Source organism: Girardinichthys multiradiatus, chromosome Y (assembly GCF_021462225.1).
Source record: "Girardinichthys multiradiatus isolate DD_20200921_A chromosome Y, DD_fGirMul_XY1, whole genome shotgun sequence".
Taxonomy (NCBI): domain Eukaryota; kingdom Metazoa; phylum Chordata; class Actinopteri; order Cyprinodontiformes; family Goodeidae; genus Girardinichthys; species Girardinichthys multiradiatus.
This window is the reverse complement of record NC_061818.1, coordinates 17,331,747-17,475,925: the sequence shown is the minus strand read 5'-3', so window position 1 is coordinate 17,475,925 and position 144,179 is coordinate 17,331,747. Positions and strand designations below refer to the sequence as shown.

Below are 144,179 nucleotides of genomic sequence, written 5' to 3'. Positions count from 1 at the left end.
CGACCAATAAAAGAAAAGTGTTTTTAATACAAAAAACGTCAACCTTCAAATAATCATGTACAGTTATGCACTCAATACTTAGTCGGGAATCCTTTTGCAGAAATGACTGCTTCAATGCAGCGTGGCATGGAGGCAATCAGCCTGTGGCACTGCTGAGGTCTTATGGAGGCCCAGGATGCTTCGATAGCGGCCTTCAGCTCATCCAGAGTGTTGGGTCTTGAGTGTCTCAATGTTCTCTTCACAATATCCCACAGATTTTCTATGGGGTTCAGGTCAGGAGAGTTGGCAGGCCAATTGAGCACAGTGATACCATGGTCAGTAAACCATTTACCAGTGGTTTTGGCACTGTGAGCAGGTGCCAGGTCGTGCTGAAAAATGAAATCTTCATTTCCATGAAGCTTTTCAGCAGATGGAAGCATGAAGTGCTCCAAAATCTCCTGATAGCTAGCTGCATTGACCCTGCCCTTGATAAAACACAGTGGACCAACACCAGCAGCTGACACGGCACCCCAGACCATCACTGACTGTGGGTACTTGACACTGGACTTCTGGCATTTTGGCATTTCCTTCTCCCCAGTCTTCCTCCAGACTCTGGCACCTTGATTTCCGAATGACATGCAGAATTTGCTTTCATCCGAAAAAAGTACTTTGGACCACTGAGCAACAGTCCAGTGCTGCTTCTCTGTAGCCCAGGTCAGGCGCTTCTGACGCTGTTTCTGGTTCAAAAGTGGCTTGACCTGGGGAATGCGGCACCTGTAGCCCATTTTCTGCACACGCCTGTGCACGGTGGCTCTGGATGTTTCTACTCCAGACTCAGTCCACTGCTTCCGCAGGTCCCCCAAGGTCTGGAATCGGCCCTTCTCCACAATCTTCCTCAGGGTCAGGTCACCTCTTCTCGTTGTGCAGCGTTTTCTGCCACACTTTTTCCTTCCCACAGACTTCCCACTGAGGTGCCTTGATACAGCACTCTGGGAACAGCCTATTTGTTCAGACATTTCTTTCTGTGTCTTACCCTCTTGCTTGAGGGTGTCAATAGTGGCCTTCTGGACAGCAGTCAGGTCGGCAGTCTTACCCATGATTGGGGTTTTGAGTGATGAACCAGGCTGGGAGTTTTAAAGGCCTCAGGAATCTTTTGCAGGTTTTTAGAGTTAACTCGTTGATTCAGATGATTAGGTTCATAGCTCTCATGAGCTGTATGCCAAAATCATCCGTATTAAGACAATAAAAGACCTGAAATTTTTCAGTTAGTGTGCAATGAATCTAAAATATATGAATGTTAAATTTTCATCATGACATTATGGAAAATAATTAACTTTATCACAATATGCTAATATTTTGAGAAGGACCTGTACAGCTACAAGTTCATGAAATGCAGCAAGACCCGAGAGTTGAACGGCGAGAGTCTGGAGCATGGCGGCCTCAAGCTGACAGTGATCCAGGTGAGGGGACAAGCCAACCAACCAATCCTATCAGACCAGAGAGGGATCTCAGCATGCACAGAGAACCTAAATTGCATACTCTTTCACCTAATGATGATATTGAACATTTTTTGACTACTTTTGAAAGAATGGCTCAAGTCTATCGATGGCCAAGAGATGAATGGGCTATCCGGCTTTTTGCCCTACTGACTGGTAAGGCACGAAGTGCTTATATCTTGATGGATATTGCAGACTCAGATGATTATGAAAAGGTGAAGGCAGCCATATTGCAAAAATATGAGATTACAGCTGAAACCTATCGTCGACATTTCCGTTCTTTGGACATCTTTCCTGGGGAGACTCCACAAGAGCTTTATGTGCGCCTCAAGGACATGTTTTCCAAGTGGGTTAAACCAGACAAGGCAACCGTGAAATAAATTTCAGAGACAATGATCCTGGAACAGTTTCTGCAGATGGTCAACCCTGAGATGGAAGTGTGGCTTCGTGAGCATGACCCAAAGACAGCAGAGAATGCGGCACAACTCGCAGAGGTCTTCACAGCAGCAAGACGAGGGACAAAACATAGTACTTTTGCCCGGGACATCAACTTTGCCCACAAAAGTAAGTCCTCTGGGGATGGACGGGGTTGTGGTCAGTCAGAGAACAGGGGATTTTCAAGTAGTAGGCAGATTACCTCTAGTAAGTACCAGCTTGATGCTGCGAAGAATCCCCGTTTTCGTTCAGTTAAGCGAGATATAAGATGCTATTTATGTAATGGACTGGGTCATACTCAGTACTCTTGCCCCCTTACTAATCATTCTAAGCCATCCCTGTTTTGCACTGTCCCCAGGCCAACGAAACATGCTTTTCGGGATGCTGCTCATACTGTACCAGTTTTGGTTAATGGTCAGCGTGAGACGGCCTTGCTAGATATGGGGGGATTTCAGACCGTGGTTTTGTCTTCCTTAGTACCTAGAGGAAAGTGGACTGAGGAGAAATCTCACATAAGTTGCATACATGGAGATAAGCATGCATATCCAATGGCTGATGTACAGGGGTTGGACAATGAAACTGAAACACCTGGTTTTAGACCACAATAATTTATTAGTATGGTGTAGGGCCTCCTTTTGCAGCCAATACAGCGTCAATTCATCTTGGGAATGACATATACAAGTCCCGCACAATGGTCAGAGGGATTTTAAGCCATTCCTCTTGCAGGATAGTGGCCAGGTCACTACGCGATACTGGTGGAGGAAAACGTTTCCTGACTCGCTCCTCCAAAACACCCCAAAGTGGCTCAGACTCTAAAGAACATGCTGCACAAGTTTGTTTCCACTACAGGAGCAGATTGGGACCAGTGGTTACCCTATTAGCTGTTTGCCTACAGAGAAGTCCCGCAGGCTTCGACAGGATTTTCACCTTTTGAACTGCTGTATGGACGGCAAGTAAGAGGACCATTAGACCTCCTAAAAGACTACTGGGAAAATCCGGAATCTGCAGAAGGGAACATTGTGGCATATGTGGTCAAGATGCGGCAGAGGTTGGAGGAGATGACAGCGCTAGCGGAGGAGTGTATGAGAACAGCACAACAGACCCAGAAAAGATGGTATGACCAGAAATCCAGAGAAAGGGTCCTGAAACCAGGCCAACAAGTCCTATTGCTGCTACCAACATCAGATAACAAGCTGCTTGCTAAGTGGCATGGCCCATATGAAGTGACTCGACAAGTGGGTAAGGTCCCATATGAACTGTTTATGCCTGACAGAGTGAAAAAACATCAGACATTTCATGTGAATTTGTTGAAAGAATTCCAGATGCACCAGAGGCCAGTGCAGCACCTCTTGGTTTGTGATGTCAATGATGAGGAGGTGGATGAGAAGTTTTTGCCCTCTAATGACCCACAGGTCAGTGGGGTTGATCTGTCTCATCTCTTAGCATCCCAGCAGGAGGAGGTTTCATCTCTGTTGGATCCTGAACTGTTTACAGAGACTCCAGGTTTTACAGACCTGGTGCAACATGAAATCTACCTCAAGAAGAATGCTCCAGCGCGGCAGAAGAGCTACCGGATTCCGGAGCGGCTGATGCCAGAACTGAAGAAAGAGATCAACTTTATGTTGGAACTTGGTATCATTGAAATATCAACAAGTGAATGGTGTAGTCCAGTGGTTCTTGTACCAAAGAAAGATGGTTCACTGAGATTTTGCATTGACTTTCGGTATCTGAATTCTTTGTCTCAGTTTGATCCATATCCTATGCCCAGAGTTGATGATCTGTTGGAGAGAGTGGGAGGAGCCAAGTATATCACTACACTGGACTTGAGTAAAGGATACTGGCAGGTGGCACTAGCACCAGAGGCACGCAAGCTGACGGTTTCAGGACATCATTTGGTATGTACCACTTCAAAGTGATGCCATTTGGTCTTCAGGGAGCACCTGCCTCTTTCCAAAGACTTATGGATCATGTTTTGAGAGAGGTGTCAGATTTTTCAGCAGCCTACTTGGATGATGAGGTTGTGTTTAGCCAAACCTGGAAGGATTACATGCTCCATTTACGACGAGTGTTGGGGTGCATCAGAAAAGCTGGACTGACCATTAATCCTTTTTGTCTTAATACGGATGATTTTGGCATACAGCTCATGAAAACCCAAAATTCCTATCTCACAAAATTAGCATATCATTAAAAGGGTCTCTAAATGAGCTATGAACCTAATCATCTGAATCAACGAGTTAACTCTAAAAACCTGCAAAAGATTCCTGAGCCCTTTAAAACTCCCAGCCTGGTTCATCACTCAAAACCCCAATCATGGGTAAGACTGCCGACCTGACTGCTGTCCAGAAGGCCACTATTGACACCCTCAAGCAAGAGGGTAAGACACAGAAAGAAATTTCTGAACGAATAGGCTGTTCCCAGAGTGCTGTATCAAGGCACCTCAGTGGGAAGTCTGTGGGAAGGAAAAAGTGTGGCAGAAAACGCTGCACAACGAGAAGAGGTGACCGGACCCTGAGGAAGATTGTGGAGAAGGGCCGATTCCAGACCTTGGGGGACCTGCGGAAGCAGTGGACTGAGTCTGGAGTAGAAACATCCAGAGCCACCGTGCACAGGCGTGTGCAGGAAATGGGCTACAGGTGCCGCATTCCCCAGGTCAAGCCACTTTTGAACCAGAAACAGCGGCAGAAGCGCCTGACCTGGGCTACAGAGAAGCAGCACTGGACTGTTGCTCAGTGGTCCAAAGTACTTTTTTCGGATGAAAGCAAATTCTGCATGTCATTCGGAAATCAAGGTGCCAGAGTCTGGAGGAAGACTGGGGAGAAGGAAATGCCAAAATGCCAGAAGTCCAGTGTCAAGTACCCACAGTCAGTGATGGTCTGGGGTGCCGTGTCAGCTGCTGGTGTTGGTCCACTGTGTTTTATCAAGGGCAGGGTCAATGCAGCTAGCTATCAGGAGATTTTGGAGCACTTCATGCTTCCATCTGCTGAAAAGCTTTATGGAGATGAAGATTTCATTTTTCAGCACGACCTGGCACCTGCTCACAGTGCCAAAACCACTGGTAAATGGTTTACTGACCATGGTATCACTGTGCTCAATTGGCCTGCCAACTCTCCTGACCTAAACCCCATAGAGAATCTGTGGGATATTGTGAAGAGAACGTTGAGAGACTCAAGAAGGTTGACGTTTTTTGTATTAAAAACACTTTTCTTTTATTGGTCAGATGAAATATGCTAATTTTGTGAGATAGGAATTTTGGGTTTTCATGAGCTGTATGCCACAATCATCCGTATTAAGACAATAAAAGACCTGAAATATTTCAGTTAGTGTGCAATGAATTTAAAATATATGAATGTTAAATTTTCATCATGACATTATGGAAAATAATGAACTTTATCACAATATGCTAATATTTTGAGAAGGACCTGTATTCTATGTGTGGGATATGCAGTACATGTACAGGGGTTGGACAATGAAACTGAAACACCTGTCATTTTAGTGTGGGAGGTTTCATGGCTAAATTGGACCAGCCTGGTAGCCAGTCTTCATTGATTGCACATTGCACCAGTAAGAGCAGAGTGTGAAGGTTCAATCAGCAGGGTAAGAGCACAGTTTTGCTCAAAATATTGAAATGCACACAACATTATGGGTGACATACCAGAGTTCAAAAGAGGACAAATTGTTGGTGCACGTCTTGCTGGTGCATCTGTGACCAAGACAGAGTGAAGCATGGGGGTGGATCAGTGATGGTTTGGGCTGCCATATCATGGCATTCCCTTGGCACAATACTTGTGCTAGATGGGCGCGTCACTGCCAAGGACTACCGAACCATTCTTGAGGACCATGTGCATCCAATGGTTCAAACATTGTATCCTGAAGGCGGTGCCGTGTATCAGGATGACAATGCACCAATACACACAGCAAGACTGGTGAAAGATTGGTTTGATGAATATGAAAGTGAAGTTGAACATCTCCCATGGCCTGCACAGTCACCAGATCTAAATATTATTGAGCCACTTTGGGGTGTTTTGGAGGAGCGAGTCAGGAAACGTTTTCCTCCACCAGTATCACGTAGTGACCTGGTCACTATCCTGCAAGAAGAATGGCTTAAAATCCCTCTGACCACTGTGCGGGACTTGTATATGTCATTCCAAGATGAATTGACGCTGTATTGGCCGCAAAAGGAGGCCCTACACCATACTAATAAATTATTGTGGTCTAAAACCAGGTGTTTCAGTTTCATTGTCCAACTGCTGTATGTCGACTAGCATTTGTGGGACACATATGCCCCTTAGAATGTGTTCCAAAGTGGTTGAGGTGAATTTGCTACAATAGTCTGCAGAGGTTATTGTAGGGTAGATCGTGGACACCTGAGACACTTGTTGCTTTTTTATGGAGACGCAATAACTAAATGCATGAAAGAAATGGTTTCTAATGTATTTCTAATGTCTATGTACTAAAATATAATGAGTCAATAATATCTATAAGTAGCTCATACATTTCCCATCTTCCTCATTAATAAAAGGAATGTTTCTGGAACCTGGTAGAGTTAATATTCTTATTGACACTTTTTCATATTTTCATTGTAAATGTTGAAGCAATTTAAAAATAATTTTAAAGTTTTTAAGAATTACCTTTTTAATGTAAATGCATTCATTATTAAGTTTAGTTCACGTGTATTAGCTAAGATCAATTCTATTGTTTTTCCATTTATGTCATGACATACCTCACAAAACACAGAAAATGAAGGAATCAGACATTTAAAACGTCATATCAACTGTACCACTTTAACACTGATATCTTTCACATAATACTATGTGATCTTTATGTACTTCATGATATAAGATATACCAGTTAGGAGTATACATTTTAAAAATGTGTTTGCTTATTGTCCAAATGTGCTATTTATTTTGTGATCCTACACTGCGTTGTCAGAGAGAATTGGATCACTGCATCTCTGTTGTACTCCAGTGACTACTCACACATCTAGATTGTACAGTGATCTTCTACGACTTGGTGTTGTCACGATGTGGTTTTGGATCGGACCAAAGTGCAGACAAGAGCTCGGCAGGATCATCTTTGTAATTCAAAGATTTATTTATAAGGTCACAAAACGTAGCAAAATCACTGCAGGTTTCCCAAAGCAAGGCGTGGCAAAAACAAAACAAAGCATAATCATGGACGAGAATGAGGTGTGACGAACACAAGGAACCAGCACTGAACAAAGACACAAAACAAACTTATATACTGTGAGATAACAAAGGCAGATAATCAGAGAAAACAGGGAACAGGTGTGACGAGGAGGCAGGGAAGCAGAAGGAACAGGTGAAACAAATACAAAGGATGAGGATGGGCAAAGTAACTAATAAACAATAAACAGAAACACAGACCAAGCAAACCTGTAGACAAAGATAAATAATCAAATGGGGAACAAGAAAACTAGAATAATCATGACTAAAGTAAACAGAGAAACTAGAGGGAACATAGGAACAACAATAACAACCTGAGAACACACAAAGAACCCATAAAGAAAACCTGAATACAAAAGTAAACAAACCTAACCACACTGACGGAATTAACTGGAAAGGAAACAGAAAATAAACTAGTGAACACGAAGAGTGCAAAGGAACAAATAAAACAATTAACCACAATTATACTAAAGAGAAATAAAACTAGAGTATCCAGGGAAGACCAAGAACTATAATAATTACAATAATAAACAATAATAATGATAATAAACCATACATAGTAATAAGAAAACAACCATAAAAGAACTTAAGAAGTAAACACTAAGAGGCGGAAGAAGGAGAAAAGAAAAACATGATACAAAAACCAAAATAGAAAAATCTAAGCAAAAGGTAAACAAACACAAAGCCACAAACAGAGTCCAAAGATGTCACTCCGTGACAGGTGTCAACCAAAATGTCAGTTTTTAGGGCAGAGGTTACAGTTCACAATCATCAACTGACCCTTTTCCACCGGCTCCATTTAGATATCATGGCTCCGCTCCACTCAGTTTCTCTCAACTCGGCACTGTGCCTTTTGTGTATCTATGGACTTACTGACGACTCACTCCAGCCATCAGTTTGCTGTGCTAACGTTACTGTGTGACATTGTCACATTAAAATGATCTGCGTGATATTAAAAAAAGTAAATAAATAAATAAATAGAAAAAAAAACATTAATAAACAAAATCCAAATAATGTTTGTATTATTGTATGTGCAAGAATGTCTTAAGTATTTTTTCCATGTATAAAATGCACCACTGGGTTAATCATCTGGACCACAGCCCAGGCAGAACTTAGAAATTAAGGCTCAGAGGTTCTGATGTGAGTGGGGGGCAGGAGAAGCAGAGAGGAGAGATGCTGTTGTCTGACCTGGTAAAGCTCCAAAGTTTGACTGGAGAAGTTTATGAAGATGTTTTTGTCTCAGCCATGGCAATAACGAGGACAAGGACTTTGAAGCGTATAACCACAAACATTTGAACTAAAACTGACTTTTGAAGTTAGTTTTAGGTTGGATATTGGATATTCGTGCTTTGTGGATTCAGTGGGGTCTTCCTCCCATTTGACCCAAGGCAGGCAGTCTGATTACAGGCAGCTGCTCTCTGCCTGCTCCACCCTCAGATGGTGGTTCGCTTAAAGACCTTCAATAAATTTTGAACCAAACACGTTGTTTCATGGTGGTATTGTTGTTTTGTGTGTTTTGGGGGAAATGTTTGTGCATCTGAACAGCTCATTTAATGTGTGATCAGCTGGTTTAGGATGTCATTAAATACAGCGCCCCCTACCTGCATGTAATTCAGAAAGCTGATGTGTCCTTTTTGCTCTGAAAGTAGGTACTGGTAAGGAAAAAACAGTAACAGAAACGCTCACAAAAACGGGCTGAGTGGAGAGGAGCCGGGCTAAGAGCAATAGCCTCAGATCTGCCAGAGGCTGTTGTTTCTGTAACAAATTCTAGAAATGAGGCCTCACTGAGTTTTGACAGAAAAAGACCAAACTCACTGTGCAAGAAATAATGTTTATTGATAAACAGATTATGCGGAAACAATTTAGTCACAGGCACTGCATTGAAAGTGGGATTGAATCTAAAGTGCAAATGCTGCAGAATATAACTGAGGAAGGAGAAAAAAAAACGTATTCCTGCCTGCTTCAGCAGAGCTCCTGTTGGGGAGGTTGACTTTGAGGGGAGAACTGTTTTAGAGAAGGAAGGGATGAGGAGGAGTCAAGTTATGGATGATACAGTAGGTTCTTGGTTAAATTAAAAAAGGATGGCTAATTTGTGATACCAGACCAGCTGGAAATAATGCTCTGGTAGAAAAGACAGCAATGATTGCAAGTTGACTACTGCTCAAATGATCTCCACTATAGAATACACCTTAAGAAAAACCTGTCACTACAAGAAACCATACATTTTATTGTTTTGTGGTTCAGTTCCCAGGGTGTACCTTGATAAATGAATCAGGGCGGTTAATGTTTTGAGTAGCTGCTAAAAGTTCAACCTTCTGTCTTCCATATAACTCCTCCCTATCTCCATCCTCTGAAAACCTATACTACCTTCTAATCAGCAATTAGGAAGATGTTAAAGACATCATGTTCTAGCCCTAAGCTGGTAGGCAGTACAAGCAGAACTCCCCACAGAGTCATGCTGGCTTTAGCACAACTCAGGCTGCAACTTCACTGCACGACAGCGAAGGACTTTTAAGAAGCTGTCGATCTTGTGCGAGTCGCGGCGAAGGCAGGACAGCAGAAAACCGAACTTGTTTAGTATGGTTACCCGGTCCTGGCCCAGGTCAGTCCCTCCGGTGTAAGGGAGGGAGGAGGTGGCCTGAGCATCCGGACCCATCTGGATTAGATAGAGACCATTAGGGTACAAGTGAGGAGCATTTAACAAAAATAACAGCAGATGAAAGAACATTTCTCCATTTTGCCTACCTTGCCTGACAGTATGTCCAGACCGTCCGTTAGGCTTTTGGAGTGCTCCTGCAGCTCCTGGATTTTGCTTGATATGCTGCTTTTGGCTGGGTGAGGCAGAGTGATGGCGCTGTTGGACAGGATCACCAGTGGATCCACCCAGGCTTGGAGCAGGGAGCGGACCAGCGACATTAGATCTGAGTTCTGGAGAAGAAGCCAAAATATTGTAAAACAGTGAACTGAGGAGGTTGTTCAAAGGACAGTCTCTCAATAGAGTAGAGATCATGAAAAGGAAAATTTCAGACTAACTCACCGACACTTGTAGAGCTTGTTCTTTGTCACTGGGCGTCTGTAGTGCGGAGGTGTGGCACTCAGCAGGGCGTTGCATTTGCATCCTGCCATATGGAGGGAAGTGAGTGTCCTAGGCGCAGAAAGAGATGATCGTTACAATGTCCAGTGGAAAACATCTTTGAATATAACAAGAACCAGTGGACTCTTTTATTCTCTAAAATCTTGTGAAAAAAGCCATACCAGTGATCCCACTGGGTTTAAACAGCTACAGTAAGATCTCACCATCTCCTGTGTGAGTAGGGTACTCAGAGAGTGCATTTTGTCAGAGCGCTGTGAGGCTCGGTCAAGCAGGTCACCGATGGGCACGGCTCTGCACATGGCTACCAGGTACACCACTGGAGCAGGAGGCATGAAGAACCAAGAGAGGACAGCTTTTTAGGCTCAGAGTTCTATACCTTCTGTTTGCTACATATATTTTGTTTCTGGTAACTCTGATTACTTTGTTTAAAAGTCACATAATTTGTTTTCATATCATTCCTACATTTTAAAGCTCTTTTAAAGTGTTCACAGTGTTCCCACTTCCCCATCTGTTTACGTGTATTTCCAGTCAGCTGGCTCAAAAAAGGCCAGTAGGTAGGTATGAGCTTGTCAAAGTAGTCACCTCACCTGTAATAAACAGTCGGTCTCCACTGATTCTTCTCTGAGCCATCTTTTCTCCTCTCTCGCAGTTTCTCAGTCTGTTCCTCGTCCTGCTTGACCCTGTTGCCTTTTTTGCTTTCTTGCTGCCTTTTACGTCCATTTTATAGCTCCTAGAATCTGACACTTTGGTTATGCAGCAGCAGGATGAGTCTGTGCTAATTGTTTAGAACCTGCTTAGACCAGTTTATAATGAGAAACATGGTGGGAGAGCTTTGAATGGATGCAGCAGGATGCATTGACATGCATGTACAAATGTGTGTGTGAATGACAGTGGAAAAACGTCCTCCCTGATCTTAATTGAAGCGATGAATAGAAACAACAGTTTTTACAGTAAGATTGTGAAGGTTTTGCTCATTTAATAGGAACATCACTGATGACCATCTGGTCACCTGGTCTTTCCATGACCAGTGTGCCACTTCACCAGGATTCCCCAGATCTGTCAAAGGCAAATTATGGATGTGTAAAAAATCACAATATGACTACAATAAATGCCAGCAGAAGTAGTTACTTACTCATGTTTGGAGTTACAGTTCAATCAAAATTTGATGGCTTTTAGGATTTAAAGACAAGCATTTTCCTCCAGTAAAGTTTAGCTTTATTTTCTTTGTAATTAATTATTTTCATTTTACTAAGGAGTACAGTCTTTAACCATGTCCTGTCCGGGCAGCTTAGGCCAACAGTGGGTTTGGTTGCCTCACAGTGTCAGGGCAGATTTGCTTTATCAAGAACATATAAGGGAGAAAGTTGCATGATTGACTAAAAACAATGAAACGTGTTGGATAGGGCAGTTGTCCTGTTTACACCTTAGACATTTAGTTTGGTGAATGTTGAAGTGAAAGTAAACAGCATTGTGAGTTTCTTAATGAAATTACCAGTGTACAATTTAGGTTTCCTAGACCACTGACCAGTTTATCCTCCCATCCCCTAAAAAAGGTTAGAAATCAATATGTAATCATTTCTTTTGAAAGAACTAAATAAATAATTTAAAGAGGAACTCCTTATGTGCAGACACTGGACATGGACATGGGGCCGGCATGCAGAATGAACCATGTGGTGTACAAGGTCCAAAATAGCCTGGTAATGATCAAATCACTTTTGTGTGACCAGTTCTGTAAAATCCTGGACTTAAAAGTTGCTGTGCTCTTACGACAATTGATTTGGGAAATGTTGGAGAAGAAATTAGATGTTTTGGAAGCTTTATATTCGGTATCTATTGTTTTTTGTGCACTTATGAATCTTTTAAACCTCAGTTGCTTGATGGCCTTCTGGAACATTTAATGATCTGATTAAGATGTTTCTTGAAATATGATTGTTAGAAAGAACTTAATTCTTTGTAATACAGCCCCAAAACGTCCTGATCAGCGGCCCGTATCTGACTATCTGGGATAAATAACGTGATAAATTGCAGTGCTGAATATTGAGACGTTTTTTAAACTATTATTTTAAAATATTTTCCTGTTCAGTGTTATTTTGAGGTTTTCATTTAGTGTAGGGTTAAATACAGTGGTTTGGCTCCGCTTCCTTCATATAAGGTCACATTCCATGAACTTATAAATTCTTCAATATTTGATTAATTTTCTAACAGTGTGATATTAATCTGTCATTTTTACATAAGCTGACGTGCCCACATCAGCTCTAGTTAATGTTTTGTGCCTGCAGACGTTGGATTTCAACTGGCAGCATCTCAGTAGTGACTTCTGGTGGACAAATGTGAAGGTGTAGGTTTCCATCTGTATGAAATGGAAAAATCTTGTAAGATCTAAATATGTCACAGCTTACTGTCTTGTTGAGATCATAGATAAGAACATGAAATGAAAATTTATAGGAAGATAAAAGTGTACTTACTCAGCAAAAATGTATAAAGTGTCATTCTATAGCTAAACAGACTCAAGTTGGTGCTTGTTCATTCTGCAGGTGTATATTGGACAAGAAAGTTCTTCATAGAGGAGAAAATTTTGCTGTTGTGTACCTTCGCTACTGTAGTGTCTGTTGATTGGATCTCAACTGAACCTCAGGAAAAAATGGTCTTCCAGTCGAAGAGACAGAGAGATGTGGTGTCAGAGTTACAAACGGGCTGAACATCCCCATGAAAGTAGACCAGTGATTTCACAATGAATGAATAAACAGCTGTTGGATCTTCTTTACATTCTTTGTTTCTGGGAATCTTTTTGGATAGTGATTGTATAATTGATTTGGATAAGCCAATTTAACTAATTTGTTTAACATGGGAACAATAATGCTCAGTAGTACTTGCATGCAACGGTTTTACTTCGATCAGAGAAAAGCCGTTTACGCAATGAGGTTAACGGGGTTAATGCAAACAGTAGTTATCCTAGAATATTTGTGAGTAAAATGTCAGTATTTCTTCCATGTGATGGATTTGCATTAAATCTGGATTAATTTCTAAAAACGGAGTGTGAATACAAACCAAATCAGGACTGAAGATGTGAACCAGTCTCCATGTTCCTTCGGGGTTCTGTTTGAGCTCACAGTAAGACCTGACAGTATCAGTATCCCTGAGGCCTTGCCACTGTACCTAACACTTTAAACCAGCCTCTGAACCATTGCGTCTGCCTCTTTTAGGCAATGACAAAAATGCCTCAACCCCTCCTTACTAATAGTGTCTTCCAACAATATTCATACCCATTTAACATTTAGCATATTTTGTCACTTTAGAACTATAAACTTAATTGTATTTTATAAACAAATTTGCTAGCAGAACAACACCAAACGGTACATAACTGTGAAGTGGAAAATGATAAATATTAGTATAAACAGGAACATGTTTTGCCACAGTTACAGCTGCTTTTGGGGTATATCTCCACCAGTGAATAAGGAAATTGTTGCCCATTTGTCTTTGTCTCTTTTCCAACAAGGCCAGATTTGTGGAGTCTATCCATAGACTAGAACTGTTTATCTGTTCAGGGCTATGGCAGGGTGTGCCTATCTCCAGTAGTCATTGGGAAAGAGATGGGTACGCCCTGAACAGGTTGCTAATTCATAACAGCTCATTACACAGACACACACATCAATGCACACACTCACTCTTCGGAGCAAATCAGAAGGAAAGTTGGGCAGTTAACCCAAGATGCAGGTTTTTAAACTGCAGGAGGAAGCTGGAGTACCCAGAGAGAACCTATACCTGTACTGATAAAACATGCAAACACTTTGTAGAAGGATTCCAGGCCAGGACTGAACCCAGGACGTTCTTGCTGCAAGGCAACAGTGCAAACAAGTTGGCCACCAAGCAGCTCCAGGTCTAATGGCATGAATAACAGTGCATGACTACCAGTTGTGCCATTGACAGATTGCCTTGAGTTTAGATAGGGGTAACAGTGTAAGGGGAGCTGAATGCAAATGCCTGCCACATTTTTTCAGATTTTTTATTTTTAAATAAAGAAATAGTTTTCTTTCAACTTCACAATTATTATGTACGTTGTGGAGGTCTATTACATAAATTCCCAATAAAATATACTGAAGTTTGTCGTAGGTATGTGATAAAATCCAAAAAATTTTAAAAGCTGCAAGGTTCTGTTTTTATTTAGAAATTTCTAGGAGTGGTCTTTAGAATGTTTCAGAGATATTGGGAAAGAGAAGTAATCCATAAAGAAGTTTCTACAGAGATTCTTAATGCTTAAATAAGGCTTCAAACAAAGCTTTAATAAAACATTAACTCCCCTATTGGGGACATTTCTATGTGTTCCTCTCATGTGGTGAGAGTCCCATGTGATCTTCATGGAGAGGTCACCTCTGTGCTGTATGTCTTTAACGCCCCTAAAGCCATCAGTCACTTCCACACATGGTGTAGGCAGTATGTGTTAACATGAGAGGTTCAAATGTGACCAACAGAATGACTTTGAACAATCCACTGACCTTCTTACCTCAGGTCGTTATGGATATAGGCATTTCTAACTCAACTTTTTTTTTTTTTTTGCCTGCAAAAAACCTATTTATTGAAAGGAAAACCATTAAACTGTTGTAGTCTTACAAACGAACAATGAGGCTTTATGTACCACAAACTGTTTTAACAATGAGTCAGCAAGGAGCCTGAGGTGCTAAAGCATGAGAAGCTTTTACATCCTGTTGGAGATGAGATGAAAATGGGCTGAAGTGGAGAAAGGACACAGAGGACACTACGTGAGGGTCACTGGGGCTGTTTGTGGAGGCTTTAAGGACTGCCACAGTACATCACAGCCAGCCTACCCTATGTTAAATGTCACACACATGTTTTCTCCCTTCCTTCTGCATTTGATTTCTGTTGATCCCTCATTGAATTTCAACAAGGAGTGTCTTCTTTTTCAGCCTGTTGCTGTTTTGCCTTGAGCTTTGTTAGAAAAATGTTTGGCCCCTTACCGTTCCCGCCCCAGCCTCCATCCTCCACCCCCTCCAACACTCGACAATTTTATTTTCTGCTCCTGGCATGACAAAAACCGTGGCTGCATACACGTGCGCACAAGCACACACTTGCACAACCAGAATCCGTGCTTCTCAAGAAGAACGCATCCAACCCCAAAGCCCTCCTTTGGAGGTTCTCTGCTGCTTCCTGGACACAGAGGCATACTTTTTGAGCCGTGTTGATCTAGACGTCCCCTCGACGGATACTGTAGGTAGGGCTTACCAACTTTGTTGTTCAAATTCAGTATCCTGCAACATAAAGTACATGGTGTTCTCTCTTGTCCTGCTTCTAATTGACTCACACTGAAGTTTGGAAATGGGTTTCTTTCCTCTAAAGATTTAATTTTTGGTTTTCTACAAAAATATTTTGGGATTCCCAGGTACTTTGACAGCATGTATAGTGTTTTTTACTCTTATTTAAAATGTCATGATCTAAATTGTGCTTGTAACTGTAACTTCATTTTAAAGTATATATTAATTAAAAGGCATTTATTTTTGGCAAAAGAGCTAAAAAAAGGGGGGGTGCACAGAAAGCTAATTGGTTGACATTTGATGCTAATGCAATTTAGAGACTCTTTCTTTGTGCATAATGAATGAGGAAGAGGATTATTTGAGGAAGCTGCAGAAACCAGTTACAGCAGGTTTGGTTTTTTAATTATGTGAGAAAGGAACCTGACTTTTAGTTAGAGAACTAAATTAGCCTCTATTCAAAGGCTTATCCCAAATGCATAGGTCACTGGCAGAGAGCAACCAGGAAACCTTTCTTAAATCATTAAACATGTTCTCACACAAAAGGCAAATTACTTTTGTTGTTAGAAAATAAAGGACTGAAATAGTAGATTTGAACCTAAATAGGATTATTTTCAAAGACCTTGTACTGATTTTAAAGGACTATTTGTCACCCAAGAGCATGATAAGTTACAGGCTCTGACAGTTCAAAATCATGACTGTTAGGTTAACTGGTCTCTCTAAATTGCCCTCAGGTGTGAATGGGTGTGTGCATGGTTGTTTGTCCTGTGTGTCTCTGTGTTGCCCTGCAATGGACTGGCGACTTGTCCAGGGTGTACCCTGCCTCTTACCCATAGACTGCTGGAGATAGGCACCAGCTCCCCCGTGACCCTGTATGGAAGAAGCAGGTATAGAAGATGGATGGATGTTAAATTACAAATTAACCGCCTTGATATAATTAAACAGCTTCATTGTAACTGTGGTGCTTCATCACCTAAAGTATAATTAAAATAATTGTATTTGTCAAAAAAAAAAATCTCCATGCCAACTGATTAAAAGGTGATCTGTTACAGCCCAGGTTTAAATGTTTTACCATGATTAGTCTTTATTTACAAGAAAGACATTTTGCTCAAAGAAGATTCTTTGCTTTGACAATTATTAGTTCTTATTTATCGTTTTGCCACAGTATGTTTATAAAAAAATGATTTTTTTTTTATTTTTTTTGCCAGATTACATTTTTTCACATTTGACTTTTGGCAGGCAGTCAATGTGATAAAAATGGCAGTTGAGCTGCATCAATCAATTTTACAAAGCTACCATCAGATGGCAGCATTCTGTGGGTTAGAGTCTAGCACACACTCACTGGCATAAGTTCATGCTTCTAACCTTATTACAACATAAACCTGATATAGTCTTTTTTTTTGGAGCTTAACTCAAACCCTATGTCCTCATAAGGACAACAGGTTCTGATAAGGTAGTTGACTGTCCCAGAGAAGTTCCTTAAAAATAAATAAAAACCAGTGCAATATAGTTCTAACACAAAATGGCTCTGGTTTTTAGCCTTAGGTAGATTCTTTTATTCTTGCCTTTGTTTGCAAGCCCTAGTGTTTGGTTCTTGGGTCTGGGTCGCTGCCCTTTCAACCCAGACTGTTATCTGCACATATGTGCTTCCCTCATACATTTTTTATTCCCCTCCCACCTCCTCCTGCACTGCCCTCCCCTACCCTGCCACCAACTCACTCTTATCTCCACCATCTCTCTTTCTTTCTCTCTCTCTTTCTATCATTGGCACTAGGCGTCCGGAAGACAGAAACTGGACAGAAAGTGTTTCCTTGGCACCACATAGCACCACAACCCACCACGGACATGTCGGACTCAGAGACCGCGGCTGCCCCCACAGAGGCCCCCGTTCCTGCAGTGTGCACTGGCATCAAAGCAGACCTGGACAAATGGTAAGTGATGGAATTTCTGTTGCAAGAAAGTTTGGTCACGTTGACACTAAAACTCATCTTAGCAAGCCCCGCTTGACCTTCCGAGTCGCATTCACATAATTGTATTAATTGAGGTGGAGATCAGTAGAACCCTCATTTGCTTACAAAAATCTTCATGAGATCCAATTGCATAAGAAGACACCATCACCCTGCCGCTGATAATGACTTAAACCTTGGCGCTTGTCACAACAACAGTGGGTTAGATATAGGCAGCAGTATTCAAAAATGAGGAACGATAAAATGGAGTCTTATCAGCGGACACTATGATTCCAGCTAAAAACGGCGACATCTTGTACGTGGAGATGTAACAGACTTTGACATCCCAAACTGGGTGATGAAAAGGGCTATGAAAACTCTGGGATCTCCTGTGTATGGGAAAGTAATTTGGGGTTAATCATGTATGGCAGCAGGGTGATGCTTGATGCTTGTTCATCTGCATGGATGGAGTCAGGGAATCTGCTTGCGTCATCAGCCTCCCTTTCCCCATAATACTTTGCGACACCTCCATCCATTTGTCCCCACTGTATCCTTTTGACTCCTGCTGTGTCAACGGTCAAGGAGACAGGGCAAAGGATGTTTGATAGACTTGTTAGAAAAGGGCAATGACCTCATCTAATAGACGCTTTGACGGACACTTGATTTTAATAATTAGGGTTTTTTAGTCTTTTGTGAATCTCCAACAGAGCTTTACTTCTGGTGACGTCAGCTCCAGAAGTAAAACACGGCATTTTATCCTGTTTTATTTGTAGCCTAATGAAGTGCTTACATGTTGTGGGAAGCTATACCAGTCCAGTTTGCTTTGGCAAGACTGTAGAAGTTGATAAAGTTCTTATGGGTGTGTGAATCCTTTAGATAAGACAGTAAACTGAGGTGGGGGAGGGAATTAAAAAGGGTGTGGATGAATCATGTGTTGAAGTTTTGCTGGTGCCAACTTCAAGTTAAAGAGTACTAAGTCGCATTTTACCTCCATATTTATGTTGACACTGGTCTATTTCAGTTTTTTTTTTTTACCGTTGTACATTCACTGAAAAATAACTTGAATTGCTTTTGTATTTAAGACAGTCTAGAAATGCATTGAGCTCTGGCCATTTATTACACTTCAGGAAGATTCAGACTCAAGATGTTCAAAGCAGATGTCTGCTATGTCAGTCATATCTTACATGGCTCCAAGTTTATGTCAGTCACTACATGCAGCTGAAGTCAGCTAAAATTTATCCCAAGACTTACAAAGGTCCAATATGAGGGAGCACTAGCACTGATAAATATAGCCTTCCAGTTTTGAACTGAGGGCCACCATGGCCCCTCATAGTAAACAACACGCACACTATGATCCTGGATATGGTGCTATGACCTAAAGTTTTAGTAAGAAATGCATTTTACAAGAGTCGTTGCCTTTTACATCCATAAAGCTAAACACATAAACACTTTTACATTCATGTGTCTGTGGATGTAAATAAATGTTTAGTTACTTCTACAAATATGCATTCCCTAAATCTACAAGTCAATTGAGTTTAGTCTGTTAAATGTTTTGCTTGTTCTACAGGGATGGATATTATTTTAAATTGGTAGTATTGTCTAAGTCTACCTTTCTATTCACTTTTATAAGAATTCACATGGAGTTTTAGCTACATTAATGCTTAACTACCTCTATGAAGATACATACATACATTTTTGTGTCTATGGAAGTATTCTCTGAATCTGCAGCTTTTCAGTTATAGAACACTTTATATTAAGTTTAGCTAAATAAATGTTAAGCTATATCTATCTGGATGTATATTTTGTGTTTACTGAACTATTACAAAATCTAGTTTTCCTTTATTTTAAAAGAATTCTTATTGAGTTTTAGCTTATTTAAAGCTAGCTCAAAGGGGATCCATATTTGTTTTTGAAAGCTGGTAAAAATGACCATTTAGCATCTGCTCTTCTACTTCTTTTTGCGATGTAGGAACCAAAACCTGCCAAAAGAGATTGAATGTTAATCCCCAACATTTCTGGACACAAACACAAAAATGATTGCATAATAACACAAAATAATACATAATAAATGTCGGAAGGTTTTAGTTGCGATAGATTTGTAATAGTGATTCTTGTTGAAAATCACAATTTCTAGCGTCATAATAAAAAGTTTAAAAGATCCATATATCTATATTGTGACTTGTCAAAGCTGCTGCCTGTAACTGTACATGGAGAAATTTGGTTCTGTTATGTAGGTTGCTGCTAAAGAATGTTGAGCTGCTACCCAACGCTAACCTTTACTCTGTGCAGGCCAAAAGTGAAAATCTGCCAACAAATGGCCAAGCTAACAATTTGTCATCTGCTCAGACTAAGGACGCTACAGTCCTTTATCTTTATATGACTAAACCTTTCAGCTGTCCTACTTCTGGGCACACCTGGATTCTTAATTTGACTGCTAGCAACTTCCAGCTAATAATAGACTCAGTATTGCTTCAGCTTGTGTAATGATTAGAAGTCAATGGTTATTTATAGCTTCAAAGGTAATAGTATGTGTGAAACTGTATAGTCAGGACATGGTGAAATGTTTTCTGTCATAGATCACGTTACTGCTCTATTTGATGCCTGTTTTATTTTAACCCAGGCTGGCTAAAGTAGCAGAGGCTTCGCATTTATAGTGAGTCAAGAATAAACCACATGGGGGCGGCCATGTTGAGAAGACTAGCATGTGTGGGCTAGTCCTGTTTCGAGTTGTTTTTTTTTACTCTTTTCAGATAGATATTTATTCTGGTTAATATATTATATTTCTCTGTATATCATACATTGTTTGGACCCTTCCAAGTTCTAAACTCCATAGTCTAAAAGATGACTGGTATAATATGCCTTTAAAATGTTTGACATTTTATGTTGTTAGAACCACAAACCTATTTTAATGGAATTTTATGCAATGGATCCACACAAAGCAGTAGCCAATTGTGAAGTGGAAAATAAAATAATGTAGTGTTCATTTTCTTAACAAATAAAAATCTTTAAAAAATGTTGTGATTTTGTATTCAGCTCCACAGGATCAAAAGTTTTTAAAACAACATTTTGCTTTTGGGGTATGTCTCTACCAGCTTTGCACATCTAGAGAAGGAAAGTTTTTCCCATCACTCTTTTTTTTCAAACTGCTCTAGCTCAGCCAGATTTGATGGAGAGCGTCTGTTAACGCTCATTTGTTGAGGTCTTCCATTGATTCTAAGTTGGATGTAGGTCTGGACTTTGAATGGGCCCTTCTAAAATATTAATTTGCCTTGATCTAAATCCTTCCATTTTAGCTCAAGCTGTATTTTGAGTGTCATCCTGCTGGAGCTTATGTCCTTGTCTTAGGTGGTCCAACCTCTAATGGGTTTTCTACTGGCACTGCCATAAAAACGTGGAGGTCACATCTACCCACAGCATTTTTGGCCAGAATATTTATTTATTTAAAAAGTCTTTGTCATACCAGAAACTACAGTATCTCAAGCCTACATCAGATGTACTGAGGACTAGTGTGTATGTAATAGCAGGGCGTTGCCCTTAAATGTGCTACAGATAAATTGGTATAACAGTCAAGACACTTTCTATTATGGTCACTTCAAAAAACAGTCTTATTTTATAAGGTTTTTTTACAACTTTTTGATGGTACAGGGATGGCAGCTAGAGATAGCTTAATTCATTTTCACAGGAAAATGTTTATTTCTACTTAAAATATTCCAAATAATTTGATATAAAATATAAACATATTGACAAAGTAGCCAAGGTCATCTTAAGGCTATTTTAAATTGATCAGACATTCTGTCAATTTCTGGTAGCTAGATCAATTTCTGATCTAGCTACCAAAGTCTAGATCTCTGTTATAGCAGTCTGGATGAGAAGCTAATGTGCCTTTGTACAAAATACAGTTTCATATTCATTATCTTTACTTTGATTTTATTTTTAAAACCTAATGCTAAAAATGTCTAATTTCGAGTGTTCTTGCCACAGTAACCACTCTAGAAAATGTTTTGTCCATAGGTTCCGGTAGTGCTTGAGTATGGTGTATTTATTGATCAGTAAAGGATTTGATTTTTGAGTTTCCAACTGATCAGTAACATGTCAGGTCCAATCATGCTGACAACTGGTCGAACCCAGTCACCAGCTGATTTCTCTAAGCCATTCTAATTTTTTCAATGCCTTATTTTGTCTTCCAAAAGCTACTGTGGCTGGGTATGCAGAACAAGTTCTGTTTATAACACACAACAAAATCTCACACATTTGTATGCAAATAATCATGCAATGCAACAGTGAACTAGTTGAAATGTTTCTGAGGTTTACTTGAACTGTTTTAATATTTAGATTGGAATTGTTTTAAGATTGCAGAAGTCCCCTTTGACCCCAGTCTGATTAGCTGTTGAATCCCCAGTGAAAATATTTTCACATTCTACAAGATATTTCAGACAGCTTTGTACTGCAGGTAAGCTGCTAACTTCTGATAAATGTCATAAAAAATACCTACTTTAAAAAAAAAAAGTCCAAACTATATCTTTTTGTAAATATAATATGCAGTTTCCACAAAATAGCACAGATTAGAGCTCATAACATTTCCCAAAAATATAATCTGGGATCTAGATCTTTGATTTTAACTTGATTCTTATGAACCATCCCTACGTTCTGTTGTCTTGGAATCAGTCCACTCAGAGAGAGGAAGCATTTTACTGCTTCCCACCTGCTCCCTATCTAACAATGACGTATTAGGATCAGCCTAAACCACATGACCCCTGCCTAATGCTCGTTCTCCTCATCATCTACTGACCTCTGCACCTGCCCAGTGATGTATTATGTATATTTGCCCCCGACGACCGAGTACACCTAGCACAGGCTAAATAATTTAACATCCACTTCCTGCCGAAGAGGGTGGTGTCACCTTTTAATGCTGCCAGACCAGGATGTGGTTGACTGGACATGCTGCTATGACAATTCAGCTTTACCCCTTGACCCTGTATCAATTCTTTCAAGGAGAGTACACAATGGCTTTGTTGGTGATGATGTCATCAACTCCACATGTATGGCCCTGCTAATCGTAATCTCCTCAGTCAGTGAGCATACTTGCAAGGATCCTTGCCCGCACAGCTGATAAACTGAATGACCTGTTGAAAGCTAATAATTACATTGAAAATAGGGGGGGGAAACCAGGGTGCTTTTATTTTGATGGAAATTGAACTTTCTTTTTTCCCCTTTTTAGTATTTAGACTGTGGGGAATGTTCTGCTGAACCAGATGTAGCTGTAGCAGGATTCTTTTTTTGACACCCTCAGGGTGCTGTTGCTTTCTTGTTGGGTCATCAGTGCAGTGCATCAGATACAAACACGTTACTTCTACACATGCATGTGCTTGAATGGAGAACATGCTTGTGTTTCTTCCAACATCGTCACAAACAGCACACAAACACACTCTTTGCTCCATCCCTCCAGGCAAAGTAAAGCTCATCGTGATAATCGGCAGCAGCCCAGCTGGATGTTACATCACTGCTGAACACAAAGTAGCAGAGAGGGGAACATGGAGATCAACTGGTGAATCAAAATATAAGAGACACAAGAGACAACATGAGGGTGCTGCTTTCCGACCCAGAGTAGCCCCTCTGATAAACAGCTGAAAATCAATATGTGTTTCTCTTGAGGTTAGCTGAGTTTATTCAAAATTAATGTAACCATAAAAAGTGACTATGGTAAAACCTTGTCTGGAATAGGATTTGCATTGAATAAACACAATTCCAGATAGAAAGGGACTGTTTTTATTTACACATGAAAATTGAATCAGAAATCTAAGAATGACATCACTTACCAATCTCAATATGTCAGAAAAATATATTATTTAGCTGGCTAAACAGGCTAAGTTCTGTTAACAATGAAAACTGATAATCTAGTTCTCAACATTTTGTGCATTCAAATAGAAAAGAAACATTTTAACAAATTGATTAATATGGATGTGGCTGATTTAATTAGATACAACTGTTAGATGTAAAAATAAAAAACTTATTACTGCACCTTTTAAAGCATTTTTATACGAGTGGCAGCCATATTGCATTCTTCGATTAGGGTTATAGAGGAGAAGACATTTTTGGTGAACTGGTCAAATATAAATGTACTGAAAGTAAAAGCACCACAGCTTCTGCCCACGTATATGGGTTTAGTCAATCTTGATTGATGTATTAAGTATTTTTGTCAAAATGTTCACCGTTTATTTCAGATGGAGTCATAGAATTAAATTCACGTGTGACTTGGAGCAAAATCTTTATCATGAGATGTTGATTGAGTCAGCATTTGGTTTGAATTGTTGCTAATTTAGGCATCTGATTCCCTCCTTCCTTCCTTGCCTTCTTCCTTCCTTTCTTCCTTCCTTCCAACTTTCCTTTGCTATAACCTTCCTCCGATTACTTATTACATTTTTTTTATAAACCTTCTGTAATAAATCAGCATTTATGATCCTGATTCAGTGAGCATTGCTGGGAATTTTCATTGTTTGATGAAAATGTATATTTTTCTACATTATGAGTTGTAATGCTCAGGCAGACAAATATTTCATGTACGCTGAACTGTACCAGTAAGTAACATGCTGAATTATTTCCTTCTAATCTCTTACGTGCAAGTGGATATTCTGGATTCAAAGCTTTACCACTAATGAAACAAATTATTTTACCCAGAAACAATGTTGAACTTTCTAGCTGTGAGTACATGCTGTGAAAAGAACAAGTACTAGTGTTTTAGTGTGGATCAGAGATTGGTGGAGAAGCTCACTACAAAGAGATGATGAAGCCATGGGAGAAGCCAGAGGACGAGTTTTCAGTCATGCAACATGACACTCCCCCTTATTCAATGGCTCTTCTTCTTAACTCGGCTATCTCTGTTTCGTCACGCAACCTCTCTCCTTCTCCTCCCCCTCTAGTGTCCCATCAAACATATGGGCACAAACTCATTGCTTTTCTCTCTCTCACTCTTCCCTCCTCCTCCCCTCTTTCGCTCCATCACCCTAATGCTCTGTGGCAGTGTCTGCTGCTATGTTTGCTCCGGAATGGGGGCTTTTATTAATCTGCAGCCATGAATTCCCTCTTTTATCCACAACTGTTTCATCCTTAAATTCCCTCCCATTTGGGCTGTCTTTTCACCGGACGTGCTTTCTCTCTGTGTCTGCCTTTTCAGATCTGTTGGCACTTGAAACAAGCATCTGTTTAGTCAACAGGATTTCACTGGATGCAGACTCCTCTGAGACAACCCAGGAGAGAATTTGGCATTCTGAATTTTAGGTTACAAAGTTTTTGATCTAATTTGATCAATCTCTCTTGCAGTGTGACAGAGAAGGGAGCTGAGGGCTGCAAAGAGCTGATGGAGGCCTTCACTGCTTGTGTGAAGAACGCTGCTGAGGGGACATCATGAGGAGTCACCCTGCAGTCTAACATGTAAGGATGTTATATAATTGCCTGAGTCAGTCCTGGTCATCGCTGCTGGGAATGCACTGTGACGTAGTAGATGCCAGTTACAAATGTTTCTGCTTATTATCACAAAATATACTGTGCCTTGAAAAAGTATTCATTGTCCTTAAACATTTCCAGATTTTGTTACATTACAACCACTAATTTATTGTGGATGTCATGTCAACGAAAAACATAAGAGCGCATAAAACTAATGTGAAAGGAAAATGGTTTCCCAAATCTTTTTACTAATTGAAATCTGAAATGCTTGCATTTATATTCCGACCCCATTTGTCTTCCGAACAGCTTCGCTATCCTTTCTAAGGAAAAGCTTCCACGCCACTACCATCTTGTTTCAGAGCGGTTTGAGAAACTTGTGACTGGGGTAGTTCCTACAACAGGACAGCAATACTGATGTATTACAATGGCCTAGTCAAAGTCAATTCCTATATTCAGACATTCGCCAGTCAATCCTGACTGAACCTGAACTGTTTTGCAAAGAAGAATGGACAAAAGTCCTGTCCCTAGATGTTTAGTACAGAAATTGAACTTTCAGATTTTTATTTGTATACTAACTTGAAACCATCTATCATTTTCCTTACAATTCACAATTATGCACAACCCCATACAGTCAGTCAGTCATTTTGTTTGATGAACATGAAAGTGAAGTTGAACATCTCCCATGGCCTGCACAGTCACCAGATCTAAATATTATTGAGCCACTTTGGGGTGTTTTGGAGGAGCGAGTCAGGAAACGTTTTCCTCCACCAGTATCATGTAGTGACCTGGTCACTATCCTGCAAGAAGAATGGCTTAAAATCCCTCTGACCACTGTGCAGGACTTGTATATGTCATTCCCAAGACGAATTGACACTGTATTGGCCGCAAAAGGAGGCCCTACACCATACTAATAAATTATTGTGGTCTAAAACCAGGTGTTTCAGTTTCATTGTCCAACCCCTGCAGAAGTTTGTGTTTGTAATGTGGTAAAATATGAAAGAGTGCTACAACTTTGAGTACTATTGTACTCAATGTCAATAATTAATCAAAATGAAACACAGACACTCTTGTTACCCAGTGTTTTCCTATCTGGTTTATCATTCAGAGATGGCCACCAGTTATTTAAGAAGGTAAACATCAAATTCTGACATTTTTGGCAGTCCAGTTTTAGTTTCATTTATCCTAATTTTGAGATATTGGTGTAATTACATGGACACATTCTTCCACTTAATGTACAAAATGAGATATTGCTGCAATATGTAAAGCATGCAAAGTCATAGGCAAGTAACAGCTATATGACGGTGGTTTATTTACATCCAACATTTACATAAGTCTCTTCCTGGAAATAAAAGATGCTGGTTTGTGCGAGTGGAAATAAATGCTGATCACAATGCAAACATTTCTTCTTTGCATGAAATTACAGTTACTCTAGTCTTGTATTGAAAGTTAATTTGAGTATTAAATCACATGTCATTTTAAGGCACTTTACAAAAAAAGTCCAGTTCAACCCAATCCTACAGACAGATAAGTCAGTTACATACAATTCAACTGATCCTACTTTGAGTTAGTTAAAAGATTTTCTATCTAACGAAACCCAGCAGATTGCATCAAGTCAGCATTCACTCCTCCTGGATGAGCATGTAGAGACTCGCTTGCATTGACTTTGCAGCAATCCCTCATACTGAGCTTGCATGTAGGGACAGTGGAAAGGAAAACTCTCCTTTAACAGGAAGAAACTTGCAGTAGAACCAGAAAAAGCTGCCATCTGTCTTGAGATGTCATGGCCTTGGGGGTCTGGGAACACAGAGCTTTCATACAAAAAACACCTTAGGAGTACGTTCTATGTGATAGAATAGCAGTAGTAGCTCCTTTATTGGCTTCATCTAGGAGAGAAACACAACTAAGCAGAAACTCAGAGCTTGTCTATAGGGCAAATGACAAGAGATGATTCAGAAATATTTGCCAAACAAACCAGATTTCCATTAGAAATTGCCTGTCCCTGCTGAAGAAAACCATCCCTATAGCAAGATGCTATCACCATGTGTTATAGTGGGGACGGTGAGTTCTGCAATAGAGAACATGAGAAGAGGCATTACATTTTGAAGCAAAAAATGTAGCCAGCGGAGTTAAACACCTTAAACTATACTGGCAGAAAGAACTCAGCAAAATATCACTGTTCTCTCTTCCAGGTCCAGTGCACTGAGTCCTCCAAGTTCCCAGCATTCCCTTCTGCACAACAGCTCTCGACTGAATGATGATGATAACAATGGGGATGATGATTACCATGAGACAAAAACTATGTTGATCGGTCTGAGTTTGAGATCTGGAAGCAGTAACCTTAGTCCCACCCCCCACCCCACCCACCACCACCACCCCCCACCCATGTCCCGTTCCCTTTCCTGTTTTAGCCTTACTTGGTGTCCTTCAGTCTTACCATCATTTCCCTTTCTCCCTCTACAGATGATATCCAGTACATTGACATTTCCAGAGAGCTGATGGGCTGTGATGTAACCTGTCGACTTGAGATAAATGCTTATAAATGGAAATAAAGTATAAAACAATTAATGTAAAAACATTTTGACACTGAGTATTTTCTAATGCTTGTTTTGTGGGATATTAAGGGTCTTACCCACTGGAATGGTTGGTCCGGTGATTGATGTTCATGTTGAAGAAGCTAAAACTTCTGTTTTTATGTCAGAATGTACACGTTATTTTTTTTTTTTAAATCAGCTGGAATGTCATCAGAAGTTGAGATTCTAGCATGGAAAGTTGAAAATGATTACAAATTCCAGCCCCAAAATCAACCATGGCTGCCACATAAAACATATACAAGAAAATTAAATGCAGCATTTGCATGAATCGTGGAGCTCAGCTGGCAAAAAAAATAAAAAATGCAAAGTGATATTTAATGGGACATCATTCCCTCAGCAGGGTTCCGAAGCATATAGCTCAGACATGTGCTGCCTTCCATTAGTGTTAGGGTTTAAAGTCTTATCTTGGAAAACGTGTATTAACAGGTGTACTCAGGTGTACTCGTGCAAATTTGTTGTCGTCGTTTTCACTATGTTTTGTAGTGCAGCTGTGATATTGGCTTTTTGAAGACAAAGTTGGTGAAGACCCTCTGACTTTCCATGTCAAAATTCTGATTATATCGGGCATTCTGGTTTATGTTTCTGAGCTAGAACTTGGAAATTTTAGCATCTGAGTAAAACAGAAACACAGCAACAATGTCTGAAGTGAGAGCTCCAGTGAGAATATCTCAACATTTAAAAAACCAATGCAGATTTCTACTGGTTCCATATTGTGGCTACATCGAAGCAGCATCTTATTGTTTCGAGAATGTTTCGAATTAAAAAAATATCTAATTAAAACAACCTCACAATTACTGCCTGGGGAAAATAAACTAAGATGTTTGTGCTCACAGTTGGCTCAATTTAGCACGGCTAGTCGTTATATATTATATAACGAATGTTTACTTCATTTCTTAAACACATCATCATTGCAATGATTTTTAACTGGCTAATAAACCCTAATAATGAACTGATCCCTATCCTGGTTCCTGACTGACTGGTTGGAAGGATGGCTGTCTGGCAGACAGACAGGCAGGCAGATAGATATCTGTTTGCGAAGTCAATAACTACCTCGAAACTTCACATGGCTGTCAGTACAGACAAACTACAGAGTGCAGAGCTTAATGGAATACTTTACCATTTCTGAGCAGCTTCAACACCAATTGCAATGCAAAATGTCTGATGCAGTGATGTAAAGCACACCACTATCAGTCCCTAGAGCAGGGTTGACCAAGTCCAATCCTCGAGAGCTACCATCCTGTAATGTTTGGATACACCTTTCTCCAGAAACCTCAGTTAAATGGCTAAAATCACTCATCAGCATGTCACTCAGCTCTGCAGGGGCCTGGTAATAAGCGATTTATTTTATTCAAGTGTGATGGAGAAGGGATTCATCAACAAGTTGCAGGGTCATAACTCTCGAGAATTGGACTTGGGCACCAGTGCTTGAGAGCTACAGAGAGATGTTTTCTGTAGTGAGAAATTATGCTTTTCTGTCTGGCAATCCAATAAAGGGGCTGTATTTGGCAACTGCCAGGAGAAAGGTACTTGCCTGATGGCACTGTGTCAAATGTACAGTTTTTTGGAGGGAGGATTGTGGTGTGGGCTTTTTTTAAGGGTTGACTTTGACCCTTTAGTTCCACTGACCGGAACTCTTAACACCATAGCTTACCATAACAATTTTTGTAATTTTATGCGCCCAACTTTGTAGGAACAGTTTGAGGATAGCCCTTACCAACATGACTGCACACCAGTGCAGAAAGCAATATCCTTAAAGACATGACTGAGAAAGTCTGGCGTGGAAGAACTTGAACAGCCTGAAGAGAACTTTAAAAAAGCACGTTTGGGATGAATTAGAGCTGGACTGTAAGCCCTCAGTGTCTGGTAAATGTGCTACTGAAGAAATGATCAGATATACAGGTCCTTCTCAAAATATTAGCATATTGTGATAAAGTTAATTATTTTCCATAATGTCATGATGAAAATTTAACATTCATATATTTTAGATTCATTGCACACTAACTGAAATATTTCAGGTCTTTTATTGTCTTAATACAGATGATTGTGGCATACAGCTCATGAAAACCCAAAATTCCTATCTCACAAAATTAGCATATCATTAAAAGGGTCTCTAAACGAGCTATGAACCTAATCATCTGAATCAACGAGTTAACTCTAAACACCTGCAAAAGATTCCTGAGGCCTTTAAAACTCCCAGCCTGGTTCATCACTCAAAACCCCAATCATGGGTAAGACTGCCGACCTGACTGCTGTCCAGAAGGCCACTATTGACACGCTCAAGCAAGAGGGTAAGACACAGAAAGACATTTCTGAACAAATAGGCTGTTCCCAGAGTGCTGTATCAAGGCACCTCAGTGGGAAGTCTGTGGGAAGGAAAAAGTGTGGCAGAAAACGCTGCACAACGAGAAGAGGTGACCGGACCCTGAGGAAGATTGTGGAGAAGGGCCGATTCCAGACCTTGGGGGACCTGCGGGAGCAGTGGACTGAGTCTGGAGTAGAAACATCCAGAGCCACCGAGCACAGGCGTGTGCAGGAAATGGGCTACAGGTGTCGCATTCCCCAGGTCAAGCCACTTTTGAACCAGAAACAGCAGCAGAAGCGCCTGACCTGGGCTACAGAGAAGCAGCACTGGACTGTTGCTCAGTGGTCCAAAGTACTTTTTTCGGATGAAAGCAAATTCTTCATGTCATTCGGAAATCAAGGTGCCAGAGTCTGGAGGAAGACTGGGGAGAAGGAAATGCCAAAATGCCAGAAGTCCAGTGTCAAGTACCCACAGTCAGTGATGGTCTGGGGTGTCGTGTCAGCTGCTGGTGTTGGTCCACTGTGTTTTATCAAGGGCAGGGTCAATGCAGCTAGCTATCAGGAGATTTTGGAGCACTTCATGCTTCCATCTGCTGAAAAGCTTTATGGAGATGAAGATTTCATTTTTCAGCACGACCTGGCACCTGCTCACAGTGCCAAAACCACTGGTAAATGGTTTACTGACCATGGTATCACTGTGCTCAATTGGCCTGCCAACTCTCCTGACCTGAACCCCATAGAGAATCTGTGGAATATTGTGAAGAGAACGTTGAGAGACTCAAGACCCAACACTCTGGATGAGCTAAAGGCCGCTATCGAAGCATCCTGGGCCTCCATAAGACCTCAGCAGTGCCACAGGCTGATTGCCTCCATGCCACGCCACATTGAAGCAGTCATTTCTGCAAAAGGATTCCCGACCAAGTATTGAGTGCATAACTGTACATGATTATTTGAAGGTTGACGTTTTTTGTATTAAAAACACTTTTCTTTTATTGGTCGGATGAAATATGCTAATTTTGTGAGATAGGAATTTTGGGTTTTCATGAGCTGTATGCCAAAATCATCCGTATTAAGACAATAAAAGACCTGAAATATTTCAGTTAGTGTGCAATGAATCTAAAATATATGAATATTAAATTTTCATCATGACATTATGGAAAATAATGAACTTTATCACAATATGCTAATATTTTGAGATGGACCTGTAAACCTTGCAGACAGTCTTCCTAGATGAGTTATTGTTGTGTTAGCAAACGATAGACTGACCTAATATTTAAGCCCATGTATAAATAAAGGCAAGTCTTTAAACTTAATTTGTGTAAAGTCAAGCATCTGAATACTTATAGTGATAAAATGTATCAGTGCTGAAAGGTATTCAGCTTCAGAAAAAGCCAAGGGATCAGATTTTCACAAACACACCCGAGACCCACCAGCTGCCTTTGGCTGTCCCAGGGGGTAAATTTGGACTTTGACTTGTCCACACTCTTCTTTCATAGGAATCCCTAGCCTTCACAGTTATATGTCTAAAGTAAGTGTGTGTGTATGAGACATTTACAGACAAGTGTAATATTTATTTCTGAATGTATACAAATCATTAAATTATATGTCTTTACCAATATACATATACATATATTTTATTCATTAAACATTGCAGAAAACACAAGTGGGAGCTTGAGCCACTCTTGCCTTATTGTACATAAGGGAATTTAGTGGCATTGAGCAAGCAGAACATTATCCCTACAGGCAGACCTCAGTAAATTAGAATATCAAACAAAAGTCTATTTATTTCAGGAATTTAACTGAAACAGCAAAACTAATATATAGGTTTATAACATTAAGAGTGATATAGTTGTAGTAAATGTGACATGCTATCACAAATCAACCAGTCTCTTAAAGAAATTGTCTCACATCTATTGAAAAATTATTTTAAGATCAGGAAGCAATCTCATTACATATTTTACATTACATATTGGGAAGGAGGAGATTTTGTAACTGAAAAACATATATATTATTATTTGAAATAATTATGTGAAATCAAGATCCACATTTCCTGTTAATTATACTAATTAGTATTTCCTTAAAAAAGTTAAAAGAGCATACACAAAATAAAACAAATTGTAACATGACTTCTACTTACTTAAATGAGAAAAGAACACTCAAAATATTATCTGAGCCTATTACAGGTTTACTTTTATCCAAGGTTTTTCTGAACTTTTTGAGATGCAACTAATTTGCAATTTGGGTTGAAAACAACTGTTCTATCTGCTATGAGGTCACTCAGAAGAAGGAGGCTGTACTGGTCTCTGGTCCAAGTCTTCTGGATATGCTGGTGGTTCCTCATTTTAGGTTCTGAACTGCGTTGGATACAATGAAAAAAATGACAGTTCACTTAATGACTTTCTCTTAAAGAAAGTCCCTGAGTGAGGAAAATAAAGCAAACTTTACAGGAATGTATGAGATAAAATAAACATTTTATCGCAACCAAATAAAATCAGTTCTGACAAGTCTTGTCTAGTGGCTCAACACGTGTCCTTGAAACATCTGTGGGGGTGGCTCTTTCAGCACTGACTCCAGTCGTATTCCATGCCTTGTGAATTTCCCACAAACTCTTGAACTGGCTTTTCTTCACAGTCCTGTCAAGGCTGCTGGTGTTCCTGTTTCCTGTGAACCTTTTTCAGCCACACTTTATCCTTCTTCTCAACTTTCCAGTAATATGCTTGGATAAAACCCTTCTTGAACAGCCATCAACTTACCCTCGTTGTGGAAGGTATTAGTGACTGTCTGCTGTTGTCGAGTCAGCAACCTTTGCCATTATCGTTTGGGCCATAACAGAACAAGCATCTAAAATTTTTTAGGATTCAGTAATACTCATAATACTCAAATTTAATGGAAATAAATAGTTGAAACATGTCCCTCTGTGTTTGAAAAACACATATGACATGTAAAGTTTAGTTTTTGAGTTGAATCACTGCCAAAAAAAAAGAAATTTAAAATATCATATCTTCTAATTTAATGAGATGCACTTTTATGTTAGCCAACAGCAGAGTACAGGGCATGTAACTATAATCACATGTGCACACAGTTGACTTCATGCTCAAACTGAGCATTTAATCCGCATGAACACCCACTTTTATGTCATTCAAACATGTGCAGTCCAGTACACAACAAAGTTCCCTGCTCAGTGCCTGGCATCAGATGTATAATGTCTTCTTGTTACATACCAAAGGAAGATACCACAGTGGGAGGAGGACATATTTCTGTAGAGAGGAGCCTAAAGGGCAAAGGGGAGAGTGTTATGTCCCTGTGTAAGAGTCATGCAAACTGCTCTACAGTTAAAATAACAAATCATCTCAGTATAACCAGCCATTTTTCATCAGTTTTAATGCATATTGTCAAAAAGCAGTATCATTGTTTTAATGTACTCTATTACTTTCTAAACACATTTACAATTATAAACCAACAAACTTCCTCTATTTTCTTTACGTAATGTAGTGTTCATTAAGATACAGGTAAAACCTGACATCATATACTTTATTATGTGATATCAACCCAGAATGTGATACATTTAATCTGTGAATATAAGGTGTGGCCTTATAATACATTTACAGGCATACTGTGAATGTATTATAAGGCACATTGCTTCTTTGAGTGACAATCTTGGGAAATCAAAATAAAATCCACAAATATATCGATAAAGGAATTTTGCACCTCAACAAGTCTGGTCTCTTTTTTTTTTTCGGCTTTATTTTACCAAGTAAGTTGGTTGAGAACCGATTCTCATTTGCAATGACGACTGGGCCAAGAGGAATGCAGACCCTAATAGGTGTGTGTACCTCTAATGTACAGTTATGTTTGGTACTTGTATCACAACTTCTGATGAGGAGAAGAATGGTCCATATAGCTAAAGCACACAACTGAGACACCAAAGCAACTTATTCTATCTTTTAAATCTGCCAACACCTTACATTTATGATACCAATAGAAGGATAATCAAACCAAATAAAAATCATAACAGCACCATCTTGTGGTTGGAAAAATGCAGTTGCATTAGCAGCTGTAAAGGATCAGTGTAGAAAACAAGGTTTTAACCTGTTTTTTAAACAATAAATTAATTCGGAAAACTGAATAGCAAGTAAAAAGCTAATATAAACAGCCAATCTTTATTTACGTTGAGATGTCTTGCAGAGGAGAAACTATCAAAACCGCATGTTTCAGGCTTTCAATTCAATTAAATTCATTTATATGGTGCCAATTCACGTGTTGTGAATTGGCACTTTACAAAGTCGATTCAATCAAATCATACATATTTCAGGTCAAGTAAATACATTCCAATTAATCCCCACTATCAAATAGTGCGGTCAGATTCAGTTTATTATTTAAATTGGTAAAAAAGTTTTTCTTTTTAACCTTCCTTTGGTGTTTGGGTTGCCACTGACCCCTTTCAGTTTTTGAATACATAAAAGTACCACATAAATTTTGTTTATTTATGGCATCAAGGTTTTTTGATTTTGTCAGGAACCTCTGTATTAACAAAGCCAAAACATCCAACTTCAATTAATTTTAAAACACTCTGGTAAAAATTATGAACTTTGCTGGGTTGGGGTAATTTTTGACCCCGTTGTTATAAATGATATTAAAAAAAAATCATTTTTGCCCAAACTGGAACAATTTTACCTCAGGGTTCTCCCAAACATGAGTGCTACTTTAGGGATTTTTTTTACCTGTAAACTGAAGAACATCTCCATGCAATGAAAACTGAGACATAAACATAGGCCAGCTGCTGTAAATGTGATCAAAATGACCCCTGGAGTCACAAGATTTGCTGTGACAAGAATAAGCAACAAGAAATATTTTGATTTGTTCATGCCATTGGCACTGAAAAAAGTTATAATCGCACTGATAAACCTAGAACCTAGTCTACAGCAACAAATGCATGGACAAATATGACATAAAACTCTGGGCCCCCTGTGATGCAAAAACAAGCTATGCATGAAATCTACAGATTTACATAGGCACATCAGGATTGGCATTGTTGATAAAAACAAAGGAAAACATGTAGTCCTTCATATGACTGATCTTGATTTGACATAGGGGTCAATTCCGACCCCAAAACGATAGATGTTACTCTGGTTAAAAATATTTAAAAACTCCATAAATACAATGAATTTATTCAATAGATGTTTTAATACTCCCCAGTAACATTCAGATAACATAATAACCAATTATTTATTTATGACATTCTCTTGAGGTTCATTTGACTTTTTTATTGAAATGCGGTGGAACCTGAAACAGTCACAGGACATCACACTAAATATATAAAAACATTTTTTCGATGGAAAAGGAAGCAACATAAAGTTACCAAGAGTTATAAAATACATTAGGCAATAAAAATGCATTTTGAGTAATTGTTTTGTTGATTTTAAGACTGGGGTCTAAACTGACCTCAAATACCATGAATAGTAACAGAAAGCTCACACTCAGCATTAACTCTTCCTGGATGAGCATGTAGAGACAGTGGACAGTCACTGGCGTTAACTTTGCAGCAATCCCTCCTACTGAGCATGCATGTAGCAACAGTGGAGAGGAAAAACTCCCTTTTAACAGGAAGAAACCTCCAGCAGAACCAGGCTCAGTGTGAGCAGCCATCTGCAACGACCGACTGGGGGTTTGAGAGAAGAAGAGTAAAAATTTGATGGCAGTAGTAGTTCCTTTAGTGGCTTCATGTAGGACAGAAACACAGCTAAACAGATAAAGTGAGCCAGTTTTCAAGTCTATAGGATGACATACAGCATGCTGCAGTAAAAGCTCAGCCAGTGGCTATAGAATTAAACACTGGAAGACAGGGCCAAGTGAAGGAGAACATGAAGTTAGAAGGACAGATCTGTCAATCCTCAACTAACAGCTGAGGTTTGGTTCGAGGCACAATGCTACGTCAGTGGGTCAGAGATATAGGGACATTTGTGCACTTACATACATGTGGCACAGTTACATATAATCTGAGCTGCATCAACCTGACTGTGTCCAGGGATTAAGATTAACAGGGATTAAGAATTAGGAATCAACGTCATGCAGATATCAGAATGCGGACCTTGGTGATATCCAGCGATGCTGAGCTCTGTGGTGCATGTTTTGTCTGTCTGAAGAGAGGACACAGCAGGTTATCTGGGATGGCCTATTCCGCCTTTAACGATATCAGAATTTTTGTTTCACTTTTCTATAAATTGAAAAACATTTATCACATGCAGAGCATTTTCACACACTGAGCACAGATTAAGTCCAGTCGGTCTAATCCTTCTGGTATCTAAACTGGGGATTTAATACTTTTCCTAAAAAGAGAAAATAGCAAAGAGAATAAATCAGTTTTAACATATATTAAATGTTTTACCATTAGATGCATTGAAGCTGCATATTAGTGGATTTTTAGTCCTTACAAGATGCAGCTTCTACATCACTTTTACCCAAATAATCACTTGTTTAATTGTTGAACCAAATACTTCTTTAATATTTTTTTCCTTTAATCACATTATTAGAACGATTGTTACTATGATTACTTTGCTCAGTTTTCAACTTGTTTGTTTATCATCACAAATATAGACCCAAAACATATATAATTATGTCAAAACTGACCATCAACTCAATAATTGAGCTTTTGCCAGCTGAAAATAATCTGACAGGTCAAAATATGCTTCACACAGCAGTAATGAGGAGTATTCTCTGAGTTGTTCTAATTTGAAGTTTTAACATCGACAAAGTAAGAAAATCAGATTAGACTTCTCAATAGATCAGCAAGGTTTAAGATCTGGTCTACTGTCCCACCTCCAGGATGGAAGCCACACTGCCCCTTAATCCAAGTAGCTGGTTGGCTGGACCCTCCTTTCTAACACCGTTTCTTCCCAAGGAAATTGCAAAGTTTGATCAACAAGTTTCATTTGTGAAGGAGCGCTACAGGTCATTGTTAGGAAGTATGGGGTACCTAAATAAAATCTATCAGGTCTATGTATCCCAATGCAAAAGCTGTGTCTGTAATCTCAGAACCATATCAAGTTTAGTCAGACTGGGGTTTGGACTTTAGCCGGCCAGCCCTTGTCACCGATCCCATTCATAGTGTTCATGGTCACTAGGGGAGTAGTCGTGAGCATGAGGGTCTCCAGTTTTGGGAACCTCAGGGATTCATCTTGTCTTATTTATTACTATCATGCTTATTGCAGATGGAGGGTTTCTGTTGCTGTCTTCTTGCTATGACTCTCAGCATCTACTGTAGTGGTCCAAAGCTGAGTGCAAAGCAGCTAGGATGAAGATCAGAAGTCAGAGGCTTGATGTACTCCTTCCTCCTGGTTGGAGGCCAGTCTCTGTCTAATAGAGTTCAATTGAGGAGTTCAAGTATCTTGGTGTTTTGTTCATAATTGATGGCAGGAGGGAACAGGACATGGATGGATGGATTGGAGTCTCGCCTGCAGTAATCCAGCCAATGCTGGAGAACTAAAGAACTAAACCAAAAAGCAGAGCTCTTGATTTACCATTTTGTTTATATGGAACATCACAGAAAGAACCAGATCCCAGATACAAGCGGTTGAAATGAGGTTCCTCTGTTGGGTGGCTGGGCTCTGCCTTAGAGGTGAGGAAGCCTGTCATTCTGGAAAAGCTCAGAGAAGAGCTGGTGCTCCTCCACATTGAAAGGAATCAGTTGAGGTGGTTCCAACATCTGATAAGGATCCCTCCTGGTTGCCCCCCACTGGAAGGAGACCTTGGGACAGAGCCAGAACTCAGTGGAGGGACAATTCATCCCTTTTACCCTCGGAAGGCCTTGGATCCCCCAGAATGAGCATGAGAGCGTCACTTGGGAGAAGGATGTCTGAGTTTCCCTTCTGGACCTGATTTCCCCTCTACCTGATCTTGAATGAAGTGAAGACAGTTTGGGTGAACTTGTTGTATTCATCCATGTGTTTGAATTCTATACAGTTTAAGACATCAGGTGGTAGTGAAACTAATTCTGTTGAGCTGCTCTTATTTTCTATTGTTTATTAGTCCCATAGCTCAGACATGGTCCGTCCCAATTTTTTCAAAAAGCTGCTTTGGAAACGGCTGACGTAAAGCCCTAGACAGTTGGTTGACAACAGGAACAGGACGTTTAGGCTAGTCAGTGACTCTGACATGGCCTGTTAAAAAATACCTTGATCATGACCCCTGATCTGATACTTGAGATCATATTAGGACCTTCTCAGTTGTGACATTTTACTTCTAAATTCTACATCAGTCAGATGTAACTAATAGTTCTGGGTGACACATACAATATTTTTGTCATTAAAAACACGCGTGAGAACCACTTTCTTTATGGCTCTTTATGTCTCTGCTGAAATATTCAATATCCTACACAGACAATCAAGTTCCAGGTTTTTCAAGCCCTTAAATGTCAACTTTGTGAGTTTCTTACAAAGTATTAAAGATTAAAAAAATCTTCATGCTTAACGTCGCACTGTACTTTCATAAAACCTCTTCTTAGTAATCCTCTAGAAGCTGTTTATCGCCTTACCCCAGTAAGATAAAACTGCTGCATTCCATCTCAGAGTCATAGATTTTAAAAAAGAAATTTTCTTTTCTGTGCAGGGTCAGCTTGTGTATGACTTTATCACAAAATATCTCAAACAATATTCTAAAAATTGGTCCAATATGCAGACATGGTGCTTTGGAAAGGTATTCATAATTAAATTTTTTCACATTATGTCACAGTAAAACCGCAAACTTTAGTTTATTTCATTCATAATATTAGGTGTTGACCAACAGAAATTGGTGTATAATTGTGAAGAAGAAAGAAAAGTACACATGGTTTTCATTATTTTATTCCAAAATCTAAAAAAAATTTGTTGTGTATTTGTATTCAACCCCCTCTACTCTGATACCCCTAAATAAAATTTGGTGCAACCATCTACCCTCAGAAGTCACTTACAGGGGTTGGACAATGAAACTGAAACACCTGGTTTTAGACCACAATAATTTATTAGTATGGTGTAGGGCCTCCTTTTGCGGCCAATACAGCGTCAATTTGTCTTAGGAATGACATATACAAGTCCTGCACAGTGGTCAGAGGGATTTTAAGCCATTCTTCTTGCAGGATAGTGGCCAGGTCACTACGTGATACTGGTGGAGGAAAATGTTTCCTGACTCGCTCCTCCAAAACACCCCAAAGTGGCTCAATAATATTTAGATCTGGTGACTGTGCAGGCCATGGCAGATGTTCAACTTCACTTTCATGTTCATCAAACCAATCTTTCCCCAGTCTTGCTGTGTGTATTGGTGCATTGTCATCCTGATACACGGCACCGCCTTCAGGATACAATGTTTGAACCATTGGATGCACATGGTCCTCAAGAATGGTTCGGTAGTCCTTGGCAGTGACGCGCCCATCTAGCACAAGTATTGGGCTAAGGGAATGCCATGATATGGCAGCCCAAACCATCACTGATCCACCCCCATGCTTCACTCTGGGCATGCAACAGTCTGGGTGGTACGCTTCTTTGGGGCTTCTCCACACCGTAACTCTCCTGGATGTGGGGAAAACAGTAAAGGTGGACTCATCAGAGAACAATACATGTTTCACATTGTCCACAGCCCAAGATTTGCGCTCCTTGCACCATTGAAAACGACGTTTGGCATTGGCATGAGTGACCAAAGGTTTGGCTGTAGCAGCCCGGCCGTGTATATTGACCCTGTGGAGCTCCCGACGGACAGTTCTGGTGGAAACAGGAGAGTTGAGGTGCACATTTAATTCAGCCATGATTTGGGCAGCTGCGATTTTATGTTTTTTGGATACAATCCGGGTTAGCACCCAAACATTCTTTTCAGACAGCTTCCTCTTGCGTCCACAGTTAATCCTGTTGGATGTGGTTCGTCCTTCTTGGTGGTATGCTGACATTACCCTGGATACCGTGCCTCTTGATACATCACAAAGACTTGCTGTCTTGGTCACAGATGCGCCAGCAAGACGTGCACCAACAATTAGTCCTCTTTTGAACTCTGGTATGTCACCCATAATGTTGTGTGCATTTAAATATTTTGAGCAAAACTGTGCTCTTAACCTGCTAATTGAACCTTCACACTCTGCTCATACTGGTGCAATGTGCAATCAATGAAGACTGGCTACCAGGCTGGTCCAATTTAGCCATGAAACCTCCCACACTAAAATGACAGGTGTTTCAGTTTCATTGTCCAACCCCTGTATATCGCACATATAGACTGCATTTGATTTAATCTCAGCATAAATTCAGACGTCCAGTAAAGGCCTCAGAGGTTTTTCAGACAGGTCAGGGAGGAAGTTGTAGAGAAGTTTAAAGCAGGTTTAGGTTACGCAATAAAATTCAGATTTTTCTTCCAAGAGGAAAGAGTTTGGCACAAATGTAAACCTACCAAGATGTGTCCCTAACTAACAGGCTGGGCAAGAAGATCATTAATCCGAGAAGCATCCAAGAGGTTTGTGGTAACTCTGGAGGAGCTGCAGAGATCCGCAGCTATTTGTAGAAAGGAGGAAGATAAAAGTTATTGTTGAAAGAACAAGGCATGGACAGGGAATTTTAATGGAGCTAAACCCCTGGAAATACTGGAGGAAAACCCGTGAAAAGCTGCTAAACACTTGAGACTGTGGCAATGGTTTCAGTTTCCAACAGGACGATGATCCTAAACATACGTCCAAAGCTGAATTAGTTTAGATAAAAGTATTTCCACGTGTTGCAATAGTCCAGTCAAAGTGCAGACTTAAATCGTTTTGAGAATTTGTGGCAAGACTCAAAAATTGCTGCTCACAGATATGCTCAGTCTAGTCTGTCTGTGTCAAAGCCTCAGTCTGTCCGATCCTAATATTTAGTTTTTTAAATTTTTGATGAATTAGATCATATTTTCTTTTCTTTTATGTTAAATTAAATTGCCTTTTGTTTGATTCGTAACATAGATGAACTATGTTTTCTTTTGTTGCCAAAGGGGGAAACTGGAAGTTGCATTTCAGAACGGCAGAAGGGTGGGGCAGCATCAGCGGAACCCGGATGCAGATGCTGACCGACGGAGAGCAGGAAGCCGGAGAGAATGAAGAGGAGAGAAGTCTGAGAGAGAAGGAGCCGGTGGAGGTAGCAGCAGACTGCAGCAGAGCAGGCGGGGATATCCCGACCGTGAAGAGCAGCTCTTGTGGATTCTGGCTGTTTTCAGGAGCCTCTCTTTAGCAAAAAGCCGGTTTGGTTTAGTTGTTTGTGCAGCATCCGCGCCGGCTGAGGGAGGAGATGTAGTAAGATGATGAGAACAACCGTCCAAGGGAGGTAGGAAGGAAAGAGGGAGGGAGCACGGGGAGTCGCCAGTTAAGGATGCTTGTTGTTTCTAGAAACAAGATGAACCATCGGACCGAGCTCTGATCCTCCTTCTCTACCAGCACCGGCACAGGGAGCGCAGCCCTCCCCGCTGCAGCTGTCTCGACCGGGGGGCGCATTTCGCTTGTCTGCCTTGGCCTTCCCGGAGGCAGTTTTTTCTTTTTTTTACACTCACCCTCCTCTTCCTCTGTTTCCTGATGCAGGGCGAGGGAGGGGGTGAGCCAAAGTGTGCACCGGATATTGGAAAACCCATTCTTCTTGCTTATGCCTTTGCGAAAGCAGATTATAATCTGGACAACAACAGACAGGCAGATTCTGAGCAGACTAGGCCCGGGGCTTGACAGGTGCAGGGAAATGTGTGATGTTAGGAGGACACTGTTAACATTTTTGGACGGCGGCAGCAACAGCGAAGACGGGGGTCCCATCGATCCTCGGGATGGATCCAATCAGGCGGTTCTGACTTGGCTTATTTGAGACTGTACTCTTAAGAGAAATCAATCAGAGGCAAAAGTATCCTTCCTTTCCAGCTCATGTATGAGATCCTTTTCTGCTCCACTTTGGCCAACTATAAGCTATATGCACACGTCATCTTTTCCCACCTTTCCATGTGGATGATGCTGCATTCCGAGCGGTGCTGAAAGGGAACTGATTCTGGATCTGACTGCATGACAAGTTGAAGGGAGTAGCCTGCAGGGCCCTGGCTTCGGATCACGACCAGTTTAGTCATTTTTCTCTACCGCCTGTGATGCGCGTTGTGGCGGTCTTGCTCTGTCTTATTTCGCGGGATAAAGTCGACTTTCGGCAAGAATGAGCAGCAAAGAGATCACAGTGGGCCAGTCCAGCCAGTACGTGGGGCCTTACCGGCTGGAGAAGACCCTCGGGAAGGGACAGACAGGTTGGGCCTCTTTTAATTCACTTGCAAGCCTTTAAAATAAGTAAGATCAGGGCCGGTGCAATGCTGTGTGAGGCCCTGAGAAGATATTTATTTATGGGTCCACATGTATGTACTTATGCTCAGACTGAGACAAAGTTTGTTGCTTTGCACACATGCAAAGAAAAGCAGAATTTCACTGCCAATTTTCCAATCTCTGGTTTTTGAAAAGCTTTGACCTGCCAATACCAATTTTAATTTCTCTTTAAGATTAATACTAAATAGTGATGCACCGATAAAGCTGTACCTGGCCAATAACAGTTCTCGATTTTCAGGTCTTCTGATTCCAGTTTTGACAAACATTTTTGAAGACTATAACACATAAAATGGTGAAAAAACTATGCTTTTGGTTCCTTGGTAGCGGTAGTACTTTTAAATCCACCAGAAAACTAGGAAATTACAGGATTATCGCCATTTATGTATCAAGGCAAAAGTCCCTAACCTTTACCTGATTTTTGCTAAACTAGAGAAAGTTTCCTAAAATAAAGATATTAGTTAATGCGGTAACAGACCTAAAATGGTGGAAGTTTTAGTTTAGATGTGTTTAAATGAACAGGAAAATAAACCTGGTTTTGCAGTATTTTATCTGCCGATCACCGATCAGAAACGGTCAAGGGAAAATTATCTCTAATTATGAAAACCATACTAATTTAGTGTTAACTTTTAGATATTTTGAACATCGTAGAATACTGATTAGCACAGCTAGCATAACTAAAAGTAAAACTGCTTTCTTTGTGTTTTCATTGAGAACATAGATCCTTACCTTTCACTAAGATTTCCAGACGTCAGCTAACAATTTTCAAATCTTCCATGGCCCATGACAGACAGAGGTTAAAAGCTTTGGAAAGGATTAAAAGAGCAACAGAGCAATTTTGCTACAGTATGTTCAACCTGCCTGTTATCTGCTCTCTCTCTTGGTATGTTGAAGAGACTCGTTTTTTTTAAATAGCTATCTTCATCTCTGCAATTCTGCCGACTTCATTTTTTAACACCTCACTGATACTGAAAATAACTTTTGAGACTTCCAGCAGTAATGACTTCCACACGAAGAGTGTTGTTGTCAACACAACCTGGTGGCACTTATACATGATTGCTGATCAAAAAAGAGATCACTATGCCTGCAGTCTTACTCTAGCTCAGATACAAGTAGCTGAAATTAATAAATTGGCAGTATAATATGATTGTTAATATTACTTTGTACATTTTGAGGCGCTTTAGTGTTATATTCACAACTGGTGCATTCGTAAACCTGCCCTGTGTAAATTCCACCATTATACCTCAGGCTGGCTCTGAGGAAGATTTCAGGCTGTTACTCCCAACTTTGTGTAACATTTTAGAGCTCATTATTCTCTCAAGCCTTCGTGTTTTAAATGCCTCCTACAGAGTTCCCAAAGAGATTTGTCTTCATCGCATTTTGGGTGTAAGAAGTCATAGACGTCTCCCTAAATGAGTGGCCTTTATTTGAGCAGAGTTTGTGACATTGTCAGAAAAAGGTTATGAATTATTAATGACTTTTGCTTCCTTCCTGTTTTCACTCGACACTTTGTCCCACCCTCTCTGTCTGCCTCTCAGGCCTGGTAAAGCTGGGTGTCCACTGTATAACAGGGCAGAAGGTGGCCATAAAGATTGTGAACAGAGAGAAACTCTCAGAATCAGTTCTGATGAAGGTATGGTACTATTTATTTTTCTGTTTTTCACTGAAATATTCATATGTGTCAGTCTGCATGTACAGGTCCTTCTCAAAAAATTAGCATATTGTGATAAAGTTCATTATTTTCCATAATGTCATGATGAAAATTTAACATTCATATATTTTAGATTCATTGCACACTAACTGAAATATTTCAGGTCTTTTATTGTCTTAATACGGATGATTTTGGCATACAGCTCATGAAAACCCCAAATTCCTATCTCACAAAATTAGCATATCATTAAAAGGGTCTCTAAATGAGCTATGAACCTAATCATCTGAATCAACGAGTTAACTCTAAACACCTGCAAAAGACTCCTGAGGCCTTTAAAACTCCCAGCCTGGTTCATCACTCAAAACCCCAATTATGGGTAAGACTGCCGACCTGACTGCTGTCCAGAAGGCCACTATTGACACCCTCAAGCAAGAGGGTAAGACACAGAAAGAAATTTCTGAACGAATAGGCTGTTCTCAGAGTGCTGTATCAAGTCACCTCAGTGGGAAGTCTGTGGGAAGGAAAAAGTGTGGCAGAAAACGCTGCACAACGAGAAGAGGTGACCGGACCCTGAGGAAGATTGTGGAGAAGGGTCGATTCCAGACCTTGGGGGACCTGCGGAAGCAGTGGACTGAGTCTGGAGTAGAAACATCCAGAGCCACCGTGCACAGGCGTATGCAGGAAATGGGCTACAGGTGCCGCATTCCCCAGACCTGGGCTACAGAGAAGCAGCACTGGACTGTTGCTCAGTGGTCCAAAGTACTTTTTTCGGATGAAAGCAAATTCTGCATGTCATTCGGAAATCAAGGTGCCAGAGTCTGGAGGAAGACTGGGGAGAAGGAAATGCCAAAATGCCAGAAGTCCAGTGTCAAGTACCCACAGTCAGTGATGGTCTGGGGTGCCGTGTCAGCTGCTGGTGTTGGTCCACTGTGTTTTATCAAGGGCAGGGTCAATGCAGCTAGCTATCAGGAGATTTTGGAGCACTTCATGCTTCCATCTGCTGAAAAGCTTTATGGAGATGAAGATTTCATTTTTCAGCACGACCCGGCGCCTGCTCACAGTGCCAAAACCACTGGTAAATGGTTTACAGACCATGGTATCACTGAGCTCAATTGGCCTGCCAACTCTCCTGACCTGAACCCCATAGAGAATCTGTGGGATATTGTGAAGAGAACGTTGAGAGACTCAAGACCCAACACTCTGGATGAGCTAAAGGCCGCTATCGAAGCATCCTGGGCCTCCATAAGACCTCAGCAGTGCCACAGGCTGATTGCCTCCATGCCACGCCGCATTGAAGCAGTCATTTCTGCAAAAGGATTCCCGACCAAGTATTGAGTGCATAACTGTACATGATTATTTGAAGGTTGACGTTTTTTGTATTAAAAACACTTTTCTTTCATTGGTCGGATGAAATATGCTAATTTTGTGAGATAGGAATTTTGGGTTTTCATGAGCTGTATGCCAAAATCATCCGTATTAAGAAAATAAAAGACCTGAAATATTTCAGTTAGTGTGCAATGAATCTAAAATATATGAATGTTAAATTTTCTTCATGACATTATAGAAAATAATGAACTTTATCACAATATGCTAATTTTTTGAGAAGGACCTGTATTTAATTTTGCAGCTTAAAGCCTGTGTTGTGCAAAAACAACAGAAGTGGTTATTTCTGTCAGTGAAAGCCTGCCGGTGTGTCTTGAGGCCACCGAGTGTGTGGGCACTGCCTCTTTGCGCTGAACAATAGGAGGGATTTCAGTCTGCTAATTAAGCCCTCTGATGAGAGCTGCAGCAGACAAAGTGGACTGAGATAAAACTTATTTTTAATGCCACCGTCTTAGCTGTGGCTCACTGCCTGCAGTGAACATTCTAAGCATGAGATGTGCAGTGTTGTAGCGTTGTGTTTACACACAGTAATACATTCATTCATTGTTACTGCTACAAAAACACAACACTGAGATTGTTTAGACTTTGCATTTTACAATGTTAAAGAATCAGTGAAAAGCATGAATGCATTTTAATTCAATTGAATTTAGTTTATTTATACAGCTCCAATTCACAAAAGAATTTGTCTCAACTCAAAAGTCTAGAGCTTGAGATTTTATCTGATAGACCAACACAATTTTTAAAATGAAAAATGGTATTTTGTCCAGCCCCCCTCAGTAAATACCTTGTAAAGAAACTTTTTGCTTCAATCACAACTGCAACTGTGTTGGGGTTTGTCTTTACCAGCTTTGCTGAGCAGGAACTGATTGTGTTCTTGGTCCTGTTTAAAAATAGTTCAGGCTCAGTCTGATTGGATGGAGAACATCTGTATTCAGAAATTTTCAAGTCTTGCTAAAGATTCTCAAATGGACTTTGGTCTGGACTTTGACTGGGCCATTCTAACAGATGAATATGCTGTGATTAAAACCATTTAATCACATTAAAACCATCTGCTGCTCTGGCTGTATGTTTAGGGTTGTTGTCCTGCTCAAAGGTATATCAGTGCCCCAGTCTCAAGTCTTTTGCAGCCTCAAACATCTTCCAGGTCTCCACTGAAGAACAACTTTGCCACAGCATGATACTGCCACTAACTTGTGTCATGGTAAGAGTGTATAAAGTGATGCCTTATTGTTGGCCAAAAGTTAATTTTGGTCTCATCTTACCAGAGTCCCTTTAAACATGTCTGCTGTGTCCCCTAAATGGCTGGTGGCAAACTACAAACACAATTTCTTATGGCATTCTCTTCATCAATGCCTTTTGTTGATGCCACTCTTCTGTAATGGCCAGATTTATGAAGTGTTCGACCAATAGTTATCCTGTCAACAGGTTTTTACAGTTTAGGTGGATGGCCATATCTTGATAGACATGCAGTTGTGCCATACTCTTTCCATTTTGAGATGTGTAAAGCTTAGCACATTGTTGCATAACCTAACCGTGCTTTAAACCTCTCCACACCTTTCTCCCTGGTCTGTGTGATGTGTTTCTTGATATTCGGGATGCTCTTTGTTTACTTATGTTCTCTTACAAACCTCTGAAGCCTTCACAGAACAGTTGGATTTATACTAAGGTTAAATCTAACACCTAGTAGACTTTTTATTCATAGGGGAACCTTTAAAGGAAATTGGTTGCACTGGATTTAATTTAGAGGTATGTCCAAGCTACCGCACCCTGTTGGCGGTCAGACGCCTCAGAGCTCCTCCGGTACTTGAACCCCAGAAGCGATCACACACTGTATGTAACTTTGACTCTTAAAGAAACGACTCTCAAACAGTTTCTAACTTTTAGCTCTTTTAATCTAAATTATGGCAGAGGAATGATTACAGAGATCAGCGCTGAGGCTCCCGTCTCGGACTGTCGCCGTCTGTTAGAGGATGACAAAGAGCCTCGATAGAAGGTCACTTGTGGTTTTTATATCTGGCACTCCAATGCAATGGATGTGCCCTCCCTCAGTGATTATCAGTAGACTATGTGTCACCATTGTGGTGTCTATCTGTTAGATTGTGTAGTAGCGGGAGTCCATCCTTAATCTAAGTGTGCTGTAGGTTTCTAATCAACCCAGTTATACCAGCTGCTCCACTATCAAACCCAGTGCCCCAGCTTCAGGTCATTTATGACAAACCTTGGGCCATTTATCCTTGTACTGTATGTTTATGAGCATTCTTATCCTATTGTAACAAAAGGGAAACATTAGAACTTGTACTTTACCTCACTATTGTATAAAAGGGAAAAACAGCTATAAGCATATTAATAAAGGTTATTTCTAACAGGTATCAGAGTAAAGGGGGTGAATACAAATGCATGCCATGCTTCTCTGATTTTAAATAAGGACCTTGACCTTCCTCTTCACAATTCTGCAGTACTTTGTGTTGGTCTGTCAGATAAAATTGCAATAAAATACACTGAGGTTTGTTTCTGTAATGTGACTAAAAGGTTTAAAGAGAATGCTTTTACACAGCTCTGTGATTCACACCATGGTTCAGCCCCATGAAGCCTATTTAAAGACAGTTAGCATGACCTAAACTTAGCGTTCAATAACCAATCCCTGTGTGTGGAGTGAAAATCAATGATATGCCTCGTTTTCTCCTGTGAGGGAGATTCTTTCAGGGCACGTCATGGACATCTGCTTGTACTAATACAATAACTGATTGGCTTTAAGGGTGAAATTATTAATTCTAAAGACTAAATGTAAGTATTTTCCAAGAGTTTTTACTCATTAATTATTTCTAAAGTTTGAGCTTTTTCTCCACATAGATATATACTCATAGATATAAGGGGATCTCATCAGGTTGTACCCATTCATGTAGAAGACTTGATCCACATTTTTTATCAAACCTAACGGACAGGTTTACTTCTGATGTATGAAAATCTAAAGACTAGATATTATCTAGATTGTATTTCCAAGTTATAGTTCATGTTTTGGAAAGTTTTGGAGTTGTGTGGGACTGGTAAGAGCAGTAAGCATCATGCCTGGCAGAAAAGCAGTCAAAGCTACAGTTTACAGAATCAGGAAGAACATCAGGGGATCCCAGTTCACAGCTGCTCAGAGCTTGGAGTTTCTTTGACCTTGCAGCAATCCCTCAGCAATTCTTGAGCAAGGACATGGCAACAGCTGAGAGGGGAACTCTCCTTTAACAGGAAGAAACCTCCAGCAGAAACTGGCTCAGTGTAAGCAGCCATCATGCAACCAACTGGGGGTTTGAGAGGACAGCGCATACACACAAACAACACAAAGGCACTGAACAAAGAGTACTTTCTATGTTAAAGAAAAGTTAATGGTAGTAATGGCTAAGTTAGTGACTTCATCTAGGACAGAAACACAGCTAAACAGATGAGCTCTGATCCAGTTTTCACGTCTTTAGGATTAATTCAATTCAGTTTTATTTATATAGCGCCAATTCACAACACATGTCGTCTCAAGGCACTTCACAAAGGGCTTGGAATGGTATAGGGTTGTTGGGGAGATTAGATTAAACTACAGAGTATTAGAGTTTGGCCATTTTAGAATGGGCTATGTGTAGGGGTACTAAGTAAAATAATACACTGATAATGTATGTCCATGTAGAGCCCACTGGTGGTCATTGTTACACTAAAAACCACAAGGATTGGGGGTACCTCTCTCTGTCAGACTGATTGTAACCACTGAAAAAGAGAAGGGGTTGCACAGGTAGCAGAAATGGAGAGTGTTAAAGATAACACATCCATTTAGTCGCAGCAGAAGCTCAGCCAACGGCTATGTATAGGACAGTGACAGGTTAAAACACTGAAAGATAGGGCCATGTGTATTATGTATAAAAGGAGACCATTAATTTATAGACAGCAGCAGCTCAGCTGATGTCCTCCAGGAATGTGTCACTTCTAAACAGAACATCAGGCCAGATGTAGCTTCTAGGAAGCGAAAAAGAGAGAGAACATGCTAAAAGTGGAAATAATGGCAAAAAATGCAAAAGTGGAGAGTAGTATGAGAATGTAGCAGAGAGAGGGAAAATGGTCATTATGTCCTCCAGCAGCCTAAGCCTGTGGCAGCATAACTACAGAGATAGCTCAGGATAACCTAAGCCACTCTAACTATAAGCTTTATCAAAAGGCAAAGTTTTAAGCCTAGCCATGGACTAAAAGTGGGAGCTGGTTCCACAGGCCAGGTGGCTGATAACTAAAGGATTTGCCTCCCATTCTACTTTAGTCCACTGTTTCATTGTGACTATATAACAGTCTAGCCAGTCTAATCACAAATTCTTGGTTAGAGAGATGGAAAAAGACCTGATGGACTCAGTTGAGCAAGGATAGTTTCAGCAACCATGCATACAGGTCCTTCTCAAAATATTAGCATATTGTGATAAAGTTCATTATTTTCCATAATGTAATGATGAAAATTTAACATTCATATATTTTAGATTCATTGAACACTAACGGAAATATTTCAGGTCTTTTATTGTTTTAATACGGATGATTTTGGCATACAGCTCATGAAAACCCAAAATTCCTATCTCATAAAATTAGCATATTTCATCTGACCAATAAAAGAAAAGTGTTTTTAATACAAAAAACGTCAACCTTCAAATAATCATGTACAGTTATGCACTCAATACTTGGTCGGGAATCCTTTGGCAGAAATGACTGCTTCAATGCGGCGTGGCATGGAGGCAATCAGCCTGTGGCACTGCTGAGGTCTTATGGAGGTCCAGGATGCTTCGATAGCGGCCTTTAGCTCATCCAGAGTGTTGGGTCTTGAGTCTCTCAACGTTCTCTTCACAATATCCCACAGATTCTCTATGGGGTTCAGGTCAGGAGAGTTGGCAGGCCAATTGAGCACAGTGATACCATGGTCAGTAAACCATTTACCAGTGGTTTTGGCACTGTGAGCAGGTGCCAGGTCGTGCTGAAAAATGAAATCTTCATCTCCATAAAGCTTTTCAGCAGATGGAAGCATGAAGTGCTCCAAAATCTCCTGATAGCTAGCTGCATTGACCCTGCCCTTGATAAAACACAGTGGACCAACACCAGCAGCTGACACGGCACCCCAGACCATCACTAACTGTGGGTACTTGACACTGGACTTCTGGCATTTTGGCATTTCTTTCTCCCCAGTCTTCCTCCAGACGCTGGCACCTTGATTTCCGAATGACATGCAGAATTTGCTTTCATCCGAAAAAAGTACTTTGGACCACTGAGCAACAGTCCAGTGCTGCTTCTCTGTAGCCCAGGTCAGGCGCTTCTGCCGCTGTTTCTGGTTCAAAAGTGGCTTGACCTGGGGAATGCGGCACCTGTAGCCCATTTCCTGCACACGCCTGTGCACGGTGGCTCTGGATGTTTCTACTCCAGACTCAGTCCACTGCTTCCGCAGGTCGGTCCCCCAAGGTCTGGAATCGGCCCTTCTCCACAATCTTCCTCAGGGTCCGGTCACCTCTTCTCGTTGTGCAGCGTTTTCTGCCACACTTTTTCCTTCCCACAGACTTCCCACTGAGGTGCCTTGATACAGCACTCTGGGAACAGCCTATTCGTTCAGAAATGTCTTTCTGTGTCTTACCCTCTTGCTTGAGGGTGTCAATAGTGGCCTTCTGGACAGCAGTCAGGTCGGCAGTCTTACCCATGATCGGGGTTTTGAGTGATGAACCAGGCTGGGAGTTTTAAAGGCCTCAGGAATCTTTTGCAGGTGTTTAGAGTTAACTCGTTGATTCAGATGATTAGGTTCATAGCTCGTTTAGAGACCCTTTTAATGATATGCTAATTTTGTGAGATAGGAATTTTGGGTTTTCATGAGCTGTATGCCACAATCATCCATATTAAGACAATAAAAGACCTGAAATATTTCAGTTAGTGTGCAATGAATCTAAAATATATGAATGTTAAATTTTCATCATGACATTATGGAAAATAATGAACTTTATCACAATATGCTAATATTTTGAGAAGGACCTGTACATGCATCATTAGTGTAAGAAATTGAGTTTCTCAAGGGGTTGTTACATCCCTCCACAGTGCCCCTTGTGGTGGCTGACATACATAGCAAATTAAACCAAAAACATGATAGCAGTAGCATTTTATATTTATTGAAGACATAAAAGACTAAAAAAAATGCATTTCCTGTGAAAATGCAGTGTGAATGCTGTAATCTGAAATTATTCCGCTGAAAAAAATTATTCAGCTTATCTGCTGAAAAACCACAACTTTTACCTGATAATCCTGAAGAAACTTGAGTCAAAAACTGTTAAAAAATGTAAAAAGAACAACACTTTAAACAAAGGTAGAACTGTTAGCTGCTACTGAAATAGGCATATGAAAGGTGAAAACTGATGAAGAAGCTGCAGTGAATGGAAAAACAGTTGCTCAAAGGTTTGCTCAAGGTTTGTAAGCTCATCTGACGAAGTAGCAAAACTGTCAGCTTAAGCTGCTCTAAAAGCTTTCAGTGGAGTCGCTAAATCAACAGGACCACCTGCTGACACTTGCTAAGCTTACCTGTACACTTAAAAACTACAGCCATTACCCCAACATCCAACTTCCTGTTCTAAACACCTTCACAGTAACACCCTACCTGCTGGTTTGAAATATAAGTGTGTCTGCCACAAGACAATGAAAGGGTCATAAAGTTGAGTGCTTTCCAAAGCTTCTCATTAAGGATTAGCAAAGCTAACTATCAAAAGGTAATTTAACATTGAAAACACCCTAGACATGCTAACATAAGATTAGCATCACCAGAAAAACTGAATTCTTATAAAAAATGATAGTTGTCATGCTGTGAAACATTTCGCTGTTACTTACAGATATATTCTCAGAAACACCTTAGCTTCGCTAACAGGAAGTAGCGGCAACTCTAAAGGGCCAAGACATCATGGCAGCCATAATAGCTTTGTTCTGTTAATGGAGCACTACACAGTGGGAGGTAGCCACAGACAGGAGAAAAAATGCTGCTACTGTATTGCATACGTTAAATGCTACTAGTGACAGTCACAACTGACAAAATATCTGATAATTTTTCAGTTTATTCCTTGAACAGAAACAGCAGTCCAGAACAAGGACGCAATTAACCTGAAAATAAGCTCATTCTGTCATGTTAGTGCTGTTAGTGCTTCCTCCCACCCCGGTCACAGACTCTTTGAAACTCTCCCCTCTGGCAGGAGGCTGCTGTCCATCCGGACCAAAACCTCACGCCACAAGTACAGTTTTTTCCCATCTGCCACCAGCCTTGTTAACAAAGCCCGGAAACCACCCCGACACTCTCCCTTTCCCCCACACCACCCTTTTTTTGCTGACAGGACACCTGTAACCTGCAACTCTATGTGTTACATTCACGCTCAGCTTGGACTCCTGCTTTACTTGCACTGCCATACTTGCACACTGATCACCTGCACTGTTGTATTGCTCTCGCATCCTAAACTGCTCTACATTTACTCTCACTCACTTAAAACTGTGCACATATATTTATATTATATTGTAGATATGTTTATACTGCTTAATCTGTATTGTATTGCACCGACTACGCCAAAACAAATTCCTTCTATGTCCAAAAATGTACTTGGCAATAAAGCTTTTCTGATTCTGATTCTGATTCTGATTAGGACTCTGGTGATGGCAACAAATACCGACACAATTTAAATGAATTAAAAGGTTTATTGAGGATTGAATACTGAGTGAGGTTTCGGTGAAGTTTCAGACCGGGTTCAGGACTGAGGAGGAGAGGTAGATGTTAGTATTTTGAGAGTAGAGAGTGGATCTGCATTGGGATGAATCCAAATGTAGTAGTGGTTCTTACTGCTGTAGATGGTGAAGAGCGATCAGGAGGAGGTGTGCAAACCTACTGAGTGTAAGATTGGCTGTTGGTGGTGAACTGTGCTTGAGTAATATGATCTCTGTTATTCCTTTCCTTGGGAATGGCTTTGGAGGAATGGATGGCGTTGGAGGTTGGACAGGCAAGTGAGCGAGTGGTAAGCTACTGAAGGGCCACTCCAGGTCCAAGGTGGTCCAAGGAGCAATAAGGCTGAGTGTTCAAACGTGAAAACGTGAAAACGGGAACTGGATGTGATGTCTGTGGAGGACAGTTAGCATCAAATCTAGAAGGAGCAAGTAACACACAAGAAGGTTTGGCCAGATTACCAAGCTGGAGAGCTAAAACAATATGACATAAGCCTCAGAAATGCTGCTTCTCTTTATGCTCCTCCTGATTGGCGCCATAGTTCTTCAGATGGAAAGACAACACCTGCCAGTCATGCCCTGCATAGAGAGGTGAGAGAGACACGCAAGCACACATCAGTAGCACAGAGCTAGGTGTGTGTGAGAGGAAAATCCAGGGGACCAGAGTTTGAGGGAAAAGAACCCTCAAAGTCTAAGATGAGAGAGGGGACCAGAATGAATGAACGGGGAACCCAGGAACGATTCCAGGAACCCTCCCAGTCCCCCAGATACTGGTACCCATGGCCACGACTTCAGGATTTAACAATGCATTGCACTGTACAGAAAAAAACTGGGCAGCCATCAATGGTCCTGGAAGGAGAGGGAGTTAGGCCATATGGCCAAGGGTCTGGAAAGCACAGGCTTTATCTAGGAAATGTGGAAGGTAGGGTGAATATGGAGGTGAGAGGGAATCTTAAGATGGACAGTGGAGGGGCCGATTAATGATTCAATTTCATTTATTCCAAGTAATCTGAGAGACCGTTTTCTGGAATAGGTTTTATATGGAAAGGTTTTGGCAGACAGCCATACCTTTTGTCCAGGAAAGTAGGTGGGAGCTAGGATGCGTCTTGTATATGCGATCATCTTGTTTTGAGCAGATGTATGCCTTGATGCTGCTTGGGTCCAAATCCTTCGACAGCGGAAAAGGTGAGTCCAAGATGGAATTAGGGGAAGATGCGGGGAGGAAAGAGGATTAATAACCAATGAAGGGTTTGAAAGGGGAAAGACCAGATGCTGCAGAAATATAAGAGCTATGTCTATGTCATTGACCCAAGAAAGATGACGACTCCAGAATGTGGGGTTGTTGGCGCACAGACAGCGAAGGGTGTTTTCTAGGTCCTCGTTGAGGCTTTCACACTGCCCATAAGTCTGGGGATGTTAGCCCGAGGAGAGTCCGAACTAACCGCCTAGTGCAGAGCAGAAATCTCTCCAAACATGAGCAGTAAATTTGGGTCCTCGGTCTGCTCAGTAGATATGACACATTCACTCTTTTGTGGGTGTTATGCAGCATTCCATTTACCGTCACTCCAACTAGGTGGTTAAAGTGACGTAATCTCCAAGGTGATAGCGTTCATAGTTTGCATTTTAAGCAGGTGAAGGTTTACACCGGAGGAGCATTGGCTTCGCTGCACAGCAAAATAGCAACAAAATACCTTGACTATTAAATACAACCGAAACCCCAAATACTTGCTAACAGAACCTAGACAAAGGATGTAAGATAAGTGTAGAAAATCATGCTTAAACCGATTAGGAAAATTGGATTCAGAACTGTAACTAGGCTTCACATTGCTGTTGCAGGCAATAGGATAATCTTATTAATAGGACTGGTGTAACAAGACTGCAGATGAGGCTGTTCTTGAGATGTGGAGGAGGAGAGTTCAGAGCTGAGGGCAGGAGAAAGGCGATGATGAGGAGCTGGGGAGCAGAGATCTATGGAGGTCAACAAGCAAACAGTAAACATCTGAGACAAACGGTAATGAAACAAATCGTATAACCAGTACAGGTAAATATTAACATATATGCAATGCCCTACACATTTACTGGCACCCCTGAAAAAGATGTGTAAAACACCTTAAAATAAATTCATCTTTCATTGCTGCTGCATAGCCTCACACAGAAAAGCATTTATTTAGAGGAAAAAAATAAAATAAAATCCCATTTTCTACATATATCGGCAACCTCAACAATTCCTATTAAAAATGTGTTTTTTCTCCAATAATACTTTAATATTTTTGAGTAATAATATTCTAGGAACCTTTAACAAGTAATCCAGGACTTTCTGTTTCCCTGGGATATAACGTTTAGGTGATACTGAGGCTCATTTCTCTTAAACATTTCTGAAAATAGGAAGGATATCATAAAATGACATTCAAGTAAACAGATGTTTGGTTATCATAAGTTAAGAAATTGAGACAATAAAATAGTTCCTTGCCAGAACTAGACCAATGCTACATTCAGGGCTATAAATAAAACTTCTAAAACAACTGGAAATGTGATAAATAAGGTGGATGAGGACCCGACCCGAGTTTATCCTGCCACCATGCGAGGATGGTGATAGTCGGGGTAAAGTTAAACTAGTCACCAATTCTCTGAAACAACCTTCAGGTACTATCTACATGCTAATCAATTTACAAGAGTAAGATTGAGCTTATTGGATGCAAACATGCCAGGTGGGTCTTGCATGAACTCCATCATGAACTCTTTGTAACATTTCAAATAACAATCTGGTGAAGAAAACTAGTAATAGGTCAGTATTGAATCCCTGAGCAGGATATTGACCTAAGACATGTGGCTAAATCAACAAACAATGCTTTATTCAATATAATATCATCTGTTTTCCATGGCCATTTCAGGACCTAAACCTTCTATGGAAACGATGGGTTGAGCTGGAAAGAAGAGAGCATAAGAAAGGAATCCGGACTCTGAATGATTTATCAAGGAATTTACAAAGATCACTTTCTCTGTATGCTTTTAAATATTATAGGGAAATACTTAAGTGCTGCTCACTTGGCAAAATGGAGTTGTACGCAGCACTAAAACCAATGGTAATGATAATTGTGACAGTGGAGATTTATTGTGAGCAATTTCAATGTGTACATAAACAATATTGAGTTGGATGGGGTTCCGAATCGGTTGTATAGATTGGCAGAATGGGGTATAATGCCATCTTTCACTCCCTCCTGCATCTCCCTAATCACTTCTCTACATGTTATAGCTGTGAGAGACTTAATGCTTGCCCCCCTGCTCATAACTCATTATCATTGTTTTAAAATTACTGAACCAACTAAAGAACCCATTAAAGAATATTCAGTATGTGACTGCTTACCTTACCTCTTCTTTGTTCTTGCTTCTCTGCTCTTCAAGTCCACCAGGTTTACCTTTCTGTCCCATCTGACATTTCCATCTCCATCATTTTTAACCTTTTCTTTTCTCTCCTAACCTTTCTTCGCACATCTCCCTCCCTCCTTCTGTGCAGGTGGAGAGAGAGATAGCTATTCTTAAACTAATAGAGCACCCCCATGTTCTGAAGCTCTATGATGTCTATGAAAATAACAAATACCTGTAAGTATCTTTGTGTCTTGATCTTTCCTGCTCTCTAAAATTAAGCGAAAGCTGCATTGCTCCTGTGTTTCTATCTGAAACTGAGATAACCACATGGGAAGGCAGAAAGTTAATAATTCCCTGTTTTGATTTTCTTTTTTTTTTCTTTTTTAGGTATTTGGTGTTGGAGCATGTCTCTGGTGGGGAGTTGTTTGACTACTTGGTGAAGAAAGGCAGGCTGACTCCCAAGGAGGCCCGGAAATTCTTCAGACAAATCATCTCTGCCCTCGATTTCTGCCATAGTCATTCCATATGGTCTGTAAAAAGCTGAGAACACATTCAGTAAATGTTCTTTTATGTGCAGTGTAAATTGATAGCCCTCTAATTAAAGTAAATGCAAATCACTGATAATGATATCATCAGCATAGCTATAGTAGTAGATGTTGGAGGGTAATACCCCATAATCTGAGCTAGGGGGAATATGTAGATAAAGAAAAAAACTGGTCTGAGAATGCAGCCCTGAGGAACACCACATGTGAATTTTGTTCGCTTGTTTTTGTAACTGCCAAAGAAAGTGTCTGCCAGTTTAGATTTGAACCACTGTAACAGTAATCGTTTATTTTCATCTCATATCAAACCCTTGCTGCCAACAGCAGCAACTACTATTGTCAGAAAAATAGAGACATTTTGTAAGCAGTATATTATTGTAAATTTTTTTAATCTACTTTCTATTCATGTTGGTAGTTTTGGTATGTTAGTAGTGCACCAGTTTTGAGCTCAGGGGAAACATGTACTAATCAATTAGTATCTTTTTTTCATTTTTTTCTCATATTATTTGTGTCTTTATTTACAGTTAATGAGGCAAAATTACACATTCAAAGGAAACAGTGAATTACCTACTTTTACTTCAAAGACTTTTGCAAAATACATTTTTGAATTCTTTTTTTGCTTAGTCACTTTTTTTTATTTTTCATTTGCCTTTATGTTTGAATTTGGGGAATATGTTTATTTTGAATGTCATTTAATAAAAATATGTTTTTCATTCATTTTTGTTTTGAATTTGTCACATATTTAATCATTTTATTTTATGGTTAATTTGTTTTAATGTATTATGTAGGCATTCATTTTGATTTTAGGTGCATTAGGTTTTGGTTTATTATCTATAAAAACTTTCACATTTGCATCATTGTATGGCAATCAATAAAAATGCTCTTTTTAAAAAATATGATTCTACGTTTTATACTGGTATCATATATCAATTAGAACATGAACATCAGCAAGCCTCTCATAGTTTTTGATAGTTGAAGATGCTATTATTAGATCAAACTGTCTTAAGCATTTCTCAAAAACATTTTAAATAAATATGTCGCGTAACATTATTTATTTGTGTTTTTAGTCACAGAGACCTGAAGCCAGAGAATCTTCTCCTGGATGAGAAGAACAACATTAGGATAGCGGACTTTGGCATGGCCTCGCTACAAGTTGGGGACAGTCTGCTGGAGACCAGTTGTGGGTAAGCAGAAATTGTAGTTTTTTATTTAACAAATAAACACAGATCCTTTTTTTATTCAACTCAAATCGAGGGAAAAATATGCAATCACTTGATGAGGAAATATTTATAAAACCTAAACCTCAAAACATCTCAATTAGTACTTTATTGCACTTTCTCAGGTTTTAATGCTCACTGACTGGGACGTCAGTCATGAAAACAATATTTTTATCAGACAGGTTCCAGCATTCTCCTTTAGCTGCTGGTAGATTGGCTCTGCAGACCATGCACCATTTTTTTTTCAATTTCCGCCATAAGTGTTCAGACTGGTTAAGATCCAAACTGCTTGCTGGCTGTGACTGAGTTGTTCTGCGCCTCTTGATGAAAGTTTTAAAACTCTATGCAATGTGCATATTCTGAAAAAAATACTTCATTGTTATCAATCCTCCTTTCAGCTGACAGAAAGAAGAAGTGTGCATAACCTGTAGTTACTGCAATCTGTCCTGCTTCTACATGGGCTATCCAGACCCATTCTATTTTATCATCTTGTTTTGATCAGGCAGGCGTCTTTATATGTTTCATTGAGGTGGCCCTAAACAAATACACCAGCCGTTTTACTTTCACCCACCCACGTTCAGGATTAATCACTAGAAACCACTTTCATCCAATCACCCACACTCTCTTTAGCCCACTGGGACCTTGTTTTCTTTTGCTCAAATTTCAATGATGTTTGGAGATTAGATTTTTATTAGAATTTTGATCTTCAGCTGAATTCTTACTATTCAGACTCCTATTTCTGATTGTCCAAATATATTGCTTTAAGTTTTATATCCTAATGCTTTGAAATCTTTTTTTGCCCCAGTGTCTATACAAGGTTATTTCCCAAACTTTGAACTTTTCCACTTTCAAGTGGCAAGCAGAGAGCCGTTGTTAACAGAAAGCCATATAAAGTCCCATTTGCAGTTTGCTTGTGGAAATGGTTGATCTGGTCAGAAGAGAACAAAACTGATATTTCTTTTGGCCTACATGCAAAACATTATATGTGGCAGAAAATGAACATGGCACATCACCACAAAAGCACCATCCTAAGGGTGAAACATGGTGGTGACAGCATCAAGCTTTTCTTCAGCAGGGACAGGGAAGCTGTTGAGGGTTCATGGGAAGATGGATTGAGCTAAACACAGAACAATCCAACAACCCTAAGCATGCAACCAGTGCAATGGAAAAATGGTTTACATCAAGAAACATTCATGTGATAGAATGGACCAGTCAAAGTCAAGACCTAAAGTCAATTTACATGATTTAAAGGCCGAAGTTCACACTCTCCATTCAAGCCAACTGAGCTTGAACTATTTTGCAGCTGTAAATGTAGCAAAAGTGCCAAGAACCCAACTCAGGGAAGGAAGTCTTTATTAACACCATACTTTGTTGTAAAAAATGTACCAAGGATCATTCTTCTTCTCTCCAAGAGGAGAGATGAGATACTTTTTGCCAGGGATTTGTTTTTCTCTCTATATAATCTGGTCATTAAGAGCTTAAAAAGCCTCTGAAGAAATGAGGATTAAATAGCTAAAATTAGGAAGGAATTTCAGCTTTTACCTGTAATCACCAATTTGGTGTTCTGTTTATTTTAAGTTTAAGTGTTGTTGTTCTTCTTTCATTCTTATGCTATGAAAGCATTTGTTGAATCTCTCTTTCCATCCTCACAGATCTCCTCATTATGCTTGTCCAGAGGTCATTAGGGTGAGTAATTCTCTCAGTATGTATTTCCTGAATGTGAGTAGGTGTTTGGATGTCTAATGCTCACCTGCTGTGTGTCTGGGTTCCAGGGAGAGAGGTACGATGGTCGCAGGGCTGATGTCTGGAGCTGTGGAGTTATTCTCTTTGCTCTGCTTGTGGTAAGGGGCTGTTTTTATTTTTATTTTAAAATTATGTATTAAGCTTTTTCTCAACACTAATCACTGTAAAATTAATTTCTTACAATATTCACTAAAACTGTTTTAGAGAGTAATAACTGAGCGTGTAGTTTATTTATTGTTTTTAAGCAAGCTTCTCTTCAGTGTCTCCATCCCATAAGTTTTTCCTTAGTGCTTACTTGTATTGTTTTCATGTCAATTAGTGACCACTGCTCCTCATAGTCTTGCTAGCCACACAGGTGCAGTATATTCAGCTCATTGGACTATCATGGTTTCCATGCAACTAATCACCTTCCCAGCATAAAACAATCCAGTTTTCATCTATTTATTGCTAGGTCTAGCTGTGAACAAGCCTGTTCTCTGTTTTCAAACCATTCCTCTTATACATTCCTATGTGTTTCCCCCCTAAACATTTGAGACTCATGACTTTTTGTTTGCGTCTGGGTCCGGAAATTGAGCTTTGTGGAACACCCTGCTTTAGTTCATTACATTCTGATGAACAGTTTCCTATACTGACAAAAAGTTTCTGGTGCTACGATACAAGTTGACCCATTCAGGATAGTTCCAGAAGGTTCAATCTGTCTGAGCCTGTCCAGTAGGATGGTGTGGCCACTAGTATCAAAAGCTGTACTAAGGTCGAGCTATGCCAGTAATGAAGGTTTGTTCTGATCCATTTTATATCTGTGGACATTTAAAATTGTAACATTGCAGCTTCTGTGCTGTGATTGGATTAAAACCAGATAATTGTTCTGGAATACTGTCAAAGGTTTAAACAAGAATGTAGAGGATTTAGAACAAGCTAATCTGAAGATTTACTTAAAAAAGGCAGGTTAGAAATGGTCCTAAAATATCAAGTGTGGAGCCATGCTTGACAACAGTGGTCTATAAAACTGTAGGGAAAGCACCCATCTGAAGAGAACAGTTGACAATATTAACGTTATTTTCCAAGGAATTTAACATATTTTTAAAAAAGGACGTGGGAAATGGCTCTAATAAGCATGTTTAATTCAGTTCAATTCAGTTTTATTTACACTACAAAAGTCAATGGTTTTAGATACACTTTTTCACTTAATGGGTCTCTTTATTTTCATGACTATTTAAATTGTAGATTCTCACCAAAGGCAACAAACCTGTGAATGAACACACATGGAATTATATAGGGAACAAAAAGTGTAACTCTAAACATTTTTCTATTTTAGATTCTTCCAAATAGCCCTGCTTGCTCCGATTACTGCTTTGCTCTCCTAGCATTCTCTCCGCCTGAAATACGTTTCCAGAGTCCTAACTATGAAACAGTGTGGTTGGGTTCATTTTATTATTCAAATCGGTTAAAACGTTTTCTATCTAAGGAAACCCAGCAAATTGCATCCAGTCAGTGACTTGCAGCATTCCCTCCTCCTGGATGAGCATATAGAGACAGTGGACAGTCACTGGCGTTGACTTTTCAGCAATCCCTCATACTGAGCATGCATGTAGCGACAGTGGAGAGGAAAAACTCCCTTTTAACAGGAAGAAACCTCCAGCAGAACCAGACTCAGTGTGAGCGGCCATCTGCCACGACCGACTGGGGGTTTGAGAGAACAGAGCAGAGACACAAAGAGAACAAAGAAGCACTGATCCAGGAGTACTTTCTATGAGAAGGAAAAGTGAAATGTTAATGGTTGTAGCTTCTTTAGAGGCTTCATCAGACATTGTTTTGGCAAACTTGCACACCAAAGCAACCCTAACCTGACCTCCAATTGGCATAACCGGGTGTCAATACCGCCGGCATGAATACAGTTCTAATTTAGAACTAGCTCTGGTTAGAATTTCAACATCAATTAGGAGAAAACTGTCAAGTGCTTCCTCACCAGTCAACAATGACTCTGAGGTAATAATATTTCTATGTTGACATAAAGATAACTTAGATCTAATAAATTCTATTTTACCTCTAAAATGGTCTGCAAATTCTGCAAACTTTGTGTTCATGGACATACTGATGGATACTGGAGGACTTGGTTTGGTTAGTCTATCAAAAACTGAGAAGAGGGTTCTTTATTGTTTTTTATCAGGTATTGTTTAGAGAAATATGCACGCCTCACCTGCTTAAATGCTGGATTGCAGATGATCAGATTATTCAGAATAATTCCAGGATCTATTTATTGTTTATTCTCCTTCCATTTTCTCCCTGATTTTTAACAGTTTCTTTTTAATTGTCTGGTTCTTTCATTTCTCCAAGGAGGTTTAGGTTGTCTGAAGAAATGTCTTTCAAAAACACTGATTGCTTAGAACTCAGCTTATCCTTGAAACTAGCTAAACGCTGTACCATGGAATGGACGGTTGATGCTACTTTTTTACTGGAATCATTATTCTTCAAAGTAATTTTTGTTGCCATATGAGTGGAGAGTAGATAAGACTTAATCAATATGGGACAAAGTAATACACTTATAAAGTTTGACCGATAATGAATTAAGGTATGATAGGAAGTGGAGTGGAGCTGACTCAGCATGATTCCACACAATTTGGCTGACCCACAGGAACTCTGATAATAATGTGATTTGCAGCATTTTACACATTTAAACAGACTATCAGCATCAGCAGTCATAAAATGTGGCCTTAAAATACTCTGCTGTGGAAATACAAACCATCAAAGATTTCATCATCATTCTGTTTCATAGGTGTGTGGCAGCCATATTGGATTTTTAGGTCAGGGAAGGTGCCGAACATCCCAGTTTTCATTTCAATTGTTGGTTTTATCACTTTAAAGAGCAATCTGCCAGTTGATTTTTCCCATTATTGAAAAATTCTGACATCTGTGTAGAAATGGAAATGTATGCACGATTATGAGCTGAAGAATTACTAGATTACTTTTAATAAGTATAAAGATAAAAAATAGCAATGCAGTTTTTTTCAAAGCTACGTGCCAGTTCTGAATCAGATGTGTGATCAGTGGATGGAAAGGTAACTGGCAAAGTCAATGAGCTTCTCCGTGGTGTTTTACGTGATCAAGGATTGATTTCGTGAAGAGCCAATGCAGCACTGCAGAGATTAGAGGGCTACACAGCTACAGAGAAAACTATAGTTACAGGAGTAACAACAGTCAGGGAGTCCTAAGTGATATTGTGCAGACGCAAGGCAAGTGTATTTTTAAAGCTCCATTCATGCACAGGGCAATTTAAAAATGCTTTACAGAAGCAAGTCAGTAGAATTAAATACAAATTATAAATGAGGCAGAGAACAGTTTAAAGAATTACATCAAAGTTTATTCATCAGTTCTAATGAAAAAAGAGGTAAATTAAAGCAAATAAAATAGCCAGAACTGAAGAACAGTTAAAATAAGCTTTTAAAATTTCAGGAAAACTGCAGTGAACAAAATTATAATTTTAGTCCCACTTTAAAGGATCCAACAGTTTCTGTACATCTCTTGTTTTAGGGAGTTGCTGCTTCATTGAGTGTCTTACAGCTTAATACGATTTTAAACTATATCCTTTTCAGATGCAGGGACCCAGTATTTTATTTGACTGAAGAATTGGTGTGATATTTTTCCAATTCCCTGTTGCTGCTGAAGAGCCTGGTAGCAGTTTCTTGGTTGAGCTGCAGCTGCCTGATTGATTTCAGGTCAATTCAGTTTTATTTACTTTATTTATACTGCACCAATTCAAAACAAAGGTTATCTCAAGACAAGCAGATCCAGTTTATATACAGAAATATGCAGGTATATCTAAAAAAATTATAATATAGTGAAAGGGTTTGATGTGTAATGTAAGTCATTTTTAAAAAGTGAAACCTATATATTTTACAAATTCATCACACAGAGTGAAATATTAATATTTATATGATTATATTTAATAATTATGGTTTACCAATATGAAAACCAAAATTTAAGTCTCAGAAAATTAGAATATTTTGAAAAAGTTAAATATTGGAAAATCATGGTGTCACACCCTAATCAACTCTACACTCAGCAACTCAAAGCACCTGCACAGATTTCCTGAGCCTCCTAATGGTCTCTCAGTCTGGGTCAGTAGGCTACACAACCATGGAGAAGATTGCTGACTGGACAGAAGACAGTCCTAGAAACCCTCCACATGCAATGTATGCAAGTACATACATTATAGTGTAAGCCAACTATAGGTAATTTCCAAAGAAGATGCTTGTTCACAGGGTGCTGTATCCAAGTATATTCAGAGAAAGTTGAGTTGAGTAGAAGAAAATAGTGTGGTTGGAAAAAGTGCACCAGTAATGGGGATAACCGCAGCATGAGAGGATTGTCATGCAAAATGTCTTCAAGAATTTGGTGGAGCTATCAAAGCAACCTGGGCTTCCATTACACCTCAGCAGAACCACAGGCATATCTCCTCCATGTCACGCTGCATTGATGCAGTAATTCATCCAAAAGGTGCCCCAACCAAATATTACATGCATCAAAATAAACATACATTTCAGAAGCCTGATGTTTCCATTAAAATATATTGTATTTTTATTTTCTAAGACACTTAATTTTGTGTTTTCATTAACTGTAAGCCATAATCATCAAAATTACAGAAAATATAAAAATATTTCACTCTATGTGGAATGTATCTATAGGGGTTGGACAATGAAACTGAAACACCTGTCATTTTAGTGTGGGAGGTTTCTTGGCTAAATTGGACCAGCCTGGTAGCCAGTCTTCATTGACTCAGTCATAAAACCTCCCCCAACGCTGAGCGAGGTGAGCAGACAAAGGGTTATAAAACTTTTGGCGGCAAGCTAGTAAGCAGTAAGGTTGAAAACAAAGAAAATGGTGAATTTCACCATGAGGTTATTATAACAGTCCAGTTACACAGCGCACCTGCGCACAGGTGTTTGCACGGTAAAGACACACTTGCGGGACACGGCGGTCTCCGAAAGTACCAGTTTCAAAACAATGGCATGCATATACAATTCCGAACACATTAGACTCTAAATGGTGACTCTAATCGCACTAAAATTTCCTCTACCCTGCCCAAGCTATCCCTAATAAAGAAATAAAAAAGGATGTGTTTTACTTTGTTGAAGCCTTCCTTCTGAGCAGAGTTGAGAGAGAGGAAGGGGAAAGTTGAAAGTTAATGTGCGTCCGCAGTTAACTTCAGGAAAAACGGTCAATCTTCGTCCTTTGTCCTCCTTGGCAAAAAGGAAAAATATGAGCTGACCATCAGCAGTCGACTAGAACACAAAACAAGGTGGCGATTTGTCTCCTTGAAACTCTGCGGGTTTTTTTGGTTACGTGTTAAGTTCACGTCTTCAATCGGCAAAGTGAAATTTCTGGCCTTCTTATTCCAGAAACCTCTTATGAATTTTTCATTGGCCAACGAGAGAGAATAAATGAAATCCACTCGGGACTCTTCTCCAGGTGATGCTTCAGTTGCGTGGTAACCGTGGCGAGCCCTCAAAATGGGCGCCTTCCGATATAGCGTCTTGTGACGTCAGACTTGGGACGACCCGTCATATCAGTAGTAGTGTCCGATGGGATTTGTAGGAACGGACTGTCCTGGATACAGAATGACCGATGACGTTGGAGAGGCACAGTGGCCTCCAGCAACGTGCAAATGGTCCAATATTCAGCAAACAAGTGGTCCAGCATCAGTGATGGTTTGGGCTGCCATATCATGGCATTCTCTTGGCCCAATACTTGTGCTAGATGGGCGCATCACTGCCAAGGACTACCAAACCATTTTTGAGGACCATGTGCATCCAGTGGTTCAAACATTGTATCCTGAAGGTGGTGCCGTGTATCAGGATGACAATGCACCAATACACACAGCAAGACTGGTGAAAGATTGGTTTGATGAACATGAAAGTGAAGTTGAACATCTCCCATGGCCTGCACAGTCACCAGATCTAAATATTATTGAGCCACTTTGGGGTGTTTTGGAGGAGCGAGTCAGGAAATGTTTTTCTCCACCAGTATCACGTAGTGACCTGGCCACTATCACGCAAGAAGAATGGCTTAAAATCCCTCTGACCACTGTGCAGGACTTGTATATGTCATTCCCAAGACGAATTCACGCTGTATTGGCCGCAAAAGGAGGCCCTACACCATACTAATAAATTATTGAGGTCTAAAACCAGGTGTTTCAGTTTCATTGTCCAACCCCTGTATGTAACATATTTTGGCTCACTTTCTAAAATGAGTGACAAAAATAATACACTTTTTAATTATATACAGATTTTTGAGATGTACCTGTATAATACAGGACACAATTCAATAATACAGAGATGTTCAAATTACATAAATTTGTTTATTCTAGTTGTAATGCAATGAAGTCAAATTTAATTTATCATGCCAAATGCACAACTGGTAATTGGTCAATTAACCAACGCCTGTAAAGACACCATAACAAAAAGTCAAAACAACAGCATTCATCACCTATTTTGTGTCAATGATTTCTATCTTTTTTATGCTGTATAAAATATTTTTAAAGTTGTGTCATCAGTGTGGTAAAATGTTACATTGTGTGATCTGAGGGATCATCTAGAAACTCAATACAAGAGGCCCATTCCCACTTGTATTGCTGGCTGTCATGTCCGGGGGTTGGTGGGTGCTCTGGTTGCCAGGCTCGTTTGGACCAAGTGAACCCCTCTTTTGTTCGTGGACCCCTCTCTGGATGGGGGCAGGGGTCGTTGGGGGCCAGGGTCGGAGCAGCGAGCGTAATCTGGATCGCATTTTAAAAAATGAAGCCATAGTTTTGAGCACTTTCTATCAGATACACTTTGTTGACAGTACCAGCGGATACTGACGTCATTACGCTCTTGTGCGTGCAACGCTGCATTCATGTCCGGCATGGAAAATCACCCACTTTCACTCCCTCAGTGTCACAATGATCCATTTAGGTACCAAAACATGGTACCGTTTGATTTTAGGTGAATCAGTACTCAGTAGTACCGACGGAATTCGGTCGCTACCTCTAAAAGTACCGAATTCCCTACTCACTATTGCATATTTTTATGGAGAACTGTTATATACACAAGCACGCTCTCTGTATTGGCCGCAAAAGGAGGCCCTACACCATACTAATAAATTATTGTGGTCTAAAACCAGGTGTTTCAGTTTCATTGTCCAACCCCTGTATATATATATATATTTATATATCAAGCATTATAGTGTTAGCCGTAATGCTCCACTTATGAAAGTAAATTTGTTGGGCTCTTCTTGACAACAATTTTGAGTGCTACTCTGCCGGACATGTCGCCTTAAAAAAAGAGGAATGCAGTTCTGACGAACACCATATGTGAACTTTGTCCAGTTTTAGAATTGCTAAATGATACAACGTCATCCCAAGTAATTACTGAACCAATTTAGCAGGGTAAGAGAATATATCAACATCTGTTTTGTGTCATTGCGAACACATGATAAGTGGTTTTTGGACTACTATGTTGTTCCAGTGATTACCACTAACCACTAAGACAAAAAAAACCCACTGAAGCCAAAGTTTGTCATAGTCAGTTTGCCATGGCAGGATATGCCAGCTGCATGGAGCTTTACTTTGTATTATGTTCCACAGCTGGAGGGTGACTGATTTCTGTGTTGAAGATGTCCCATCTAATCAGGTCACTTATGTAAAAAAAAAAACAATACCACTAGTTACATCAAAATATTTCTCTGACATCTGTCAATCATAATGTCTCAGATTTTTGTATCTCTAGAAGAGAAACCTACTAGTGTTTTGTAGAAATATAATTCCATTAACAGCTTTAATTGTTTACATCTGACTGAGTTTTTAATATTTTGTCTGTGATGAGACAAATGCATATCTGTTATATCTGCTTTTCGCTCATGGTCAGATCACTTTAGAGCACAGTCAGTGGTCCCTGTTCTATTAGCAAGGGAACAGGGAAGAGAAGAAATTGATCCCAGACTGCCGAAAGCTGTTTTCCATTCATGGCAGTAAATGTGGCATCATGCCAAAAATGTTTTATCGAATGCATTTGTGATCATCTGATTGTGCGAACATGAATATGACTGCCATGTATGCCATTCATGGTCAGAGATGTGTGCCAGAATGAAGTCTGCATCAGGATGTCCTAAATGAGACGATGCAAAAATAACCAACAGCAAACTGGTATTTAGATCAGTTGAATTAAGATTTTTTCATCCTACCCCATGTCAGGGTGCCTTGCCCTTTGACCATGACAACCTGCGGCAGCTTCTGGAGAAAGTGAAGAGCGGAGTTTTCCACATGCCCCACTTCATACCGCCTGACTGCCAAGCTTTGCTTAAAGGAATGATTGAAGTCAATGCTGACAAAAGACTCACGGTAAGAAGTCAAAACTCAGACACATACAAAACTTAAATACTGGACCTTGAAAGGTCCTTAGACATTAATAGGTTCTATTACCCTGATATATGAGGTCCTCTTTTTGGTTTAGCATTATCAAAGGTTAGCAAATAGACAGTAAAAATACCCTTTATACTGTATATGTTGATATTAATTAGTCTGCATAAGTTATTTGATCAGACCTTTGTAAATGTGTTTAATATATCACACAACATGAGGATAAATACTAAAGGAAATTCAATTTCTGTCCCTCAGAGTCGGTCATCTGACCATAATTCATGAAATTAAGACTGCGGTGAAATTCAAGCAAAATCTCCATTAATCAAAGAATTGGCATAAGTGCTGAACCACAGTGAATACCAAAAGGATTTAGACTCTTTGAACCTTTTCACATTTTGGAACATTACTACAACAAACTTCATTGCATTTATTGGGATTTTATGTGAGAGAAACCTAAGTAGCAATAATGATACATAGAGAAATTTGTTACAAGTTTAGGTTATGGGAGCATTAATCAGAGAAGCAGCCAAAATGTTCAGGAGGAGCTGCAGAGATCAACAGCTCAGGTGGGAGATTTGTTGACACTATAACTTTTGCTTGTTCACTCCTCACATCTGGCAGTATGGAGGAGTAGCAACAAGAAAGCCAGAGTATGTTTGCATTTGCCCCAAGCTACACAGTTAACATGTTGCAAGAAGGAGCTTTAGTGAGATGATACCATAGCTGAACCTTTTGACCTAAAAGTTTACAGCGTGTGGGGGGGTAAAACTACCACCCAGCCTATGGTGAAACATGGCGGTGGCAGCCTCATGATTTAAGGATGCTTATGTTCAGCAGGGACAGGGAAGCTCGTCAGAGATGAGAGGAAGATGGATGGAGCTAAATATGGTCAATGCTGGAAGACAACCTGGCTGCAAAAGACTTGGGACATGGGTAGAAGTTTGGTCTGTGACATAAGAAAAATCTTGTTATTATTGTCAGATGACACAACCTGGTCCTGAACCTTCTGTACCTATTTCAAAAAAGTGAACTGCATTTAGATTGCATGCAATCACTAACTGTGATTTCCCTTTGGCTAAAAATCACCAGCATTACCCAAAAATGCCAGGACTTCTGAGTTTATACTGCACATTAAGAATGAACTAGGCATTTACAGGGCAGAAGTAGAGAAAAGAGAAAATGCAGCCCCAGGCTTTGCTTTAAGATGGGACGGAAATTAAACCTGACACAAGACCTTACTAAGAGAGGAAAAAGAAGAGACAACACAGTCCACAGATAGATCAGAGCGGAGGGATTTGGGTGCTGTCAAAGGGCAGGAACAGAGTCATTCCTGATAGGACTGTCCTCTGGTATACCAGCTAACTAAGGAGCCATAGTAGTTTAGAACAGGAAATTCTATGAAAAGCACAATTTAGGAGGGAAATATGGATATAACTGCTTGTGTTTGCATGGTTAAAGAAAATGGGTAAATGACGAGCTTCATTAGAGGTGCATCTCAATAAATCCTTTGGTTAATTTTGCTAATTATGTCTTACAGCGAAACAAAACCCAAAATTCTGTTTCTGATTAAATTTAATTATTACATGAGGCCAATAAAAAATGTTTTTAATACAGAAATCGTGACCTACTGAGAAGTATCACCATGTGCTTTACAGTACGTAGACACATAGTATAAAGACTCAGTTCTTGGTTGGGGCTCCTTTTGCTTGAATTACTGTAGCGTGGGATGGAGGAGCCTGTGGTTCTGCTGAGGTGTAATGGAAACCCAGGTTGTTTTCAGCTTGTCTGCATTGCTGGCAAATCAGTGAAACTACAGTCATTAAAGCATGTACTTTTCGTAGTGCAGGCAGGTGCCAAGTCCTGCTGCTGTTACTCATACAGCTACAACATCACAGATTTAATCAAAGCTGTGAGTTTGTCTGATGAGCTGTTGATTAATGGAGCTTGAAACCAGGTCAGACTGTCTCTCCCTGCCTCTGTCTGTTTGTCATGTCTCTCCATGGAAACCACGTCAGTTAAAAGGTAGTTTGCTCTATGATCTCACTAAACCATTTGTTAGTTAGTAAGTAGAGGTCTTTGATGAGCAGTTTGAGAAATACATCCTGGATGGTGTCCTCTCCTCTGATGCCGGCAGCTGCTCCATTACTCCAACTCCCCAAAGATGCTGTGCAGCACTGATGCAATGGTTTCCACTGTGTGCAGTTCTACTGCAGGGTGTAGAGTGTATGAGGGGATGTAGGTCAGCTGAGGGAAAACTTTCCTGGAGGTCATGCAAGAAGGAGGAACAGCCAACAGTTAGCAGATAAAACAGGCCAGTGCATCACTGAACCCCTGCCCTGAGACAAAAGGTGTAGCATTCACAGGCTTATGTTTAGTTCAAACTAAATCAACAGTGTGATTACAGTGCCTTCTAAAATAGTTAAGTTTTTAACATTTTGATAAATTACAATCACCAAAGTCAACTCATTTCACTAATACCTTATGGTAGTAGTGCGCAGCTGTGTCATGGAAAAAAATAATACATGCTTTTCATTATTTTTACTAATCAAAACCTAAAAAACGTTGGGGTAAGGATTAGGTTTTTTGTATTTAGCCCTCTTTAAAGTCATATCTCTGAAAAAATAGATAAATCCAGCTTTTCTGTGAAGACCTCAGAGGTTTTTTAAAGAACATTAGAAAACAAACAGAAGCATTAAGACCAAGGAAAAAAATCAGACAGGTCAGGCAGGAAGATGTGGATAGGTTTAAAGAGGAGTTAGGTTATAAAATAATACCAACATTTCACTGAGCTCTGTTCAGTCCATCATCTGAACACGGGAAGTTAAACTGCAGATCAAGCAAGATATGGCACTCCACCCAAACTGACAGGCAGACCAATGAGAGCATTAATCAGAGTGGTCCATGGTTACTCTGGAGGAGTTGCAGAGATCCACAGCTCAGGTGAGAGAGTCTGTTGACAGGACAGCTATTAGTTGTTCACTAAACAGATCTGGCTTTTAAGGAAGAGAGGCCTGGAGTATTCCATTGTTTGACGTAAGCCAAGTCCTGGATAGATTAGCCACAAGTGTTTCGGGGGAAACAGCAAACATATGGCAGAAGGTTCTCCGGTCGGATGACACCAGAATTAAAAAGTCTATCCTACAGGCAAAACGCTGTGTGTGGAGGAAAACTAACGCTAGAGTTCACCATGAATAGATCATCTTTATTGTGAGTAAACTGAGCGTGTCGCAAGACATGAAATTTGTTTTTTATGCTTTCCAACCAGTCTGAGTGTGAGCTTTTCTGCAAAGAAGGGTCTCTGCACAAGGCATGCAAAGGAAGCTGAATATGAATGCATGCCACACTTTTCAGATTCTTATTTGATAAACTTTTGAATGCCTTGTTATTTTGGTTCTACTTCACAGTTAAGCAATACTTTGTGTCGGTCTGTGTCATACAATCCCAATAAAAAAGTTTCAAGTTTGTGGTAGTAACTTAAGAAAATGTGTTCAAGGGTTGGTAATTCAGTGCTTTTTGCAAGGCACTGTTAAGTGTAACCTGAATCTGGTTGCTGTGTCTAACATTTAATTTTGTTTTTGGGGCAATTTGTCATAAAAGTAAGTGTAAGAATTTGAGTTAGATATTTGACTTTGGTCTATTCCTTAAACACATCTTTTAAACAAACATTGTCTGTAATAGCAATTAGAATTTGTATAAGAACTTTCAGCCTTCCTATAGGAAAACAAAATTTTAGTCAAAGGTATTTGCACAAAAACCCAATGTTCAAACTGTTTTACAGCAACAAACAGTGTTCTATCAGTGCTCTAACATTGTCAAATGTTGTTTCTTACAGCTAGAAGCAATACAGAAACACAACTGGTACCTGTAAGTACATTAATATTGTTTTCTGGTTTTTAAAAATAATAATTTTCAGCTTTTCCTCTTCCTTTTTAACAACCACTGTCCCTTTTTATTTTAATTAATGCTTCCTAGTTTTGAAGTGTGATTCCATTTTTCTGGGTTCTCTGGTTCAATGTTTATAAAAACGAATTCCACATAAAAAAGTTGCTTTAAGCAGCTCTTATCAGTTAACACTTTGAGTGATGTGCTGGTACTATACTGTACATACAATATCTGATTTTTGGTAGGAGGGATGTCATGATCCAGATTTGTTTGTCCCTGATACCGAACTCAGTCATTTAAGGTTATTTGTCCATACCAAGTCTCAATCTGATATTGGCATTTTTTTTACATCACATTGCCCACTACATACCATGTAAACATAAAACTTATTAAAATTAATTAAAATTCATACGTTCACACTGCAGGCAACTTTCTTATGACAGTCAGAACAACCCAATCTTTTCACCTCCAAGAAAATCCAAATTGTGCCACTTTCATATGTTGAACAAAATCGTATCCGATAGTTTTCATAGCGTCCACAATCAGAACGGTCATGTCACTTTTTATCAGACTTTTGTCCTGGCTCCGATTATGCATTCACACAAACTTCTCTACAGAAGTAGCAATGACTGCTCCCCAGAAGGCCATTGTTAAGAGTTGTGCTTTCTTTTTTTCTTGTTATCATGTGGTCATAATACAGGTCCTTCTCAAAATATTAGCATATTGTGATAAAGTTCATTATTTTCCATAATGTCATGATGAAAATTTAACATTCATATATTTTAGATTCATTGCACACTAACTGAAATATTTCAGGTCTTTTATTGTCTTAATACGGATGATTTTGGCATACAGCTCATGAAAACCCAAAATTCCTATCTCACAAAATTAGCATATCATTAAAAGGGTCTCTAAACGAGCTATGAACCTAATCATCTGAATCAACGAGTTAACTCTAAACACCTGCAAAAGATTCCTGAGGCCTTTAAAACTCCCAGCCTGGTTCATCACTCAAAACCCCAATCATGGGTAAGACTGCCGACCTGACTGCTGTCCAGAAGGCCACTATTGACACCCTCAAGCAAGAGGGTAAGACACAGAAAGACATTTCTGAACGAATAGGCTGTTCCCAGAGTGCTGTATCAAGGCACCACAGTGGGAAGTCTGTGGGAAGGAAAAGTGTGGCAGAAAACGCTGCACAACGAGAAGAGGTGACCGGACCCTGAGGAAGATTGTGGAGAAGGGCCGATTCCAGACCTTGGGGGACCTGCGGAAGCAGTGGACTGAGTCTGGAGTAGAAACATCCAGAGCCACCGTGCACAGGCGTGTGCAGGAAATGGGCTACAGGTGCCGCATTCCCCAGGTCAAGCCACTTTTGAACCAGAAACAGCGGCAGAAGCGCCTGACCTGGGCTACAGAGAAGCAGCACTGGACTGTTGCTCAGTGGTCCAAAGTACTTTTTTGGGATGAAAGCAAATTCTGCATGTCATTCGGAAATCAAGGTGCCAGAGTCTGGAGGAAGACTGGGGAGAAGGAAATACCAAAATGCCAGAAGTCCAGTGTCAAGTACCCACAGTCAGTGATGGTCTGGGGTGCCGTGTCAGCTGCTGGTGTTGGTCCACTGTGTTTTATCAAGGGCAGGGTCAATGCAGCTAGCTATCAGGAGATTTTGGAGCATTTCATGCTTCCATCTGCTGAAAAGCTTTATGGAGATGAAGATTTCATTTTTCAGCACGACCTGGCACCTGCTCACAGTGCCAAAACCACTGGTAAATGGTTTACTGACCATGGTATCACTGTGCTCAATTGGCCTGCCAACTCTCCTGACCTGAATCCCATAGAGAATCTGTGGGATATTGTGAAGAGAACGTTGAGAGACTGAAGACCCAACACTCTGGATGAGCTAAAGGCTGCTATCGAAGCATCCTGGGCCTCCATAAGACCTCAGCAGTGCCACAGGCTGATTGCCTCCATGCCACGCCGCATTGAAGCAGTCATTTCTGCAAAAGGATTCCCGACCAAGTATTGAGTGCATAACTGTACATGATTATTTGAAGGTTGATGTTTTTTGTATTAAAAACACTTTTATTTTATTGGTCGGATGAAATATGCTAATTTTGTGAGATAGGAATTTCGGGTTTTCATGAGCTGTATGCCAAAATCATCCGTATTAAGACAATAAAAGACCTGAAATATTTCAGTTAGTGTGCAATGAATCTAAAATATATGAATGTTAAATTTTCATCATGACATTATGGAAAATAATGAACTTTATCACAATATGCTAATATTTTGAGAAGGACCTGTATTGTCGGCTCCCATTGCTCAATAACTTAAGAATATCACAGAGCGTCAGACATCCATTATTACTTCCATAAATAGTGTTCAGTTGTGAGGTCATCTCCTTCTGCGGATGCGGGTCGCTTTGGGGTTGTGAACCCTGAATTAATTATATGGTCGACTAGTAGTTTGAACAACCACGCAACAAGAAATTGGTTTTCAGCAAAAAAATGGAATTGAGCTTTAAGACCTGCAGTGTGAACGAAGCCAAAACCAGTTTAGAAACATGATTCAATTCAATTCAGTTTTATTTATATAGCACCAATTCACGGCACATGTCGTCTCAAGGTACTTCACAAAGGGTTTGGAATGGTGTGGGGTTGTTGGGGAGGTTAGATTAAACTACTGAGTGTTAGAGTTTGGCCATTTTAGAATGGGCTATGTGTAGGGGTACTAAGTAAAATAATAAACTGATAAGGTTTGTCCTTCTAGAGCCCACTGGTGGTCATTGTTACACAAAAAACCACAAGAATTCCGGGTACCTCTCTCTGTCGGACTGATTATAACCATTGGAAAAGAAAAAGGGTAGCAGAAATGAAGGGTGTGTTTGCACCTCAACCATAACTGAGCTGTTTTAGGCTAAACCTGACTACCCCTTACTCCAACCAACAGGGAGGGAGGAAGGCAGAGGTATAAATAATTGGGAGAGTGTTGTTTCCTGTTGCATTGCGTGAAAGGTGGGTAACTTTAAAATGGGCTAAGTCAATTCAATCGAATCATTCAGATTTCAAGTCAGGTACATACATTCCAATTAATCCTAACCATCCAACAGTGCAGTCAGATTCAGTTATTTATTCAAATTGGATAAAAAGTTTTTCTATTTAAGGAAACCCAGCAGATTGCATCGAGTCAGTGACTTGCAGCATTCACTCCTCCCGGATGAGCATGTAGAGACAGTGGACAGTCAGTGGTGTTGACTTTGCAACAATCCCTCATGAATCATGACACAGTCATCAGCTCCATAATCCTTTGTGCCTTATGACTGTCTCATGGAAACTTATCTCCTCTCACGTTTTCTCTGGTGCTTTGGTTTATTTCATCCGCTTCCAGAGTTAGCTGTGTGAACTTGTTGTATTCGATCATGTATCTTTTTCTAAACTGAATAAACATTCAAACTGCTAAGATTGCAGGGATCAGCTGAACTGCTTTCCTTTTCTTCTTTAAAGTATTTCCAATCATCAGCAATGGTATAGTGATATTAGCTGGTACTACGCATGGGACAGTTACTAGTATCAAGGTAAACCAACGTTTTTGATGTTTACGGTTTCCAAACCACCAAAACCTTCCATCAAATCGTTCCTATAGTTTAAAATACCTAAAATGAGATGCCAAAAGAAGTGTGAGAGTGACCGGTGAGTGTGCTCTGGCTGTTTGAAGCATAGCGTAATCAGTTCCTTCCTCACTTGCTCCTGTGCACTGCCAGTGAGCTGGCTTAGAAAGCCTCCTAGTTGTTACCTATAAGAAAGACAAAATTGGCTGTTTGAAAATACACTATAATGCCACATTGATTTAGGGGGCATGGCCAGATACAGCTAATTTGCATAAAAGTGACAGAGCCCTAAAACAGCTCATTCTGAAAGGAGCTGAGGAAGTGAAATCTCATTATCTTTTGTATGAAAAATGGAATTAACATGTTTTGTATAGCACATAGACCTATCCCAAATTAAAAAGGATGTATAATAGGTCACCTTTACATAAATTGACCACCTTTGAGATAAATTAGAGCAGACACTTTGAGCCAGGCCTGCTCATCTGACATTAGTGTCTGACCTTACAAATGTGCTTCTAGAAGAATGGTCTAAAACAAAAAACACAATCCTTAACCTTGTCAAAAGTCCTCCCAGAAGAGTTCAGGCCCTTATAGCTGCAAAGGGTGGATCGACAATATAGTAAGCCCTATGGATTAAGAATAGGATGTCACTCAAATTCATATATGTGTGAAGAGAACTAACCATGGCAATATGGTATTTCTGGTCGTGACAAACATGATTTACAGCAGCACCTAGAGAGCAGGGTGACAACAGGTATCAGGAGGTAAGTGCAGTCAGCTGCTCACATACCGTGATTGGGATCGGATCATGATTGTCTCTAATTGTGGACATTTATCTGAAGTGACAGCAGAGACCAACGGTAGCTCCCTGAGTAAAGACAGGGTTCTTGTAAATCCAAACTAAGTTCTAAATCAGAAATGTATCCCTCTAATCCTTTGACAGTAGTAAAATGCCATTGCTTTATAATCGCATTCATTGCATAAGTAATCAGTTTTTATTTTATCAAAGACAATTTGTAAATCCTATCTAGTATTTTGTTTTTTATTTTTCTTCTTCTTTTTTACCTTCATTGACAAATGCATACTTGTGAATCTGTAAACCCTAATCATGTTGTCTGTCAGCATGTCTTCTAAAACACTTGTCTGTAACCGCTAAACCTAGGACTGCTGTCTTTTTCCTGCCAGGGGTGGCCGTAATGAGCCTTGCCCAGAACAGCCTCCTCCTCGCCGGGTGTGTGTGACGAGGATCCTGTCCCTATCAGAACTGGACCCAGATGTCCTTGAAAGCATGTACTCTTTGGGGTGCTTCAGAGACCGAGTGAAACTCACACAGGACCTTACAAATGAGGAGTGAGTACATGACCTCTATTCAGCTTTTTCACACTGGCTTTATTGAAGATACAAACCTGTAGCAGAATGTGGCGAGAAAAGAATCCAAACCTGACTTGAGCTGTCTTTTAGTTGGTTTACTCCTGATTTTCTCGTTTACAGCGGCCTGAATGGACTTGTACAAATGCTTGCATGTGTTCTGTGCTTTCGTTGTTGCCATCTCTCTGTCCTCATTACCCCATCTGTTTCATTGGAGCTATGCAGTTATGTGCTTCATTACCTGCCTGAGTGGACAATAACAACAGCTTCTGTCTGAAAAGGACTTCTTGTGTCTTGCTCCCTGTCCAACCTCAAATGTCCCTTTTTTGGGATGTTGATTTTCACTCATTTCATTCTAAAAGCTGCAGTTCTGTTTAATAACTGACAAGCAGTAAACTTGTGGTGATCACTTTATTTTCAATGGCAGTGGGGAAAATATTTGCCCTTAGTGTATTCTGTTTTCCTTAACTGATTAGCGCTCTTGCTAACATCTCTGGATCATCTCTAACCCATTTGACATGATGCAGTTTGTTCATTCAGTTTTTGAAAATCTGCGGCCTTACAAAGTTTTTCACCCCACCGGAGATTTTGTTGCATTATAACCTCAAACTTCAGTGTATGTCATCAGGGTTTTATGTCATAGACCAACATAAAGTAGTTCACAATTGTCAAGTAAAGGCATGTTTATTGAGTTTTTTATCAATAAAAATGTGTATGTGATGTTGATTTGCAGGGAGAAAGTTGTGGACAAGTTTAAAGCACGGTTAGTTTATAAAATATTCCAAGCTGTGAAATTTTCACAAAGATCTCCTCAAGCTAACATTTGAAAATGGCTGCAAACCCACCATGACATGGCTGTCTAGCTAAACCTGTCAATTTAAACTTTTTGTCCTATATGCAAAATGCTATGTGGTGGAAAACTAACATTGCAAATCACCCTGACTGCACCACTCTGGCTAATAAGGTGGCAGCATCATGCTATGGGATACCTTTCTTCACCAGGGGCAGGGGGACTGTAAATATACAGCTAGAACTACAACAGGATGATTTAGATTAAAGCATGTTCAGGTGCCCGAATGGCCCAGCAAAAACCGAATCCCAAATCAGAATCTGTGGCAGGACTTGGCTCTCCATTCAGTCTGAATGAGGTCAAGCTATTTCACACAAAAAGACCAACATTTTATTATAAATTACTTTGTGTTGATGTTTCACAGACATTATAACTTGGTTGTAAAGTGTCAAAATGTGAAAGTTCAAGCTGCATGAATACTTTTGAAAGGAACTGCAAAGCGGCCTCAAAGCAGCTAAATCTAACTCCACAACAAATACGCTTTTCCTAAGAAGGGGGTACATTACGGTGAATCTAAATGGGATTTGTATACCAGAATAATATTCTGTCGTCAATTATAACAAGATGGCATCATTATCATCTTACAGCACAACTTTAACATGATGGACCCAAACCCCGAATTTCAACAATATCCATGGCTTTATGCACAGCCAACCAAACCATATTCCATTTTACTTGAGTTCTCTACTACTAATTGCTAATTGTTTTTGTCAACATGTTCCGTTGTCGTCCTGCTCTTCTGTTTGCAGGGAGAACCAGGAGAAAATGATCTACTACCTCCTATTGGATAGAAAAGAGCGATACCCAAGCTGTGAAGACGAGGACCTGCCACCCAGGAATGACATTGGTAACAGAAGTTTTTCTTTATTTCCCTTGTGACCTTATGGGGGCAAATGTACATTATATTGACAGTTACTATTAGTTTTCCTTTACTTTGATTTAGAGATGCAACGGTCAGAGATGAATGGTTGATTTCATCAGTTTGTAATGTTTTGTCCTGCTAGAACCAATTTTATTTGATTTCTTTTTCTCAAAAATATCCTTAATTTACAGCATTCAAAAAAACTGGGCGTAGCAGTATGATAGGGTTTTACTAATTTTCTAAAACAAGGACAAATAGATTAGAGAAGTCACATTTTAAACTGTCTGCAGTACCTGTTAATAGTCATTACTGTGATTATTTTGGTTTGTAGAACTAAGTGTAAATATCAGTCTCTGTGTGTACTCCCTATTGAAAGCAGACCCTTACCTTAAATTTAAACTGAAGTATCTGCGGTATCAACTTCCACACCAAAGGATGTTGTGGTTTATGTGACATGTTTACACAAACACATGGTGCGTTTACTGATGAAAAAAAGACTCGATCTTTAAACCCGTCTGACCACTCAGCTAGTCAGAGCTGCTCAAGCTGAAAATCACCTGAATCCTGACAATTTTTGGTGCATCTATACTTTGATTCGATGTACAAAACTTGTAGTCAACAAAAAGTTGAAATTCCACTTCTGTCTTCTTGGTATTGTTGTCCAAGACCCACCAAGGAAGCGTGTGGATTCCCCCATGTTGACGCGTCATGGTCGTTGTCGTCCAGAGAGAAAGAGCTTGGAGGTCCTCAGTGTTACAGAACAAGGGTCTCCCACCCCACCTCGCAGGGCTCTGGACACTAATGCGCACAGCCAGAGGTAAAAACTGATTTATCCTCATCATTTCATTCGTGAAAAAAAAACTTAACCATTCACCAGAGGTATTACAGCCAACAAAACATGTTTTGATTAGTTTATCTTAAAGAGCTGTTCACCTTTCTCTGACATGCTTTATTCTTTGACAACTTCCAAAGGTCTCGTTCAGTCAGCGGTGCATCCACAGGTCTGTCCTCCAGTCCCCTCAGCAGTCCCAGGGTAAGGACTTTACATCACTCCGCTCTTTGGTTCCATGTTGAAATGCACATAACATCTTGCAAGCGCATTATAGCTTTAAATGAAATAATCCATATTTCCATTTTTGTACATGTGTCACAGCTTAAATAAGCCCTGAATTCATGTGATGTAAGGGTATAAAGGTGCCTTTTTGCTTTAAAATAGTGAATTAAAAGGAGTAATGTACCAGTTTGTCTGATAACTAGCTAGTAGTGTTACAATATTCACTTGAAATTTGGGAATATGGTGGATATTGTACCAAGGTTATTAATTATTTGCATCTCTTAATCAAAACATTGAAGTTTGCACTTATCTGAAAAACAACACTTTATGAATGTAATATATTGCCTATTATGCAGTTTTTTAACAATAGTAAGCTTGTGATGAGTAGTTTTGAGTTGGCACTGTCTTAGAAACAGTAAGAAATCATGTGGGATAAGAACAGGGCTCATTTAAGAGAAAGACTTTCAGTGGGAGTATCGCTAAGTTAGAGATTTTTTCCACAGAACTTTCTTTAAGCATTACAGAGTTGTTTGTGTGGTCACTATCTTCTGAATCAGGCCTAAATAAACAACTAAGGCTCCAAAATGTATCCTTTGTTGAACTTGTGAAATCCAAAGTGCCCGAGGTTACTTCCAAATTGAATACAACGACTATCTAACCATCCATCTATCGTCTATACCTACTTGTCCTTGCAGGGCTGTGGGGGTCTATCTCAAGCGGTCATGGGGCGAGTTGCAGGGTACACCCTAGACAGGTCACTAGTCCATCACATGGCAACACTTAGACACACCAGTCAAACACAAATGTACACTAAAGGTAACTTAGATTTATCAATTAACCAAACAGTCATGTTTTGGGACTGCTGAGTATCTGAAGAGAACCCACAAGTGCACATGAGAACATGCAACTCCACACAGAACGATCCCAGGTGGGGTTTTGAACTCAAAACCTTCTTGCTGCAAGGCAACACCCTAACAATTCCTGGTGGGCTCAGTGGTGATTTAATGGTTGGATGGTGAAAATTTGCTCTTGATTAGGTCCTATTTTGAAAAAGTGTTAGCACGAGTCCTTCATAAGAATTTATCTCTAATTTTCCTATGTGTAGTAACTCCTAACAGCTCATAACTACTACGGTGGCCAGGAGGTGCAAACCAACATTACAATATCTGAAAAGTCCCGAAACACATTTACAAATGACAAAATCTTACGGAAAGGGAATGTACGAACTCCGATGCTGACCCGGAAGTGGTAACGGGAGCGCTCATGGGGACCCAAGATGGACAGCTATTGAGTGGCGTTTTGCCCGTTTTTGGAACCACTCCTTCAGTTGTTTAGATGCTGGACTGCAATAGGCGTGGCAGTTGCATATAGGCATCTTTAAAACATATTTTAAGTGCTAAGAGATCACAAATAATCAGACAATAAAACATGACATCATGAATATATTCGGTAACTTCATAAAAAATAAATGGAAATGTCTAAAATTGATGGGCTTTAATTTTGAAATTCCACATCAGATGTTGGTGACATTTAATGAGTGACATCTGGAGGTGTCCTGTCAACATGAAGTTGATTAATCACTGGAAACAATCCGTTTTCTTGCTATAAACACAGTAATGTCTAAAACGCCTTATTTTTAAGGGCTTTAATTTTGAAATTTTATATCAGATGTGGGTGAAATTTGATGAGTGATCTGAAAGTGTTCTGTCAACATGAAGTGAGACTGGTCACTGGAAACAATTTAGTTTTAATAAGCGTGGATACGGGGAATATTAATGGATATTCACAAATAATGAACACACAAAGTACCACAAAAAACTGTGACAAAGACTAAAATGTCATATCTAGATATTCGCAGGTGGATTTTTAAATATCGAATATAATCAACCACCACGAGTCTGTTCATTTAAAAATAATTGCTTTTACTAATATCTCAGCAAGCGCTGCTGCTGTAATTCATGATGTTTTCACGCACAACAAAACCACGTGAGGGCTGATTTCCTTTTCGAAGTGGAAGCAGCTGGCTTGACCGCAGTAAAACGAAGGCCGCCGCCGTGGAAACATCCTGGAGGCTTTTACAGCTGATCTGGCACCCTCTGGCATCCTTGTGGCAACCTGTGGCACCTTCGTGGCCAGGGACTCCACAGAGTGCCAGCGTGTTTTTAAATAATTCATTTTATTTTCTGTGATTAACAATTCACAGTAACCATTCATGATCTATAACAAACTGAATGTTTGTGGAATGTCTCATCATCCTTTCAGCAGGTTATACATACGCATAATAGTATTTATGACATAGTTTCCATCTCAAGTAAATACAGCCACCTTATATTATGAGTCTAACGCTGTTTTTGAAATAATATCAAATAATGACATCATCATTTGAAAATAATTTCTGAATAACAGTCAATAGCTAATAACTATAATAACAACCCATTTGTTGATGATCATCATTTGCTTCGGCAAAAACAGCGGCAGCCGGCGTGGCAGCATCTTAGAGGTTATTAGTGCTAGTCTGGAACCCTGTAGCACCCACTGGTGGTGGAAATACCATTTCTAGTTGCTACTGCCACGAATTGAGCTTGCTGCCTCTCAGACTTTAAGGACCGACCACACGAAAAACAAAACCGAGTTAATCTACTCATATTTGTGCCATAAAACGGCGCTCGATTGCTGTCCATCTTGGGTCCCCATGAGCGCTCCCGTTATCACTTCCAGGTCAGCGTCGGAGTCATTTGTAAGTGTCTCGTGTTTTGTTAAAGGGTTTTCTGAAATGTTAAGTTGTTTTCTCAAATGTAAATTTGTTCTTTGAAATATAAATTTGTTTCGGGACTTGTATAAGTGTTTCAGATATTGTAATGTTGGTTTGCACCTCCCAGCCACCGTAAACTACACACAAGTACTTCACTTTGAAAGAACCAGGATATTCCTTTCACATGTACTATCTGCAACTTTAGAATATAACTATGAGTTTTGTTTTCCAGAATTAATATCCTGTGATGTTAACTTTGCCTTAGTAATGCTTGCTCCATCTGTTTTTGCTACTCATGTTTATCCAGCCCCCTATCACATCTTCATTTCAGGCATATCATGCTGTTTACATCTCAAAATGGTCAAAAACAGGTGTCACACAATTGGTGTGCAGAATAAGAGACCATAAAATCCATCTTCCATTTGCGTGCATCTTACTGGGTCTTGTTGATATTTTCTGTCCATGAATCATATTTCATAATCATTGCCTCCTGTCTCATCTGTCCATATCCCTCTTTCTCCTTTTTTGCATCTTTTTCTGTCTGCCCATCAGAGCCCAGTCTTCACCTTTAACCAATCAGAGGTCACCTCCACTTCCTCTTCCAAAGACCCCAAAGCAGGAAGTGCCACCACTTCTCGGCCCACCCGTCCGATGCCTGACCCAAAAACCCAGACCTTGCCCTCCAAGGGTCCCACTGACCGGCCTCAGCTCCACTCCATGAAGTCACTCCCCCTCCAAACACCTCGCTCTCCTTCGCCATCCCCCTCTCCCATCCTCTCCCCCATCCCACGGTTCTTCAACTTCCCTTCTCCTTCCGTCTTCAGGTCCAAGAATGTCCACACATCCTCTAACTCATCTGCCACCCCTTCCCCTGTTTCGCAGGTTACGCCACAGGGCTCGCCTCTGCCCACTCCGCTTGGCACACCCGTTCACCAAATCCAACACCCTTCCTCCACCACCCCTCCCTCCTCCTCCTCTTCGTCTTCGTCCTCCAGAGTGGACGGAGCGGGCGGGGCGTCACTGTCACTGACCCCGCCCTCCAGTCCAGGAGGGAGTGGCAATCTGGCCGCCTCGAGTTCCACCCACTGGAGGACGAGGCTTAACTCGTTTAAAAACAACCTGCTGGGCTCTCCACGTTTCCATCGACGTAAACTGCAAGGTGAGCAAAGTTCTGAATAGAAGCTGTTGTTGCATCCCTTAAATTTGTGCTGCATCTGAGGCCTCACACCGCTGTAAATTCCATCAGAATCTTGTAAAATCTCTTCCTGCCAAAAAAGGAGCATGTGCTTCACCCCGCAGCTGTGTTGAGTAACGCCGCTTCTGTGATAAGCTGAAATTAGAGTAATTAAATTAGAGTCTGCCATCAAGAATCATTGACCTTATCTTCTCACTCCTTCCATCTTTCGTCCTTTCTCCCTGCCCATGTTTTTTTTAGTTCCTACATCAGAGGACATGTCCAGTCTGACTCCTGAGTCCAGTCCAGAGTAAGTACACGCATCTTAATTTATCTGTATCTCTGTGTCTGTTATCTGCAGCCAGAGCCTGAAAAAATCAGAACAGTAGTCTCTAAGGACTATGGTTAGAAACTACTGCTGTATTGTATGTAAAATATATAATATTTTTTATTACTTGGTCCAAAAAAACAAATCTATCATTATGAAGATTTTTGTTTTATAATTATGTGACAAAAAATAACTGCAAGAGGAATTGTCAGTTGGAACACTGTGCCTCTCCCCTTGATTATAGTTGTGCAACACTAGGTTTGGTTTGGCTATGAATAACTAATAATAAGTGCCAACATCAATTATTAACAAAGATAGTTATTTTAATCTAAATTGCCATGTTGGATCACTACCTGATTATCAGGAATTGATAGCCAATCAGCTCTCCGTCTCTGTCTGTTATTGTTTTATGAATACCTAGCTGGTGAGGTGTGGTGTTATACAACTATAGATAAAGGAGTGAATTCATGCACTGGCATTTTGAAAGGCCTGCACACATATACAGAATAAACACAAACATCTTCTCTCCAAAGTATAATTTGTTAACAAAATACTTAAACTTTAAGTCAACAAACTCTTAACTATGCTAGTAACATTCAACTAAACTACTTAGTAAAAATGAAAAATAAGAAAACTAATAAACTACAAAAAAGGAAGCAAAAGAATAAAACTGAAACCAATAAAATGATGCAATGATATCACAGTTCAGTGTGAATGTGTTTGTACAGAAACAAGGTTTGTTTTGAATGAGGCCAAATTAGCTATAAAGCTAACTAAAAACAATAATTTCAGTTCACAGTGCAAATCAGAAGAGTAAATAAAACTTAATTTTAAGAAAACAATATTTTAAGAATTCATTGCCGCATTAGAAATCATTATCCTTTGGACAATTGATTCTTAGCCATCGCAAGGAGTGATGGACTACTAAAATGGTGGCAGACTCATAATTGTGCATTCTTGACGGCAGGTCTAATGATGTCACATCCTGAATCAGTGGCTCAGCTTAATAAAGAAAAAATATGCATTATTTTGACCCTTAAGCAAGCTGATTTGTTTGCAAATTGTCCATCTTTTAAGTCAGACTGCTGTGCATCTTTCTTGCCTTTCAATCAAAAACTATGGCACACAACTAAGACAGGCTGCCATTCATTCTGACATGCATGGCATTACTACTCTGAGATGCCATGTTTACTGCACACATGCATTACTGCAACAGAATTTACACCAGTGCTACATAAATGTCACTGCTATAAAAAACCTTTTTGAACCTCGTGGTATGCAATGCAGATGCTCTGTCTGCACTGTTGAAGTTCATCTCGTCTTGGTGAATGATTAGAGCAGCTCAAATGGATGGCAGCCCCAACGTACTTTGTCATTAGCCAGCTACTAATTATCTGACCTCTTAAGGGTATTCATGAGCTGATGGTAAATTGATAATTACAGTAAAAAAATGAGATGGTGAATCACACAAAAGCGACATACACCATCCTGATGCTGTAAAACACATTGTGTGTTATCCCTATACACATTTTTTAAGTGAGGTTTAGTCCATAACTCATTTGACAACTTCTTGTACTTGTCGTTTTCCACTTTATCCGGGACCGGGTCGCGGGGGCAGCAGACTCGGCAAAGACGCCCAGACGTCCCACTCCCCAGACACCTCCTCCAGCTCCTCCGGGGGGAGTCCAAGGCGTTCCCAGGCCAGCCGAGAGAAATAGTCCCTCCAGCGTGTCCTGGGCCGTCCTCTGGGCCTCCTCCTGGTGGGACGTGCCTGGAACACCTCCTGAGGAAGGCGTCCAGGAGGCATCCAATATAGATGCCCGAGCCACCTCAACTGGCTCCTCTCGATGTGGAGGAGCAGCGGTTCTACTCTGAGCCCCTCCCGGATGGCCGAGCTCCTCACCCTATCTCTAAGGGAGTGCCCGGCCACCCTACGGAGGAAGCTCATTTCAGCCGCTTGTACCTGGGATCTCGTTCTTTCGGTCATGACCCAAAGTTCATGGATATAGGTGAGGGTGGGAACGTAGACCAACCGGTAAATCGAGAGCTTCGCTTTTCAGCTCAGCTCTCTCTTCACCACAACGGACCGGCACAGCGCCCCCATTACTGTGGCAGCCGCACCGATCCGTCTGTCTATCTCCCGCTCCATTTTTCCCTCACTCGTGAACAAGACTCCGAGATGCTTGAACTCCTGCAGGAACTTCCCTCCAACCTGAAGAGGACAAACTACCCTTTTCCGGTCGAGAACCATGGCCTCGGACTTGGAGGAGCTGATCTTCATCCCAGCCGCTTCACACTCGGCTGCAAACCACCCCAGTGCATGCTGTAGGTCTTGGCTAAAGTGGGCCAGCAGGACCACGTCATCTGCAAAAAGAAGAGACGAAATCCACTGGTCCCCAAACCAGACCCCCTTCGGCCCTTGGCTGTGCCTAGAAATCCTGTCCATAAAAGTTATGAACAGGACCGGACAGGACTTTTACAGAGACCGGATGGCCCCTAATAAAGGGAGCACGCCTGGAGCACTCCCCACAGGGCACCACGGGGGACACAGTCGAATGCCTTCTCCAGGTCCACAAAACACATGTGGACCGGTTGGGTAAACTCCCATGAACCCTCGAGTACCCTGTAGAGGGTATAGAGAGCTGGTCCAGTGTTCCACGGCCGGGACAAAAACCACACTGCTCCTCCAGAAGCCAAGGTTCGACTATCGGCCGGACTCTCTTCTCCAATACCCTGGCGTACGCCTTACCAGGGAGACTAAGGAGTGTGATCCCCCTGTAGTTGGAACACGCTCTCTTATGAAGGGGGACCACCACCCCAGTCTGCCAGTCCAGAGGCATTGTGCCTGACCGCCACGCAATGTTGAAGAGGCATGTCAACCATGACAGCCCTACAACATCCAGACACTTGAGGCACTCAGGGGATCTCATCTACCCCAGAAGCCCTGCCACCGCTGAGCTTTTTAACCACCTCTGTGACTTCAGCCTGGGTGATGAAAGAGTCTAACCCCGAGTCCCCAGCCTCTGTTTTCACCAGGGAATGCTTGATGGCAGGATTGAGGAGATCCTTGAAGTACTCCTTCCACCGCCCGATAATGTCCCCAGTCGAGGTCATCAGCCTCCCACCCCCACTGTAAACATTGTTGACGAAGCACTGCTTCCCCCTCCTGAGGCGCCGGATGGTGTGCCAAAATCGCTTCGAAGCCAACCGGTAATCCTTCTCCATGGCCTCATCAGACTCCTGCCAGGCCCTGATTTTTGCCTCTGCCACCACCCGGGCCGCGGCACGCTTGGCCTCACGGTACCTGTCAGCCGCCTCAGGAGTCCCACAAGCCAACCACAGCCGATAGGACTCCTTCTTCAGCTTGACAGAATTACTTCCTGCCTTCCTGCCGGTGTCCACCACCGGGTTCGGGGATTGCTGCCGCGACAGGCACCGCAGACCTTACGGCCACAGCTACGGGCAGCAGCATCGACAATAGATGCGGAGAACATGGTCCACTCAGACTCTACAGTACAGACCAAACGTTTGGACACACCTTCTTATTCAAAGAGTTATCTTTATTATCATGACTATTAATATTGTAGCTTCACACTGAAGGCATCAAAACTATGAATTAACACATGTGGAATTATATACTGAACAAAAAAGTGTGAAACAACTGAAAATATGTCTTATATTCTAGGTTGTTCAAAGTACCCACCTTTTGCTTTGATTACTGCTCTGCACACTATTGGCATTCTGTTGATGAGCTTCAAGAGGTAGTCACCTGAAATAGTTTTCACTTTACAGGTGTGACCTGTCAGGTTTAATAAGTGGGATTTCAAGCCTTATAAATGGGGTTGGGACCATCAGTTGTGTTGTGCAAGAGGTGGATACAGTACACAGCTGATAGTCCTACTGAATAGACTGTTAGAATTTGTATTATGGCAAGACAAAAGCAGCTAAGTAAAGAAAAACGAGTGGCCATCATTACTTTAAGAAATGAAGGTCAGTCAGTCCAAACAATTGGGAAAACTTTGAAAGTGTCCCCAAGTGCAGTCGCAAAAACCATCAAGCGCTACAAAGAAACTGGCTCACATGAGGACCGCCCCAGGAAAGGAAGACCAAGAGTCACCTCTACCGCCCGGAACAACAGTTAGAGACCTGTCCCCAACCCGAAGGTGCAGGGATACGACCCTCTCATCCACTGGGGTAAACCCCAACATGAGACGGCTGAGCTGGCGGGCAACAAGCAAACCCTCCCCAGTCCACCGCCTCTCCCCGTGGGCCACTCGTAGAAGAGAGTCCAGCCCCTCTCGAGGATTTGGGTTCCAGAGCCCACTTTGTGCGTGGAGGCGAGCCCGACTATTTCTAGTCGATATCTCTCGACCTCCGGCACAAGATCAGGCTCCTTCCCACCCAGTGAGGTGACATTCCACGTCCCTAGAGCCAGCCTAAGCATCCGGGCAACTTTATTTAGTATTTATCTATATTAATTTGTCTTGGAGGCTGAAGTTATTGACTAGTCAAAAGTGGGCAAAGACCCAGGGGAAATTCTACCGTTTTAAAACAAATCCAATATCAAAAACACCATAGCATTTTATGAATCTGTAAACAGCCACCATGTTTCCAACGGGTGGTTATTTACAGAGAAATAGTGTTTCGGGTCGATTTAACATATATTGAAGATAGGCAATATAAACATAAAATAGCAGTCACATGAAACAGCTATGTCACTTTTGATTTTTTTTCACCACAGGAGGTGTTTCTCACATAAACATCGTTGGTGCCGGGCTGCCTTCTATCTCTACTTTCTGTATAAATAAGTATCAACTAAATGGTCACAAAATAGCATTTTCATGAACCCTTCTGAAGTTGGAGTCACCTTAGGACGGTAAAGGTCCGCTTGGGTCTAGGAGCCTCTGGGGCCAGCTGTTAGCTTTAGCCTTCAGGAACTACACCAACTATCTACTGTTGGGAAGATATGAATTGCTTTTAATTTTTTTATTAAAAAATCCTGAACTACCTCTTGAAAGATTCACCTTAAAGTCTCAAAACATATCGTATCAGTTTTATTCCCAGCAGTAATATGATGAACAGATAGATAATGTTGCAGCAAGGTTTTAGTTGCTGGATCAGTTCCAGATAGGATAAAATCATAGTGTTGTATTTAGGAGTCCAAGTAGCATATATCACTTTAAATTAGTTCTAAATTGAAAAATAAATGATTGAAATTATTTCCCTTTTTGTAGGCTGGCTAAGAGGTCGTGGTTTGGTAACTTCATCAGTCTGGAGAAGGAGGAGCAGATATTTGTGATGATCAGAGACAAGCCGCTCAGCTCAATCAAGGCTGACATCGTTCATGCCTTCCTCTCTGTGAGTCTATAAGGCTTCAACCAGCTTTTAACCATTGCTATAGTGTTTGCCTTTGCAATCTTAAAAGGCATTGATTTAAGACTCCATCTCTGTCACTTCCACAGATCCCCTCTCTCAGCCATAGTGTGGTATCTCAGAATAGTTTCAGGGCAGAATACAAGTCCTCGGGTGGCCCATCTGTCTTCCAGAAACCTGTCAAGTTCCAGGTAATGTTTCCTTCTTTTGCTTCTGATATTTTCTTAATTCAGCCAACATCATAGATCAAATATGGCTTCAAAAGGTTCCAAAATAGAGTTTAAGTTTAAAGTTCAGTTTATTACTTTCATTTCGCAGGTGGACATTGCTTTCTCTGAGGAAGAGAGGGAACGCGAGAGAGAACGAGCGGAGAGAGAAGGACGAAGAGAGATGGGCATCTACAGTGTCACCTTCACTTTACTAGCAGGTGAGAGGCTGGAGACAGACGCTGTTCAGGTCTGGTATCAACATAAGACCTGCCCATTTCATTTACTAGAGGAAAGTTGAAGGAACAAGTGTTCATGTCTTTAAATCCAATAGGAAAAGTGCTTTTAAAAGTTTCCCCCTGAAAAACTCAGATTTTTAGAATGTTTGTTCTAAAGTACCTGGATACAGTATCTGTTTTTTAACAACGCTGTTTATGGAATGTATTCTGAGCTTTATACAGTGCTTTTTAAAATAATTCACACATCAAACATAAATCTTTACCATTTTCTTGTGTAACAAAAACCGATTTCACAGATTATTTTATTATGATTGTATTAGTAGCTACTCAGAGCGGTTCTTCTTGGGTCAGTTGGGTTTGGTTCGTTTTCCATTCAAATGATTGATCTGTAAGTGACACAAATACAACAACAGTGGAGCTGCTTGGTCGATGGCTGTTGTCAGACTCAGAGTGAAAGAAGAAGAAGACGAAACACTCTGGATAAGTACAGGAGAGAGATTAGCGAGGCCGCACCCTACCCAATCAGTGACCGACAGTATTGTGCCGTCGTGTTTTAACATGACTCGGTACGGTTGGAACCACAACCAAGCAGGTACTAAAGATAGTACGTATAGAGCTGAACCGAACTGTGCTGATTAGGGACTAGTTAAAAAGGGCCAATAATGGTGCATAATCGTGAAGTGGGAGGAAAATGAAACAGGATTTTCAACATTTTTACAAACATAAACCAGAAAAATTTGTCGTGCATTTGTAATCCGTCCTGTTTACTCTGATATGCTTAAATAAAATTCCATGAAATCAACTGCCTTCAAAATACAGCTAATTAGTAATCAGAATGCACTTGGCTGTGATTTAATGTATGAATCCAGCTATTTCTGTTAGAGAACATTGGTGAACAAACAGCATCATGAAGACCAAGGAACACAGCAGACAGGTCACAGATGGAGAGGAAGGGGAGAAGAAGGGTTATGAGATAGAACAATTTTCTAACCCTTGAACGTCTTAAGAAGCACTCTTCAATCCATCATCCTAAACTGGAAAGAATGTGGCACAACTGCAAATCTACCGTCCACCTAAAATGACAATTAGTAGAGCCACAGCTCAGGTAGAAGATGATGGCGACAGGACAAACGTATGTTGTGTATGCGACAAATCTGGCCGTAATAGAAGTTTAGTAAGAAGAAAGCTGTAGTTGACAGAAAGAGTCTTGTTAACAGTTAGCCACAAGCCATGTAGGGGGTACTTCAAACATGTGGAAGACACTGCCACCCACCCACATGAGAACAAAATGTTTAGCCTATATGCATAATGTATGGCAGAAAAAATGCATTAGAAAATCTCTGTGGTGAAAGATGGTTGTGGCATCATCAAGCTGCTTCAGCAGGGGCATGGAACCCGTCCGAGTTAATAGAAAGATGGATGGAGATAAATACAGGGCTGTCAGAGGCTGCACAAGACCTGAGACTGGGGGGACCCTAAACCTGCAGCCAGAACTACTGACTTGGGGAGGCTGTATAATAATGCCCCACTTTTCATATTTTTATTTTAAACCTATATATGATTTTCCTTCCACTTCACAATTAGGAAACACTTTAAAGTTTAATGTGACAAAATGTGAACAGTTAAAGAGATATAAATACTCTTTAACTGTTCAACAGTTAAAGGTACTCTATGAAGGATTTGCAGCTCTACAGACATGGATGATATTTTTTCCTTCTGGAGTGTATTTTTGTCACAGAGTTGGGAGAAATAAAGGGCTTGTTATTTATTATAAAAAGAATCATCAACCTCTGTTATCATCTGTGAACAGGCACACCTTAGCATATTGTCAATTTTCCAAGCTGGTAATATGGCGGCCACTGATGTCCTGTGATCTGATGGATCTGTTTGTTCTTGCAGCCAGTTTTGCTAGAACTGAGTGTTTCTTTTATCTTTGGTGATGAGGTTGAAAGGCCTCTTTGCCATCACCCTAATCTTTAGATTCCCTCCATAGGTTGTCTATCAGACTCAAACTCAGACTCGGAATTAGCCTTTAATAAACATTTGGCTTAGCTGTACATCCAGCCCATACACGCTACTAGATCCACAATTATGAGAAGAGATTTAGGCAATATTTTTAGGAAACTGTCATGTTTATGTTTTGTAAAGGACCCAAGTGCTGAGACTGACTGTGGCAAAAGCAGAGTTGTTTAATTATCAAGCAATAAGGAGAACTTACAGGGCAATCACAGGTAGAGCAGGACATGGAGCACAGGTAGTTTAATGGGACAAACCAGTAAAGAACAGTGAGCCTACATACTGAGGGAGGAGTGGAAAATGACATAGGACCCAAGTTAACTAATCAAGGAAATGTGGAACAGCTCAGAGGATTGCTAATAGAGGAAATGAACGAAGGTGAAAAAAAGCACAGGGGACTAAACTGGACACAAAGGAAAACTACAAACCCAGGGGAGAATATACTAACACTGATCTAGAAGATAAACTAAAATACACGAAGAACAGAACACAAGAAGTAATTAAGAAATTTTGTTGTCCGATGAGCTAACACCTCCCTCCTACTTCCCTATGTCTAAAGAGATTGCTCAATCCAGCTCTCCATCCAACGGGTCCGGACTTCCCTAAACCTGAAAGGTCTTACTAAGCAGGTTTACTGAAAGTTCTGTTTAAGCTGGTGTCAGGAAATGACTCGCCTAGCCTCTGACAGCCTTCATACAAAAGTCTCGCCCTTCTTCAACTGGAGGTTTGGGCGACCAAGTAGCCTATCGCAGTCATCCACACTTTTGACAGTCACTTTTGTTCACAGCTGCTCATTCCCTAATTTTACAACTGGCTCTTGGTATATGGGCTAGGTTAATTTTAGTGGCTCAGCACGAGCCCCAAGGGTGCTGTTTTAACAAACTTGACTAAGGCAACCTATAAAAACCTCCTAAAATATCTTAGAACCAGGCAACAAGATTTTTTACCACCAATGAAAAACCAACAATACAGTGACTCAAATAATTGAATGTCCACGATTTAACTAGACTTTTATATGCTTTCTTTAATTAGTAATGCTTTTGCAGGGGTCAGTAACAGCTCGGCAACACAAAATAATTTCAATAACAGAAATGAATCAATCAACTCAACCTGTCTTTCCCTGATGCTGAAACTAGTGAGTTTGAAGAGGCTTTGAAGACGGAGGCTCATCCATGCACCTGATGGAGAAGATTCTTCTGGTAACAACGAGTGGTTTCTTGAAGGGAATACGACTTAATCTTCAGTTTTCTCCCTTTAAGTGGCAGGCACTGATGCTCCAGGCTTTGATGGTTAAACAGGATCTTTGTTGTTATTTGTCTCCAAAGACAGTAGTTTCCAGAGGCTGAAGAGTTGAAGGAAACCCGGAGACATAAATTAAGTTGATTCAGGACTTCCAGAAGCCTGAAACTTAGAGCAATCAACTGTTCACCGATCAAGTTCACTTCTGTTGTCTGGATAAAAAGGCTTTAGATGAAATCAGATTCTTAATTTTGAGGCACAGTCCTTTCTGGGCTCACGGGTTGATCCTCTTCGGTTGGGCTCTTTTTAATGCAGTCGATCAGTGGGGCTGTCTCTGTTCCTTTTCCATCCAAGCTTATTTTCTCCATCTGATCTTGTTCGCTGGTCTTCTGCGAGGAAACAACCCCGTTTCTGCTCTCAGCATTGTTTTTATAGCGCTTGATGCTTTCACCGGTTAGGCCTTTATTAGGCTTCTTAGTTATTGCGCAACCTATTCAGCTCATCTTCTTGATTATTGCTCAATACTTTAGTCATGGTCACTGTGACCTACTGATTCTGTTTCTCAGCCTTGGAGATGCCGATAATAGCAGCTGGTCTGTAGTTGCATCCTCCCGTTGCTGTCAGCATGCAGCTGGCTCTCGTCACTCCTTGTCATCCTCCAGTTTTTTCCCTAATCTGCTCAGTTTTAATCTTTACACAGTATTACATATTTCATTCTTCAGCTTTCAGCATTCACTTTAAAACACCGTTGCAAAACCATCACTTCATTCTTTTTATTCATGCTTTACAAATGATTAATGTTATATTTCTCTCATATATAGCTGATTGAGAATGTCAAACCTTAATGTTTTTTCCTCTAATTCTCAGTTCTTAACCACATTTCAATCATACATCTTTTAACTTGTTAATCAAAGATTGCTAATTTTATTCAATACATGTGAAATAATATAAAATCATCATACATCATTTCGTTGGATATACTTGTTTATATTTTTGCAAAAGATAAGACAGATAATATGTGGCCCCACACAGGCCTCTCCAGTCTCTCAGCTTCAGAATATGAGAACATGCTTGTTTCACTCCCCACTGCTTCAACTGTGTGTTTTAATAATTATTGCATGGATTACACATAAGGATATTTATTGTAACTTTTATGGAGTTAACTGTGAGCAGTTACTAAATGTTGCATGGATTACATGGAAAGATCTACACCTAAAAAATATACCAATTTGGCAACACCTTTCAAACATAAATAAACAACAAAGAAATGATTAAAACACAAACACAAATGAAAACCCAAACCCCCAAGGATCATAATAGAAACCTAAGAATCTCTATTATTTTGTTCAAACAAATAAAAGCTTTATTAATCACAAACTGTTCTAAAGATTCTCAAATAAGTTTCACTGGTTTCACTAAGCCACATATTGCATATTTATTCTTGTCTAATTCCCTAAGGCTGAATGCACTGAAAATGCTATTTTTTGATTTCAGAAATACAATAGAAAGTTTATTAATAAAATAGAAAGTTTCATAAATCTGAAAAACTAAAAAGAAATCTATTTTAGAATAAAATCATTCAGTCATGTTTGATCAGGCTGTTTATTTTCTATTTTGACGAAATGGTTAATAAAATAATTCTAAACTTATGAAGAAGTGCTCTAATTTAGCAGTAATAGCAAGCTCAGAACCAGATGTTACCTTTAGCATTGTTAATGGCTAACAGTTAGCTAGTGATACAGTTTTTTTCCACCAGCAGTTTAAACTGTTTAAAAGTGGAGGAGGCTTCCTAAACACCTTTAGTATGGGTTAAAGTGTAACCAAGTTTCTGTTTATATCTTCTGTATAAGTACTTCCTTTTTGACTTTTAAATAAAAATTTGATACAACAGGGTATCAAGCTTTCATCTCTCAGCTTTGTATCCAGGACTCATATTTATACTTATGCTGCGTTCGATATGTGTCAGACGTCAGAGCTCGGGTCTGGGTATGATGTCACAACGTAGTTCTAGCTGCAAGTTTGAAAACTAGCTGGATTTGCTCAATTTTGTGGTGCTAACTAATAGTAGCAATACAAACCAAATACAAAGTAGCTATTTTGATTTCATGTGTTCAAACATTGTGGAACTGTTTACCATTTTGGATATTAAACCTAAGGTTGGTCAGAGTCCTCCAACTTTCTCAGTTTGCATTTTGACTTCAGAGAGCATTCCTTGTTGTATTCCCAAACAGGAACTCAGGAAATGTGACTTCAAAGTAAAAGCAGAACACACAGTTTATGTTGCATTAGATTAGATTAGATAGCTTTCCCAGAAGTCAGAGCTTGGAGCTGGGAATGAAGTCATACAAGTTGATCCTACCTATCAGAAAACCAGTTGTCCTCCTAGTTGTTATGGTTCTAACTACTCTAAGCAAGATAAGATGACAAAAGTTTTCCTCTCCATTTTCTGTGTTCAAACACTAAATTACAATGACCTCAAATATAGATTGAGCAATATGTATGATGCTTGTGCAATAAGATTTAAATCTTTAGGAATAAATAGTTAAAACCTGCCACTTTCACTACAATTTACATGCACATCAGCCACTTTAGATACTGGCTACTTGGTGATCTTTAACTTTCTCTGCATGAACTCTGACTTAGGGACCTTCTTCCCCATGGAAGATTGTGTATTGTGCTATTACATGCTGAACAATAATTATAGCAGTAACTAAGAAACGTTAATATAAAAATGATCAGGCACCCTTTGAAAGGCACGGAATAATATCAGGAAAGTCATGAGGATTTAACAAATATTATAAAGGAGGAGGTCAGTGATGTGTTTAAATGTTGTTTTTTTGTTTTTTACTGCCCCTAGTTTTCCCAAAACATCTGCAGGTGTAAAAGATTCTTGAATATCTCTGTTGGAGGCTAAACTTGAAATCATTCGGTTTTTATGTTTTATTTTTAATTGCTTTTTTGATCATGACCATTGCATTATTATATTTACAAAATATATTTACATTTCTCAAATAATGTTCATGTGTATAAACCAACATTTCCTATTCAGGAATCCTTCAGTTAATTATCTTTCTTGAATGGACCTTTTTGTATGCCATCTATTTCATCCCCTCTTCATTAGCCAATCTGGAAGACTTCTATCATCTTCAGAGATTCCTAAATCAAACTTGCTTTTGTACTTACAGCTGGCCTCTTTGTAAAGTATCTGACATAACATTGCGAGGAAGGACAGTAAATCTAACATTACAAGGGAGATGTTGGGGGGGGGACTGATAACTGATTGTTCTCTTCTTCTCGTAGGTCCCAGTCGCAGATTTAAAAGAGTCGTAGAAACTATTCAAGCTCAGCTTCTTAGCACCCATGATCAACCTTCTGTGCAAGCTCTGGCAGGTGCGTACAAAACATATGCATATTCACTCCAATTCAATTTAAATCAAAAAAACTTTATTAATCCCAAACAGAAATTAAATGCTGTTGTAGTTCTTATTATACAGGTTTCTTCATACAGTGCCTCATAAAAATATTCATAATCCCTAAACATTTTTTTACATATAGCCATGTTGTTACTACAAACGTCTGCAGCAGTTAGAGCAGCAGATCATTGGGTTTATGTCTCCATCAGCTTTGCACATAAAGTGACTGAACCTTTTGCCCATTCCTTTTCACAAAGAAGCTCAAAGTTAGTCAGAATTGATGGATAGCTTCTGGGAACATAAATTTTCAAGCCTTGCCACAGATTCCGAATTAGATTTATGTTTGGACTATGACTGACACATGAAACCAGTGGCCATGAGGATTGGTGTCCTGCCATGTTTAGACATGTTTATCTGAAACATGTCTAAACATGGCACACATCTGAATCGAATTATTAGGTCACTGGCATGACTCTGCAGAAGGTGTCTGAATGCTGGCGAGCTAATTCAGGCATTTGATTCAAGTGTTTTGGAGAAGGGATGCATCTGTATTCCATTCCATTTCATTGTAGATCTGGTTATAGATTTAGGGTAATTTTCCCGCTGCATGTAGGTATAGAAGTTCAGTTTTGGTTTCATTTGACCAGAACACCTTCTTCCACATGCTGTGTCTACATTATGTGTACAATTATGTACAACTTTGTCTTGGTCTACCTCAACAAAATAAATGAAAGCTTGAAGTTTCCAGTTGTGAAGTGACAAAAGGTGAACAAGATAAAAGGGTAGGAATATTTGTGTCAGGTACTCTACAAGCCACATGCATGCAAGGTTATTTGAATAATGGACCCTCTCTGAAATTTTATTTCTTGCCTCCCAGATGAGAAGAATGGTCAGCTCTCCCGTCAGCCCAGTGTTCCTTCCCATCAGAACTCCCGGCATTCTGAAAGTGGATCGGATCGAGTTGAAAGGGAGCATACAGCAGACGGAATGAGTGGCAGCAGCAGCAGCAGCAGCGGAACCGTCTTACAGCGGCGAGAGTCAGGGAGAGACAAGATCAGACTCCTTTCATCGTCCAACGGGACGCAGTCTCACCCTTGAAAAGAATATTGCTAATAAGAAGAGAGGGTCGTCTATCTAGAGGTGTCCGTCTGGCTTCCCTCTCTTTCTCTCAGTCCTTCCAGCATTCTCTCCTTTGCCTTTCCCTTATTTCCTTTTAGGCTTCTGACCTCTAACCCCAAGGGATAGAAGATGGGAAGGACCTTTGTCAAAGATAGTCTAGAGATACGACTGACGATTCCCCAGAAGTGTCTATCTGTAGTAGAAATGGGTACTGATGAAGTGAGAAAGCAGAACAGAGAAAACTCACAGCCAGGTAAACAAGTTGTCCACCTCCCACAAGTGAACAAAGCACAGGACATTTCTACTGAACAATCACAATCAACAGTTGCTTCAGACTTTGCAGGAAACCTCCAAGTACATCGGTGAGGATGGTTTACGCTGATCATGGCCAATGAGTGCAACGAAACATTCTGATTCATCATTTCCTGCCCATCCAGTTTGATCACCTGCATCACTTCTTCTCCTCACCTTTCTATGGGAAAAACAAATGTGTTTTCTCCAACAGACCAACATGAGGGAAAATTGGCCAAGAATTAAATGAGATTGTTTGAAGTGGATTGTGTCGCTACATACTAAGCAAACCCTGTTGTAATTTTTCACAATCAAAGATATGGAGGAACAATCTGAGGATCAGAGCAGAGGAACAAAAGTTGCCAGAGAATGGATCCGTGGAACTATGTTAAGTGGACATCGTACATCGAAGCGATGATATAAAGTAATCCTGACACACTTTCCCTTGAGTGTATGGAGCCCCCACAGTTATTTCTGAAATACAGTATAATATGAAGCTATGATACCATATTGCCTTTACAAGAGAAGACAAATGTGGATAACAGTAGGAATTTTGACACATTTCAAAGAAACTAGTCACACTCCAAGGACGGTCCCCTACAAGTCCAAAAGCATGCTGGATGAAAAGATTAGGAGGCCAAACATAGAATGAGCTGCCCCATCTTTTAGATGCAGTGGACACAAAACTAAGAAGCTGAAAACCTTTACTTTGGCCTATTTATTAGAAATAAAAAGCAGTTTTTATTTGAAAGTTTTTAGAGCATTTGTTTTATACCATACATACTCCACATAAAAGGCAGAATGATTTGTTTTCACTAGTTTTTCCAGATACATTTGCTGTTTGTGAACTGTTACTTCTTAATATGGTCTCTCTGAACCTAAGAACAACTTCTAAACAATTTCTGATGTACATGTGAGCACTAATATGAAGCCCCGTTACACATCAACACATCATATTTTTACCAGCGAGGAAACCATAACCAGATGCAGTATGCTAATTATCAAATCCTTTCAACGTGACACAGGAAGTAACAAGTGCATATTCGATAGACCTGTAAACTTTTAAATAGTTCAGCTATCTATTACGTTTTACCTCCTATGGTTAGCATTGGCTTAGCACTAGCATGCTTTTAAACATGTTTTTTTTAACACAAACTATCTTTTTCTACCCATAAGTGATCTTTTCTGAACCGAACCAAACAAAGAAGGTCGAAGCGAATCTGACACATTAACAGCAATATATTTCAGTCTTGGCTTAATAGCTTGCTGTTGCTACAGCAGCATGCTACTCATGTTCTGTTTACACCATTATTTCCCTCTTTTAGGTGTTTGCCTAAAGTTTGTTAGCCACTCTCGTCTACTCAGGTTTCATTTAATTTTTGTTTTTAATATTATTTATTTTCTTATATTTCTAATGGCAGTGCAATTGTTAAATATATACAGCTCCATTCTAAACAATAGCAGAATATTTGAAAGAGTGAGTATAGCTTAAACTTGTGGTCATTGCTTTCATTTCTATACATACAAATGCATTGGGAATACTGCCCATTCCAACTCAAAACAGGAAGAAAATGTATCAAATGTTTTAGCAACAGAAAGTGAAGAAAACAATTAACCTTAGGCATTCCAACAAAATAACCATGCCAGGATGGTTGGATTACCTTCCACAGTTTCTCTGCATTTCTTGATTTTGCTTTTGAAACAGTTTGATGTCACCCCTCAAATTTTCTCTTTGACTGAGGTGCAGGGATTGTACTGTTTTTTTCCACCCTATTCTGGTTTTGGTTTCTATTTTTAAATCATTTGAGATCATTTTAGCCGCACAACTATCATTTTCTAGATTTCTTTCCAAGTTTTCCACTCTTTAGTTAACAACGTATGCTGTTTTTCTAAACAATGTCTGGAACAACCGGTTTTACTGAGATTTTAAGAGAGAACTAGACTATAACCCGCATGCACAACATCTGCTGCCTTTGTCTTTAAATAGTAAGCACGCATGACTCCTGTTTTTAAGATTTTATAAATTAAGCATGTTTTTTATTGTTTGGCCAAATAAGCTAACCAAATAAGCTAGATTTAGCTAAACAGGAGCCTTTAACTGAAAACTGTCCATCCTTTCACTCTCAGTAACGTTGTAATTGCCAAAAATACTATCACACCCTATCCCCTGAACCTTAACATAATTCTTACCGCTAAAGGACAACACAAATAGATGGTGAATCATCTATTATTTTCTTTTTGAAAATGCCATAATTATTTCCTGCTCAACATGCCATTCCAGCAGGGTGTGATCGATGAGTTACTCTCTAGGGCAACTGCATTCAGTGGCCCTTTTTAATTCCAAAAGCATTAACATTTCTGATAAAACGGCCTAAACTCCAGCTCTCCCCAAATAATGGATGGATGGATGGATGGATGGATATGAATAATAGCAACATCCACCTCTAGTAGAAAGAGCCTTTCTGTTTCTAAAGTGGTCAGCCTTCACTCTCTTATGGCATAGTGTTCATTGGGGTGGCATGTGGAGACTTGGGTTAGTAATATTAGGAGACCCAAAATATATACATATATATAATCCCTCATGCATTTAGTTTGATGACTCACACCTTGGTTGTCATTTAAGCATTTCAACAAGTTTGCTTGGCCGGCATAGGTTAGAAAATCATGCCTGGAAAAATAAATTGTCTTGCATATTGATTGGAATCGACCATCAGCCATAATTTTATGTTTCTCAAATGAAATCTACATATCAATATCTAATCCAATTCCAGCCTAGTCTGACCAAAGGCCATGGGTAGAGAAGAGTTCAAGCAACTGCTACTGATGAAAAGTTGTTTTTGTTTATTTACATGACATTTGCTCAAATCTGTAGAAATAAAGTGTTCTACCACTTGCCTACCACACAGTGTCTGAGATCAACTGTCAACAACCACAGAGCTGGCATATAACACCAACAACATAGTGGTAAAACTCAGCCATACCACTAATTCTTTACATGTTTAACTGTAGATTTCTCTGGTGGGACTGGTTCTGTTTGCCAATCCAGGGCAAACAGCTGCTAAATGATTGTAGCAGCTGTTTGCCCTGGATTGGCACCACTTCCAACCCCAAGTAAAATTTATTTGATAAAGCATTTAGTCCAAACAGCCTTTAAATATGGTTAAAAGGTAAAAAGACATCAATATGAAGGAATCTATTCATGTCTTAATGTGGTTGAAAAGTTGTTATACCCCCACCACTCCATAGCTTCACTGCTAACCATTGCAATAGTGATAATAGTGACTAAGATATTGCAGAATCAACCAAATAGTAACATTACTTAATGTCACTCTATACTGCCCGAACTGAGGTTAAATGTACTCACTTGTCATGTTTAGACTGAAAGGGAAATTGAGACTTGACTTGAGGCTTAATAATTATATGATCGCCTGGATTGGGGTTTCATTGCGAGGGTTCAACTAGAGTATGAATATGCCAAATAAAAACATAATTACAAAAGTAATCTATCCCATTCTGACGCTGCAGAACAATGTAAATTCCATAGCCTTGATCCCAATGAACATTCATTAGTCAAAACAAAAGCACATCAAAAACAACACAAGATGTGACAAAACTTGATATTCAACCAACTTTGCTTCATTTCCTCAGACTTACATAAAACCATGTTTTTCAATTTCTACAGCATGCATGGCAGAAAAAAAACTAAAAGGTAACTTTAGGGTTGTAAGGATGGAATGTGGGGTAACCAAACTTGACCTTCAATGTTACCGTTTAAAATATGTCTGTGGACATCCAGTCTTTGGAGGACTAAAGCAGGTAATTTATCAACTTTTGCTACATTGTACTGTCATTGCATTGAAGGCCATATTATGTCAAACTTTTCTGCCAATTTTATTTTTTTTTACTTTAAACTTTAACCAAAGGTCCAATGTGAACAATGTTTTTTAAGTCTTTGCGTATATAAACACAACTAGCCCCCAACAATTGATGAAAACACAATTATATGTGTTGGCTTGCTTAGACAATTAGAACCTATATTAGCCTGAGCTAAAACTGATTTTAAACAGTGACTAATGAATATTTGCCAATCTGTGGCTTATTCCTGAGCCTAAATGAGAAGGTAAACAATGTCTAAAATAGGTTATATTACAAAGCAATAAGTGGAATAATAAATTACAAAATTCTAAGACTGATAAAAATTGCAACACATTTGTCTAAACATTATATCATCATGTTAAGCTCAATAAATCATAAAACTATGCCAATTTCCCTTGGAATAACAAACAGATCAAGATTGTCCCATAATAGTTTAAATGCTTTATGTCTTACTAATGAATAAAAGTAAGGAATGTACTATTTACAAGAGGTAAAGCAAGAAAGCTCCAGTGAAAGATCATACAGACTCAGGTGTGTCTGTCTTTATAGAAACTCTACACTCATGCTGCCTGGGAAGGAAAAATGAAGCCAAACTGAAGAATGAAATGTGCTATTTATGTTTTTTACAGTCTCCTACCTTTTATTGTGTATGTAGGTGTTATTTTGTTGATGTATTTACCACACATATATGAGGGTGGAACTAATTATCTGAATGTCAAAAAATAGTAATTACTGCACCAGATTTTGATTCATATATTTATTGATGTTTTTACTTTTAATATTAATTTATTTGCTATGCTTTGTTTGAAAGTGGAGTATTTTTTTTCCTGAACAGGAAATCTACTTTAGGTGTAAATATCCCTGCACCAATGTTTGTCTTTTCTTTTCCTTTCTTTAACACTGAGTAAATTTATGCTAAAACATGCTGCTCCACTGCCCATTTAAGTATCTCCTGTTTAGTTTGGAACTTATTTACTGTCAAATGTGTTTGTCATCAAAACTGTTCACCTTCCCGAAGCTAAACCAAAAGTACAATCTGACATTCAAAGAGGACATATTTGTGTTTCTTAAAGGAGTTTCAGTAACAGGCTGATAATTATCGAGACTGTTCATTCTAGCAGGCATTTGCTGTGTTTGATTTTTATCAGCACCTAAGACAAACAAATCAAGATGTGACGTTACTGGAATGTTTTAAGATTACTTTTTATTTTTTCTTTCTGCCTATATTTCCATTACATTTAGGAAATTTTGTTCAGGTGTGGAACATGCTCCAAAGTAGATCACAACATAAAGAAAAACATATTCAAAGCTATGCATGATGTCCACAGAGAAAGCCATTTATTTTCTTTTATCTGGTCTTGTTTCCAAGTAAAAAATGTTGAATCAGTAAAACAGCTTGGTAACTACTACAAGGATCTGATTATACATTGGTTGCTACAGGTCTCACAACAAAGAGAAAAACATTTTCACAACTATGCATGGTATCCACAGATACAGACATTTATTCTCTTTCATATGGTCTCGCCTCAAGGTTAAAAAAGTTCATACTATAGAAAAGCTGGGTAACTATCACCAGGATTGCCACTGAATTCATTTTTAAAATAGCTAGCTGTGCTTTGTGTTTAAAGCTAATTGTTAGCATGTTTTTATCCTTAGCATAACAGAGGATATGGCAGACATTATTCCCTTTGAATGTGAGTGAGTTGTCGCTCATTTGGATGCAAACATTAAAACTTAAAGGCAAACGAAACCCTTTCAGAATGTCTGTTACAATGGATGCACCATAGACTCAGGTAAGGCTGTTTGGTTTTAAAGCAGCTTTGAGGGGACTATAAATTCTCGCAGTAAGGATGACTTTTCAACCGATGCTTGGTTTTGATGTTACAAATACGGCAGAGATGTTTTTTTTTATTTTCTGGTGAGTGCATGAACATTTGACACCTATAAGGACCCTGCAGCTCAAGGCCGTGTCTAAATGGCATTGGTCAAGTAGTTTTCAAGTGACAGATTAACTTATCTGTTTTAAAACACAAGCTTAGAATGTAATTCAGAGGCATTCTCTTTCTAAAGGAACATACCCAATTAAGTCTAGAAATTAGCAAATCAATGACCGAACCTATTTACCTTATATCTTGAACATCTTTCCATTCCTTCTCTTTGTATTTCCATGCCCACTTTTCTCTTAAATGCACATATCTTACCCTCTTATATAATCACCCTTCTTGTATACATTTTCTACACTGTATACTTTGATGCAGATGCTGTATACATTTGTATACACTGTGTGCCTGTCTATCTCCATTGTATGCCATTCATAGCTATGTAGCATTCACTGTTTTATTGACTCTGTAGTCACCATACAGCTCTTCTTCTCATCATTATTACTCATTATTCTTCTTCTGCAGTTATAAAAGTACAAATACAATATCTGCTTATGCCCTTCCACCCTCACTCTGACTTAAAATTCCATCCACCCCCCTTGCTTCTGTTTCACGACCCCCACTCCCCCACAACAATTCACATAGTAGAGAAAAAGACTTTTTCACTCTAAAAGAATTCATGAACAAAGGGAGTCAAAGAAGGAGCAGGTGTGACGGGGGTCAAGAGAGGGGCTCATGGTGATGATGACGACAAAGAGAAATGTCTGTAGTACAATTACTCAAAAGGAAAAGTGCACTATAATGACTATGATTATTATTGCCTGTGAGAAATGCTGTTCAATAAACAACAATGGAAATGTATGTAGGCGTTTTGAGTTTTGTTTTGTTGAATAATACCTACGTTTTTAAGAAATCTCCTTCCTAGTGGCCAACCAGGTGAAGCAACCTGGTCCTATATGAAAAGACATTGCTCCCAAACCTAATAACGGCTTGTGCCACCCTTGGTCACGCCAAGTCATTTCAATCAGATATACAGTACAGACCAAAGGTTTGGACACACCTTCTCATTCAAAGAGTTGTCTTTATTATCATGACTATGAATATTGTAGCTTCACACTGAAGGCATCAAAACTATGAATTAACACGTGGAATTATATACTGAACAGAAAAGTGTGAAACAACTGAAAATATGTCTTATATTCTAGGTTCTTGAAAGTAGCCACCTTTTGCTTTGATTACTGCTCCGCACACTCTTGGCATTTTGTTGATGAGCTTCAAGAGGTCGTCACCTGAAATGGTTTTCCAACAGTCTTGAAGGAGTTCGCAAAGATGCTTAGCGCTTGTTGGCCCTTTTGCCTTCACTCTGTGGTCCAGCTCACCCCAAACCATCTCGATTGGGTTCAGGTCCGGTGACTGTGGAGGCCAGGTCATCTGGCGCAGCACCCCATCACTCTCCTTCTTGGTCAAATAGCCCTTACACAGCCTGGAGGTGTCTTTGGGGTCATTGTCCTGTTAAAAAATAAATGATGGTCCAACTAAACGCAAACCGGATGGAATAGCATCCTGCTGCAAGATGCTGAGGTAGCCATGCTGGTTCAGTATGCCTTCAATTTTGAATCCCCAACAGTGTCACCAGCAAAGCACCCCCACACCATCACACCTCCTCCTCCATGCTTCATGGTGGGAACCATCCGTTCAGCTCTTCTGCGCCACACAAAGACACGGTAGTTGGAACCAAAGATCTCAAACTTGGACTCATCTGACCGAAGCACAGATTTCCACTGGTCTAATGTCCATTCTTTGTGTTCTTTAGCCCAAACAAGTCTCTTCTGCTTGTTGCCTGTCCTCAGCAGTGGTGTCCTAGCAGCTATTTTACCATGAACGCCTGATTCACAGAGTCTCCTCTGTGTGGCATCGACCTGTTCTCTAATCTGAGCTGCTGTTAACCTGCGATTTCTGAGGCTGATGACTCGGATGAACTTATCGTCCGCAGCAGAGGTGACTCTTGGTCTCCTTTCCTGGGGCGGCCCTCATGTGAGCCAGTTTCTTTGTAGCGCTTGATGGTTTTTGCGACTGCACTTGGGGACACTTTCAAAGTTTTCCCAATTGTTTGGACTGACTGACCTTCATTTCTTAAAGTAATGATGGCCACTCGTTTTTCTTTACTTAGCTGCTTTTTTCTTGCCATAATACAAATTCTAACAGTCTATTCAGGAGGACTATCAGCTGTGTACTGTATCCACCTCCTGCACAACACAACTGATGGTCCCAACCCCATTTATAAGGCTTCAAATCCCACTTATTAAACCTGACAGGGCACACCTGTGAAGTGAAAACCATTTCAGGTGACTACCTCTTGAAGCTCATCAACAGAATGCCAATAATGTGCGGAGCAGTAATCAAAGCAAAAGGTGGCTACTTTGAAGAACCTAGAATATAAGACATATTTTCAGTTGTTTCACACTTTTTTGTTCAGTATATAATTCCACATGTGTTAATTCATAGTTTTGATGCCTTCAGTGTGAAGCTACAAAATTAATAGTCATGATAATAAAGACAACTCTATGAATGAGAAGGTGTGTCCAAATGTTTGGTCTGTACTATATGTGAGGACCTGGACTGGGCCACTTCAAACCTCCTTTTTTAGAGCCATTTTGAAGTGTATTTGCTGGTGTGCTTCAGCTCATTGTCCGGTCTAATAACCAAAATATCATTTTGTAAGAGTTTAAGCTCATGAACCAATGAGTGGGTATTCTCGTTCAGGAAGAAAGCAGGATGCATGGTTCCATCAATTATAACAAGTTGTCTTGGTCCTGTAGAAGCAAAGCTGCCCCAGAACCCCATCCTACTGTCATGTGTTCGTACGATGTACATTTTCTGAAATGCTTTGCTAGTTTTAAATCAGATAAAACGGAACACACTCTTTTCAAAAAGTCCAACTTTGATTTCGTCAGTCCACAGAATATTTTCCAAAAAGTCTTGGGAATCTTCGAGATGTTTTTAGACAAACACAAGACAGTCTTTTTTGACAAACAATTTTTGCAAATTTTGATTTTGTTGAATCATGAATACTGAGCTTAGCTGGTACTAGTGAAGCTTGCAGGGCTTTAGATGTTATGCTGGATTATTTTGTGATGTCCTAAATGACTGGTTGATGCACCCTCAGAGAATTCTGGTAGGCTCACCACTCACAGAAACGTTCACCACTATGAACCTGATATCTATTACAGACCGATAGATGTCAATGTGTTTCTCATCTGTTCTTAAATGTCTTTAGATAGAGGCACGGTGTAATGCTTTCTTAGATCTTCTAGCCTGCTTCATGTTGTCAGACTGGTTCTTTACAAATTATTTCTTGATTCTACAGGTCAGGTTGCAATCATGAGTTCAGCTCATGATTTAACATTGGCGGAAAATATATTTTCACACATGGCAAGGTTGGCTTGGAAAGCCCTTTTCCCTTAGTAAATGAAATCAACATTTGAAAACCACATTCTGTATTTACTCAGGTTGTCTTTGTTCATTTAAATTTGATCCATTCTGTTAAACAGCGCAGGATCACCGGAGGGACAAGAGCAACACAAAGAACAAAGACACACTGATACCTAATTGAAGTGTAGACTACAATAGCTTGCTGATCTGTGGAAGGAAGCCAGAACACCTATGCATGCATGGGAAGAACATGCAAAGTCCATGCAGAAACGTCCCAGGCCAAGATTTGAACCTAGGACCTTCTTACCGAAGGGCAATATTCCTAACAAGTGTACCACCATGCAGCTGGTTATCTTCATTTTAGTAAAATGAGTTTAATTGTCTGAAACAATTAGAGTTAAGCTCAAAGTTATTCATACTCCTGACAGATTATAGTTTAGAGTAATCTTTGAAATTTACCAACATTTTTCTTCTGAATGGATGTAAAATTACTACTCTGTAGTGGCCCAGCCAGAGTCCTAACTTGAGTGTGACAAAGAATCTGTAGTGGTAGGTAAAGATTAGGATGATGGCAAGGAGGCCTTTCTAAAGACCTAGGCGTTCATCACCAAAGATACATTCTCAAAACAACAATGACAACATATTAAAAAAAAACTGGTTAGCAAATGTAATATGGGTTTGATTGCTGTAATACCAATAAAGTATAAAGTAAGCATAATCTTTGACATGTAATTTCTTTCAATGTAAAAACAATACTTTGTTGATGCACTTTTTGCATTCTTTTGCTTGAAAGATGCCTGTAAAATTTGCTATCAGAAACAAAGTTTATGGGTAAATGAAAATAATTTTGAACCTAAAGCTCAAAGAAAATACATAATATGTAAGTGGCTACATACTTTTTAGCACAGGTTATAACCCCTTCTTAGACTGTTTACAAGTACAAAGTGAAACTCTTACATTATATAGAATTATTACACACAGAGTAAAATATTTCAAGCATTTATTATTTTTATTTTATTTTGATGAGTATGGATTTAACCATCTTTTGATATCTTTGGCAGCCTGGGCCCATCATCTCCATGCAGCTTGTCAGCAGAAGAAAGCATGAAGTGCTCTAAAATGTCCTATTAGATGGGTGTGTTGACTGTGGACTTCAGAAAACACAGTTGACCAGCGCCAGCAAATGACATGGCACCCTAAATCATTACTGATTGTAAAAACTTCACACTGAACTTCAAGCAGTGTGGATTCTGTGCCTCTCCACTCTTGTTACAGACTCTGAGACTTGAGTTTCCCAATAAAATACAGATTTTACTTTCATCGGAAAAGAGGACTTTTGACCACTGAGTCCTTTTCTCCTCAGCCCAGGTAAATGCTTGTAGCCCATGTGTAGGATTCATTTCTGTTCCTACCACACCTTTTTCTTCCAATCAACTTTTCATAAGTATGCTTAGATACATCACTCTCTGAACAACCAGCTTCTTGAGCAATGGCCTTTCAGGCTTACTCTCCTAACATAGGCTTTCAGTGACTGCCTTCTGAACATCTGTCCAGTCAGCATTCTTCTCCATGGTTGTGTAGCCTTCTGGCCCAGACTGAGCGACCATTCAGATCCTCAGGAAAATGCAGGTGTTTGGAATTCATTGGCTAAGGATGTGTTTAATATTTTACTTTTTAGGAAAGAGTCTTAATTCTGAGACATTCAATTTGGGGGTTTCATTATTTGTAAGCCATTATCATCAACATTCCAAGAAATAACGGCTTGAAATAGTTCACTCTGTGCGGAATGAATCAATAGAAAACATGAATTTCACTTTCTGAAGTGATTGAGAAAACGTTGAACTTTTTCATGATATTCTAATTTTCTGAGATGTACTTGTATGCGTGTGCTCATTGTGATGGTAAAAAATAACATCCCTGAGCTTTCTGCAAACCTTTCAGAATTTCCAGACAGTTGTTCAAGATTGGATTCGTTAGACCAACAGGTTCTCACTGAAGATTGTTCAGAATGTTTTCTTCTGAAGGAAATGTTTCTGTCTTTCTTCAGTCCAGGCACGTCGGGACTAAAAGGGACTGTTGTCAGTTGTAAAACACAATCAAAACTGACCAGAAATCCATGCAGCTCCTTTAATGTTGTTGTGTTTTGGCAGCCTGATATTTTAACAGGAGTGTGTAGACTTTTTATATCCACTGCATGTATTGCGCTGTAAAATTAGCAAAAATGTTATCTTAAGGCACTTTACAATGTAAACGGGTCAAGTTGATATCTAGCTGAATAAATTCCCATTCGTTCCATATTTTCTACAAATTAATGCCTTTCATTCTAAAACAATCAAATCCAACCATCACATAATGGTTGAATTGGTATTTCTTCTTATTTTTTTTTTATTTTTATTATGTTTGTTATTTCCTATTTACTGCCGGGACATTTCGTGTGTGTCATGGATCAAAAAGGGGTGTGTTTCTTCCAAAAAGGAAGAAAGTGAATGAATGTTGCTTTCTGTCCATTGGCTGAGAAATGTTTCTATGGGAACGCTCACGTGTAATGAGCCCGTGAAGGGAGGGGCGCAGACAAACGTTTTCTTCATATGTTTCCAACTGTCAGGATCCACTGAAAAAGACCTCGCAGGTAATTTTATGTTTGTTTTATCTTCTCTCGTTGAAACCATTGATGCTTTTTACTCAATCGTGTATCTCTCCAGGCATTATTTCTTTTAGTTTATTGTCAGGTATTGTTCGTCGCCGCGGGATGGATCTCTGTGTGTTGAATAACACTTTTACTACGCTACTACTATGTTACCGAGACAGACGGGTATTCTTGCTTTACTATAGATATTTTCCGTGAATTGTTTTCGTTTCGATTTTATGGAATCTCGGTTCCTGCTCCATATATGATGTCAGCTGGAGATGGGTCTGTGAATATCTGTCTCCTGGTGAAAACAATCCGATTTATTATCTTCGAAGTACGCGCTTGTTTGAATCTAAAGGGAGGTGTTGAAGTTAAGCAAGTCTTCTTGTGGCAGTTGCTCGCCGTCGGTCAGTATAAACATAGAAGCAAACAGCTTCTATGTTTATATGTAGGGCATTTTTAAAATTACAATCCTGGTCAATACGTTTTAGAACGAAGTGATGAGTCGCACTGAAGGACAGGGCGAGTTATAGAAGTGCTTTTTGAATATTAACAACCCTAGTTTAGCCGTCTGTATGGCACAGCTTAAATACATCGTCTATTCATTTCCTAGCATTACTAAAAACAACGACGCTCAAAACTATCCGCACTGGCAGCACGCGAGTTCCCTCCCACCCCTTCATGGCCGCGCGCCAAGCTCGTCCTACCTTATTTTGTGCTCTAGCCTGTAAAACTAGTTGGGCGTCATGGCTTTAATATTTACGCGTAAATATTACTAAGTTGTAGCCTAGTTACACCACTTAATTCATGTTGATGTAGCGACGTTATTCTGACTGTCTTTTGCACTTTCATTCCTTTGCTCAGTTCATTTATAGATTCTCATTAAAGCTGTTTTCCTCCTCATTCAGAGACGTTACAACCACACACGTTTTTATTATATTAGGGGTTTATGTGGTTGGCAAACCAAAAATGAAAGGATAACTATACAATGTTTTCAAAACATTTCACAAATTAAATTATGAAAAGTTTGGCTAGGCTTAGTATTAAGCTATCTTCTGATACCAGAAATAAAATCCAGTCCAACAAATAAATTTAAAAGCCACCCTAGTTGACTCCCCCTGTGTGAAGGTGCCACATTGTTCTATGAACGCCTGAGGTTTCTTAGAGAGCAATAGTGGATGAACAGCATCATGAAGACTTGACACTGGAATACAAAGTGTTAGGAATAACCTTTATTAATATGACTCATAGCTGTTTTTCCCATTTATACTATAGTGAAATAAAATATAAGTTCTAATGTTTCCCTTTTGTTACAATAGGATAAGAAGGCTCATAGACATACAGTACAAGAATAAATGGCCCAAGGTTTGTCATAAATGACCTGAAGCTGGGGCACTAGGGTAGATAGTGGAGCAGCTGGTATAACTGCTTTGATTAGAAACCTACAGCACACTTAGATTAAGGATGAACTCCCGCTACTACACAATTTAACAGATAGACACCACGATGGTGACACATAGTCTACTGATAATCACTGAGGGAGAGAACATCCATTGCATTGGAGAACCAGATATAAAACTACATGTGACCTTCTATCGAGGCTCTTCGTCATCCTCTAACAGACGGCGATGGTCCAAGACGGGAGCCTCAGCGCTGATCTCTGTAATCATTCCTCTGCCTTAATTTAGATTAAAGGAGCTAAAAAGTTAGAAACTGGTTGAGAGTCTTTAATTTAAGAGTCTTTAAAAAGAGTGTAACCGTTATCAGGGTTCCAAAGGACCAGTAGGGCTCCAAGGCATCTGACCGCCAACAGGGGGCGGTAGAGCGAATAAAAGTATATAACAAATGTGAAAAAGACAGGGCTAACTAAAATATCACTTAAGGAGTGCATTAATCAAAAAAACAGCCAAGCCTTTATGGAAGATTGTTCTCTGTCGTCACGTGTGTCCTATGTTGAGGCTCCCAGGTGCACACTATAGGGTAATGCAGGCACTACATTATCTGATTGTGCCAAGACGTTTTTAGAGTAGTTGTCCTAGCCCAGAAGTGTAGAATATCCTTTCATGCAGCAAAGTCAACAAATTAAAGCGTCCTAGATTTTGTAGTCCATGATATGAACATCAGGGAAGCCTAATAGAAGTCACACTGGGTTCAAGTCCAGATGAACAGAAGGATGTCAGACAGTTTCTCCACAATACTAGACCACAGGTCTGTTAAGGAACATTAATGAACAAATAGAATCATGGAGAAAAAGGAGCATTGCTCCCAATCTTTGGGAAACTAATGGGACACTGCTCAGTCCACTTCAAACATACCAAGACATGGCTGTCCACCTAAACCAGGGGTACCCAAAAGTGTGGCCCAGGGGCCATTTGTAGCTCCTGGAATACCTTCTTGGAGACTCCAACCACACTGGATGCACTGAATTGTACCGAAACATGACCCTCAAGCAAATGCAGGGACACTTTTTGGAATTTCTTTAGGATGACATTTTTACTTCTTAAATGTAAATTGTTAGGTAAAACACAAAATATTTTCTTAGCCATGTTTTTTATTTCATTTTAATGTCATAGTAAGTAGGAAGAGAGACGTCCAGTATGGGAAGACACACTTGGGCACACCTGTTCATTAAAATCTATAAGACTAAATATGGCAGGACCATTTTTTTGGGGGGGCACTAGTGACCTTTGTTTCTGTTGTTTTTTCAAAAGTAGGCAGACAGGAAGTGGGGTGGAGAGAGGGGGCAGACATGCAGCACAGGCCTACACCACACGCTGCTCACAGCAAGGATTTTTGAAAACGTTCTAGATTTTGTTGCTGGAGATACGCAAAAAATGTTTTCTAGACCAACATTATAGAAAACGTTCGAATCGTCGAATTATTGTTGTTCTTTTCTTATTTGTTCTTTTCTACTTTGCTTCATTAAAATCCATGTTTATTTTATTGTTGAGCAGGTAAAACAAATTCATAATAAAATTGCTTTGCGTTTTTAATTGAAAAAACAAAAACTATGGCCCTTGAATACTTTCAGCTTGGCGATTTTGGCACATGGTACAAAAGGTTTGGATACCAATAACCTAACTAACAGGCTGGGTAATTTATCAGAGAAGCAACCATGAAGGCTATGGCAACTCTTGAGGAACTACAAAGATCCACGGCTCAGGTGGGAGAATCGGTCACATCCACTTGTGTGGGGTAGGAACTAATACTTCACATAACCCTGGACACACCGTCCCAGTGGTGACAGCATCATGCTGTGGGGATGCTTTTATTAAGCAGGAACAGGAAGCCTGAATCAGGCTGAAAGCATCTTCAGAGATAAGTTACAGAACTGCAATGTTTAGCCTTACTTTCAAATGTCTTGCCTTTACCAGGTTTAAAAAGTCAGTCAGTCATTTTCTATACGGCTTCTTCCATAGTGGGTCGCAGGGAAGCTGGTGCCTATCTCCAGCAGTCTATGGGCAGGAGGCCCATACACCCTGGACAGGTTGTCAGCTCATGGCAGGGCAACACAAACAACCATGCACACACTCATTCACACAACTAAGGGCAATTTAGAGAGACCCATTAACCTAACAGGCATGTCTTTGGACTGTGGGAAGATGCCAGAGTCCCCAGAGAGAACCCACGCATGCACGGGGAGAACATGCAAACTCCATGCAGAAAGACCCCTGGCTGGGAGTCAAACCCAGGACCTTCTTGCTGCAAGGCAACAGTGCTACCAACTGCGCCACTACATCCCAGGGTTTAAAAAGTGATAAAAATAAAGAGATATATAAGATTGTTGTGGTTTTGCCCTTTTAACCTAAATCATGGTTGGTTAATTTAAGAGCGAGTTAATGTTTAAGTTAGGAAAATAGTTCTGTGGTCAAATCTTCCTGATAACATCTGCATTTCTGTGTCAGTAGCCAAAGCCTGAGCACTTTGGACAGTGAACCTGGGCACACTTTGCCTCCTACACTCACATACCCACAGTTCAGTGACTGTGATGCGTGGGAGCTGGGTGGCAGCCAGTCACATGGCTGAATACAGCTCTTCTTGCCTGGCCTCAGTTTAGGTGAGAAATGCAGGCACTATAATGTGCTCTGCAGGACACTGTGGAAACATAATTGTAAATAATTGTAGGATGTCGTGAGAGGAGTTTTGTGTTGACATTCTTATAATACGATGTTTTAAACACATGGTTCAATACTAATACAGTCATAGTTGCTCAGCTACTTACTAGACACATGATAATTAACTGTCAGAATATTCAGCGATGAATAATTCTTAATAAACTGCGTATAATAAACCACAGGGATCTAGGAGCAGAACACACTCCTGTTGTTGGTACTGCGTGGATAAAAACAACATTCCTTCCACATACTGAATAACCCATGTTGTCACGTTGATTTGCACACTGAAATGCCTCCTGGCTTAGAAATAACTTTTAAAGAAGGTTCCTAACATAAAACTAGCACTTTGTCTATTTTGTATGTTAATCAGCCATTTACTAAAACAAAGCATAATGTTAATGCTTCACTGTTTTCTTGTATTTGGTAGCAATGGCGGAGGCTCATCAGGCAGTAGCATTCCAGTTCACAATCACACCAGAGGGTATTGATCTGCAGCTGTCCTATCAGGCCCTGAACCAGATCTACCTGTCCGGAGTCCGATCCTGGAAGAAGCGAGTCAGCCGCATGAAGGTGAGCATTAAAGGGCATTGTGTTTGCACGTCCTTATTAGGCCATATTGTTGTGAATTAAATTTCTCCTAAATGTCTTTTAGTTTGGCTCCACTGGATTTCTAGATGAACTATTTCTATGCTTGAAGTTGGGACAACATATAAAAAAGCAAAACATTGTTCTATATATTAGACAACAGACATGAGATGCATTCCAGTATTACGTTATATCAATGTTTTAAGTTATGGTATCATAACTAATATCTTAACTAACATTTTATCTCATACTGTTGCTATGGTTCAAGTTCATTTTAAAGAGAATTGAAAGAATGTGACCAAAGTTTCCTTTGGTTGCATGAAGTGTAGAGAAACAGCACTGGAAATTCCCACCGGTTGCTGCACACTATCTGTCAGCTGGCTGAGAAAAGGCTTCTCACTTTTCCCTTGCGTACAAATATGACAGTTGTTGGAAATGTTCCTAGGTGCAAAAAATCAATAGAGTTGTTTTAAACCTGAACACAGGCGCAAAATTCTGGGTTTTGCCACAGAACTTTACTGAAACAAAGCAGTAATATTAGGACTCCCATCTATCACCAAAGTCTGCTATATGGGAACAGCATGGTTCCTCGTTCAGCTGCAGCAACGATGGAGAAAGAAATGTTGACCGAAGCAGCACTTCTAGTCAACGCTGTTCAAACATGAAGTACATAGCTCGCGATACACTGAACTGGTATGGTGGAAAATCAACTAAACAGCAAAAGCGTCTGTCTATGTTATTCAGCGAATGCTACATGCCGTGGAAGTGTTCAGCAGCAGACCACACAGCGGCATTATGTTGATCGTTCTACAGTGTAAAAGTCCCACTGGATTGTCCTTATACAGAAAAACCAACATTGGTTAGTTTGAAGGGGTTTCATTGTTCTATAAGAATTTTATTAACTAACTGAATCAAAGTAAATCTCTAGTCAGTTCTATACTGGACACTTTTTACACTCTAGAACATATTGATGAAATCAAATTATTCTTTTTTTCCCTTTTGAACAAAGTTTGTTTTGTTACGTTGAATAAAATATGCCAAAAAGTTACACACAAACATCAATGTAGCTTTACAATTTCCTCTAATATATTTTTTCCTTTCTACAATTCAAGAAGTTAATGAAGTTCATTTCCCCAATTTTTCTCCTTTACTACTGATATCCATTCTTTGTTTTATTCACTGTTATTTTCCTTGCTACAGAATTTTTAGCAGCTGCCAACAAGACATGAATCAAATACAGGTCACTGGAAGCAGTGGTTTAGTCTTTTTGTTCCAGACAAACATCATATATCAACCTAAAACACACCACATTGTTAACTGTTCTACAATTTAATATAATCAGAATAGCTGAATCAGTGGACACTCCAAGAAGCGGTGGAAGCCTCACTCTGTCCAACAATAAATAGAAGGTAATTCTCTTCTGCTTTTGTTTTATCTTCGAGGTAATAACAAATGTAAATTCACTCCAATGACATGAGCTGGATCTATTCAGTTGTGTTGTGCAAATGTTGAGCCACATTTCCACTGATATGGGAATCTGGGCTACATTTTCCCACGTTGTTTTAATGCAACTTGTTGATATGATTATAGACATAAATTAATAAGAGCTTTTTGTAGTTTTAATTTACTCTTAGATTTAAAAACATCAATCAGATAGGTATTTTGGCCTGTATTGTGTCCTCTTGATAAGATTCATGCTACTGCTATAGTGTAACTCCATTAATACTCTAAATTTTGTCTGATTTATTCATATAGCGCCCAGTCACCGTCTTCTTAAGGCATTTACAAAACAAAAAGATCTGTTTTATTTTATAGAAACTCAAAGTCAGTTACATTACAGTTGATCTTAGTTATTAAAAAAGCAGTCAAGCTCAGTTTATTTGGCCATATTCTATGACATTTATATTTTCTATTAAGTTGTGTTATTTTATTACTTCATAGAATTGTTTTAGAGGGAATCACATTACCACGTTTTAGGAAGCTCAAGGGGAAAAAAACTACCTAATTGAAATATTACATTTAAAATACTGTGAAAGAATAACTCTGCACAAGTTTTTTTTTTACAATCCCACATGCGAATTACATTACTTTATACTCCAACAGGTAAATTAAGACTTGAACACATGCATACAAAAACAGCCCTTGCCTCCCAACTAAATATACATCACACTGACGGTCTTTTCACTGAATGTGTATTTGAGCCACACAGCAGCAAAGTTTTAAAAACACAGATTATTTTATAGTCAAAAACAGCCTGACAAACCTTTAAGTGACGTATCATCCAACAACTATTTATATTATCAGAACCCATTCTTTTCTCAAAGCAAGGTCCAACATAACTTTCCCAGTTTATGACAGATTTTGAAAATACTAGGTGTTCACACTAACCGGCTGGTTTTTATTTTATCAGTGAAAGACTAAAGATCACACTTTTACCAGCTGCTCCTGCTGAGGGATCACAGCCTGCAGGATTTATCAGACCAACTAAAGACAACTGCACACATCAAACACTTGAGAGGGAGGCATTTTGAAGAAATAAACGTAGCAGTTGGTGGCAATAACAGAAGATGTTCTTAGGCTATATTTCTGTACCATTCCCCCATAAACTCAGTGGAATGCAATTAAAAATACAATATACTAAGTTTAACCCACAAGTGAATATGATTTGGATAGTGTTGGCTGTATTCTTTATGTCATGTTGAGAGTTTGGGTTCACAGTTTACAGTACCTGACTGGTTCCAGATCTGCCTCAAAACTGTGACTGAGGTCAGGTTGGTTCCCCTCACACACGTGCAGACTCCAGTCTTCACCCCATGTCTCTCTTCCTGCCGACTGACTACAACTAGTGTCGACTGATGCAGACTTTTCCTGACAGGGAATCGAAGCTAAAGTCTGGCAGGAAATTGTGTAATGTGACCTCACCTTTAGCCAGAGTAGCTATCCTCATGCTTAGGTGTTAGACATGGCTGCAGTTATTTGTAGCTTCCACTGTTAAATAGCAACACATAAAAAAATCAACTGCTAACAAATACATAAATATTTTTGATATTAAGGCTCAATCTTTCTAAAATCTCATTTACCTGCAGTTTTAATAAGTATTTTCCTAATATACTTTGCTGCATCATGCTGAACTAGATCAAAGTGTACCATATTTTTGTTTTCTTTTTACGAAAGTCCTAGAGCATGACTTGCTGTTATAAAAAGAACAACTTTATAATGTTCATTTTAGGAATATTTCACTCGAAATTAAATTGGAAACACGGGTTTATGATGGTATTGAACTCCATAGAGTTTAGAGAAAACAAGCCCTCTAACAAGACATGATGAAAGAAACAGTTTAGTAAAACAGTTGTAACTTATTGTGAGACTGAACTTTAGTAAAGATTTATACCTTTACCTGAATAAGTACAAATGCTCTTGTTCCTAAGATGTAATCACGACTTGTTACTGCCTGCATGGGTGTGTCAAATGTTACGCTGGTGTTCAGGAATGTGGTTTGTGACCAGCAGGAAAAGCAATACAGAAGACTCCAATACGTTTACAATTATAAATATGTAGAAGTCATAAAATACAGCAGTTAGGTACTTTACCTGTTATGCAATAGAATACTGTGTGGTTAGTTGTAAAGCCGTATTATAATGTTAAACAGCTTTGCATGCAGGGTAGTCTGACATTCATTCGAAGTACACTGAGACATGAACACCTCTTCAACCACCTAACAAACCCCGCCTCAGGACATGGTGTCGCCCAGAGAGTGTTGTGTTTGTGGTTGGTTTTCTTCTTGCCTACTACAGTAATAATTGCAAAATTATGTACTTTCATCTGTCCACATTTTTCACATCATATCCACAAACTTCGAGGAATTAAACTGGGGTTTTATGGGATCGACCCGCACAAAGTAGCACACAGCAGTGAAATGACAGGAAAATGACATATGGTTTTCTCAAATACGGAATACTTTGTAGAAACCATCTTTCAGAATCAGTATTACCTTTATTTCCAAATTTGTACAGACAAACAAGGAATTTGACTCCGCTACACTTCACTCTCAGTGAGAATTTGAATTTTTTGTGTATATACCAATGGAAATAAAGAACATCTTTTTAAATGTACAGTGGCTTGTAAAAGTATTCATATCCCTGGAACGTGTCCTCATATTGTCACATTACAACCAACAACATGAATATATTTTATAAAAGCATCATATTCGACATTGGGGATGGTGTGTCCAGAGTGATGTGCAGTGTTAGTTCTCCGCCACACATAACGTTTTGCATTTTGGCTAAAAAGTTTGATTTTGGTCTCATCTGACCAAAGCACCTTCTTCCACATGTTTGCTGTGTCCCCATCATGGCTTCTGGCAAACTGCAAATGGGACGTCTTATGGTTTTCTTTTAACAATGACTTTCTACTTGCCACTCTTCCATAAAGACCACATTTGTGCAGTGCACGACTTATAGTTGTCCTGTGGAAGAGATTCCCCCACCTGAGCTGTGGATCTCTGCAGTTCGTCCAGAGTCACCATGGGTCTCTTGGCTGCATCTCTGATCAGTGCTCTCCTTGTTCGTGCTGTAAGATTAGGTGGACGGCCTTATGTTGGTAGCTTTACAGTTGTGCCATACTCTTCCCATTTCTGGATGATGGATTGAACAGTGCTCAGTGAGATGTTCAAAGCTTGGGAAATCTTTTTATGGCCTAAGCCTGCTTTAAACGTCTCCACAACTGTAACGCTAACCTGTCTGGTGTGTTCCTTGGATCATGATGCTGTTTGTTCCCCAATATTCTCTTAACCAACCTCTGAGGCCGTCACAGAGCAGCTGTATGGACCTATTTATTCATTAGCAATCATCAGGTAACTTCTGAAGGCAGTTGGTTGCACTCAGAGTAAAGGGGGCTGAATACCTTTGCACACCGCACTTTTCAGTTTTTTATTTGTAAAAAATCATGTAAAATTTTCTTTCCACTTCTCAACTGTATGCCACTTTGTGTTGGTCTTTCACATAAAATTCCAATAAAAATATATTTATCTTTGTGGTTGTGATGTGACAATATGTGGAAAGGTTCAAGGGGTATGAATACTTTTACAAGACATTGTTCATATATACACAATTGACTTTACAATAGAATATACCGTGAGATTAGTCCAAGTATAGAGAGGGTCCTGCATTGAGAGAAGGTCAGCCCTGATTATTCTCTCTGCAGACCTGATTGTTGCAGTCTGGACCTGTCCTGTTTTGTGGATTAACCAAACCACACTGAGATGGATGAAGACAGGACAGACTGAATTATCTCTAAAAATCCACCATCATCTCCACAGTCTTGAGTGGATTCCAGGTGGTTCTGACCATACCAGTGTACGAGCCGATCCACCTCGTGTCTCTATGCAGACTGATCACTGCCCTGGATCAGTCCAATAACCGTGGTGTCATCTGCAAACTTCAGGAGTTTCACAGACGGGTCCGCTGAGGTGCAGTCATCTGTGTAGAGGGAGAAGAAGAGGGGGGAGAGGACACAACCCCGGGGGACGCCGGTGCTGATAGTTCTTCTGTGGGAAAATATGCTTGCCAGCCTCACCTGCTGGTGCTGGTCCTTCAGGAAGCTGGTGATCCACTGACAAGTGGAAGCTGGGACTTTGAGCTGGATGAGCTTCTGATGGAGAATGTCTGGGTGTGTGGTGAAGTCCACAAACAGGATCCTGGCGTACATCCCTGGGTGGTTGAGTTGCTGCAGGATGGAGTGTAGTCCCAAGTTGACTGCATCATCTGCCGACCTGTTTGCCCAGTAGGCAAACTGCAGAGGGTCCAGCAGGGGACCTGTGATGTTCTACAGGTGCTTCAACACCAGTAGTTCATAGCATTTCATGACCACAGACGTCAGGGCGACAGGCCTGTAGTCATTTAACCCTGTGATGTTTGGTTTCTTGGGTACTGGGATGATGATGAAGTTGCAAAATGGTTCAGACAGATTTGAAGTAGAGATGCTGTGAAAACCAATTCTGCAGTTTTCTTTGGAAATAATCCTAGCTGAGAAGCCAGGTGAGAACTATAAAAATAACTGATCTAATTCATCAAATGTTAAGGAAAGATGCCTCATTTTTTTCTTTTTCCCCTTTATTATTGCAACCATCGGGTCAACTGGAGAAAATATTTTTGAACCACAGTTTTGATGATGATGATAATTTTATGAAAATACTTTAAAGAAACCATACATCTACTATAAGTTAAAAAACAAAATATGAAAACAGCATACAGATAGATTAAAGACAGCACCAAAAATAATAAAAACGTAGGTTGACACAACACAGTTATCATACATGTACAATATGCATTAGTCCAAATCGGTGGGGGGGTCGGTGAGGGAGCAGGGGAGGCTACTGTTATGGTTTGTGAGATATAGGACCCCAGAATGCAGACGAGCAGGCAGCGTGATGTAAGTGAAAAAAGGTTTAATAACAAAAACTCACTCTCAACAGGAGGCAGGAACAAAACAACAAACGGGCAGGTGAGACACGCATGGCATGAGCAAAAAACAAGAGATGATATGAGAAATGTTTCCGCACCGAATGACAGAAAAGGTGTGTATTTATGGAGTGAAAACCAGGTGGAGCAAGAAGACAGATTAACTTGGACAGGTGAACCGAATAAACTTAATTGACAGACAGAACAAAACGTGGCTGCGGCAAAAACAGAGACTAATATACAAACAAAACCAAACTTGACAAAACATGAACAAGACTAAAACATGACCAGAAAAATAATAAACAGAACCATGATTCAAAACTTGAGCAGTGAAAAACATATAAAACATATATAAGTAAATATTTATGTGGATTTAGTGCAGTCTTGTTAGCATTCCAAAAGGAAAGAAACAGAGTTCTACATCCTGCAATTGTTTTCTTCTTCTGTCGTTACAGAACAGAGTGATAAAGGGAGTCTATCCTGCTAGCCTTTCCTCATGGCTCTTTGTTGCCATAGGGATCCTGGCTACCATGTATATGCAGTCAGATCCCAGCATGGGGCTCATCGCAAAGATACAGCAGCATCTTCCATTAAGGTAAATGGATCCTTGATGTGTTGGTTTTACAAACTTCGTACTGCCATCACACAAAGGAAGCAGTATTTAGTGTTTATGTAGAAATATATACTGTAAAGGAGACACATTGGATTTCCTATATACAAACAAATGCAGTCTTCATCAATCAGTCAATCAAAACTTTTTTTTTAAATGCTTTAACATATACAGCAAGCAAAGTGCTGCACAGGTAAATAGGAAATACATGAGAAATATTTGCGAAAATATAATTGCTCCTTGTGAAGGGACAGAAGTGGAACTTATTGGACCTTTTGCATCATGTTACACCTGCTAACAATGCATTTCAGAAAAAGACAAAAAACATCACACCAACATGGTGGTGGTCGTGTGATACTCTGAGGCTGCTTTGCCTCTTTATCATCTTTCAAACTTGCTGTAAACTAAAGACTTAACGGAATCGTGAAGTCTGCTGCTGAAGGGTGATTTCTAGCCATCAGTTTGTGAGCTGAAATGCTTGTGAGTTATTCCTCCACAGTGATGTAAAAAACTGATTGGCAGTTATTGCAGATCTTTCATGACAGTTGCAGCCAAGTGTTGTACCCTAGTTAGTAGGGTTAAAGGTGAATCAGGTATTTACATACATTGTTCTAAAACAAACAAATCAAAAGTAATTTTGTAAGGGGGCAATTACTTTTCTACTTTTTTTGCAACAGATTCAACTCAGGTGCAAAAGATGCCCAAATCATTTAGAGTGAAAGCTGCTCAGACTGGATAGTAAGGCAGACTCTGAAAGCCCATATCATCTCAATTATGGCAATTATGGCAAGCAGCTTGGCTTACAACTGTTTTTTTATGCTGTTATTAAATATACTCTTTTATCACCCAACCTTATCTTGAACCCATATTTGGACAGCAGACACAGACAGATTTACTTCATCTCTGAACAGTCAAAACAAGCTGCTAGATGCTCCACTCGAAGATAGATTGGATGTCTGGATTTACACCAATAACATGCATACAGCTTCAGAATATTTATGAGAGGTCTCAGCATTATGAGTTGAAGAAACATTCCTTCTTTCTGCATGCCAAAAACATGCATGTAGATTTTTCAACATGTTTTTCAAGATAATGAGAGTTGACTATGTATTTTAACCAGCAAGGTGCTATTGTTCCTTGCTGGTCTTATTCCATCACAGATCAATTCTAACAGATGTGATATGTTTTAATTACATTTTATTTGGTTTGTCTGGAGGTGTTTAAGAATATGCTTTGAGTTTCCTTTGTAATCGTTGTTTTCTATCTTTCTGTTTAGTCTCCATGTTTTACTCAGCATTCAGGGTCAAACCATGTTGTCAGCCCTGGTCTTCAGCACTCTGCTGTGGCTCTCCCTCATCCTCGCCCTCCGCTTCTGCCTAAAGCTGCTGCTCTCCTATCACCACTGGATGTTCGAGCAGCATGGGAGAGTTTCCAACACCACCAAAGTCTGGGTGGTGAGAAATGTTGCTTCTTAGTGTCACACCTGTGGCCACTCTTATAAGGATTCTCTGCTCATTTTCTCTGTGCTCATCAGCGATTCTAATTTATTAATAAATCAGTGACAGAGTGGATTTTTATTTAAAATCTCTTAATCTGTTAAGTTTTTTTAAAGTGACACATCCGTGATTCTCTGTTCCTCTCAGACTCTGATGAGGTTATTTTCAAGAAATAAGCCTTTGCTCTACAGCTACCAAACCTCCCTTCCTCACCTTCCTGTTCCTGCCATACAGGACACACTGAACAGGGTAATTCTTCTTCATTATGTATAAAACCTACTGTGCCTGTCAAAAGCTTTTGTACCCTCTTAAATGTTTCTAGTATCACATATTTGTGAACTGGAAAATAAACAGCTTTCAAAGTTTTTTCACATAGAGAAATCTGAAAGTGTGTGCCGTGCATTTATGTTCTTCCCAAACTGCATTTGCTGCAGTCGTAGCTGCAAGACTTTTGAGGGGTGTTTCTACTAGCCTTTCACATCCACAGACTGAAACGTCTCGCATTCTTCTTTGAAAACAGCTCAAGCTCGGTCAGATTAGATGGAGAGTGTTTATGAACAGGAACTTCCAAGTCATGCCACAAATATATAGTTGGATTTAGCTCTGGCTGTTTATTAAGGGTCACTGTCCTGCTGGAAGGTGAACCTCCACCCCAATCTCATGTTTTTTGTAGCCTCTCCCAGGTTTCATTCCAGGATTGCCTTGTGTTTAGCTCCATTTATCTTCCCATCCACACTGTGTCATTGGGTGACAGCATAATGATGTTGCCACCATGTTCCCCATTTAAATGGCACTTTTGCATGTTTGCTGTGTTTCTTACATACAAACATTATTTCTTATGGCTTTTTTCCAACAATGGTTTTCTTCTTGTCATTCTTCCATAAAAGACCACACAGCTTTCTGTTCTGTCACTTGAGCTGTGGATCACTGCAGCTCCTCCAGAGTCTCTTTGCAGCTTCTCTGATTAATGCTCTCTCGTCCGGGCCTACGAGTTTCACTGAACGACCGTTTTCTTTGTAGGTTTGTAGTTGTTATATACTCTTTCCATTGCCAAGTCTTCGTGATGCTGTTGGTCCACTACTGTTCTCTAACAAACCTCTGAGGCCTTTACTGTGCAGCGGGATCACGTTTACCAATCAGATGACTTATGAAGACAATTTGTTGCCTCTGATTTAGTTTCGGAGTATCAGAGCAAAGAGGAATGACTACTAATGCACGCCACACTTTTCATATTTTTATTTTTAAAATATTTTGAAGATGTATCATCTTCCTTCCACTTTTTGTTTGTCTACCACATAAAATCAAATAAAAATGTGAAAAAGTTGAGCCAACACACAGACACCACTGGATTACCCTGTCTTTGCTTTCCTACTCTGACTGGCTGTCCATCTCTCAGTATCTGGAGTCAGTGCACCCTCTGCTGTCGGATTCAGAATTTCAGCTGAAGACAAACTTGGCCAAAGGCTTTGAGTTGTCCCTGGGACACCGGCTCCAGCGCTACCTCAAACTTAAAGCTCTGTGGGCCACCAACTATGTAAGTGGATTCATTCACATATTAAACAAGAAAATGCCAACACTGTAGTGTGCTAAAAATTACTAGTCTTACTTCACATATTGGCCCCTTTTTACACGTTAAAGTGTGTGTGTGTGTGTGTGTGTGTGTGTGTGAGTGAGACATTTGTAGTACTGTTCCTGTTCTCACTGAATCATAGCCTTTTTTTTGCACTGATTCCAATTTAAACTTTTTTTTTTCATTCATATTTCAATTTGTATGTATAAAAATGGGTTGCACGGTGGCGCAGTTGGTAGCACTGTTGCCTTGCAGCAAGAAGGTCCTGGGTTCAATTCTTAGCCTGGGGTCTTTCTGCATGGAGTTTGCATGTTCTCCCCGTGCATGCGTGGGTTCTCACCGGGTACTCCAACTTCCTCCCACAGTCCAAAGACATGCCTGTTAGGTTAATTGGTCACTCTAAATTGCCCTTAGGTGTATGAATGAGTGCATGGTTGTTTGTGTGTTGCCCTGCGATGGACTGGCGACCTGTCCAGGGCGTACCCTGCCTCTCGCCCATAGACTGCTGGAGATAGGCACCAGCTCCCCCGTGACCCACTATGGAATAAGCGGTAGAAAATGACTGACTGTATAAAAATGTTCTGAATTGATCTGGTATAACTAATAAATAATAAATCACTATGTAGCATTGTATAGAACACACCTGAAGTACATTGGAAGTATTAGTTGGATAAGTTATCAGTAACTGATGTTACACATGAAGTAACTTGTCTTGTTTTATTCTGTGACATTTAGAATGAAAATGAGAAAAGCTAACAGATGTTTTGTTTGGGTTCCAGGTAAGCGACTGGTGGGAGGAATATGTCTACTTGAGAAGTCGAGGGCCGATAATGGTCAACAGCAATTACTATGGCATGGTAAGACGCTCATGCATCACCACCTGTGTGGGTATGTGTGTATAATATACATAAATGTGTTATATATATACCGTGCCTGTCTGTTCTCTCCAGGACTTTCTGTATGTGACGCCAACATCAGTGCAGGCAGCCCGAGCAGGAAACACCATCACTGCTCTCATGCTCTACCGACGCAAAATAAACCGAGAGGAGCTCACACCGGTGAGAACACACACTTTGCTGCAGGAAATGGGTTATTTTTGGATTTCATGTGAAGCTTTGGGAAGTCAGATTTAGATCCGATTTCTGCGTTTCCAACTAGGCGGCCACCGGTTGGGGGTGATAATGGGCTGGTGACCAGCCAATTTCTAGTTCACTTAAACCTTTTAAAATGTACAATTTTATTTGTAAACTCACTCTTTTTGAGGGCTTTAGAAAGTGTTGCTAAAGGAAAAGAAGCAAGGCAAACGTAGAGATTTATGAATAATAAAGCATGTTTGTGTGATTCTGTTTCAGAGTCGTGTTCCAGGTACTGTGATCCCTCTGTGTGCAGCTCAGTGTGAAAGGATGTTCAACACAATTCGAACACCAGGAGTTGAGACTGGTAACAAACACACAGACACACACAGATGCACAGATGAAACTATGCATGCTGAGCCTTCCCTTCTACCTTCATTGAAACCTTGCAGTGCTGATTTAAATGAGAAAACATAAAGAATATGCACATGGTCTAACTGAGACAACAGAAAAAAGCCATGAGTAATTTTCCTGTCCTTTACAGATGAGCTCAGGCACTGGCAGGACAGTGAGTTTGTGGCGATATACCATAAGGGACGATATTTCCGATTGTGGGTGTACCGGGCGGGTCGGCTGCTCTCTCCCAGAGAGATCGAATATCAGATCCAGAGAATCCTGGACGACCCTTCACCACCGTTTCCTGGAGAGGAAAAACTGGGAGCTCTAACTGCAGGAGAACGGTACCTTTTGAATGAAGAGATTACAAGACAACACCCTGTGTGCTTCTACACCCACAGAGACATACATAATAACAGCTTTTTTTACAGAAACGTGCACGGGACTTATGAATGCAAGATGTAATTAGTGATAAATGTGGCTTGAACATTTGTGTATCTGTTAACACCTGAATCTTAACACGTGCGGGTCTGAGTGTGAGCGTGCTTGTGTATACAAGGTTTTCCATAAAAATATGCAATAGCGAGTGTGAGGAACCACAGACCCGCCCCCTGGACCTGGGACAGATACAGAGGAGATCCGAGGCATAGACATCCAAAGGCCCCCCAGAGCACAGGAACCCCAGGAGAACCACCGCCAGGACTATCGCTAGGGGAGAGTCCCAGGAGCCACAGTGCATAAGTCCCCGCGAGCTGCTGTGACGAGCCAACAGGCCATCACAGCAACCGTCTATGCCAGAGTAGATCAAGCCATGGACCCAGAGACAGGAGCGTCAGGCAGAGGCCCGACAGAGCACAGGGGTCCAGGGCCCAGCAAGCGGCCACCGGACGTAAGCCAGGACACACCAAAGCACCCAGCCTCGGATACCGAGAACCACGAGTACACCAGTGGGCAGAGACAGCAACCACCGACAGGGAGTGTGGCGGGGAGGAATCAGTTTAGGGGGCCTAAACTGATCCAGCAGAGGGATCCAGAAGACTTAACCTTGACCAGAGAAGGAAAGCAAAGACCTTTTCCTTGTTTTATTGACTTTGCATTTGGAAACTGCTCATCAGTTTGTGGAAAATGGAGTCTTTATGGAATTATGAGAAAATAAGCAGTGGTAGGCCCAAAGCTTATTGGTGAAAACATACAGTGTTTATTATGTTATATCATGTTAATTTTCATCTGGACTTTTTTCAGTTGTTTCAATGGTATTTACTCTTTTTGTGAGGGCTGTTGTCATTTGTACATCTATGATTGCACATTCTCCACCGTACAGTATGTATGAGAATGATGTGTGAACCGGGGATTTAAATCAGATCTAAATAATGATTCTGATTGTGTCTCCCTTCCAAGGATCCCCTGGGCTCAGATGCGCCAGCAGTTCTTTAGCTCTGGTGTTAATAAAAAGTCTCTTGATGCCATTGAGAAGGCGGCGTTCTTCATAACGCTTGACGATGAAGAGCAGGGAATGAAAGGAGATGACCCCGCAGGAAACCTGGATCGCTATGCTAAGTCTTTGCTCCATGGCAAATGTTACGACAGGTGAGGTTTAAGAGGAAAATAGCGATAGAGCCTTTATTTTTTAAACCTTTTTTTAGAAATAATAATCTTGATTTACATTTGTAAATACTTTTGTACAGTTATCCACGTATCTAACACAACATCCATAGTAATGCATGGAATAACATGGTTATACATACTATTTAGGTCAAGTTTACCGTTTTCCTAATTAACCGATTTTCATCATTGATAATGACAGATTTTTTTTCTTTACTCATTACAATAAATAGTTCAGTACATATTTAGTCTTAGAGAATTGTATAAGATCATTTCTTTAATTTCTTCGTATTGCACTGACTGATCCCGTTGTGTAATCATTTTGTCTGTATGAACTGCTTCAGTATGGGTAAAGACTCATGGTCCTAGAGTTATTTATAGGATTCCTGTGAAGACGGAAATAGTCACAGATAGTATAGCGACCATCAGGTTCCACCTCTTTAGTCGCTCTGGGTTTGGAAGGTCCAGGTTATAACACGCTTACAAAACAATGTCCAGACTGGGAAATAAGTTGGGATGCTCCTATTTATTGAACCACTTTTAAATGAACGATAATCTAATGTCCATAGCAGGTAAGATGGATAGCAGATTGTGGTAAGTGTGGGGTATAGTAGAGCCTAACCAGCATGCACAAGACAGCATGCTGGTTCCCTGACCCAAACCTTCTGCCTTCTCACGTCTGCATCTATATAAATTTCCCCTCCACATTAACACCAGTGGTCGAGCAGAATATAGGTCACCATGTCAACCTGCATGCAAACAAACACCACCCAAACCAAATAAAATAGCTCATACTATACCCAAACCCCAAGAACTACAAATGGCTCCTACAGATAGTGTTACATTTAATTTCCCTCAATTTTATATGTTAAGTTCAGAATATGTCCAGGTTGTTTAGACCAGATCTTAAATTATGCTTGCCCTTAATTTTCTTCAGCTGAATAAAAACGAAACTGAAGTAATTATTTTTGTACCAAGGGAGGAGTGACCAAGAGTCAGCACACAGCTTCAGTTACTACAGCTAGAAACCACAGATCAGATTTATTGTTGTATCAACCTACCAGACCGTTCAGGTCTTCTGGTCCAACTTTACTCTGCATCCCTAGAATCAGAACCAAATATTTACATTTGCCTTTGACTGTTAAACATCATTCATTTTAATCTCTAGTCAGCTTTTCTTAACTTTCCTTTATTACCCCTATATTTTGTGCGTTTTCCTGTCCCGTTTTCATCATGTTGAGCACTTTGAATTGTCTTGTTGCTGGAATTCACTATACTAATAAACCTGCCTTGCATCATATCGTACATATGTACATGATAGGTCCATGATGCTGGGCTGCAAGCAGTCCTGTCAGTCGGATGTTAATGGACATTCAACCTTCCCAGTAAGGATTTTGCTCCTGAAACTGGTTAACTGTAGTTTGTTTAGGGCAGTCATGTCAAAGCTAGCTCGCTGGATATGATTGTATTTAGCCCGGAAGATAAAATTGTATCTGTTATTCCTGGTCTGCTTGTTGCACAACACAAACCACTAAAACTACGAACACAACATCCCCTGGAATAGACAATGTGCGCCTTGCTTACACTGCAGCAGTCCAAGCCTAGCTCTCCACCAGAGGTTGCGCTAGACTTTTTCATTGTCTGTCATTTTGACTGTCAGGGTCAAAAAAATCCTATTGTACTCTATTTTTATCCATCACTTTATTTTTAAAATGATTATAATTAAACATTCAATATCATTTTTTTTTTCATTTATTTTAATTTCTACACGTTCGTGTGTCTTCAAACTAATCCATTTCACATATTTTCTTTTTACATGTCGCGGGACATCTTTCCGTCCTCCCTCCTCAGCCAGAAGAACTCCTTCTCCCACTGAACCTTGTAGTCCAGCCTAACCTCCTTGCTCGTTCCATAGATGCCGGGGGGTGATTATTCGTTCATCATCTTCCTCTGCATCAGTCCCTCTTTATTACTCTTGTATCAATGCCATTGTCGTTATTGGGCTTTTTGAGGAAATTTCGTCTGTCAAACTGACAGATGGCCTTCAGATTTCTCCGTCACATATAAAAAATAAAAAAAATTATCGAAAACAGAATATTCAGTTACCACAACCCCTGCTCTCCATGCTCCTCTGTTATGCACATTAAATCAATTCCATTTAACTTGAAATGTAAGTGATGTATTGAGAAGAGCTGAACCAAAAATGGATTCTGTAAATAGGTTGCAGTATTCGCCACTGTTTTTTTTAGCTACTCAGAATACCTGTGGGCCAGTTCACATGCTGATTTTTCCCATGTCGAAATTGAAAAAAAAACTCGCAGTTTGACCTTCTAAGAAATCTGTATATTTCACAGGTGTGCAGAGAATGAATCCATGGCCTATAAATCCATTATATGCATTATAGTGAATTCTCTAATGATTTCTCTGGTTGGCTATTTTGCAGTTACAATCATCCAAACTGATCTGTAACTGTAACATTTTGGCCTGTTACTGTTTTGTTTCTGCTGTTAGGTGGTTTGATAAATCTTTCTCCATTGTGATCTACAAAAATGGGAAGAACGGCCTGAATGCAGAGCACTCCTGGGCTGATGCACCGACAGTGGCTCATCTTTGGGAGGTATGCATGTTGTGGAAAGCTTGGGAAGTTTTCATTTACAGGACTGTCTTAAGATGATTGCAAAGTCCACAGGGGGGAGCAGTTGTTTAAAAACAAAACTGGGATTTTTCTTGACTGACTTGTATTCAACATATTAAGGCAGTAAGAAGCTACATTTGTAGCATTGTCTTTTGTCTCACACCAGAAACAGACATAATTGCCCTGAAAGGTAACATTTACAAATTAGTTGCAACTAAATCTTTCTACTCAAACTTTTGAAATAAAATCAAAAATAGGTCAGTTAGCAAACTCTTCTGATTGTAAGGCATAAGCTGTTTTGTGCCTGTTTTTTCTTTAAAATGGCTTGATTTTGATTGGTGGACTTGACAGTTGCTTATTTTTGCACATACACACACCTTAGAACATTCTTGCACAGGACAGTACAAATCACATTCAAATATTTGAAGCACTTTTAATATCACATCGTCATGTCTTTTTCTGGCAGATTGTCAGTTATTTAGCACAGTTTGATGTTCAGAGTCAAAGTTGCTGTGTATCCTGACCAAAGCTACTTTGATCAGCCCGATGTGGTGTTGTTTTCAGTACACTCTCGCTACAGACGCCTTTCAGCTGGGTTACACTGAGGATGGACACTGTAAGGGAGAAGTGGAGCTCTCGCTGCCTCCGCCTCAAAGGCTCGTGTGGGAAATCTCTCCAGAGGTATCAGGACTCCTGCAAGATTTGTTTGTTTGCTGAATGTGTTTACAAACTCTTGCAAAACTGTTCACTACTCCTTGAATTTTTTTCTCAGGTTTTATGTTACAACCACAAGCACATCTTGGTGCTCTTAGAGCTGGGAGACATATTTATTTTCATTGGAACAAACTAGGCAACATGTTTAAGATCTGAATGCTTTCAGGTCTTTGTGGCATTTTATTTCCTGTTATATCAGGCCTGTGGTAGGGAAAAGGAAACACCATTATTAGTAGATTCAGACTCATTACTGTTTACAGTGATAATTCCCTGACAGGTTTTTTGACACAGTGGACTTGCTTCATGCTATCATGCTCTCAACATAAAACCTAACTTTCTGTTATTGTTTATCTGTTAGATTCAGGCTCAGGTCTGCAGCTCTCTGGCTGTCGCCCAGGCTTTGGCAGATGATGTGGACTGCCATGTCTTTCCCTTCAGGGATTTTGGAAAAGGTTGCATCAAGAAGTGCAAGATCAGCCCCGATGCCTTCATACAGATAAGCTTACAGCTGGCCTACTACCGGGTAACTGCACTCAATTGCAATTAAATTTACCAATGTAGTATAACTTTAGCTAAAAATCTTTTATTTAGTACGTCCAGCACAAATACTCCTGGATAAATGCGGGTTGTAGTAAAACTAAAACCAAGAAAAACATTGTTAATTATGATGTTTTTGCCTTCTTTTGCCTGCAAGTTGTTATGCCTACATATCGTATTTCAGACATTTTTAAACATCCCACCTCAAAACAAAATACCCCAACATTTTCCATGTGTCTGTCTCCAGGACCGAGGTGGTTTCTGCCTGACATACGAGGCATCAATGACTCGTCTGTTCAGGGAGGGTCGAACAGAAACCGTCAGATCCTGCTCCAAAGAAAGCTGTGATTTTGTCAAAGCTCTGGAAGGTGGAAAAGTAAGAAAGTATTTTTACTGGTTAGAGCTTTCTAATTAGGCACTTTCATCTCAGGAAGTTATTGACTAAAATTGTATCTCTGCTATGGAAGATTGACAAATCTTTTGCCAAAATAAGATGAATAATAAAAATGAATATTAGCCTTTGTATTAGAGTATGAAATGTTTCAACAGACAGAGGAGGAGTGCAGGCGTCTTTTCCGACAGGCTTCAGAAAAGCATCAGAACCTTTATCGAATGGCCATGACTGGAGCTGGGATAGATAGACACCTTTTCTGCCTCTATGTGGTTTCCAAATACTTAGGAGTAAATTCACCTTTTCTGCATGAGGTAACTTTTCCAAAAATTATTTCTTTAATGTTTTTAACCAGTTGTTGAGATTTCCGTTGCAAGTGCCAAACATGAATCATTAAAGTGGTGGTTGTCACATTCCTTTTTATTGCAGAAGTACTTGCAAACCTTTTTATATTTTGTCACATTACAACCACAAGTTCAGTGGGTTTTAGTGGGCTTTTGTGTGAAAGACTAAGGCAAAGTAGTGCATCATTGAGAGATGGAAGGAAATGCATAGTTTTGCTTTTTGTTTTTCAGTAAAAATGCAGTGTCGCGTGCATTTATATTAATCCCCCTTTACTCTGACGCTCCTAAATAAAATCCAGTGCAACAAACTACATTAAAAGGATCCTATTCAAAGCAGTGACTTGGGCGTAGAATACAAATGCAGGTCCCATTTACTTGATTTGTGGTAAAACCATGTATCATTTTCCTTACGATTTAAAATGACTTTCTGGGTTCCGGTCCCGCCTGCGAACAAGACAAGGCAGCCTAGAGACTGAGCTCCTCGATAAACGAAATAAAATATATCCTGCCGAGTAATATTTACCCTAAATATCAAAGCATTAGCAGACCTAAACGGTGGGACAGTGATGGAAACACGGGAGAAGATAGCAATGCTAACTTGCGCAAAACTAACTTGCGCAAAACTGAGAGGTAATGAAAAGCCAAAGGTGAACATGGAGCGCATCCTACAAAAAATTCAAGACTTCTGAAAAGCTAACAGACATTTAATGGCATCAAGGAAGAACTGAACAAAACCAACCAGCGGATTGAAGAAGCCGAGATGCGCATCACTGAAGCTAAGATAGAGATAATGGAGCTAATCATGAGAGACATGCTAAAAACTCAAATGCAACACAAAGGAAAGATGATCGAACAACAAACAAGAGCAAGGCACCAGAATATAAGAATACATAATTTACCAGAGGTAAGGAAGGTAACTCAACGGTGACTTATGTGGAAAAGCTATTGAGAGAGAAGTTGGATATTCCAGACTCTACTGATCTTCACATAGAGAGGGCACACAGTACACTAATGTCAAAGCCTGCAGGCATGACCAAACCAAGATCGATAGTGGTCAAATTCATGCAATTTCAAACGAAGAAGGACATCTTGAGAAAAGCATGGGGTTAAAAGGGCGATTCACATGAAAAACCAAAGGATCTACTTTGATCATAACTGTCCGCTTCCTATCCTATCTGATCGGAAAGAATACAATGAAGCTAAAATGGTGGTACAGGAAGAAAAGATTCGATTCCAAACTCCATAACAAGCGAGGCGACGTGTCTTCTGCAGAGACGGAATGCGGCTTTATCACACGGCGAACGAGGCTACAAAGGATATGACAGAAGGCGGCTTCGCGGTGATGGTGGTTTATCCCCTCCCGCACACAGTAGAATTACTGGCCGAGGGTTCCTGGCATCCTGCTGAAAAACAACATCCAGACGCACCGCGATCAGATGCGAACTCCAGGCTTTCAGAAGGCAATCTCCGCAATAGAAAATGGTGAAATAGTTCCTTACTTCCTCTCGATTACATTCGCATTAATGATGTTAAAAAATATTGGAGGACTTGTACAGTTGATTGTACATAAGCGTGTGCATTACAGGTTGTCATGGCCCGGCCTTAAATGCAAGTTTAAAGAGGCTTTCCCTCCAAGCTGACCAATGTGATGGTCAAGTAAAGGATATGTTTCATATCTTTGCTATAGATCCCTTTCCTTTAAGTTCTGAGTTATGTTGCACTTCTTACTTACAGGTTCAATCATAAAGATTTGTAGCACACGGAAGAATGTAGGAAACGTCTTACATATAATATAGGTACAGAAAAATTACAGGTAATTTCCTTTAATGTTAATGGTATATTAAATCAAATATAAAGGACAAAAATACTAACAAAAATGAGAAGGAGAAAAAGCAGATATTGTATATTTACAGGAAACACATCTTAGTAACACAGAACATCAGAAACTGACCAGGCTAGGATTTACCCAAATATACACTGCTCAAAAAAATAAAGGGAACACTCAAATAACACATCCTAGATCTGAATGAATGAAATATTCTCATTGAATACTTTGTTCTGTACAAAGTTGAATGTGCTGACAACAAAATTATCAATGGAAATCAAATTTATGGAGGCCTGGATTTAGAGTCACACACAAAATTAAAGTGGAAAAACACACTACAGGCTGATCCAACTTTGATGTAATGTCCTTAAAACAAGTCAAAATGAGGCTCAGTATTGTGTGTGGCCTCCATGTGCCTGTATGACCTCCCTACAACGCCTGGTCATGCTCCTGATGAGACGGTGGATGGTCTCCTGAGGGATCTCCTCCCAGACCTGGACTAAAGCATCCGCCAACAGTCTGTGGTGCAACGTGATGTAGGTGGAAGGAGCGAGACATGATGTCCCAGATGTGCTCAATCGGATTCATGTCTGGGGAACAGGCGGGCCAGTCCATAACTTCAATGTCTTCATCTTGCAGGAACTTCTGACACACTCCAGCCACAGGAGGTCTAGCATTGTCCTGTTGGTTTATTACATAAAATCTCAATAATGTCGTTTTAATGTGACAAAGGGGATGTGAATACTTTTGAAAAGAATTGTAGGATAACAATGGATCTTCTACAGTATCTAGACAGATTTAGAATACCACCTTTGACACAAATGTTAGTTGATTATTTTTTACTTTAAACTTAAATTTTTACTTTAAAGTTCAAATTAAATGAACCAGACAATGTGTGTAAATTCTTTTAAACTAAAGATCAAAACGATCTCTCTATTCTGGGAAGATATTAAGTATCAAGTTAACATCCTTTAGTAAGTCACCCAAACAACACCAAAGCATTACCCTCCCTCTCTGTATTTCATCTCTGTTCTAGGTTCTGTCTGAGCCTTGGCGCCTCTCCACCAGTCAGACCCCCGTTCAGCAGCTGGAGCTGTTTGACCTGAAGAACCACCCGGATTACATATCACTTGGTGGAGGATTTGGACCTGTAAGCACAGAAATCCCTACTCTATCTGTAACTTCATAAAAAGTGTATTTGCTTAATAGATCCATCGGGTTCAACAAACTAAAAATGGAACAGAGTAATAATGGCAATGAAAACAAAACAATGTCGTGTTAAAAGGTCAAAAAGTGGAATAATATAACTGTGTTCTTTTAACTTGTATTTCTACGGTGCCCAGGAACTGACATGGGGGAAAGAAATATATAGCGTGTGCAAGAAATACTAATTTCTTCCCACAAAATACAAATTTGTTCCCACAAAGTACTTATTCGTGTGCACAAAATATTAATTTGTGGCCACGAAATAAATATAACGTGTGCACGAAATATTAATTCGTTCCATGACGTATTAATTTGTGCACGTTATACGTATTAACTTTTCGAATCAGGAAGACCAAGGAACACATCACACAGGTCAGGGATCAAGGGGCAAAGAAACCCGCATAACTTTCATATTTTCTCACGTCACAACCACAAACCTCAACATATTGTAAAGTTAGGTTAGAGCACACCAGCACCAGTGTTTCGTGCACACGTTATATATATTCCGCTGCCGCAAATTAATATTTCGTGGCAACAAATTAGTATTTTGTGCGCACGCTATATATGTTTTTTTTCCCCATGTCAGTTCCCGGGTGTCGTATATTTCTAATCTAAAATGCTTCACATAAATGCCTTTAAACATGACAACATGTTTTTTATTTGTAAAATGTGCTGCAGAGTTCTTTTTACTGGGAAATATATCAAAGTTTTGGGGAACAACAGTATCTGTTTCACTTCCTGTGTGGATCCAGCCTGTTTCCTTTAAAGGAACAAACAAACGGGTACAACTGAGTAAAGACAGCAATGTGTCTTGTGCTAGCTGACAGTTGGAAGAATGATTTACAACCCTGAATAAACTGTGCAAAGAGCCTGCAAAATAAAATGCCCTAGTGAACTATGACTTGTATCCCATAAGGTTGCAGATGACGGTTATGGGGTTTCATACATCATTGTTGGAGAGGACCTTATAAACTTCCATGTGTCATCAAAGCACTCCTGCAGTGAGACTGTAAGTAAAGCCTCCGTTACCTTCACTTCTGGTTGGTTTTTATTTATTTAGCCGTTATTTAACCAGGTTAATCCCACTGAGATAAAAATATATTTTTCATAAGAGAGACCTGGCCGAGAAGGCAGCAAAAAGCTGGCCATATAAAATACTGGCACACAAACATGGTAAACTGCAATAATTCTAACAGAGCTATAAACACATTCATTGTCACCAGAGCCTTAAGTTAAAGATCAGATTGGAGTTGATTTCAAGCACTTGGAGCTGAAAACTTGAATGATTTTTCCCCTGGTTTAGTTTGTACTTTGGGAACAACAAACTGTAGAACATCCATTAATCGGAGATCATGGCATCCATTTTCTGAGAGAGAACACAGGGACATCTGGTTAACGTTTGCATAGAGTGCAGTGCTGAGTAATGGGGTCAGAGTTTATAATGAATCTCAGTGACTCATGGTACACAGTATCGAGCATCCGGAGACAGTGAACAGGAGTATTCATACAGAGCACATCACCTTAGTTCATTACAGGTAAAAACGATGTTTCCACTAACTCCTATTATACACTTAAAGAAAAGCCATACTGCTTTCTGTAATAAAATTACAATGAAAGTTTCAGTTTTGTTAGAATATGCTAAATATGTTCCTTAAAAGTGAAGTGTCACACATTTAGTTGGAAGTTCCATTTCCTCAATTACTCCATAGTTCTGTGAAATCAAACACTATTTTAGCTTTCCAAGGACAAGCTGTGATCAAGCTTCTATTTATTCCTAAACAAAATAGTCAAGACAGAACCGTCTGAAGTACTTCTGTGTTCCTTGTCCAATCCCACGTGTTCTGTAGTCAGAGTGAACCGGACACATCAGTGTAAGTGAAGCTGTAAACATAAAGGTTTTGAAAAGTGGTTTTAATAAACAGGTGTTTCTAAACATGCAGTAATAAACATCTGCTTGCATCAAGTATGCACTGCTTTACCACTATAAGTTTGGTTATATCTACCTGCTTGGTTCACAAAAACCATCTGAATAAATTACATGGAAGTTTGTGGTTGTCATTCAACAAAATGTGAAAAAAGGAAATGTGAAAATGTTTAATAGAATGAATTTTACTTAGGCACCATAGCAACGAATATATTTTACTCATTTGTCATTTCCTTCCCTTTTCTTTACTTTGGCTTCTTTAGGACTCCCACAAGTTTGGAGCTCAGATACAAAAAGCTCTTCAAGACATAATGGCCCTGCTATCGAATGATGCAAAAACCTCGCCTTCCTCCAAAGTCACCAACCAGCCGCAGTTCAAGAAGCTCCGCTGAGTACAGCTGGACAGAATACACAGATATAAGCCTTTAGAACCAGCCAGCCTGTGATAGGAGAGGATCAGTTAATATTAGGCCAGGTATGACATTCCTATTATAAAGAAATAATTCCACAGATATTAGGTTTTACAAGGTCTTATTTTAGACTAAATATTCAAAGTTGTGGCAAATATGTATTTCAGCTTGGAATAATATTTTTAATCATAATATGTAAGGGGTTATGTTTTTTTTTGTAAAGCACTGAAAGAACAAACAACAGTGAGCCAGCAGACTGTAAGCACATGTCCATAAGACCTACTACATACAGAGTTGTTAGACTAATACTGCTAAGTAATAGCAAAAGTTCTCTGTTTCCTTTAAATCTAACAAGCTAATGTTAGCTCTTGGATTAGCCATGCTAACTGCTCAAGAGTCTTGCAATTTCTGTTTTTAACTCTGATGCAGCTGAAGCCACAGGATGATGTGATGACTTTCATTAGATCTTAGATGTGGCCCATCTCTGATCCAGAGTCAGAGGAACAAAGATTAGTTTCTTCAGGGAACAATCAAAGTGAGAAAGCAGCCACAAGCACTATTCTTACTTCTTCAGAGGATGAATTTAATCAGGGAAAAATATACTCACCTTCCAGCTTTTTAGATATGCCTTGCTTGTTCATACTTAGACCCTTCTACTTTCCAAAGTGTTTTAAATCTTCACAGCACAGATTCAACATCTCAAAAATATTTTTGCTGACATTTTGGTCCATATTTGACGTGATAACATTACATAGTGACCGCAAAGTTTTCAGCTGCACATCTGAAATATTAATCTCACAAACCACCACATCCCATAGGTGCATTGTCAGCGACAATAGGTAGGCTGTGGTGTTTAAACCAAAAGTGTAGCAAGAAATGATCCCCCACACCATTATACCACCGCCACCACGGGCCGGAACCTTCGTTGTTTAGCCCATATGCTGACCCAGTCATCTTAATGTTTTAACTTAAACGTCAGGCACTAGGCTGGACAATGACCAATTTTTATCTTGACACAATACAGAGCCAGTAGGGTAAATGAGGTAAAATCTCCAAAGCTCACTGCGAGACGGGCATCTTAGTGTCACCTAGTTTTACCAGGTTTGGTTAGATGAGACTAAGAGTGAGACTTTCAGCAACACACACTGCTGGAGGGGTTGACTTAAAACAAAATATGAATATGAAAAAAAACCTCATTCCCACTGTTAAGTACGCTGGAGGATCTGTGATGCTGTGGGCTTGTTTCTATTTTAAAGGGTCTGGGAAACCGGTTTGAGTACATGGCATAATAAACCCTTTGAAATATCTGGAGATTTTCAAACAAATGTCTGATGGATCCTGCCAATAAACTGGTCTTCATTGGGTCTTAAAGCTTGATCCAAAACATATGCCAGAATCAACATTCATAAAGAAACCAAAGCATATTTGTTTTAAAATGTCTTGTGCATAAAAATGGAATGACAAAGGGAATACGTTTTTAACAAATTTACTAAAATCTAATAAAAACCTCCTGGATGGAGTGACACGTATTGCTCAGGTTGGAATTTTGGCCAAGTTTTCCTACAGCGACTGCCTGCAAATTTTGAAGGTTCTGGGGTCCTTTCTGTTCACTCCTGTCTTCTGTTGTTTCTATAGATTTTCACTTAGAAACAATTCCGGTGATTGGCTGGGGCATTCTTGTAGTTTTACAGTCTCATCTTCAGATTCGTTGAAAACATGTCCCTGTACATGTCTCCATTCATCCTTCCTCCAATTATATGAAGTCTGCCAGTACCATCTGCTGTAAAAGAGCCCAAACCATTATGTTCCCACCTGTAAGCCTCACTTGACCCATGGTGTTTAGGGGTGAAGTGCAGAACCTCTATACATGGATATATGCAGTGACATCCAAAGTGCTCAGCTTTGGCCTCATTTGACCAGACAATATTCTCCCAGTATTTCACTGGCTTGTTTAAATCATCGGCAGCTGTAAATAAGCGTCATCATGCTTCTTCAGCAGGAAGGGTGGACTGAGGCCATTGCATTTGAAAGCATTACTGTTTTGTGCCTGGTCTTTCTGAAGCTCTTTGCCAGTGTTCCATAGCTTTTGAACAATTATTCTGTTTACTCCTCTGGTAGAAATCTTATGTCAGGCTGGCTTATGGAGACATTTTGTTCATTCTGCCTTCAGATTACTGCCCCCCAACAGCATTCACTGAAATATTCAGAAGTTTAGTAACACTGTTATAACATTGCCATTAGTATGTTGTGCAGCATGAAGACTTTTTTGTGAAAGGTTCTTGCCTACTATGTCGTCATACTACTGTGTGCAGTACTTTGGTGATGAAAGACCTCTTTATATGCCCACAGTTAATGTTAACCATCTGAGATGGATTTGAAAAAGTCTGCTTTCTAATTAGTCACATATTTAATATGGTTTCATGGCATTCTCTGCCTTTCTTAAATGTCTTTCTTCCTGTGTTCCAAACTCTTTTACCCATAATTTGTCAACTAATTTGCTTGGAAGTCATTTTATGTGTGGGTGACTTGAGTTCTGGTGTTCTTCTAATGTAAGCTTTCTCATTGGCCTCATTCTAAATATTCAAACCATATTAATGTGGATGATAAAAAACAGATGGTGTTTGAGTATGTTACAGTTTATACAGAACTGTTTACAGGATAGAGGCTAGCAAGAAGGAAGAGGAAAATACTTTTTACTGTTTTGTTAGTGATTTGTAATATAAAGATGTAGATATATCATTAATTAGTCTTGTAGTAGTAGATCATTTTTATTGCTTTCTCATTTATTGGTTTGGGGTTTGTTTAATTCTTTAGAGTGAAAGCCATGTGCGCAGCATAAATGAATTCACTGTGTTCTATGTTTACAAATTAAATGACATGACCATCCCTCATCCCCCCAGCTCCGGCTCAGCCCCACAGCCTTACAGTGCAGTAGTTGTTTTAATTCAGTTACGGGAAGGAAGTTAGAAAGTATGTCATTTGGGTGAGCCATATAGCCTCTGACTAACATATCCTTTAACATAAGCTAATGTAAATAAAAATGTAGCCAAGAATCTCACTGGCTAAAAACCTGCTGGCTGCTGAAAGAAACCCTTGTGCCTGTATTTTAAATCTGCTCCACTCAACAGTATCAATGCAAATATTTGAGTCAATGCAAAGCCAGTGGGAAAGTTCTTAAACCACAGTAAAATGCTCTTGTTTTATTAAGACCTTGTAACATGTTGGCCTGTTTGCTGCTATTTGTACAGTCAGTGTGTTGTTTTAGTCTCCTACTAAGGTAATCATTTAAGTAGTCTAAAACTTCAGCTTCAACACATTGCTCTTTAATAGCTCTTTACCTAACCCTGAGGAACCCCACCAGGGACCATTGGTGGTTAGTTTTCTTTACCACCATTCTTTTACACTTACCACAACTGCAGCTGTGCTTGCTCAGCTCAACTGAACATTAAGAAATCGGAGGCAGTATGATTGAATACCTAAGAACATAAAAGTAAGCTTGTTTATAAACAAAATGACTTTTCCCTACTTTGCCTTCAACACATGACTTAAATACATGATGAAATATTACAAGAAAACTAAGAGCTTGACATAATGATGGCACGTCAATTGTAACTTTGTTTTTGCAGTTTCAGTCTGACACCTCCAGATCTTTAACAGACAAAGAAACGTGTACATCCCACATATTCCAGCATATTTTTTGTAAAGTAATATATTCATAGTGCATAAAACACAATAGTTTTGTGTTTTCTAACAACTGACTGAGGTATGTTATGTTTAGTTTTTTTGTGTGGCCTTGGAAAAGCATTTATGTTGACTTTGCTGCGATTGGTTCATGTTATTACAATTTTTGTGTTAGTAATTTTTTTATTTCTAAAACATAAATTTTGTAATAGTTTTTCGTTCGTGTTAAAATAAATTGTTTACCAAACCAATTCTATATCCTTGGCCTTTTTATTAAGACTCACGACCCCAATCATCTTTCAAAATGGAGGGGGGCTTAGAGGTTCGGGGTCAATTTCACGTTTACATCACTGGCGCAATCCTCAACGGAGCTGCCATGGGTTCAAGTCCAGGCCCTGTTGACCTTGCTGCATGTCTTCCCTCTCTCTCTCCTTCTCTTTCTATACACCCTATTTCCTGTCGGTCAACTTACAAAATAAAGGTCACTAGTGCCACAAAAGTAAAAAAAAAAAAAAAAAAACGGATACATTATTTTGTGGATGTTCATCTAGTGGTGATAAATACTTTCAAAAAGTTTTTAATTATAGTTACCTCTCCCGCAACGTAACAGAGTTACTCCACTATAAAACTAACTAGTTAACAAGGAAAGTAACTATTGCATTACTTTTTTTTTCACAAGGGAGTTGTATAAAGTAGGTTCTTCTCTTTTAACTCAAGGAGAATAAATTAGTGTCTGTACTTCCACTTTGAAAACGCAATCTTTCTCTCCAGACCTGCCATTGTTGTCCCAATACCCACAATACACCCTACGCCCCTCTATGAAGTGTGTACTTTGTACAAGTGCATGTAAGGGTTGAAGTGCGCAGGTTACAAGCGTGCAAAATTGGAGAATTGGGACAGTAGAGGTTACGTCATCGACTTGCACCTCTGCACCGTAACTGCAACATCAAAAAGAGCGGGAACCAGCGCTGTTTTCACAGTCTTGCTGCTAACAAAACTGTTTAAAACTGCAACAAGCAATTGTTTTGAGGAGAAGAAAGTGCCGGAAGCGAAGGAGGCTTATACACCAGACTCTCGCCGTGCCAGTGTTTGTTTGAAAGGTAACTTCAGTGTTATGGCCTACTGACTGCCCAGACTCACTCTGAACCCAGTGGTTTCTTACAATGTTGAGCCTGGAAAACCAGTAACAAAATCTATATTTGTCAGCTTGTTGTCTAAAGTTTATGCAGTTCTTATTATTCTGATTTGATGGCTGGTGATTGGCTCAAAGTTCATAACCAAGTAATTTACTTTTTGTTTAAATAAAATTAAAAAATGCGTCAAGCATTAATTTCTAAATTCTGACATTAAATGTAAGAATTTTTTTAAAGAGCATTGAGCGCTTGGCAACTTTGATATACGAAGTTCTCACGCAATGTCATAGGGATTGGCTCCACCCACGTATTGACCCCACCACTGACCTTGTTTTGGCGGTAATTTAAACTTCCCGTTCAAAATTTTCCACTGACCAGTATCTTTTAAAAACCTCGATTAGTGTGTTTTTATGAAAATGTAGGCTACTATGTCCATACTGTGGAGGACCGATTCTGACAAAATTAAAAATAAAAGGAGAAATACATATATTTTGTTTTTTGTTTTCCTTAGACATGCCTTTGTTCTTTTCACATTTCCTTGTCTCTCTTTTTCCTTTACCGTATGCATTTCTGCTTCATTATGCAAATGAGGAGGGTTGCCTTCTTCTCTCCAGCTCCTCTCCTATTGGTCAATATACAGGAAGAAGGAGGATCCATGTGCCGGCCGAGGGTGTGTCCCAATTCAGGGGCTGGATCCTTCCAAGCGCGTACTTGTGGGCCAATTACGTCACAGCGCGGCGCGTAAGGTCTGTCAGATGCTGCCGACAAATGTGTCCTTCTTTTGCCCGATTTGAAGGATGAGTTGTGAGTATCCTTCGCGGTCCATCTTTTCCCATGATTCATTGCGGGTCGAAGCGGTTTGGTCAAACAGGGGCAGCCATGGTGGACCACAGTGGCAAAAGCTGTGAGTAAACTGTGAAAAATTACACTTTCTGTGACACAAATGAACTTTTACAATGTTTTTAGTGCGGGAATATAACTATCTAGACGTGAAAAATCTGCTTGATTTATCTAGACATCGCTTAATTTCAAACGTGCTCCGACGTGTTCGGAGTTTTCCGCTCCAATAGTAACTGCCGGCTCGCCTCGCCAGTCCTACCAGCAGTGGAGCAAGCTAGACCCGGTAGAGATCTGACCGGACTATCGGCACTGAGCTCCTGCTGCCAGTCATCACAGTGAACGTTAAACACAAGTGATTTCTAACAGTTTGTGAAAATACCAAAAAAAAACCATCTTGCTTAATATCAGAGCAAAAATAAAGCCTTTTTTAATTTTACATTTGTCTTAATTTGAAGAAAATATTAAAAATATTTCTATGCAAATGTCTAAAACAAGCTCTTTCAAGCTTTTCACTTCTTTACTGAGATTCACTTCCATTTTGAGGTGTATTCCTTGTCAGGTTTACCTGGAATCAGAAATTATAATGCTAACTGAATTATAAATAAACTTTTAAAACATATAGCACATTTCTTCATTAAAAATTCATATTGTAAAGCTTATTTATTCTCAATCACACTCTCCAGCGATACAGTTGGATTACATAAAACTGTCCATTTATTCTGGTTAACCTTAATATCACCTGAAATGTTAAATCGATTTTCAGTAACAATTAAAATAATAACATAAACTGTTAGAAATCACTTGTGTTAAACGTTCACTGTGATGACTGCCAGCGGGAGCTTAGTGCCGATAGTCCGGTCAGATCTCTACCGGGCTAGCTCACCTCACCGCCGGTAGGGCTGGCGAGGCGAGCCAGTTACTACGCCGGGAACGGAAAACTCCGAACACGTCGGATCACATTTGAAATTAAGCGATGTCTAGAT

At 39.9% G+C, this 144,179-nt stretch overlaps 3 protein-coding genes across 7 annotated transcripts; 2 read left to right on the top strand and 1 right to left on the bottom strand.

Moving 5' to 3' along the window:
* Nucleotides 1–8,904: 8,904 nt before the first annotated feature.
* On the bottom strand, nt 8,905–10,896 carry LOC124864485 (prolactin-1-like). The gene is made up of 5 exons (XM_047359283.1): nt 10,775–10,896; nt 10,391–10,503; nt 10,131–10,238; nt 9,839–10,021; nt 8,905–9,749 (listed from the first exon to the last, which is right to left on the bottom strand). Exons 1-5 carry the CDS (start codon nt 10,815–10,817, stop codon nt 9,558–9,560), a joined length of 639 nt encoding a protein of 212 aa, XP_047215239.1. The 5' UTR covers nt 10,818–10,896; the 3' UTR covers nt 8,905–9,557.
* Nucleotides 10,897–40,715: 29,819 nt separating this feature from the next.
* Nucleotides 40,716–98,145, top strand: LOC124864408 (serine/threonine-protein kinase BRSK2-like). 4 transcript variants are annotated; one of them, XM_047359188.1, is made up of 20 exons: nt 40,716–41,969; nt 43,578–43,672; nt 56,313–56,398; nt 56,552–56,692; nt 57,774–57,890; nt 59,576–59,609; nt 59,696–59,764; nt 67,891–68,037; nt 71,891–71,922; nt 76,736–76,900; nt 78,518–78,615; nt 79,297–79,447; nt 79,603–79,663; nt 82,989–83,595; nt 83,872–83,920; nt 89,173–89,296; nt 89,401–89,502; nt 89,630–89,738; nt 96,312–96,401; nt 97,302–98,145. In XM_047359188.1, the coding sequence occupies exons 1-20, from the start codon at nt 41,882–41,884 to the stop codon at nt 97,520–97,522; spliced, it is 2,586 nt and encodes an 861-aa protein (XP_047215144.1). In that variant the 5' UTR covers nt 40,716–41,881; the 3' UTR covers nt 97,523–98,145. The 4 variants fall into 4 exon arrangements, with proteins under 4 accessions (XP_047215144.1, XP_047215143.1, XP_047215145.1 ...); XM_047359187.1 differs by having other exon boundaries at nt 40,717–41,969; nt 79,288–79,447; XM_047359189.1 differs by having other exon boundaries at nt 40,719–41,969; nt 79,288–79,447; nt 83,319–83,595.
* Nucleotides 98,146–109,548: 11,403 nt separating this feature from the next.
* LOC124864273 (carnitine O-palmitoyltransferase 1, liver isoform-like) lies at nt 109,549–138,710 on the top strand. Of its 2 annotated transcripts, XM_047358990.1 has the most exons (19): nt 109,549–109,651; nt 114,194–114,336; nt 121,265–121,404; nt 122,696–122,873; nt 123,063–123,164; nt 124,312–124,449; nt 125,265–125,342; nt 125,436–125,543; nt 125,838–125,925; nt 126,103–126,298; nt 127,353–127,541; nt 130,068–130,173; nt 130,756–130,872; nt 131,264–131,428; nt 131,690–131,818; nt 131,992–132,147; nt 135,039–135,152; nt 136,125–136,217; nt 137,396–138,710. In XM_047358990.1, exons 1-19 carry the CDS (start codon nt 109,549–109,551, stop codon nt 137,522–137,524), a joined length of 2,472 nt encoding a protein of 823 aa, XP_047214946.1. In that variant the 3' UTR covers nt 137,525–138,710. The 2 variants fall into 2 exon arrangements, with proteins under 2 accessions (XP_047214946.1, XP_047214947.1); XM_047358991.1 differs by lacking the exon at nt 131,992–132,147.
* The last annotated feature ends 5,469 nt before the right edge of the window (nt 138,711–144,179 follow it).

Excerpts from the sequence above, each read along its gene's own strand:
- LOC124864485 (XM_047359283.1), bottom strand. The coding sequence starts at position 10,817 with ATGGCTCAGAGAAGAATCAGTGGAGACCGACTGTTTATTACAG. Across the intron at positions 10,239-10,390 it reads CCCTACTCACACAGGAGATG|GACACTCACTTCCCTCCATA; the intron begins GTGAGATCTTAC and ends TTCTGCGCCTAG. Across the intron at positions 9,750-9,838 it reads TGGACATACTGTCAGGCAAG|ATGGGTCCGGATGCTCAGGC; the intron begins GTAGGCAAAATG and ends TATCTAATCCAG.
- LOC124864408 (XM_047359187.1), top strand. The coding sequence starts at position 41,882 with ATGAGCAGCAAAGAGATCACAGTGGGCCAGTCCAGCCAGTACGTGGGG. Across the intron at positions 76,901-78,517 it reads CAGGACCTTACAAATGAGGA|GGAGAACCAGGAGAAAATGA; the intron begins GTGAGTACATGA and ends TTCTGTTTGCAG. Across the intron at positions 79,448-79,602 it reads ACTAATGCGCACAGCCAGAG|GTCTCGTTCAGTCAGCGGTG; the intron begins GTAAAAACTGAT and ends CAACTTCCAAAG.
- LOC124864273 (XM_047358990.1), top strand. The coding sequence starts at position 109,549 with ATGGGAACGCTCACGTGTAATGAGCCCGTGAAGGGAGGGGCGCAGACA. Across the intron at positions 123,165-124,311 it reads TACAGGACACACTGAACAGG|TATCTGGAGTCAGTGCACCC; the intron begins GTAATTCTTCTT and ends TCCATCTCTCAG. Across the intron at positions 126,299-127,352 it reads GCTCTAACTGCAGGAGAACG|GATCCCCTGGGCTCAGATGC; the intron begins GTACCTTTTGAA and ends CTCCCTTCCAAG.